At 57.6% G+C, this 137,599-nt stretch overlaps 4 protein-coding genes across 7 annotated transcripts; 3 read left to right on the top strand and 1 right to left on the bottom strand.

Annotated features, from left to right (window-relative positions):
- The first annotated feature begins 26,145 nt into the window (after positions 1-26,145).
- DAGLA (diacylglycerol lipase alpha) lies at positions 26,146-90,180 on the top strand. The gene is made up of 20 exons (XM_058526708.1): positions 26,146-26,197; positions 64,501-64,639; positions 64,829-65,040; positions 66,448-66,549; positions 66,920-67,058; positions 70,200-70,287; positions 72,355-72,489; positions 73,091-73,168; positions 74,955-75,079; positions 78,909-79,062; positions 79,590-79,673; positions 79,794-79,871; positions 80,322-80,402; positions 81,191-81,333; positions 81,613-81,681; positions 82,040-82,112; positions 83,381-83,577; positions 84,358-84,487; positions 85,058-85,248; positions 86,735-90,180. Exons 2-20 carry the CDS (start codon positions 64,545-64,547, stop codon positions 87,678-87,680), a joined length of 3,120 nt encoding a protein of 1,039 aa, XP_058382691.1. The 5' UTR covers positions 26,146-26,197; positions 64,501-64,544; the 3' UTR covers positions 87,681-90,180.
- A 4,588-nt stretch (positions 90,181-94,768) lies between these two features.
- On the top strand, positions 94,769-128,046 carry MYRF (myelin regulatory factor). 4 transcript variants are annotated; one of them, XM_058526705.1, is made up of 27 exons: positions 94,769-94,878; positions 106,903-106,990; positions 107,202-107,465; positions 109,769-109,830; positions 110,769-111,048; positions 112,020-112,270; positions 112,362-112,485; positions 114,195-114,390; positions 115,469-115,545; positions 115,733-115,843; positions 116,259-116,349; positions 116,738-116,938; positions 117,251-117,365; positions 117,924-118,033; positions 118,710-118,870; positions 118,944-119,016; positions 119,304-119,392; positions 119,673-119,741; positions 120,141-120,221; positions 120,388-120,473; positions 120,588-120,779; positions 121,031-121,282; positions 122,887-122,974; positions 123,208-123,282; positions 123,662-123,767; positions 125,261-125,335; positions 125,489-128,046. In XM_058526705.1, the coding sequence occupies exons 1-27, from the start codon at positions 94,833-94,835 to the stop codon at positions 125,567-125,569; spliced, it is 3,444 nt and encodes a 1,147-aa protein (XP_058382688.1). In that variant the 5' UTR covers positions 94,769-94,832; the 3' UTR covers positions 125,570-128,046. The 4 variants fall into 4 exon arrangements, with proteins under 4 accessions (XP_058382688.1, XP_058382689.1, XP_058382687.1 ...); XM_058526706.1 differs by lacking the exon at positions 120,141-120,221 and having other exon boundaries at positions 120,385-120,473; XM_058526704.1 differs by lacking the exons at positions 120,141-120,221; positions 125,489-128,046 and having other exon boundaries at positions 122,872-122,974; positions 123,662-125,297.
- Positions 128,047-128,868: 822 nt separating this feature from the next.
- Positions 128,869-131,964, bottom strand: TMEM258 (transmembrane protein 258). The gene is made up of 4 exons (XM_058526707.1): positions 131,856-131,964; positions 130,281-130,390; positions 129,581-129,717; positions 128,869-128,977 (listed from the first exon to the last, which is right to left on the bottom strand). The coding sequence occupies exons 1-3, from the start codon at positions 131,961-131,963 to the stop codon at positions 129,591-129,593; spliced, it is 345 nt and encodes a 114-aa protein (XP_058382690.1). The 5' UTR covers position 131,964; the 3' UTR covers positions 128,869-128,977; positions 129,581-129,590.
- A 267-nt stretch (positions 131,965-132,231) lies between these two features.
- Positions 132,232-137,299, top strand: FEN1 (flap structure-specific endonuclease 1). The gene is made up of 2 exons (XM_058526702.1): positions 132,232-132,338; positions 135,381-137,299. Exon 2 carries the CDS (start codon positions 135,402-135,404, stop codon positions 136,542-136,544), a length of 1,143 nt encoding a protein of 380 aa, XP_058382685.1. The 5' UTR covers positions 132,232-132,338; positions 135,381-135,401; the 3' UTR covers positions 136,545-137,299.
- The last annotated feature ends 300 nt before the right edge of the window (positions 137,300-137,599 follow it).

The raw sequence follows: 137,599 nt of genomic DNA, 5'->3' as shown, positions 1-137,599 counted from the left end.
CTCTTCTGCAAGTGCACTGGAAACTGCTAGAAATTTGCTTAAAACAAGTGCTCACAATGTGCCAGATACTGGGAGAAGCCCTTTGCATATGGTGTGTCGTCTGATCTCTGAGGAACAGATACTCCTAGCCCGTGGATGAGGAAGCTGGTGCACGGGGTCGTTTAGGTGAGTAGGTAAAGTCGAAATTTGAACCCAGGTCTGCCCAGCTCCAGAGCCCATGTTCTTGTGCACGAGGTAATATGTCTGCTTAGTGGGACAGCCCGCGACTTACATGCAAATTGACGCACCTCTCTGGGCCTCAGAGCCCTCCTTGGGCAGGCCAGATGTTTTGTTTGTTTTCTGTTGCTGTTTTTTAAGACCATGTGGGTGCTGTTCCCAGCCCTGGCTGCATATTGGGTTCACTAGATTTACTTGGTCTGGGTGCATCCTGGGCGCGGGGGTTTTTAAAGCTTCCCAGGTGATTCTAAGGGGCATGCAGGGTTGAGGAGGACCTTGCAGGCCACGGTACAGAGATTCAACTTTATTCTGCTGGGTAGTAAGCCTGTGGAGGCTCCCTCCCTCCCCCGGCGCTCCGGTCTTCTCAGTTGCTTTTTATTATTTAGTTTTTAAGTAAGATTCACTCCTTTAAAGTGTAAAGGGTTTTAGTATATTCACAAGTTTGTGCAACAATCACCTCTATCAGATTGTACAACATTTCCATCACCCCCAAAAGAAACCTTGCACCCATTAGCAGTCACTCCCCATTGCCCCTCCCTCTACCCCCCTGGCAATTCTAATCTACTTTCTCTCTCTATGGATTTGCCTGTTCTGGACATTTCGTGTAAATGGAATCATACAATACGTGGGCTTTTGTGTCTAGCTTCTTTCATTTACCAAAATATTTTCACAGTTCATCCATGTTGTAGCATGTACCAGTACTTCTTTCCTTCTTATGGCCAAGTAGTGTTCCATTGCATGGTGTACCACATTTTGAAAGATCCACTAATCAGTTGACAGATGGTTTTAAGGCTCTGACATTCTCTTGGCCAAGAGAGGTGACCTGACTTACCCAGGTGGTAGGGCCAAGAGAGTCACCAGGGAGCCTGGACACGGCCTGTTGAGCCTGCATGAGGGAAAACCTAGAGGAGAAGGGACGTGAAAATCACCCTGAAGAGCTCCAAGGGACACAGTGGGGGGCACCCTGAGCAGCAGTGAGACATAGGCCATGCCTGTCCTCCCACCTCCTTTAGTGAAGATAGCCAGGGACCTGGGCATAGCTGTATCTGTAAGCGAACTCAGTGGGTTCATCTCTTGGTGAGCGTGGAGCCGAAAAACAGAACCAAGGCAGAAGTAGGTGAAGAAAAGTTTTATTGCTTGCACAAGCAATGGAGAACACCGGGGATAGCTCCCAATGCACTGTCTCTCCGAGCTTAGGGTCAGTGGAGACTTTATGTACAAGAGAGCAGAGGGTAACAGGTTTATTTGTAACAACCGTGTAACAACTGTATTCACTCTGGGCACATGTGTAGCCGGTAAACATGCTACTATATACATTGCATGATCTGAAAATGGCGGCTTCAGCCCTCCCAGAGGAGGAGAATTTAAGATGCTAATAAGTTTAAGGTAGCTTTAGGACGCTTGGAGCCAGAACATTTTGCAGGGGTCTTGCTGCAAATGTGTAAGTTTCTCTGCAAGATAGCAACATCTGGAAAACAGGGACATCAATTTCGGCAGAACAAAACACACAGTTTCTTGCTGTCTGGAAAACATTTGACAAACCATGTTAGTTATTGATCAGATCCTCAGTAACGTTTTCTTTTTTTTTTCATAATTTATTTATTTATTTTTTCCCCCAAAGCCCCAGTAGATAGTTGTCTGTCATAGCTGCACATCCTTCTAGTTGCTGTATGTGGGACGTGGCCTCAGCATGGCCGGAGAAGCGGTGCATCGGTGCACTCCCAGGATCCGAACCCCGGGCCGCCAGCAGTGGAGCTCGCACACCTAACCGCTAAGCCATGGGGCCAGCCCCTCAGTAACCCTTTCTTTGCCTGGTTCCCTGGTTACATATGCACAAGGCCGTATCACTGTGGCATAGCTGAACAGTGAAAAGCAGGAAAAAACCTGAGTGTCCAACCATAAGGAATTTGTTCAATAAACTGCCACGTCCATCCAAGGAAATACCACGCAGTCAAAAAAGACGCAGTATCCGCTAACTTTTATTACACCTACAGTGCCAAGCCCTGTTTGTGCATTTTACGTGTGCTGACTCACTCAACAATCGCAGCAGCCCTTTGAGATAGGTGCTCTCATGATTCCTGTTTTAAATGAGGAGACAGAAGCAGGAAGCACTTAAGTAACTTGCCCAACGTCGCGCAGCTGGAAAGTGGTGGGGCTGAGATTTGAATCAGGATCCATTTGCTTAATCTCTCTCCTTTACCGCCTCTCCAAGGATAGATAAAATATTTACCAACATGAGAAACTGTTCACAAAATATTGGCTCAGTGAATAAATCAGGTTATGGAGCAGTATGCAGAGTATGAATCAAGACTTGAAGGAAATATGCCAGGCTGTGGATAGGGGAGATCTCTGCATGGTCAGATTAAGAGTCATTTTTACTTTCCGCCTTGCGATTATATTTTCCCAACTTTCTACAAGGAGCATGTTTTTGTTTTCAGGAAGAAAAGCATTTTATTTGGTTCTCTTAAAAGATAAACAACTTTCATCCATTGCTGCTGAGAATTCCATACCATGTGTCTCCTATAGAAGGCAATTTTGAAATATTTATCAAAGTTGCAAATACATTTGCCCTTTGACTCAGCACTCCTGAGTCTACCTTTTATCCTATAGGTACATTTTATCTTATGGATGTTGTGTGAGGTTCTTGCTGCAGCATTGCTGATTATAGAAAAAGATTGGAAAGAACTTAAGTCTGCATTTCATAGGGATTCCGTTAAATAGACTTTGGAAAGAATATTATACAGCGATAAAAGAGAACAAGGAAGCTTTCTCTACTGCAAGGAAAGAGCACTGGGGTATTTTTAATGAAAAGGGCAAGATTCAGAACAGTGTATTCATAATATTACTTCTGTGTGAGAAATAGGGAAGAGAGAAAATATATTTTGTGTCTGCTTGTACTTTATCATAATGATACTGGAAGGCAGAGTGATAATCAAAATATTTAACAGCCAGTACAGAACAGATGACAGCTGGCCCTGTAACCGTGCAGAAGAAACTACAGAAATGGCTGCCTGTAGAGATGGGAAAATGTTGAGAACAGGACAGGGGTGGAAAGAGACTTTGTGCCCTCTGCATTTTTTTGTTGTTGTTGTTGAGGAAGATTGCCCTGAGCTAACATCTGTTACCGATCTTCCTCTTTTTGCTGAGGAAGATTAGCCCTGAGCTAACATCTGTGCCCATCTTCCTCTATTTTGTATATGGGATGTCACCACAGCATGGCTTAATGAGCAGTGCGTAGGTCTGCGCCCGGGATCCGAACCTGCGAACCTGGGCCGCCAAAGCGAAGCATGTGAACTTAACCACTATGCCACTGGTCCAGCCCCTCCTCTGCCTTTTTATATTATTTTAATTTTTGAACCATAGGAGTGTATTGCCTGGACAAAAAATAATAATTTTCAAAAACATCACACACAAAATAGTAGCTTCCTATCCTGCTTCCCCCCCCCACAATCCGGGGTTTGCAGAAGGCTTGGAGAGGAGGGGGCTTGGCGGATTGCTGTGAGCTCTGGGTGTGGGGGCATCCCCTCGGGGTTGCACCTGTCTGTCTGTCTTTCTGTCCGGTGCTTCAGCTCAGGGGTGAAGCCTTGGACCATCTCTGGGGCGTTGACCCCCACTGTACTGGCCCCAGTATGTAGAAGATGACACGGGTAAGAGGTAGGGGTGTTCTTCCCCTCTTCAAAGACCCCTCAAGCTTTCTGTTGGGGGCAAAGACCCTGGGGCTTCCTTGGCTGCCTTGACTTGGCACAGTGCCCAACACGTAGTAGGCTCTTAGTAAGCATCTGTTTCAGTAATTGCTCCCCCGCTAGCCTGATTATTTCACCCTTGGGGTGGTAAGCCTCTTACCCACACGGATCTGCCCTGGTGGCTTAAGCTGTGCAGTTGCCGGTACTTGGGGCCACATTACTTTAATCAGATAATCAGATTACTCCCTTCCCTCGCATCTGGCAGGGACCAGGGGATTACGAAAAGGGAAATGAAAGCATGGAGCGTTCATCCCGTTGGGCAGACGTTTATCAAGCACCTGCCATGTAGGGGCCCCAGGCCCAGGCTCTGCAAGGCAGCATGCCCTCGGACTGCCTCTCCCAGAGCAGCCTGTTCCCTGTGCACCACTTCTGCAGGGGTGACTATTTGTAGCTAACGTTTATGGAGCGCTCATGCGTATCAGATGCTGAGCACCGCATGCAGCATCTCTCTTGGTCCTCCCAATAGCCCTGTCCGGGAAGGGATTTCATTATTTGATGCCTGCAGGTGTAAGTGACACAAACCAGACTCAAACTAGCTTAAGCAAGAAGAGATTTTATTGACTTGAACGACTGAAGGTTAGTAGGCTTCAGGTATGGTGAGATCAAGGCTCTGGCTGTTTCTCTGCCTTCCTCTGTATCCCCTTAGTTTTCAGGCTGGCTTCCCTCATGTCTGTGAGACGGCCACCAGTAGCAGCGGGGCAGTATGTTTCCTTGTTCGTGTGCAGCAGAAGAGAGACTGAGCTCTCCAGGGTTCTCTCTCAAGAATAAGAATGATTCTTTCCCCAAAGATTTGAGTAAGCCTAGCCTCACATCTCATTAGGACAAACTGGCTTAGACCTGCCCACGCCATAATCCAGTGATTCTCAATCCTGGGGCTGCACATCAGAATCACGCAGGGAGTTTTAAAAAAAATATCTGGTGCTCAGGCACTATCTTAGTCCTATTAAATCAGAAATTTTGTGGGTGGGGCCCAGGCATCAGCATTTTACAAAAGCTTCCCAGGTATTTCTAATGCACAAGGAGGGCCTCAAGGTTAGACGTGGGCATTATCTCCCAAGGAAGTCATCTGGCCAGTGACAGAGAGCCTAAACTGAATAAAGACATTTGTCAGGAAACTTCACATTTGCGGCCCATTGCTGGACCCCACTGCCCATAGTGTACCAGCAGTTAATACTTCCAATAAATCCTATAATTTTCTTGTGAATAGCATAATTATATTGCTTGGCAATTTGTGTGTGTGCTAAAAGCATTAATTTGTTAAATGTAAACATCTGAAATATGCCACAATTATTATAAGCTGTGTTAGCGTGTCTTGGTTTTTTAATAAGCCGGGAGCTTTCAAAACTGGAAGTGGCCCGGGACCAGCCCCGTGGCTTTGCGGTTGAGTGCGCGTGCTCCGCTACTGGCGGCCTGGGTTCGGATCCCGGGCGCGCACCGACGCACCGCTTGTCCGGCCATGCTGAGGCCGCGTCCCACATACAGCAACTAGAAGGATGTACAACTATGACACACAACTATCTACTGGGACTTTGGGAAAAAAAAAAGGAGGAGGATTGGCAATAGATGTTAGCTCAGAGCTGGTCTTCCTCAGCAAAAAGAGGAGGATTAGCAGGGATGTTAGCTCAGGGCTGATCTTCCTCACAAAAAAAAAAAAAAAAAACCTGGAAGTGGCCCAGGCCTCTCTCTCAGCTTCGGAGAGATTCTCAGCCTGATGTCTGACCACAGGCCAGGTCAGCCAGCCCTGGACCCTCCCATTCTGTGGAAGTTTCACTTTTTGATCCCAGTTCTTCATTGTCCTATGATGGCACTGTGCATTACCGCTTTATCGTGGACTCGTGGTGGCTGGGGTGCACTTCTTTCTTGACTTGGAGCTTGATCATGTGACTTGCTCTGATCAGTGGGCTCTGAGATGAACAGAGGCTTGAAATGTGCTTCTATGGCTGAGCTCACCCCTTTGTACTTCTGCCAATGGAAGAACACGTCCCAGATGGCTGTGGCTCCTGCAGTCTGGGCCCCAGGATGAGACACGCCTCTGAGCTGAGCTGGACCTGCTACCTGAAGCAGAGCCGCATAGCCGAGCCCAACCGTGCTGCAGCCCACAAGTGTGAGAATACATGAGTGTGGTTTTTAAAATTATTTTATTGAGGTCATATTGGTGTATAACATTGTGTAAATTTCAAGTGTATGTTATTATATTTCAGCTTCTGTATAGACTGCACTGTGTTCATCACCAATAGTCTAGTTTTTATCTGTCACCATACATATGTGCCCCTTTACCCCTTTCACCCTCCCCCCACCCCCTTTCCCTCTGGTAAGCACTAATCTGTTCTCCTTATTATGTGCTTGTTTGTTTATCTTCCACAAAACTACAGTGAGATATCACCTCACGCCCGTCAGAATGGTTATTATTAAAAAGACAATAAATGACAAGTGTTGGCGAGGATGTGGAGAGAAGGGAGCCCTCATACACTGCTGGTGGGAATGCAAACTGGTGCAGCCACTATGGAAAATAGCGTGGAGAGTCCTCAAAAAATTAAAAATAGAAATACCATATGATCCAGCTATTCTATTTCTGGGTATTTATCCAAAGAACATGAAATCACTAATTCAAAAAGATACATGCACCCCTCTGTTCATTGCAGCATTATTCACAATAGCCAAGATGTAGAAGCAACCCAAGTGCCCATCAACAGATGAATGGATAAAGAAGATGTGGTGTATATATATACAAGGAATGCTACTCATCCATAAAAAAGACAAAATCATGCCATTTGCAACAACATGGATAGACCTTGAGGGTATTATGCTAAGCGAACTAAGCCAGACAGAGAAAGACAAATACAGGAGTGTCGTTTTAAGCTACTGAGTTTTGGAGTGTTTTGTTACGTAGCATTATTGTAGCATTAACTGCCTAATACGCCGTCTCGGACTGTGCTGTGGATGGACACACCAGCCCCAAGCTCTTTTGGTCCCAGAGGACATTAGGGGCCAACCACAATGGCAGGGAGTGTCTGAGGAAGAGCATTTCCCTTTGGGGACCCAATGATAGCATCTAGTGGGTATAAGGGTTATGGCCAGGCCTTAGTCTAAGCATAGTGATTACAAGCATAGGTTATTTTGGAACTAGGTTTGCCTGCTAGGTTTGAAACCCAGCTCTACCCCTTATATGCTGTGTGACCTTGGGCGGGTCACTTTACATCTCTGGGCCTCAGGTACCTCATCTATAAGATGAGGATGATAATAATAGTACCTACCTCTGTCGCAGGGAATAAACAAATTAATTTGTATAACATGCCTACAGCGGTGCCAGGCACATAGTGAACATTATGTAAGCGTGAGCTCCCATGATTAAGTACTCTCCATGCCTTTAATTCTCTCCACAAAGCAACCAGAAACCTTATCACTCTTTTGAATAAGAGAACGAGGTTAAGAGAGGTGAGACAACTTGGCCAAGGTTATACAACATGTGAGTCGCCGAGCCAAGGTATGAAAACAATTCCATCTGATTCCCATCCATTTTTTATCTCTGTACCCCTCACATTTAGTTCAAGCTTGGTGCATATCAGGCAACAATGAATGTCAATGAATGAGTGAATGAACAGGCATGGCTAGGTGGAAAGCAGGCTGGGCTGTGACTGGAATTCCTTATCCAGTGCTCTCTTTCCTTCACCTAGCTTTTAATCAGGCTGGGGACTGGTTGGTGAGTGGAGACCTCCTTCAGGATGTTTTGGGGGGGTGCGGTGCGAAGGAAGCTGCCTGGCTTAGGAGGCAGGATCCTGCGTTGAAGTCCTGGCTCTGCCACGTTCAGCTGTGTGCCCCAGGGCCAGCTGCTTTCCAAACTTTATGAGACTCAGTTTACTCCCAAGTCAAAGCAGGATCCTGGGGGGAGGGCAAAAGGGGTAAAGGGGCACATGTGTATGGTGACAGATAAAAACCAGACTGTTGGTGGTGAACACGATGCAATTATACAGAAACCAAAATATAGTGATATACACCTGAAATTTACACAATATCGCAGGCCAGTATGACCTCAATAAAATAATGTTTTAAAAATTAAAAAAAAAAAAAAGCAGGATCCTGCAGGAAGGAGAGAGCCAGGGAGCAACAAGGCAGCCAAAGCCAGGGCCACCTTCGGAGCCCCAGAACCACTCTTCTGTCCTCTGCTGCCTGCAAAAAGGCTCCCTCCTTCCCAGAAGGAAACCTGAACCCTGCTGAGCTGGCACATTCTGGGGTCCAGACAGCTGTGTCCCTCTGCCCCCAGCCCAGAGTGAAGGTCTGTCCCTCTGAAAGGCAAGGACAGGTGCAGGGCCTCCTCAGGGCAGCAGTGTGTCCTACGCTTGACCCACAGGCTGGGCCCAGAGGGCTCCAGGGCCGGATATGGTGAGAGCTCTTCTGATGGAGAAAGGCAGGCCGAGCCCCGGGACCTGGCGGAGGGGAAAGAGAAAGGACATGGAGACAGAGACCAGCGGTCATGTCCCAGCTCTGGTCACTTAGCCATGCGGATCCTCAGTTTCCTTGAAATGGAAATCATAATTCCTGCATCTCGGGGCTGTGCAGAAGCTCCAAAGGGGGTCCCCGGAGGAAGAAGACCCTCTGTAAACTCCAAGGGCTTGTACTCCAGGAGGCTGCTCTCCGGACCTCAGTTTCCACGTCTAAAATGGGAGCAAGGAGCTCAAAGGGTCCTTCTAGGTGGGAAGACCCTTCGGCCCAGCCCTGTAAGAAATCATCACCAACTCAGCATCACTCATGAGACCAGACGTGGCTTCCGGCGTGATGCAACGTGAAGTCCCACCACCACCTGCGCTGTGTCCTCGCCCCAAATGCCTAATAACTTGAGTCCACCAATTTTACTGGAAATACAGGAGACAAAGGGATGAACTTAACAAGACAAGAGGGAAACAAAAAGACGAATCCTGAAGGTGGACCGTTTTGCAGGACAACCGGTCCAGTCTTCACAAGTCATTGTCATCAGAAAGGGACCTGCCAGACCAAAAGAGACCTAAGGGCATCCAATGAGAGGGTCCTAGCTGCACCCTAGTCTGCAAGGATCAGCAAGAAGGACATTTGGGGGAGAGGGAGGAATGTGACTACTGCTGTGTGCTAGATAAAATAAACATGTATTGACAGGGAGAGGTCGAGATGTGAACTGGAAAAAAAATGTGAATTGCAATGCAACAAGGACACTATGATCTTGTTTTGATAAAAACAAAAATATATGCATAAAGAGATCTGGGAGGACAGACAATGAGGTATTTACACTGATACTCCCCAGATGGTAGGAACGGAGTGGTTTTGTTTTATTTGTGTTTATCTATGTGCTCCAACTTTCTACGGTGTACATACACAGCTTTGGTGATAATCAAAGAGTATTTTAAATCCGAGAAGTTCTCTGCACAGTCCCTAACTCTGACAGTCTCCTCTGGCCTCACCCTCCTCTCCCAGCACCTGCTCCATCTGGGACCTGCCATTGGCACCAACAAGGGCACTGATGTCTCCAGCCCCAGCTTCCGTCTCTCCCTCCCTCCCATCACGTTTCCACGTGGAGGAGTGTCCACTGAATTACAGTAACACTCCCGCCTCTCTCTTGATATTCGCTCTCTCCTCCTCCCCTGCAGAGAAGTGATTTATCTGATGGCCAAGTTTGGGAGGAACTCTTGGGCACGTCCAGCCCAGCCCCGGCTCTTTTGGAAGCCTTGTGGTCAGGAGCCTCCCACATCCCTACTTGCACCAGGGGCTGGGTGATTTTGGTGGGTGAATGTCGAGTTCAAGTGTGCACAGTAGGAAATCCCCTTGGCCACAGACTGAAGTCACGGCCATCAAGAAATATTTTGATCTCTGTCTGGCTGGCTGTTTTATGTCTCGCTAGTTGGTTCCCAACTCAGATGGGGAAGAGGAGTGTGCGTTATTGGATCCTTTGAAACCCAGCATCTTGCTCTCTCCCCTCCAGTGGCCGCTGCTCCCCTGCTCAACTCCAGGCCCTGGTGGAAGCTGGTCTTCTAGAGGCATCTTCTAGAGGTGGAATTTCAGGACTGAATTTCTACTGAAGAGGAGGGGAACAGGAAGTCCCTGGGTACAGCCGGAAGTGGAGGTGAGGGTGGTGGTGGGGATTGGGATCCAGACGGAGGAGATGTTATCAAACCCCATGGAACGAGATGGGGTTCGGAATAGCAGAGCAGAAACATTATTCATTGATCAATAAATGGAGGAGGCAAAGCTCGTGCTCTGAAACGCCTTCTGCCTGCACATGTGCAGATCTTCCCTTCTTGCACACGGCACCTCTTGCACACGTTTCCTTTTGCGCAGGGCGCCCCATCGCCGTCTTGGACCTTTCCGGTTGGGACTGCTTCTGCCATTTGGTCACCTGGCATTGCTCTGTCTTGGTTCCTATATGCAAGCACAACTTAAAAATAAAGCATTAGACATGGAAAACGTTTTAGGGACTTCCCTGGTTGACAGAGACACATGGCCAAAGGCACAGGGGCTGGATGGCAAAATGAGAGGGAAGAGTGGGCCGAGATGAGGCTGTGCCTTGTGCACAGCTTGAGGGGGCCCTGAGGGCCAGGCTGTGGGACTCTGACTTGAACCGCAGGGGATGCGGGACCACAGAAGGGTTTTAAGTCGAGAGGAAAAAGAGCTATTTAAAAAATAAATGATGGCAGCAGCCTCCTATTCGAGCGAGTTGAGAACTTCATTTCAGAAACAAATCACTCCTGGTTGGCGAGAGCTCAGAAAGGGGTTTCTTAAATTATGCAAAGGTGGGCCCTTGAGCGGTGGCTGGCAACCCCGTCAGAGCCAAGCCCCCCGTGGATTTCAAATATTTTGTAACACCCCCTTCTCCAAGCCGAAATGAAATTTATAAATCATCACACATGTCCTCTCGCAAGCTTTTTTAAAAAATCAATGTAATCTCCTAACCATAATATGAAGGAGAAATAAAAGGAAAGCAATTTATAATAAAATAATTTCAGGATGAAAATGTGCAAGCTGACTCCAGGAGGAGACAGGATGACGTGGCTGACATTTGCTCCTAGAGGTGGGACCACCAGGAACACGACAGCCGAGGAGGCAGACAGACCCAGGTGGTTCTGATGGTGACTCAGACACCATGAGCGGTGTTGTTGCTGGTGACGTGAAAATGGGCAACAAATCCTGGCAAAATTCCGGACAAAAGACGATCTTTTCTTTCCGTGTACATAATAGCTGCATTCCTGGAAAATTCTGTGTGTATTAAAAGCATGCAAAAATTACTTTGTGTTTATACATAAACAGGTTACACACACACTCACACACACTCATTGACAAAGAAAAATGCCCTTACAAATTTCCCAGACTCCTCCTAAGGAGCTGTCTTGGCCTCATTGTCTTAGAGACTCTTCTATAATGACAGCTATGGAGACCAAAATGTAGATGCCCTGCAAAGTCAACTTTGCATCTTTTGCTGGTGGCTGAGAGGGGAGTGGGAGGCTGTGGAACTGGGGGGAGGGTCTGGAGAGGGGGACAGTGAGCAGGCCCCAAGAAATGGTATCAGGCCCCTGCCAGAGACAGTTGGCTGGTGAGATATTTCCTGTAATGAGGATGGATAAGGGATGCTGAATATGGTGAGGCCAGAGGTTCAGTTGTAAGTTGTTCTGATGCTGGACTGTATCCCCTTCCTCTGTCCGCAAACGTTCCGTAAAATCAGTTACACACAGTAGCACTTGGTGGGGGGATAAATAAAAATGATGGCTGGTGTCCCCTAACTGCCAGGCACCAAGTGCTTTACCCACATCGACTCATATGACCTTCAGCCAACCTGAAGAGGAGGGTCCATTCTAGCCTCCATTTTCTAATGAGAAAACCCAAGCCCGAGAGACAGAGTTCCTCGGTCAAGGTCAATCAGCTCATCCACGGCAGAGTCTGGCTCTATGGTCCTGCTTGTTCACCCCATCAGCAAGGGCCAGGCCTGTGCTTGGAGAGAAAGGTCGGTGGCAGGTGGGGAACTGGGGCAAGGCTGCAGGGATCTGGACTGAGAGGTAACATGAGATGGTCGTCAGCGTCCATCCAAGATTCTCGGAGACAGAGAAAGATGCTGGACTCGCCCAGTACAAAGAAGAGGCACTCAAGCCATTTCAACAGGATCTTTCAGGGAAGGGGAACTCCAGGGAAGTGGAAGACTTAAGCATTCTGTCCCTCCATTTCGGGACCCCCAAATGGCTATATTGGCTTACATCCAGGGCCCATCTGAACTCTTGTTTTCTGAACGCTTACATTTCCACGGTTCACCTATTCCTGCCCCATTTGTTAATAGCTGTATTTTGATGTATTCATTGGCCGAGGAAATATAACACAAAAGACTACTGTGAATTCAGAAAAGCTTTCAGTGAATTTGAATGTTATTAATCACAATGGCATCCACATACATTTCAAAAGCATTATATATGCAGAAGCCAAATGCTTTCCAGCTACAATGCTTGGGGGACCTACAGACAATGCTGGGCTAAGGGCACAGGTGGGAACCAGGAAAAGGCATAGAAGGGGCAGTTGATGCATCAGCCCCATTATGTCCCAGCCCCAGATCACCCCACTGGGGAGGCTCAGTGTCTCCACAATGGTCCTGATCCAGGGCACCTGCTCTCCGCTGGTGTATGTCCTGAAGAAAGGCTTTGACTGGGCGATCCTAATGCCACACTCTTTTGGGTTCCTGGACCCAATTCCAATGTGTGTGTATGTTTGTGTCTCAGGTGGTGTGGGGGAGGCGTCTTTCCCATGCCACCAAGCAATTCTTTTACACCAGCAGGGTATCTGAAAATTCAGCTCAATTCTGACGCTATCTACCCGGAGTTAGCATCAGATTCCACAGGTTAAGGGCTCAGTCCCACAAGACGGCCCTCCACTTCAGATGCCAACTGCAAGTCCAGGTTGTAACCTGTACTTCTGACAGACTGGCTATAAATCAGAGGTTCCCACGGTCCCCTCCTTGGGTTCGATTAATTTGCGAGAGCAGCTCACAGAACTCAGGAAGCCAGTTTGCTCACTAGATTACTGGTTTATTACAAAGGATATGAATCAACAGCCAGATGAAGAGGTACATAGGACAAGGTCTTGAACAAAGGAGCTTTTGTCCCTGGGGAGTTTGGGGCCCTGCACCGTGGCACAGGGAAGCCTTCTGGTTCACCAACCTGGAAGCTCTCTGAACCCCGTCCTTTTGAGTTTTATAGAGGCTTCTTTACATAGGCATGATCGATTAACAAATCAGCCATTGGTGATAGATTCCACCTCCAGCCCCTCTCCCCTCCCTGGAAGTCAGGAAGTGGGCTGAAAGTTACACCTTTCTATTTATGGTTGGTTCCCCTGGCACCCAGCCCCCATCCCTATGTGCTTTCCAAAAGTCACCACATAACATAAACCCAGCTGTGGTGGAAAGGGGCTTGTTATGAATAACAAGACGCCCATTGCAGCTTTGTAGCTCTGAAGCGATTTCAGGAACTGAGGACAAGAGACCAAATAGTATAACAGAGGATGTTCCCATTGCTCTCATCGCAAAGGAAATTCCAAGGGTTTTGGGAGCTGTGAGCCAGGAACCATGGAGGAAAACCAAATATATGAGAAATATATTTTGGTCATCCGAATGACCAAGTAAGTATTTCTTATGAATCACATCACACGCTCATTACTGAGTGGCTCCACGGGGTGGAGCTTAGCTTAGATCAGCCCCCACCAGGGGGTTAACTGACCTCCTGTCCGGCCAACCCAGAGGTGCCTTCAGACTGGGGGCCAGCCCGGGGCAATCAGCTCTGACCAATGGAGCCATTGCAGTGGATGGAGAAGGGAACAAGTTGGGGATACACGCCTCAAAAGGTGGCCGGAAAATGGACTAAAACTGCAAGGAGTGACTACGCCAAATGTTGGCAAGGATGTGGAGCTAGTGGATCTCTCATACACGGCTGATGGCGTGTAAGTTGGTAAAAACCACTTTGTAAAACTCAAAGAGTTGACCAAACCTAACGTACATATATCTTATGACCCAGCAAATCTATCCCCAGGAATATGCTCACCAAGACATATACACAGACGTTCATAGCACCAAATATCCATCAACTATAGAATAGATAAATATTAGGTTGAGCCTTATAAAGTGGCCTCTTTTTGTAGATAAAAAGGTTGAAGATTAGCAATTTCATATGATTAATCCTAATAAATGGTGGTATATTCACACAGTGGACTACTATACAGCAATGAAAAAGAATGAATGAGCTATTGCCACATGCAATGATACAGATGAATCTCATAGATATAACAATGAGTGAAAGAAACCAATTACAAAACTAAACATACTCTACGATTCCATTTATCTAATGTTCTAGAACAGGTAACATTACCCATGGTGATAGAAGTCAGAATGGTGGTTTCCTGCAGGGCGTACTGACTGAGAAGGGACATCGAGGACTCTTCTGGGATGCTGGAATGTTCTAAATTTTGATCTAGACGATGCTTACCCAGTTGATTAATAAGTTAATCAAGCTGTACACACTTAGGATTAGTATGTAACTTTTAAGTCAATAAAACAGAAGAAAAAGCCTACTTAAAAATGGTCAGTAAGCACAGGAAAAGATACTTAACATCACTAATCATCAGGGAAATGCAAATCAAAACCACAATGAGACTCCACTTCACACCCATTAGGATGGCTATTATAAAAAATAAACAAACAGGGGCCGGCCCTGTGGCATAGTGGTTAAGTTTGGTGTGCTCCGCTTTGGTGGCCCAGGTTTGCGGGTTCAGATCCCAGGCGTGAACCTACACCACTCGTCGGCCATGCTGCGGCAGCTACCCACGTACAAAATAGAGGAAGATTGGTGCAGATGTTAGCTCAGGGTGAATCTTCCTCAGCAATAAAAATATAAATAAATAAGTAAACAAACAAACAGAAAATAACAAGGGTTGGCATGGATGTGGAGAAATGGGAATCCTTGTGCATTACTGGTGGGAACGTAAAATATGCAGCCGCTATGGAAAACAGCATGGCAGTTCCTCTAAAAATTAAACATAAAATTACCATATGATCTGCAATTTCACTTTCAGGTGTTAAAAACAAGAAAACAGGCCCAAAATGGAGTTGCTTATGCTAAGCCCCATGTCACCAACTGAGACTTAACTTAATTACAGTTTCGGCTCTCCCAGCTGAATCTTACACCAGTCCATCAGGAGTCGCCTGATCGGCACTGGTGAGATCATCTGCCTGAGAGACCCCTGCGATCCCCTAAAGAAAAGTGACCTTGCAATAACCAAGCCGCTTTTTGTCTAGTGTAGCTCCTTGTTGCCGCTCCCTTCTGCCTATAGAAGTCTTTCCTTCTGTACAGCTCCTCGGAGCTCCTTTCTATCTGCTAGATGGGATGCTGCCTGATTTGAATCAATTTTTGCTTAAATAAACTCTTAAAATCTTTAATCTGCCTCAATTTATCTTTTAACATGGATATATACTTAAAAGAGTTGAAAGCAGGGACTTGACCGGATATTTGTTTACTCATGTTCATAGTATTATTATTATTGCCAAAAGGAACAACCCAAATGCCCATTGATGGATGAAATGTGGTCTATACATATAATGGAATATTACTCAACCTTAAAAAGGAAGGAGATTCTGACACATATTACAACATGTGTGAACCTCAAAGACATTCTGCTAGGTGAAATAAGCCCAACACAAAAGGACAAATATAGTACAATTCCACTTATATGAGGTCCCTAGAATGGTCAAATTCATAAAGACAGCAGAAAGGGGGAGGGGAAATGGGGAGCTGGGGGGGCTGGGGGGAGGGGGAATGAGGAGTTGTTTTTTTTCGCTTGAGGAATATTCGCCCTGAGCTAACATCTGTGCTGATCTTCCTCTATTTTGTATCTTGGGCGCAGCCACAGCATGGCTGCTAACGAGTGGTATAGGTCCACACCCAGAAACCGAACCTGGGCCGCCAAAGTGGAGTGTGCTGAACTTAACCACTAGGCCACCAGGCCAGCTCTGGGGAGTTGTTTTTCAAATGGGGACAGAGTTTCAGGATGGGATGATGAAAAAGTTCCGGAAATGGTTGCACAACAACATGAATGTACTTAATGCCACTGAATTGCACACTTAAAAGTAGTTAAAACGGTTAATTTTACGTTATATATATTTTACCGCCCCCCCCCAATTTTTTTTAAACTGCTAAGAGAAGGGAGTCTGAGAGCCAAGGCCAGCCTGCACTTTCCCGGATCCGCCCCGCCTGCTGCAGCCTGTCTGGTTCTATCCCCTCTGACAGCTGCCCCCGCCAGGGAGACCCTCGCAAACCTGCCTCCAGTGCCCTGCAGTGTGAGTGCTGGCTAGCCCTTCAAAAGGCAGCAAAGTCTCTGGAAGATGCTCGGTCCCTTTGGAGCCCATTGGGAAGCCATCGTCATTCGTGAATTTACCAAAAAGGCCACCTTCTGACTCACACCTCAGGAGGGGATGGATGACATTAGGTTTGTCTAATCTGGGGATCAGCCTTGCATTTCTATGCTCACGTTCAGAATGTCCCTGAAACCCCAGGGCAAGGGCTCAGGGAAAGCACCTTGCCTGAGCACCTTCTCTGTGCCAAGCTCCACGCCTGGACTCCTCACACAGCCTCACCAGGGCAATATTATTACACCCATTTTCCTGACCAGGAAACTGAGTCTCAAACAGGGTCTCACAGCCAGTAAAGGCGGGGTTTAGACTTTAGAGTGGGCTCTACTTGGCTCCAAATCCTGCTTGTGGACCTTCCAGCTTTGAGACTGGCCAGGAGAGAAGCAGGCTCTGGGAGCTCGAAGGCTGTACAGTCCTTTCTTGAAGATAAGACCTGGCTGGAGAGAGGGCAAAGTCCACTCTGAGAGGCCTATAAAAATAGAAGTCCTGGCTCCCTCCACGCCCTGCAGGGGTTCTTCACCCAGAAGTCTGTTTGGCAGAGGAGCCTTCTGGCTAGAGAGGTTTCCCCTGTCTCCCACAGAATACAGCTCTCCTCCCGCCTTTGCCTGTCTCCCTACCCACTGCCAGGGTCACCCTGACCCTTCCCAGCAAGGGAAGTCTTGGGAAGACAGAGATAGTGTATGTCTGTGCATGTGTGTAGGGGTGTGGGTGATCTTGAATGTGGGAGAAGCTGATGGCTCAGAACAGGGCTGAGAGTGGTGGGGTAGGAGTAGAGGTGGGGGCCCTCCTGGTGGTACTACAAGGGGAAAGAGCCTTGGAATGAGAATCAGAGCCTTCAGATATAGTCCTAACTCAACCTCCACCATGCTGTGCCACCTGGGGCAGGTCCCTTCCCCTCTCTGTGCTTCTGTTTCCTTATCTGTACAAGGGCAGGGTGGGAGTTCATGATTACTAAGGGTTCATCCACAAATATTAATTGAGCCCCTGCTCCAGCCACCAGCCAAGGTCTGGGTACACAGAAGATAGACCCGTCCCCTGCCCTCGTGAAGTTGAGTCTAGTGAGGAAGACAGACACTGATGATTAATCACAAGGACACGATGTGCTGTGGGGTTGAGGTATGGGTGGCTACAGAGACCCACAGCTGACAGATTCAACCCCGCCTTGAAGACTGGGCTCCCAGAACAAAGAATCAGTTTGAAGAACAACCTGCTCTCTGCCTGGCCTTTTCCTGGAACCCCAACTAGCTCCCCCAGTGCTCCAGGTCTCATCGCCTGTGGTCAGTACCTCGTGGGCACAGGGATCCCCGCAGAGGGACTCCCAGCCCGGCTTTCCTGAGGAGCCTGGGGACAGAGAGAAACTGTCCTTCTCTGAAGCCGAAGTTCCTCAGAATCAACCAGCAAGTGCCGAGAGGAGCCAAGGGCAGAAGGGCCTGCGGCAGATCGGTTTGCAAAAGGGGAGCAGCTGAGAGTGTGGAGGTTCCCGAGGCTCTTCCAGTGGGCGAGGGCAGAACTAATGCGACTCAGCAGCCAAGACATGGGTCCTGCTAGCTCAGTGGTTCCCAGCCTCTGCTGCATGCTGGAATGGCCTGGGGAGCTTTCAAAATGCCTGAGGCCTGAGTCTGAGGCCCAGAGATTGATTCTGCTGTAATTGGCCTGGGGTGCAGCCTGGACAGACGGTTCCAATGCACTAAGTTGAGAACCAGCGACCTGACGGAAGGCTGGGGTCTGCTTACAGGCCAAGGAGATCAGAGGGTGGCCAGCTCTGTCCAGGGGACAATCAGGCTGCGTTCTGGACAGCGTGGGGACTCAGGTCCCCAGAAAGGCCTGCTTGGTAGTGAAGCAGGAATTAATCCCCACTCCCCTCCTACAGCCCTACCCCAACCCCCCAACCCCCCACCTAGGATTGCCAGATAAAATACAGGATGCTCATGGGCCAGCCCTGGTGGCCTAGTGGTTAAGCTTGGTGCATTCCGCTTCAGTGGCCCCGGTTCGGTTCCCAGGCATGGACCCACATCTCTCATCTGTCAGCGGCCATGCTGTGGCAGCAGCTCACATGCAAAAAGAGGAAGACTGGCAGTGGATGTTAGCTCAGGGCAAATCTTCCTCAGCAAAAAAAAAAAAAAAAAATACAGGATGCTCAGTGAAATTTGAATTTCAGATGAACGATAATAATTCTTTAGTATAAATATGTTTCATGCAATATTTGGGAAATACTTATACTGAAAAATTATTTGTTGTTCCTCTGCAATTCAAATTTAATGCGTGTCCTCTTTTTTTTTTTGGGGGTTTTTTTTTTTGCTAAATCTGGCAACCCTACCCCACCCCACCACTGAGGTGGGAGTCAAGAGCCCCAGTTTCAGGTCGGATTTAACATGTCGGGGGGTCTTGGGCAACTCACTGCCCCTCTCTGCGTCTTGGTCACCTCAAGACTTATAAAACCCCTCTTGCCCCAGGGGCCAGGCTGACGGTTTCCAAGGCAGTAAGCATGAGTCATAGGTCCCTGGAAAGGCATCGAGCTGTCTGTAAAGGAATACAGGCCTTTCTCACTAAGAGAGCAGCATTTCCCTCCTGTGGGTTTGATCCACATGAACGGTTTTCAAGAGTCTTCTTTCCCTGGGGATGCTGGTGAAAAGAGACTGAAGCTGTGGGCAGAACCTGGGCCATGGAGATCTCAAGGGTGGAAGTTTCTCTCTCTCCAGTCTCTCCTCCTCTCTTTTTCCTTCCTTCTCCTCCCTCTTCTCCTCACTCTCTCCGACATCGTCACTGCCCCCAGACGACACTCCCACTCTCTATCAAACAGAAAGAGTTCATTCAACATTGAGCAGGCAGCTGCTGTGGGCCTACTATGTGCCAGGTACTGGGGCTAAGTGCTGAGGATATAGTGGTGACCCAGTCCCTGCAACGTGGAGCTTCTAGTCTGGGGCAAAGTCAACCACTTAAATGAATATGTCATGGCAAACTTTGACAAGCGCTCCAAAGGAAAGGAACGGCATGCTTAGACACTGCATGAGTACCAGGGAACCTGACCTTGAGGAAGCATCCTGGGAACTGATATCTAAAGAGTGGGGGAGGAGGAGGGCCATCCTGGCAGAGAGGAGCACATGCAAAAGAGGTCTTTGGGGGACAGCTTGGCTGGAGGGTACAGGGCAGGGCAGAGAGTGGCCTGAGATGGGGGTGGACACGTTGGCAGGGCCAGACATGCTAGGTGGTGGAGACCATGAGAAGAATTTGAGTCTTCGGCCCTTCCTATGACCCAGCAATTCCACTCCTAAGCATCCACCTGTATCAGTTTCCCATGGCTGCTGTAATAAATTGACATACACTTTGGTTCAAAAGAACACAAGTCTGTTACCTTATAGTTCTGAAGCTCAGAAGTCTAAAATGGCTCTCATCGGACTAAAACCAAGGTGTCGGCAGGGCTGTGTTCCTTCTGGAGACTCTAGGGGATGACCCGTTTTCTTGCCTTTTCAAGCTTCTTGAGGCTGCCTGCGTTCCTTGGCTCATCTTCAAAGCCAGCAATAGCTGGTTGAGTCCTTCTCACGCTGCCATCTCTCTGGTTCTCTCACTCAGCTTCCCTCTTTTACTTATAAGGACCCTTGTAACTGCACTGGGCTCACCCAGATAATCCAGGATAATCTCCCCATCTCAAGGTCAGTTGATTAGCAACATTAATTCCACCTGCAACCTTAATTCTCCTTAGCCATGTAATCTAACATATTCACAGGTTCTGGGGATTCGGATGTGGACATCATTGGGGTACCATCATTCTGCCTACCATACTAGCCAAGGGATAAAAATGCAATATCCACCAAAAGACTTGTACAAGAATGTTCCTAGCAGCCTTATTCATTAGAGACCCAAACTGGAAAAAGCCACCTATCCATCAACAGCAGAATAGACAAACAAATCATGGTATATTCATCTAACAAAATATTACATGGCAATAAAAAAGAATGAACTACTGATACACACAATAATGTAGATGAATCTCACATACATAATGTTGAGGAAAAGAAGCCAGACACAAAAGGATACATATTATATAATTCTATTAGTAGGTAGGAAAAAACTAACCTATGGCATAGAAATCAGAATAGTGGTTACTTTGCAGGGGGGCGGGTATTGACTGTAGAAGGGCACAGAGAGCCGGAAATGTTTTCTATCTTCATCTGGGTGTGGTTACAGGTATATACATATGTAGAAATTCATCAATACAATACTTTATTGTATATAAGTCAGATCTAAAAAAAATTGGAGTCTGTATTTTAAGAACAATGAGAAACCACAGCAGGGTTTTAAGCAGTGACGTGACATAATCTGATGTTTGTTTATAAAAGGTCACTCTATCTGTTGAGTGGAAACAGATGAGAAGTGAAAGCAGTTAGGAGCCTGTTGTAGTGCCTTGAAGAGAGACAAAGGTAACCCGGATTTGGGCGGTACTGGTAGAAACGGACAGAAGTGGATAGTTTCAAAGATATTTAGGCGGAAGACTCAACAGGACATGATTGAGGTGATAGATGGATAGATGGGTGGGTGGGTAGATGGATGTGTGGATGAGTGAATGGATGGATAGATGTGTAGATGGAGGGATGGATGTGGATGAGTGGGTAGATGGATGGATGTGTGGATGAGTGGATGGATAGATGGATGGATGGATGTATGGATGGATGAACAGATGTGGATGAGTGAGTGGAGGGATGGATGAGTGGATGGGTGGGTGGGTGGATAGAGGAGTGGGTGGATGGATGTGTGGGTAGGTGGGTGGATGGATGGATGTGTGGATGAGTGGCATGAAGGATGGATGTGTCGATGGATGGATGGATATGTGGATGAGTGGGTGGATGGATGGATGGATGCATGGGTGGATGTGTGGATGAGTGGATGAGTGGATGGGTGAGTGAGTGGATAGAGGAGTGGGTGGATTGATGAATGAGTAGATGGGTAGGTAGTTGGGTAATGGACAGACCGGGTGGAGGGATGGGTGAGTGGATGGACAGGTGGGTGAAGAGGCATGTGGGAGTATGATTGGATGTGTGAATGGGTGGATGGATGAACACCCTCAAGAGGACAGACTCTCTACTCTTGTTACTGGAGTCCAGAAAGTGCAGATGACTCACACTAGTCAGTAAGCACACAGGCTTTCCCCTGAGACATCTGTATTTACACTCCTGTAACTCCCCAGTGCCCCAAGGAGAAAAACTAGTTACTACAATGCCCATCAGGGAGCAGACACTTACAAATAGGGCTGGTTTAATAAGATGCAAGGATCCCCCAATCCTCTGGGCATTACAGCGAAAATGTTGGTGATACCCAAGTGAATGGAGGATGACGCAGGCATGGAAAAACCTCCTAGAACCTCCCCTTGGAAGCCATCAGTCATTTTTCTCCTCTCTATCATCACCACCACCCAAATCATCATTGCTGTCACCTCCTCCAGCATCTTCACAATGACCACCCCCCATCACCACATAAATTTGTTGAGACCCTGACTGCAAACTGTGCTTCCTCAGGTAAAAGGTATGGGGTTGTAGGCTCCCCCCTTGTGGGAGGGAACAACTTACCTCTTACACAGCACATCCCAGTGGTGGCTGATCTTTTAATCTCTGGGTGGTCCAGCTCCCACTTCCAGGCTATTTGCCCTGTGACCCATTCCTGTATCTCACAGCAGGAGGAAAAAGAGGGCAGGGAGAGTAGCAATTTTCAGAGGGAAGAAGTGCTGAAATCCTACTAGGAGATGCCCTGAATGATCCAGAGCTGACTCCAGGTGCCCCAAATCCCAATTCGCCTGCATTTCCTAGACTTCCAACTGGCTAATTTCTCTCCCTGTGGAAGTCCGACAGCTCAGCCTCCAGAGCTTTTTTCTCGCCTCACCAGGCGGGCTGAGTTTGTGCTATTTGGGTAAGCAACATTCCCCTTGGTTGTCAGATGCAGACTTATTTACCTGGTGGTGGGACTGCGCAATTCCTTCCCACCCACCCCATCACGGGTACCAGGACTCAGGGTGGGAGCCAGCACCTGAAAACACTCAGGAATAGGGGACCCAGCATCTGGGGGTGGGCAATGATCTCACCCCAGCCACTAGGAAAGTCACATTCACTATTCCACTCAAGGGCCTCTGGACTTTTGCATCTTGGAAGAAGCTCAGAAAGTCACCATGCCCCAGAGCTATGATTTCATTTGTCATCCTATACCCTGCATCCAAGCTAAAATATAGTCATTAGATCTCCCGCGGCCAAGAGTAGATACTTTATACTTTAAAACTTGCATGCTTTGAATTCCCCCAACCTTAAGCCAGTGCCCCATGTTGGCCCTCCCTCCCTTGGGCTGCAAGGAAAGCCAGTCACTCAATCCCTGGGACCACGTGGCAATGCAGTCAGGGGGTTGGTGCCCAGCTCAGGAATTCTGCAGTTGTCTTTCTGCAAGCAGCTCTACTCTGAAGCAATCACTGGCCAAGCCATCCCGTTCTGCAGCTGCTGGGAGCTGCGAGTCTGGGGCAGGGCACAGCTGTGCCAGCTGTCGGAGACAGATTACGCTATGAAGCTCGGCCGTGACTCACATTCCAGTACCGGGGAAATGCGCAAAAGTTATACACTGTCTTTGGGGTGCCAAAAATCATCTTGGTTTTGTCTTGCAAGATGTTCTGCTTGCAGAGCATGGGGCAGACGGAGAAAGAGGGTGGGGAGGAGGCGAGGGGAGCAGATCTGTCTCCAATCGACTCTGCCTGTCACACACCCTCCATCGCTCTAATAACAACACTCAGCATTTAATCAGCCCCTTTGTGGAAGCAGACAATGTCACACTCATTAATTAGTTAATCCACACAGCCCCCCTGGGAGGAGAAGCTATGTTATTATCCCCACTGGGACCCAGAGGGAAACTGAGGCCAGAGCGGGAATTTGGCACTGGGCTGAGGGAACACAGCCAGGCAGCTGGACCAGGACCAGGCTATGGCTTGTCACTCATTCTGGTGCCCTCACTCCCATCCTCCTTCCCAGCTCCAATCTGCTCACAACGCTGGTGCCTGTCTCCAAAGACACCTGGCCAAACTCTGTCAGAACTGGGCCTGAAGGCACTCAGAGGGAAGGGCCAGCATAGCGTTGGAGTGGAGAGGGTACAGCCTGGTATCTGGGCCAGGTCAGGCCCCCAGGGAACATGTGTCCTGAACCAGACACCTGTTATGGTATGTTTCTTCCAAAGGGTCTCGTAACTAGGGGTGGAGGTGACGATGGTGACTCTCACCACCATCAAAATGTCTGCTGTCTGCTTTCTGTTCAGGCAACTCTGAGTTTTGATTGTCTGGTGGTTTTAGAACTGAAAGGAGGGACATTTCCATCAGGAGGCACAATAATGGTTCCACTGAGTTGGAAACCAAAACTGCTACCTGGCCATTTGGGGATCTTCATCACACACACACACACACAGGAGAGGTATGCGTGGAACTCAGGGTCCCCATGGAGTACCTCCTACATCATCATGCCCAGTGGTAAATATAGATGGAAGCCTGCCACAATGCTTTACAGCCAGGATCACCAACGGCTCAGGCTCGATAATAAAGACTAGGTCAGTCCACCAGGCAAAGAATCCTGACCAAATGAGACGCAGGCAGGAGGCAGGTGGAACATGGAGTAAGGAGTCAGAGATAGGAAATCATAAACACCTTTTAGGAGTTTGCACGCAGTTGCAAAAAGAAAGACTGCAGCCTCTACCTGTGTTTCCTTGCTGGTTACTAGAGTTGCTGAAGCTGAAATAATTAACCCCTCCCTCTTTTCTTTTTAAATAGGAATGATCACAATTAGAAAACATTTTTCATATCTTTCCTCTTCCTTGTCCCCCAATATTTATAATAGAAGTGCTTCTCAATCTTTAATGTGCATACAACTCTCCCGGGGATCTTGCTAACCTGTGGAGATTCTGGGGTCTGGGATTCTGCATTTCTAACAAGCTCCCAGATGGGGCCAATGTCGCACTTTGAGTAGCAAAAGTACAAAGGACATGCTGTTGGTGGTTAAACGCCCCTTTAATTCAGTTGTTAAATGCCCAGATGCCATCACCATAGAACTTGAGGAGAACTGGACATCACCTTGAAGATGCTGGACTTGGATCTTGATCATGACATTAGATCTGGAGGTGGCTGACCATGGAATACTGGAATTGTCTGATGAGGACAACTTTGGATGAATGGAAGGAGGATGTGTGTGTGTGTGTGTGGACACGTTTGAATTTGTGTGCACAAGGCAGGTAAGGGGTGTCCTTATGTAGCTACTATGATTGATCATGGCCCAAGCTGGACCAATAAGATTCTTTCTTCTGGGAATCTAGAACTTTGAACCAAGAGACATTAAATTTAGAAGTTTTGATTCTGCTTAATTGCAAGGATCTAGAAAGAAGGTCCCTAAACTGCTACTGCTACAGTCATTGCTTACAGCCTCCCTGATCCCTGCCCTTCTGGAGGCTGGGAGGGCTCAGCTCCTCCTTGAATCCTCTGAGGTATCCCAGCCACTATTGGTCCCCCCTCTATTTTCTTTTTTTACCTAAGCTGGAGTTTGCCTTCAAAATAACCACAAGTCATCCAGGACTCCTTCCAGAAGTAGCTACCACCCGCTTCCACAGAGGGGAAGCCTGCTCTGGAGTCAGAGTTTCACTTGAAACCCAAATGTCCAGGTAATTTTCAAGCCAAGACTCTACTTCACCCCCCTCACACACAGCTCCTTAAGCTCCACAGTGGCTCCCATTTGTACCAAGCTGCTGCCAACCACCCCATTGTCTTGGGATGACCACAGGGCCCAGGAACCATTTTAGAGGCACTCCCCCCCCCCCCCGCCCCCAAAACACATTACACATGCCACTTTTTGCCTCTGACCTTTGAGACCCAATGGGTCATCCAGTCCTGCAGACCCAACACCCTCTCCCAGGGCTGGCTTAAGTGCGCCTTCTGAGAGCGCTCTGTGTCCTCTCTGCTGAGCTCCTACCGCACAAGCACCCTGCATGGTGATGGTCTAGTTCCTGTAGACTGAGCTCCTTGAGGGCAGGGTCTGGCTTCCTCTTCTCTTTCTGCCCACCCACCTCCCCAGCTTAGCGCAATGCAAGGCAGTGGTGCTCCCTGCTCAAGAGCAGCTCTCAGAGAAGGTGTGTTAAATGATTTACAGCTTGAATGAATGGGCGTGTGTGAAGCGGCATAGGAAGGGCGATTTTATTCATTTCCCAGAAATTCAAAATGGACCAAGTGCCCCTTTGGATGCCAGGCACGATGCTGGGCACTGTGGGCGTGGAGGATGGAGGGAGGACACAGATGATGAAGAAAGCACTCCGATCCCTCAAGGCGCGCCCAGTCACCCCGAGGAGGTGGAACCCATCCCTCTCCTTCCTCCCCCCAAAGGAACCAGTTCTCCAGTGATCCTCCTTGCTTTTTTGCCTCTCCCACGCTAAACCCGGTCACGAGGGGCCTGAAGGAGGGGGACCCAGGCGCTTCCTTCCCCACACGCAGAGCGGCGGGTCCTACCCCTCCCGGCCGCCCACGGAGCCCCTGCCCGGGTCAGAGCTCGGCGCTCAACGCCCCCACGCGGGGCCCGCGCCCGCGGGAGGCTCCGCTTGCTCCGGCCTCGGCGTCGCTCCCCTCCCTGGCACCAGGGGGCGCTGCCGCCCCACGGCCGTCGCCATGGTCACCGCTGGCGGCGGTGTGGGGTTTACGTAAAGGACGCAGCGTCCCCCGGGGGGCGGAGGCGGCCTTCGCGCCGGCGCCGGCGCCCTGCGGAAGCGGCGTTAGTGAATCGGGGCCTTGGGGAGCCCAGGATGGAGGTGGCGGTCGCGGCGGCGGCGGCGGGCCGAGCCCTGCGGCGGGCGGGAGGTAAGGGGGGCCGCGGGCGCGGCGGGCTGGGCTCCGGGCGCGGGCGCGGGGCGGGCGGCGCGGCGGGCTGGGCAGTGTCCAGGGCGCGCGGTGGCCGGCCCGACGGGTCCGCGCGCGGAGGTGCGGCTGCCATGCGCGCCCGTGGCAGGTGTGAGACCCATGGAGCCCCAGGCACCGGTGTGGGGATGGTGACACCCGTGGCACGGACGTGGGCAGCGTGGGTCTGGCACAGGCAACGTGGTTCTTCTGGCACGGGTGGCAGAAGACTCACCCCCACCTTGGCCCGGTGGTGGCCACCCAGGTGTGAGGCGAGTGCAGCCCTCTGTGCAGGTAGGTGATGGGCGCAGCACTCGGACTGCTTCCGGGGTGGCAGTGGCCAGCTTGTGGGCGCATGGTGGTGCCCCTGGCATGGGTGTGAGGAAGTGCTGCCATTGCTGGGGTGTTGGAGGGTTCTGGCCTGGACATGGTCTGGAGTGATGGCGCTTGGGGCTTGAAGAATTGGTGTCCTCAGCATGGCAGGAGTTCCTAGGCGTGACTGTGAGAAATGGCCTTGGCACAGCATGGTGCCAGGGGTTGTCTTGCCCTATGAGGGGAGAATCCGTGGCTTTCAGACTCTGGTGGATAGGAAGAGTAAATCCCCATCCTTCCATTTCTGGTGACCATGAGGGGCGTTGCCTCTGTCATGGAGCGTACCTTTAATGCCTGTTGGGTACACTGGACTGAGGAGAGCAGAAGGCTGGGAGAAGATTGGCGTTCTTCGTAATGGATGTGAAAAAGGAGATGCCAGGAGTTGCCTCTACCATGAGGACCCTGATGGTCACCCAGACAGAGATCTGTCCAGGTACCAGCATTGTCCTGGGCTTATAAATTCAACCAGCTTTGGGGAAGGAGGGAGGGACGGATGGTTCTCAGGGATGATCACCATCCCTGGACATGTGTCATGAGAATGTGCAGGGCTGAGAGTGACCCGTGTCAGCAGGCCAGGAGTGGTGTGGTGCACCATCTATGTGTAGTCGTCGGGCCCTGCCTTCTCCTTGGGTTGATGGTTCCCTCCGGGGTATCTGGGAGTTGCCTCTCTTCTTTGATGCTTAGGAGCCTTTGGGTCCAGAGGACCATTTGGGGAATACTTGAAAGATGAGTCTGCAGTCATGGGGAGTGCGCTAGGATTGCGTCTGCGCCCGCCAGTCCTTTGGGAAGCTTTGGGTGAGGGTCTCACTCAGCGTCACCTCGTGTTCTACTTTGCAGAGGGGCAACTTACAGACCCCCAGAGGAGTCTTAGGTTGTGGGGGAAATCTGTAGGTCTTTGTGGATCTTTTGGGTAAGTGGATTCAAGGGTAGAAGAATAAATGGGGTGAACTTGGGCTGGGTCTAGAAAGGCCTCTAGGAGTCCGGAAAGATGATGTTGAGGGTGTGGGAGACCAGAGTGGCGGGTGGCAGCTCCTTTGCCAAGGTGGGTGCTTAGAGATGCTGCTGTGGTTCCTTAAAGCTGGAGTGTCGCCTGGTGCATTTGGAGCCAGGAAACTTGAATTCCAGTCTTGGCTGTGTGACCTTGAGCAGGTGACTTTACCTCTAAGAAGGCCACGTCACCAGGTGGTCGTAGAGGATGGAAGGAGATGACGCACGCGGAAACCCTTTGTAACCCATGAAAGGCTGTGCAAAGGTCAGGGATTCTCGGCAGGTGAAGAGACCAGAGAGGGAAGCGATAGGAGATGGAGGCATGGAATGTGACTGGGGAGGAAGGCAGCCGGGAGGTCGAGGGCCTGTCACAGGGAATTAGAGGCTCCGAGCGTCAAGGCTCCTGGTGGGGGAAAAGTGGGATCTGTTGACACTGTGAGTCAGCTCTGAGCTGGAACCAGGCCTCAGGTCTCCCGAGGACGGTCCCCAGCATGGCCGCAGCGACTGTGGAGTCCTGCAGGAGTGGCCCGAGCAAGAGGGAGCCCTTTGCTGGGGCTGCGGACGTGCTCGGTGGTCCTTCCGGGTCTGGGAGGTGTCTGTAGCTGACAGATCTGGGGTACCTGTGTGGGAGGGAGACTTGGAAGTGTGTATTTTCTCTTGAGAATTTCCTTTGGCTCCGGGTTCTGAGGATGGGGGCGGGGAACTGCCGCATCAGCGTTCTTGAGGCTGTGCCCTGAGGACAGTGAAGTGGGTCAGGGCCCCCAGAGTGGACGTGGGGCTGGGTGGTCCTGCGAGGGAGGTTGAAGCTGGATGCCAGGAGGCTGGGGGCAGTGGGGGATGCCCTCAGACATATGGGGCAAGGAGAAGGGGCGATGGGCACCGTCAGACATGTCCTCCCAGCACAGATAGGTGTGGCACGAATTCCCCAGGACATCTCTCCCCACATGTGTCCACTTCCATCTGAAGGGCCTTCCCAGATGAGGAAGAGGAGGGTAGCTGCAAATTGCTTTCCTTTCTGCCACCAGGGACCTAGTTCCTGACCATGGGCTGCAGAGTCTGAATTATAGACCCCTGTGGCTAGGAGGCTTCACACTGGAAGGCCTGTTTCTGTCAAACCCAGGCCTGTTTCTCGAGCATTCCATGTGAATGTCTGCTTTAGCCGGCAACCCATTTCACAAGCTTGCTCACCAAGGCAGAAAGTTTTTGCCTCTGTCCGAGCTGCAGTGTCCAGCCACGTGGGTAGAAAGAGGACCCAGCCCTGCCAGGCCCAGGGTGGCGAGCCAACTTTTCTGTGCTGAGGGACTCACCCTGCCCAGTGGCTGTCGTCTGGACACTGCCTGGCATTGCAAGTGCTTCCTTGGCCACCGGTTCCCCAGTCGTCCAAGGGACGCCAGAGGCCTGTCCCGCATGCTCCCTGCAGCGCCTGTCTCTGCCTCTCTAGGAGTTGCCAGCACTTCAGATCCTGCTTGGAAACCTCTGCTAAGTGCAAGTCCATTAAGAGGAAGCCTCAGGCCTCCCCGTTGTGAATATTCAGCATTCACATCCCCTCAGCTCACCCTGCACACCTCCGCCTGTTTGTTCTGATTTGACGCTCAGCCTTATGGTTTTGGGTTCCAGGAGCCCTTTGCAGCCACCCCTTGCCATCTGCTTGGGCGGCTGGGATTCTGCACAGCAGAGCTGGGTGGCAGGTGGGGCAGATCGGACACGCCGAGAGGAGGAGTTGGCCTCTGTTCCCCAAAAGCAGAGCTGAACTTTTTTCCCGGTCCTCAGGGTTTGGGAGGCCAGCCAGATCACCTCCCCTCATCGTTGTGCGCAGATGCTGATTTTGAGCAGATTCCAGCATGGGGCCAGGGGAGTGTCATAGGAGCGGGCATCAAGGGCAAGCGGCTCCCTGGAGTTGAGATGTTTTCAACGCTGCTCCTCAGTCCTCTTCCCATTTGTTGGTCCCTGTTTCTCCGAAAGTTGCTTAAGTCAGCACCTGGCACCCTTTCCTCTCTCAGCTGCCTCATCAATCATGGTGCCTGGCTGCTCTGCTTCAGGGGTGCCAGGGAGTCGAGCATCTCTGGACCGGGGATTCTGGACCAGAGCTGAGAGCACTAGGCCAACCGGCCACGGTTGAAGGCACAGCCTGTCAGTGGAAGCCACTCCTCCCCCAGCCCCTCTCCCCGGGACCAGAGGGGACCTCAGGGTTTAATCACCTGTTGGCCCAGCGCTCCACCTGCGTTCAGTCTCTCACTGGAATAGTCTCACATCACGCTCTAGTGGACCGGGTAAGTAGCGCTGGGGGAAGTATCAATGAGCGTGTGGTCGGAGGAAGATAAATCTCTTAGAATTGCAGAGCCCGGGACATCGCAGGATGTGGTTGCCTTGCCAGCAGGCAGGCCTGAAAACTGTTTATCTCCATCGTTTTTCCTTTCTGATCCCGACTGTGGCTGGGCCAGATTTCTCTGGGCTGGACACGAGAATGTGTGTGTGTAGGCGAGGAAAACCCAGGAACCTTACCATGGGGACCTCTTGGCCACCGAGGAAGAAGTCTGGGGAGGTGATGTGCAGGGGAGCGGTGTGGCCATGGGTAAGGGTGTTAGGCAGGAATGCCCAGGTCCTTCCCGAGCTCCCAGTTGGGACACACAGGGGTGGGGCTGTTACCGCCGCAGGGCTGCCCGGGGACGGCACGTGTGTGAAGCCGCGTGTGCCTATATCATTTCTGTGGGAAGTGAGGGCTGAGGGGGTGAGGAGCGCCTGGCGGTGTGGGAACTTGTGGGCTTCTGTGTCTGGCTGGCCTGGTGTCAGTGGGTGTGTGGAGCGGGGCGTTGCTGGGCTCCTCGAAGCAGGAGAGAACAGCGGGAGCGGGGGGAAGGCGGCCTTCCAGCCCTGGGAGGGTGGGAGCGGGGGTTTCACATCTGCTGCTGTGGTTCTTACGAGAGGAGCCTCTGTGCTTTCTCAGTATTCCTTAGAAGGAAGCCCGGGCTGGAGGTGTGCCTCTCGAGCGCCCATATGTGCTCACACACGCCTGCTTCCACGCTCCTCCTCAAGCCCACCTGGGAGTCAGCTGGGGACACTCCCCCTGGGTGACAGAAGATAATGTTATAGCCCATATATGGGCCTTACAACTGTGGAGTCAGCCAGACCCAGATTTGAATCCTGGTACCTTTCCATACCTCAGTTTCCTCATCCGTAAGATGGGGACAGTGAGACCTCCCACCAGGGTGTCTCTAAGAATTCCACGACCTAATGCTGCCTCGCACGTGGAGAGATCATGATGAGAGCAGGCACACTCAGGGAATGTTTGTACTCTGGCAGTCAAAACCTTTTCCACAGAAAAGCGGTTACATCATGATCTGCATACATTAGCACCAGGGAAGATGTCATAGGTCCTGTCCCCTTTCTTTCTTTCTTTTTTTTTGTTTTGTGAGGAAGATCAGCCCTGAGCTAACCTCCACTGCCAATCCTCCTCTTTTTGCTGAGGAAGACTGGCCCTGAGCTAACATCTGTGCCCATCTTCCTCTATTTTATATGTGGGACACCTGCCACAGCATGGCTTGATGAGCGGTGAATAGGTCCACACCCGGGTTCCGAACCCACAGACCCTGGGCCGCTAAAGCGGAGCACGTGAACTTAACTGCTACACCGCTGGGCCACCCCGCCCCCCCCCCCCCCCCCCCCCGTCCCCTTTCTTGACAAGAAGTTAGCTCCACCCTCCCCTTGGCATGGATGGAATCTTTGCCTATCTGTCAACAGAATCATACACAAGATAACGTCTTGGCCCCTGGGGAATATTTCCACGCAGATTCAGTGGATAGTTATTTCTTGCACACCTACTGAGGGGTGGGGTTCGTGAGGCCATGAAGGTGAAGTGGACATACCAGAGCCTACACGGTGTAGATTTTGCCCTGGAGGTGTTCCAAGTCTGTTGAGAAGCTAGGATTTGGACGTGCAGGTCTATGCTGCAGTTTCAGGAGGGAATGCCACCAGAGTCAAAGGAGGGGGTGACTCGAACCAGGGAGATCACGGGAGACCTGGGCCACCCAGCTGATTGTGGAGGCAGCAACGGGGGGATGTTCTGGGGAAGTGAGGCGCTGACCATTTGTGGTCTGGCTTGAGTGTAGGGGGCAGAGTAACGAAAATGAGGTTGAGAAAGTGAGTTGGAGCTGGGTCCCGGAGAGCCATGACTGCAGGGCTAGAGGTTTGGTCTGTGGGAAACAGGGCAGTCGCTGAAGCATTCTGAGCGAGAGTGTGGGGGCTGGACCCCAGGAAGAGGCGTCTGGCAGCAGGGGCCAGGGAGTTCTGGGGGACAGGAGTGGGGAGGCCAGCTGGCGGCTAGGGCAGTAGCCAGGTGCAGAGGGCTTGAGCCGGGGCGGTGGCTGCCCTGGGGAGTGGACGGGGAGACCAACCTGAATGATTATGGAGGGGAGGCGGAAGCCCTGAGATCTGTCAGTTTAGTGAGTAAGAGGCGGGCATGGGGAAGGGCCTAGAGGAGGGGCCTCCAAGTCCTGGCCTGGGATGCGTTTCCCACATTCGGCTTTCACCTGCTTTGACTCTGGCGGGTTCCAGGCCAGCAGTGGGAGTGGGAGGCTTTCCGGGCTCCCCACGAGGCTGTTCTCATCCGTGAGGACCCACCGAAGGGGGTCCAGTGTTCCTAGCACCTATTTCCAAGCGTTTGATCGTTTTCTCACCAAATTACCCCTTGAAATTTCGCCTGCCTGAGTTCAGCCCGGGAGGTTACTATTCTGGGAAGTTTCATCAAAACCCTTTCGGCGTGTGCGAGTTCTCGGAGCAGGGGGGTGGGAGGGAGGAACAGGGCCTGTCTTCACCTGGGTTTGAGCGCTGCTCCTGAGAACCAGTTCCTACACCTGGAGGTGCTCCTGGCTGCAGAGCCTGCAGCCCAGGCTGGGGGAGGGTGGGCGCGGCTGTGTAAGGTGAGGCAGGATGTGCTTCTAATTCATCCCGAAGAGGCCCCTTGTCGTCGCTCTCCTGGAGCCATTTAATTAATTTATGATTGATGTTCCTGGGCTTACTTGAGGTTAATTTATTATTGATGTCCCGTCATTATGCACAATCCACCCTGCACCTCCCGGCACGTGGCTGCTCCTGCTGGGCAGCCTGCACCCAGGCGGGGGTGGGGGGGGGGTGGGGGGGTGTTGCACCTCTGGCCCCTCAACCTCCACTCCCGAGAACAGAGGCCTGCACTTGGCTTTTGTCAAACCCTTCCAGGTTTGGGGGTCGGGGAAGGCGCCAGGGTGTCTGTCTCCAGGAGCCTTTGCTCAGCCACAAAATAACAGTAGTAAAAACAATTGTTTCCATTTTGTGAATGCTGAGTAACAAAACCTGGCATGGTATACAGTAGTCCCCACTTATATGCGGTTTTGCTTTCCCTGATTTCAGTTGCTCGCAGTCAACTGCAGTCCAAATATATTAAATGGAAAGTTCCAGAAATAAACAATTCATAAGTTTTAAATTGCGCGCCGTTCCGAGTAGCGTGATGAAATATCTTGCCGGCCAGCGTCTTCCTGCCCGGGATGTGAATCATCTCTTTGTCCAGCGCATCCACCCTGTATGCAAGTGAGTGTAAGTCACTTAGTAGCCATTGTGGTTATCAGATCGGCTGTTGCGGTATCACAGTGCTTGTGTTCAAGTCACCCTTATTTTATTTCGTGATGGCCCCGAAGCGTTAAGAGCAGTGATGCTGGCAGTTCGGATATGCCGAGAAGTTGTTGTTGATCTCTTACCAGGCCTAGTTTATAAATTAGACTTTATCATAGGTATGTGTGTATAGGAAAAAACATAGTGTGTATAGGATTTGATACTATCCTCAGTTTCAGGCATCCACTGGGGGTCTTGGAACGTATCCCCCTTGGTTAACGGGGGACTACTGTGTAGAGGATCCCATTACTCCTTGCAAGAGGTACTGCCTCCACTCCCGTATCCGTCCAACCCTGTCTTACAGGAGGCTTAGAGAGGTTGAGTTACCTGCCCAAGGACACACAGCAAATAGCTGAGAGCCAGGGTTTGAACCCAGGACCCTTCCCTCTCTGAGCCCTCCTTCTCCTTCAGGCCCTGCACAGCCCATCTCTCCCATGACGCCTTTCTTCCTCTCCACTGATCTCCAGGACTGTCCTATCTAACATGAGGGGGCATAGCATTGGTGCCCCCTGAGAGTGTGTGTGTTCTTAAATGCTTGTGGCTTGTGCCTTCGCTAATCCGTATCCTCATTGAAGACTAATAATAATGGCAAAATAGCACTTACTGAGCACAGATGCCAGGTGCCACGTGGAGCACTTTTCATATGTTAGCTCATTTAATCCTTATAACCATGCGGAGAGGCAGGAGGTATTAACCCATTTTATAGATGAGGTTTAGTAGCGTGCTCTGTGCACTCAGGTAATAGATGTCAGGGCCAGGATCTGGCCCCCAGCGGCCTTGAGATACAGGGTCCTTGTCTGATTCTCCCTGTTACTCCTGTCTCTCCAGCGCCTCGGGCCTCTATGTGTGTCAGATATCTGTATATTTATCCAACAGCCTCATCTCCTTTCACTCGTCTGGCCTGAGTGTTGACGTGTGTCGGCCCCCTCCTTTGCCATGGGGACCAGGAGCAGCCACTCACACGGGGTAGGTGATTTTAGGGAGGCAGCGAGGCATGTGGAGGGTGCTGGGCCTGGATTCTGCCCCTGGCTCTGCTGGGCAACTTCAGATGAGTCACTCAGCCTTTCTGAGCCTCAGTTGCCCCATTTGTGTAATAGCAGCAATGATATTTATTCTCTCTCCTTCCCTGGCTCTCTCCATGCTCAAAGGCGATGCTGGATGGCAAAGATGCTGTGCTAATCAAGGGTTAGACTTGCTTGTGTGTGAGATTCAAGAGCCAGCATGCACACCAGGAATGCTTGAGGCTGGGCACATAAACCCAGGCCAAGGCATCTGCACCCACCCTCTGAGCTGCCTGAGCGGGCTAGTGAATTCCGTGGCTTGCCAGCTGGCAAAGACTTGCTGGAGGACCCTGTTCAGCCAAGAGTTGGCCAAGAGGTCCCTAGAGTGGGTGCCAGGGCCCAGTCTGGTGTCCTGGTTGGCTGACCAGTGCCTGGGTCCTTGGAGGCAGTCTGTCCTGCTCCAGGGTCGTGGGTTGTGTGGAAGTGCCAGGGTCCCACCTGGGGTTCTGGGCCCACCACCCCTTTCATCTCTCACACTCCTGGGCAGCCTAACTAGGTCGATTCAGGCTGGGTTTGGTGAGGAAGGAGGATGGCTCGCCAGGCAGCCGCTGGGACCTCCCCTCACCCCTCAAAATATGCGGAAAGCCTGGTGAAGAGGTGAACTCTGTGTCTGTTCCGGAAAGCGGTGAGACTGTCGGCCTCTCCATGGCAGGGTTCCCAGGGCGTTGGCTAGGAATCCTCTGCTTTCTCATCAGCTCTACTCCGAGCACGTTTCACCGCCGGGCTGGGCCTGGGGAACTCGACGCGTGCTGCCAGGGCTCCCCCCCCCCGGGCCCTGAAGAAGAGGGCAGAGGCCTCGGGCTGTGGGTAGGGGTGAAGCATGCCTGGCATTGCTGTTGGGAGGCTGTGGCCGGCTGCTGTTAGGTGACGTTTTGTTTCACTTCCAAGGTTTCTGCCTTCTGCGGCCGGGGATTACGTCAGGCTCCGGGGGCCCGCCCTTGAGCCAACTGCCCCTTCATCCAGGCTCCCGCACTGCCCTGGGATGGCTGCCCTGCAGTGGTATCGGGCAGCCTGCAGAATCTCCGGGCAGCCCTAGGGCGGCAGCTGAGGGGACTGTCCTGGCCTTTTCAGTCTCAGCCATGGGGGCCGTCATCCCTAGTGCATTCTCTCCAGTGACTGCCTGCCCACCTCCCCCACTCAGGACTGCCTGGTGTCCAGGACCCTGCCTCCTTTCCTCCCCACCCCCGTAGTTCCTTTGATTACTCTCTTCTGATTCATTCTGTCTCCTACTTGGGCAAGTCACTTAACCTCTGAGCCTCAGTTTCCGCATCTCTAAGATGGGGATCTAATGGAATATGGCTCACTGGGCTGCTGTTGGGATCAAATGAGACACCACCTCGGAATTTCCGGGCGCCAAGAGCATCGGAGGTTCTCAATAAATGTCGCCTACCATTATTAGTTATCAGGATTTCTCTAGACTCCTCTTTGTCAGCCCAGGCGGGTGCTAAACTGAGAGGACCCTCCATTTCCTGAGGCTGTGGCTGCTCTGCAGCCAGGCAACCCTGACGCCACTCCTGTGACCCTTGGGCTTCCTTCACTCCCCTCCGGCTTTCGGACGGCTCCTCAGAGCTGGCAGCGTCCCGTTGTCCCTCTGGCATCTTACCCTGTTCCCGCCCCACCCTCTGCGAAGCTGGCCCCCAGCCCCCCGCTCCTTTGGTTGCTCTGCTGTGTTGCTTTCCTTCCCTTTGGCGCCTCTTCCATCCGGCTGCCGTTTTTTTTTTTTGGTCCACCTTTTCCTCCCCTGCGGCCTTTGGGGGAAGCCAGTGTCCTTCCTTAGAGACCGTCTGACCCTCCTGTGCCAAGCAGCGGCTCCTTGGCCCCTCCAGCTCCCCTCGGCTGTGGGAAGGCGGCCTGTGAGTCAGACTGTGCATCCTGAGAGTGGGGGTCACAACTTGGCCTCACAGCCAAGAACACTGGCAACCTTGACAATCCAGAGCCCTGTTGTATCCTCTCCTGCCCAGGGAGCCTGTCCGTCAGGGCAGCCTCTCCGGCGACTGGAGAAGGAGGGCAGCGCTTCCAACGGGAGCCGGGTTGGCAGCCATGGTGAACCCAGCCTGGGGGGCCCCAAAGCCTCAGCTGAGGTTTGAGGTTCCAGTCACAGCAAACCCTCCTCGGTTCCAAGGACATGCAGACGAGGAGGGCCAGAGTCAACCCCAGCGTCCCAAAGCCAGAAAACCTGCCACATCGGGAGACTCTTTCCTCCTGGGAAGTCAAGGAATTTTTCTTAAGAGGCTGTTTGAGTTTCATACCGTGGAAAAGAACTTGGTCTTCCTCGGACACCTTCCCTGGGGCGGGGCCCGACCGTGGAGCAGAGAATAGCTTTGCCACTTGTAACCTCCCGTCCGCCCGTTCATTCAGGGACATTTATCAAGTACCTACTACAGCTGAGCTTTGTGCCTGGAGCTGGAATCAGAGAAGAGTTACCACTTGGTGCTCAGGGAGCTCCCGAGTTAGAGACTGACACACAACAGACGTTACAGATGTAACAACAGCAAACACTTCCTGGGCGTCCTCTCTGCTGGCCCGCTCTAATGCTTTATGCGTAGTAATCCATCCAAGAATAGTGACAGTGCTCCTTCAGTGGGCACTCGCCCAGCTCTGTGCTCAGGGTGGTGCCCACCCACCCTTAGGAGGGAGGCACATGTATTTTATAGCAGAGACACAGGTCAAAGACCTCAGCTTCCTTGGAGAATTGAAAGAACCTGCTAGAGGCCATATATTTACAGCTGGCAGACTGGGACTCAGACCTCCATCTGGCCCCTGCTCTTGGGGTGTTCCTTCTTGCCCCCCTCCTTGCACTGGGTTTGGGGACCCTGTGAGCCACAGGAGGAACAGGTTCCTACAAAGGAAGGCCCCCTTCTGCCACCCTGTTGCTGAGAGGACCAGCCTCCCCCGTTCTCAGGAAGCCCTCGCCATTCCCCATGTGGAGGCCATCTGTGGCTGACGGCCACCTCCTCAGACCCCGCACCTCGGCCGCCTTGGCAGGCGGCTTCCAGGCGCATGCAGGATTGTTCCTCTCACCCCACGTGCCCCCTGCCAGTAATGTTGAACACTTGGGGATTGTTCTCCTTGCTGCCTGCCTGCTCTGCCATACAGTTTAATAAACAGGCTAATGGAGGGCCCCTGTTCTCCAGAGCCGCCCTCTCCATTTCTTGGTCCCTTTAGAGAGCCTGACCCCCTCCCTTCCCCAGGTGGACCCCTTTCAGCAAGCTTCCGGCACGGGTAACTAAGCCGGGCGCCCAGCCTACCACCTGCTCAGTACTTTATAAAAAGTTTAACCTTAATGTTGTAATGAACTCCCACCATAAAGCCGCTGGAGCAGTGCAGCCTGGGATGTATAAATTATAGGAGCCCTCTGAAGTTGTAATTGGAAATGGCAGCAACTGGAAGGTTGAAAGAGGCCGGCCTTGTTGGGCTGAGCACAGCTATTCTCTACTTCCTTTCAAAAGGCACGCAGATCTGAGTCTGGCTGCGAAAAGAAGAATGTCCTCAGACCAAACCGAGCTCCTGGTTCCTCCGCCCCACTTCCCACTTCCTGCCCCCGACCGTGTCTGCAGAGCCTGCTGGCTTTGGAGGCAGGACGCCCCCCACCCCGCCCCCTCCGCCCCAGGCCCTGTGCTCTGGCTCTGTGCCGCAGATGGAGTGGGCCAGGAGGGAATGGGCACAGGCGTGGACACAGCAGACGGGGTAGGCTCCAGGTCTGCCATTTCCCAGCGAGAGCGTCAGAGCAGTTGGCCTGATGTCCCCTAGTCTCTGAGGTCGCATCCATAAAGTGCAGGGTTCGAGCCCACCTGGCAGAGTGGTTGTGGGGATTGAACAGGAAGCTGCAGGGGGCGTTGGGCTGCGGGGTTAGGCGTTCAGGCTCTGGAGCTGGATCAGCTGGCTCCCTGTCGCAGCTCCTGCTGGTGGCACTTGTGAGGCCTCAGCCAAGTCATTTAGCCTCTCAGCTGCAGTTTCCACCTGTAAAATCAGGGGCCTCATTGACCTGCCTCTGAGGAGTATTAGGAGGATGATGTGGGGTGATGCTCGTCAGGACTCAGTATAGTGTTTCTGTAATGGGCATGCAGATCCCTGGGGAGCTTGCCAGTGCAGATTCCCATTGAGGCTGGAAGGGGCCCCAGATCTGCTCCTAATGAGGTGGTTCACGGACCACACCTTGGGTGGCCAGGGCACAGTGTCTGACCCATGGGAAGTGCGATTATCCAGGCAAAGTGCCTGTCGCCTGCACCGAGGGCCCACATGGGTTTAGCTCAGTGCTCCTGAGTGTGGCTCACAAGCCAGAGCAGCATCACCTGGGAACAGGTTAGAAATGCAGAATCTCAGTGCCCCGCCCCCCCATCAGAATCTCTGGGAGTAAAGCCCAGGAATCTGTAGTTCACTCAGCTCTGAGTGCTTTTGCTCCGTCTAGTAGAAGCCATGGTGCGGCGTGTCCTCTAGAGCAGGGCTTCTCTGAGTGTAAGGGTGAGTAACCCTAGCCTCGGAGTCTTCTGGGGTTGGCTATGGTGGGGCTTGCTCAAATATAGGATCCTGGGCCCTACCTCGGACCACCCGATTCAGAACTTTTAGTGGGGCCTGTGAATCTGCGTTTATCCATCTCCTCACTGACCATTCCAGTTTGAGAGTCACTGGGAATCACTCACTGCCTGACAGCTGTGGAGAAGGGCAGGACCCCCACTCCCTACCCCCTCCCCACCTTGTGCACAAGGCTTTGCCTCTGCTGGGGGAGAAAGAGCACTAGACAGGGTGGGGTAGGGGGGAGTGGTGGAAGTCAGGAGCCCCAGGCTCCAGTGTGGTCCCACCTGGTGTCCAGAAGCTGCTCTGCCTTGGCCCCAGCCTCAGGGATTTTCTCACAGTGAGAAGAGGGAAAGAGCCTAATGGCCTCCAATAGGGAATTGGTTGAATAAACTCACATACACTGTGTACATGGACTTCTCTACAATAATGAGGGTGGATTGGGAAAAATGTTTAATGAAGAGAAAGGTTCACCTTCTCTAGCTCAGTGAAAAAAAGCGATAGGTACAGAATGATCTCATATTTGGACAGAGGAAAAAGAAAGACTAGACAGATGTTAATAGTTAATAATTTTCCTAGTGGGATCATGGGCGATTTCTATTTTCTTTCTTTTTTCTCCCTCCCTTTTTTTGTTTCTATTTTTTATAGAGAACATGTATTTTGCGATAAGAAGAAACAAGTAGGCATCGATAAGCGTGCCTAGTCCAGAAGCCTGAGGCCAAAGATGCCAGTGGCAGGCCCAGACTCCCAGGACAGTCCTCCTCCTGCTCAACCTACCCACTGGGTGACCTTCCCCATAGTCCCCTTCCCCTCTGGGCTACACCTGGTGTTCCCCAGTCCTGTGCACTGTTTCTCCCACTTTTTTTTTTTTTTTTTTGGTGAGGAAGATTAGCCCTGAGCTACCTGTGCCCATCTTCCTCTACTTTATATGTGGGACACTGCCACAGTATGGCTTGATAAGCGGTGCGTAGGTCCACGCCTGGGATCCGAAGTGCGAACCCCGGAGCGGAGTGTACGAACTTAACGACTACGCCACTGGGCCGGCCCCTTCCCACTTTTTTACTTCCTCTCTGCTTTGAGTCTTCCCTGACGACGGCAAGGGCGCCTCCTCCATTTTACACGAAAGGAAGGAGCGGAGAGGGGAGAGCCAAGGGGTGAGAAACCCCCCAACTTTCGAGCCTCTGGGACAGAGCTCAGTTTTCATCAGGGTGTCACCTAAGTGCCTAAATCTGAGTTCAGAATCTAGGCACATGGGATGTGCTCGGAAGTAACGGTTGAATGAGTGAGGCTTGGAATACAGCCAAAGACAGCGAGGACCATGGCTGTGGGACCTGGGGCATGTCAGCTTACCTCTCTGGGCGTAGGGTCTTTATCTCTAAGATTCGGGGATTTGGGGAGGCTTGAACTTTGACTCCCCTGGGCCCTTCCAGCTCTAATCTCTGGAGAGTCACATACCTTCCCACTCCTGCCCCCTTGCCTGGTTTCTAAGCAATTTGTGCAGTCCAAGAAGACCCCACCTGTCTCTTCCAGCTGCCCAGTGAGTGTGCGCAGAAGCGGCTGCTCAGGGCAGGGCCCTCCAGGCAGGGGATGAGAGAGGAGCTGGAGGAAGGGAGACCTGTGGTGCGGAAATGAGAGTAAGCCATCAATAGCAGAGGGCGTGCGGGCACCTGCACATTCCTGGATCTGACGTTGGCCTCCCGAGAATCCTTTGTAGCCTTCGCTCTGCCTGTGGTCAGGTGTCTGCTTTTGATCTTCTCCTGGCCAGAGCTGCCTTTATCCTAGTGCCCCCTGCCCGGCTTTGCAGCCGAGACCCCATTTCCATCAGGCCGCCACAGGCCTGAGACTCCTGCCCTTGGAGCGGCTCCTTTCCGTTGAGTGGCTCAGTTGGGGAGGGAAAGGGGGAGAAATCCATTCAAGCCATTTGTTTTAAAGACATGTAAGTAAACCCATGGGGTTTGTGTGGTCACATCTTTTCAGTCTTCTTTCAAAGCAATGGATAGGTTTCTGGGTCTCTCTCACCACCAGCTTCCCTGCCTGGGATGTGCAAGAAGCCTGGTCTTCAGGAAGAAGCATGGAGAGGGGAAGATCAAAGCAGGGGTCTGTGCCAACCTGAACTTGAGCTTCCATCTCCCTCGCCTGTGGAGGGGCTCTGGATACCTGCTCAGGTACACCTAGTGTGTGTCTGCCAGGAGAGCAGCCCTACGGGGCCTCTGTGCACTCACGAGCATGTTTTTTTCTGGCCCAGGGATCCTGCAGAAACCAGCTTTGCCAGCAACCAGAGGCAGGAGTTGGGAGGTAATGGTGCTCAGCTCAGAGCCGTATGAGGGCACAGGCAAGAGAGGCGGGCCTCTGTGCTGTCGGGGATCCGGCCTGTGCGCAAGGTGCATCCTTCTGGATTCTGGGGGCTTTTGTGCACGGGGCAAGAGGAGGGGAGAGAGAAGAACAAGGAAGCCTTGCTTTCCCCTTCTTTCTGCCTAGTGGTGAACTCCTGCTCAGCTGTCGGTGCCCTCCAGGAAGCCTTTTCTGTCTGCCTTGGGCTGAGCAGCTGTCCCTTCTGTGGGGTCCCCGGCATCGTAGCTCCATACTTGCTGGCCTGCATGTGGGTTTCCTTGTCGTTCTGCACTGTGAGCTCCTTGAGGGTGGGGCTTGTCATCTTCATGTTCGTATCTCCAGAAGCTCCTCCTTACGGTACCCTTTAGTGCATCTGAGGCCTCGGCTGGAACTCCCAGGTCCTGAGTCTGCTCTGCCCTGCCCTGGTCTTGGATCCCAGCCAAGGCAGTGGGTGAGGTGTGCTTAGAACATCACCTTCGGGCCGGCCCCGTGGCTTAGCGGTTAAGTGTGCACGCTCCGCTACTGGCGGCCCGGGTTCGGATCCCGGGCGCGCACCGACGCATCGTTTCTCCGGCCATGCTGAGGCCGCATCCCACATACAGCAGCTAGAAGGATGTGCAGCTATGACATACAACTATCTACTGGGGCTTTGGGGAGAAACGGGGAAAAAAAAAGGAGGAGGATTGGCAATAGATGTTAGCTCAGGACCGGTCTTCCTCAGCAAATAAAAAGAGGAGGATTGGCATGGATGTTAGCTCAGGGCTGATCTTCCTCACAAAAAAAAAAAAAAAAACAAGATCACCCTTTCCTCACCTACACCTAGAAGGTGGCCCTCCCTGGGCAGGTGTCAGGCTGGAAGAGAATGGAGTAATGGGGTGGGTGGCATTCGACAGTGAGGCACTTGCCAGAATGTGCCAGGAGACGGACCCGGCTGGCAGCTGCCACAGGCAGGATCTCACAGGCCTTCCCCCCTGCATCCTCAGGCAGCTGGCAGCAGTGAAGTGGCCGCTAACACCAACCGGTCTGGCGGGTTTGTGGGGATCTGGCCTGGTTTCTTGAGGGATGGGAGGTCCTGCTGGATCAGGCTTTGTGTCTGTCCTTTCTGTTCTTCCCATTTCAGGCCGTCCTCACCTGGCCTTGCCCCTCCTCTCTCCTCTCAGGGAGGGCCTTGACCTGCCCTTCTTGGGGTCCAGGGCAGGAGACAGAGGTCAGGGCCCCACAGGAACGAGGTGGGGTGTCCACGACCCCCGCCCTGTGAGACCCTGGGGGTGCTGAGGCCCTGGGAAGCAGGATACTGAGTGTCTGGGGTGACAGGCACCGGGCAGGGGCTGGCAGGGCCCATGGGGACCATTCTCTCACCTCCTCCCTCACTGACGTGCCCAGGATAAGGTACAGGAGGCCCGAAGAGGCCACAGAGCAAAGCCCAGGACCTGAGCCCTCTGGTAGGGCTCCTCCCTGCCCCCACTGCTGGGCTCCCTTCTCAGGGAGCAGGAAATGGGGGTGGGAGAGCCCGGGTGTTCCTCTCACCCTCTGCCGGGAGGGGCTGGGCGCCCCACTCCGTAGGTGTCAGCGGAACTGTCACCCAGTGGTGGGCGCCGGGCTGGGATTTCCTTGGCTGACTCACCCGGCCTGGCTGTGCCTCAGCCTAGGCAGGAATCGTCTGGGAAGGTGTCTGGGTAGCGACAGCGACTTATAGGGAGGGAGTCCCAGGAACAGGGAGCGGGGGCCGAGGGGCCCTCTAGCCGGCTGTAGAGAGCTCAGGCCCCCGGCTGCCTACCCCCCATGGCTGGGAGACCCCGCAGCCCACTTTCCATCCAGCACAGGGCCCCTACTTCCCAACCCAGGAGGAGCAGTGAGGCAGCGAGGGTCCTGATCACAGCAGGGCTGCTCCCTGCCTCCCTATAAGATTCCCCCCAAGGGCGAAATGCCCTCCCTTCCTGTCCCCTGCCAGAAGAGGCAGAGAATAGAGGAGCCATTGATTCCCTTGATCCCCAGGCACTTCACAGACAGGGTGCCCCGGTGGTGGACTGTGAGAGGCAGGAAGTGGGGCCAGCACAGAGACCCGGCCAGGGGCCGAGGACCCTTGCAGAAAGGGAGAAAACTACAGCTCGCCCCCTAGAAGAGTTCACACAAGTCTGTTAGCCATTTCCCAGCCCCTGGCTGCCCTGGAGCACATCTTTGGGCCCTCCCGGCCCCCGGCTGCCTGTGCCGCCTCGGCTGAGAGCAGGCAGCGGATGGAGGTGTCGCAATTAACGGCGTGTGGGGGGTTGGGGGAGGACCGAGCAGACAGAAATGTGGAGTGCGCGGCTTGCTAGCAGGCCTGTGGGGGCGGTGGCAGCAGAGCCGCGTGGAGTGAGCTGGCTTGGGGGTGGGATGGGATGTACAGTTCTGGGTGATTGCCCCCGAGTCCCTGCCTTCCTGTTGCCCATGGGAGGGAGAGTTGCCCCCTGACCTCTCCAGGCTGGAATGGCAGGGGCCAGGCTGCCAGGGCTGAGGTTCCCAGGGTGACATGTGGGACCCTGGCACAGCTTGGTCTTCGCAGACAGACATCTCAGCCTCCTATCCCCCACCTGGTGAGAAATGCAGCGGTTTCTGTTGGGTGGGAGCCATGGGCACCTCCAGCATCCCTGATGAGCAGGCCGCCTCAGTCCCCACAAGCACGTCCAGCCCCCTTAGCCACGCTAATCCCTCTGTGAGCAGGCTCAGGGCAGAGAGGCTGGGGAAGGAATGTGGCCCGTGGGCCCAGCCTCCTGAGGGACAGGGCTAGGGGCACAGCCAAGAGGGCAGGGCTCTCCCTGCCCGGCCCTCAGCTCGGCCCACTGCTGCAGTCAGGAGCATCGAGGCTGACTGGCTGCGGCCTGAGTGGGCAGCATGGACAGGTGGAGCACGAGGGAGGCCTGGCCTGAACTGGGGTGGGCCCTCAGGCACACCTCAGCCCTCCAAGGGCAGCTCTCTGTAGAGGACAGAGGACAGCCCTGCACAGGAGCCTGCTGAGGCCCTGGAGCTGGGCTTCGGGCCAGGGTTCCAGGCTCTGCTGCCTGGGCCATGTCTCTGCATCCTTGCACTTCACCTTCCTTCCTAAAATGAGCATGTGTAACTCAGTGGTCCAGAAGGTGCCTTCCCGCCCAGATGTTCTGTTGTTTATTAAGCCCCTGGCTTTCGAGAACAAGGCAGGGCCCCAGGACCTTCTCCTGGTGGGCCTCAGTGGCCAGGTGCCTCTGCAGTGAGGCTTGGGGCAGGGATCCCCTCTTGGACTCTCCATTTCCTCCCCCCTCCTCCCCGGGTGATGGGTGAAATGAGATAATGAAGACATTCTCAGTACAGTGCCTTCTGGCAGGTTGTTGGGCTCTCCTTAAACAATAGCTTGTATTGTTGCCCTTATTATCATTACATTTGAGTTATTATCATCATTACTCTGGGGCTGGCTCCTCAGAGCCTGCGGGGGGCTCCCTGGAAGTTGCGGTGCGGCTTGTGTCCTGGGCTGGCATCCTTGCCTCCCCTCCCCACCCTCTTCTGCTTGAGAATCGGGTCAGATGGGGGCAGCGGAGGGTCTGGGCGGGCCGGTGGGGGCCTGCACCTCTCGGCTTGGCTGAGCCGTGGCTCCCATCTGCAGAGGGGCGGCCCACCCTCTACAAGTTGGCTGGGAGACCTCGGAGCCGGGGAGTGCGTGTTCTCCAAACATCTTGTTCACAGCAGATGGCAGCCACAACGCCCTTTTCCCCGTGGTCCCGGTTGCACTTCCCTTTGCTCAGCCCTCCTGTTAACTCAGGTTTCTGCTTTTGGAGATGAGGAGGCAGCTGACAAGCCCCCAGGGCCGCCCCTGACTGTGCTGAGGCTTGGTTCTCAGAGCATGGACAGTTTCCAAAGGAGAGACCTCCAGCCCCTGCCAGCTTCGTCAGGGAAGCTCAGTCCTGCCCTGCTTCCCGCACGCTGCCTGAGTCTCTTTGGCCAAACGAGCTGGCAGCGTGATTGCAGAGGAACACGGGAGCTGGGCCCAGGGCCTGGTTTCTTGAGCAGCTGCTAGGCTCCAGGCGCTGTGCTGGGTGCCAAGGACGCAGGCCGCCCCAGAGCTCCCAGCCTGGTGGGGATCCGGGTTCCTGGGGCAGGAATGGAGGGGCCCTGATCAGGTCTGCCTCAGGGTTGACAGGCTTCTGGGGGCTTCACTGAGGAGGTGGTGTTTAAGCTAAGCCCTGGAAGGCTGAGGTGGTCCCAGGAGAGCAAGATTGGGAAAGGCATTCTGTGCAGGGAGCAGCCTGTGAAAAGGCGTGGAGGCATGGAGACCTCTGACCCTGCAGGGCGCCCGACTGTGGCGAGGAGTGGAGTGGATAAAGGCCAGGCTGCCTCATCAGCGTGTGCGGTTCAAGCCCAAGGTGGGGTCGTCCAGGAGGAGACAGTGCTGCTCTGACTGCCTGTGGGGTGAGGTCAGCCTGAAGCAGAAGCCCCGTGCGGGGGCCCGTGGTGGTACAGCCTTTCTCAGCTGGAGGGAGTTCTGGGACCTGGCTCGTGGCTACCCTGAGTGGGGGGCCCGCAGGAGCAGCCCCTGCTGGTGGAGCAGCCCTTGCTAGTGCAGCCACAGGTCAGAAGGCCTGGGGCCAGAGGCCAGGGGGTCATGGAGCAGCTGAGGGAGCATGCCCCCGGAGGGTGTGGTGCCATGGTGCCCAGACTTCCACAGTGCTGCCCCTCATTCTGTGACCTGCCCTCCACCCCACGTCCGTGTGACACTAGGCAGAGCATCCACGTATCGAGACGCTCTTCTGTGCCACATTCTGCGCTACGGGTTCCCACACGGGCCTCGTCCCATTTAACCTTCACAGAGCCGCGCACGTGGGCGTCACTGGCCCCAAGGTCCCGAGACTTGTTCAGAGTCACCCAGCCAGCAGGTGGCCAAGCAGAGGCTCCAGGCCCAGGTCAGCCTGACCCTCCCCAGCGTGCCTTCTGCTGGGTTACGTACCCTGTGCCCTAGGGAAGGCTCAGTATGCGTTGGGGGGTGGGGGGGTGACACCGAAGCATCAGAGGCCCATTCTCCTCTGTTGCTGCCTTCCCCTCACCTCACACTCAGGCTTTTCTGGGGTGAGGGGAGGGGAAAGCCAGGTCATTCACCCCGGGGGCCCCAGCGGCAGCTGCAGGCAAGGCCGCTCCGAACAGCCGAGTCGAGTGCCGTCCTCTTGGGCAGCGGGCCCAGCAGAGAGGTGCCCACGGTGTTTGCTTTTCCCAGACCTGCGTTTGCTGTGCCACTCACACCTGGCTGACTATTTGCCCAAGGATTTGCCCTCCAGGTAGATGGGAGGGGCTGGGCGAGGGTGGCAGGCAGGTAGTCTGCTGCTTCTGGGCTTCCAGCTTTTCTGCATAACCCAGGAGGGCTGCAGTGCCCGTGAGCGCCATGACTTAGAGTCCTGGGTGCTGCCCCAGCGGGGCCTGGCTGCGCCCGCGCACAGCATGTGACTTGGTAGTGCTGAGCCTGACATGCCTGACGTGCCTGGGTGGCAGTAGCAGGAGCAGCTGGACAGTCGGCAAGGAGCAGGAGAGGTCCCCAGAGCCCTTGTGTTGGGCCCTGGCCCCGGGGCACGGGGGCGAAGGGCGGCATCAATGGGATTTTTGTGTGGCCAGGGGCAGAGGAGCACATGGCCCAAGCCAGGAGTGTCCCAGACAGGCGCATCCGCCCCTTTCTTTCCTGGAGCTGCCTTGTCTGTCCGCAGCCCCCACCCTTCCTCCCAGCAAGGAGAGCCTGCCTTGTTTCAGCCAATCCCTGCCCTGCCCTGCCCTTCACCCCCTTTCAGATGAATCAGCCCCAGAATCTTGAGGATTTCTTCCCTGGCCCAGGCCCGCCCCTCTGTCTGCCCTCCTGAGAGTGGCCTTCCAGCATCCTCTCCCTGGTCTGCCTGAGCGTGCCCCTGCGTGGGCAGTCACTGACCAGGGAATGTGCTGGTGGCTGCTGGAGGCCATGAGTCTGGTCCTCGGGACTGAGGGGAACAGATTAGGTAAACAGAGGCCAGGTGGACCTGGCGTCCCAGGGAAGAGGGAGCGCTTCCTCTCCCCACACTGGGAGCCCAGGGAGAAGCCTGTGTTAGCTGGGCAGGTCGCTGGGGCCTCTCTCTCTACAGTCCTGCCTGTGGCCAGCTGCACGGAGTGGCTTCAGTCGTGTGAGGATGAGGAATCCCGCACTGCCATAGGGTGTCCACCCTGCTTTCACTGTGGCCCTTAGCAAACCCATTGCTCTGGCCCGTGGTCTTTCCACCACTCGGTACCTGTCAGACAAGCTGTGAGGATGAGCAGGCTGTCACCAGGAAGCTGTGCTGCTCCCTCCATGGGCCAAGGGCTCTGTAAACAGAGGGCAGCTGGGAGTGTCATCGCTCGGGCTTGGGCACAGCCTTTACAGGTGGGCACAGCTGTCGGAGGTTGCCTGGTTACTCCCACGCCGGCCATGTGCTGGGGCTGGGGCGGCAGCCTGGCCTGGTGAGGGTAGCCTCTGGCTCCTGGCTGTGGTGACCCCAGGTCCTTCCACCACCTCCTCTTAGCTGAGGAGCGGACTGACAAGGAAGAAGGCGGGTGCTAGTCTCCTGAGGTTTTTTTTTTTTTTTAATAATTTTATTTATCTATTTATTTTTCCCCCCAAAGCCCCGGTAGATAGTTGTATGTCATAGCTGCACATCTTTCTAGTTGCTGTATGTGGGATGCAGCCTCAGCATGGCCGGAGAAGCGGTGCGTCGGTGCGCGCCCAGGACCCAATCCCGGGCCGCCAGCAGCGGAGCGCGCGCACCCAACCGCTAAGCCACGGGGCCGGCCCTCCTGAGGTTTGTAACTCGTTTAAGTCACTGTGGCTGCCGGGCCCTGCACAGCCCTCTCTCCTGCTGCTGGTTAGGGCTGGGTGCTGGCCTAGGGGTGGACGCAGAGTCTCCAGGCCTGAGCAGCATTGCAGTAGCCCCATCGTCAGGCCTTTGGTCCCACAACTCTCTACTCCCCAGCAGCACTGAGGGTCCGTAACGTGCACGGTGCTCACGCAGCCCCTTCCAAGCACTCAGCGTCACTCCTCACAGTAACGCTGTGACGCTGGTACCCTCGCCATCCCCATTGCAGGTATGGAAACTCCTGCTTGTGTCACACTTTAACCAGCGTCACTCAGATGTCATTTATCTCCCTTCTACAGGAAGCGGGGCTCCAAGAGGATGTGACTTGCCCACACCTATTAGTGGCTGAGCCCAATGCCAAGCCTGGATTCTCTGACCCCAAGCCCCACGCGTTTCCCACTCAACAGCAAACTGAAGTACTAATAAATGAGCACATTGACACCTAATTCATCCCATCCTGGATCTCGCTGGCCTTTTCTCTGGGGAGCTCATAGCATGTCCCAGACGTGATCTCACGCATCCTCCCAAGGCCCCGAAGAGCTGGGAGGAGACCCTGTGCTGAGGGTGGAGGAGGGGCTGCACGGAGCAGGCCCAGGGTCTAGCAACAAGCCACCCTCCGGGCAGCCCCTGCCACACACCTCAGCCCTCTGCCTCTTTAGGGAAGATGCTGGGGCAGCGGTGTGCCTCCTGGTGCTGCCAGCTCTCTTGCTCTGCTCTCCTCGAGATGGCGCAGGTGTGGGCCAGGAGAAGGTGGGAAGCTGGGAGAATCCGGATGAGGCCCCGGGGGGCCAGGATGTGGAAGCCCAGAGCTCTGTCTTAAAGGGAAGTAATCATATTGCTGGGGCTTTTTATAGTGCTTTCCTCCTAAGAAGCCTCCGCTGTATCTTGTTGGTTCTCACAATCCTAGGAAGTTGGCAGAGAGCAGATCAGGGTCATGGGGAGGAAGACAGAATGAGGATCTGGAGGACAGGCCCTTTACCACGTCACCTCTGCCCCCCAGCAGCTTAGGAGGCAGCGAGCGTTCGTGTCTCGGTGTCTGGAGAGACCAAGGCTTGGAGACGCCCCAAGGTCATGGGCAAGTTGGTGACGGGTTAGGTTTTGAACTTAGTCCTCACTGGCTTCACAAGTTGGTGCCCTTAAAACTCTGGGCTGCAGTTTGGTAATTGCAGGCCCATCTCCCTGCCGGGGTGGCCGTGAGGTGGTGTCAGTATTTCTGAGTCTTCTGTGGGATTGTATTCCTTCAGCAGAGGCTGGGGACCATTGGAGCTTTCGGGGGAAATAAAAAAGCGAATTTGAGAGAAGTCATTTCCTAGGTCCTCCCTTTTTTTTTCTGCTGACAATGGGCCTGGGGTTCTTGCTGAGCCCCCCTGGCAGCCCTGGGCTGCAGGCCGGCCAGGCAGTCCCACAGGGAGCCTGGTACTGGGAGGGGGCAGAAGAGCCCAGCTACGTCCCGAGAGCACGGCCCTTGGTGCTCTCCCTGGGGAGAGGCTCCCTCCCTTCGGTGGACACCACCAGTCACCCTCCCACAGAGGGGCAGGAGGCCAGGGCAGGGATGGGAGGCGAGGGGAGCAGGCTTGTTGTGCTGTGGAGTGCCTGGGGCAGCAGGACCTCCCTGGATAACTGGTCACGGTCCTGGCTTTGCTGCTCACTGTGTCACCTCAGGCAAATCACCTGACACCCTCTTCCCACCACAGGTTCTGCATCAGCGAAACGAAGACACTGCATTTCTTCCTGGCCTCGCCCACAGCGTGGACCTCAGGCCCAGGGAAGCCCTGTGTGTAGTTGTTGCTGTGGGAGGGCAGTTCAGGACTGAGCCTGGACCCCGGTCACGGGGCCACGGAGGGTGTGGAAAGAGCCCGGGGCCGGGAGTCAGGAGCCCTGGGTTCTGGGCTCAGCTCTGCACTGGCTACGCCGGGCCGTGTTCAGACATGGCTCTTCCTCGGGCAGCAGGGACTTGGATGGGCTCCTGCCACCTGCCAGACCCTTTGCTGGGTGCTGGGGACACAGTAGAGAAGAAGACAGGAGGGGCTTCTGCCCCTGGGAGCCACACCTGGGGGGGGAGGGCCAGACAGTAAACACATTAACAAATGAATGAACTAGAGAGTGTTAGATGGTGGAAAGTGCTGAGGAACATAAAACAGTGATGGGATGGAGAAGGCCTGGGGGCACCTGAGATTGGGCAGGAAGGTTGGGGGAGGGACATTTGAGCTTGGAAGTGAATGACGAGGGAGCCAGCCACCCAGAGGTGTGGGGGCGTGCGAGGGCTTGGGCCTTGAGACAGGACACGCTCGGCTGTTTGGGGGACAGAGAGGAGGGCCATGGGCAGGGCAGCGTGGGAGGGGAGGAGGACTGGCAGATCAAGGGAAGAAGGGGCAGGTTTTCTAAGTGTGCTGAGCTCTGTGCAGTGACTGGAAGTGGTAGGTGGGACAGAAGCATCCTCTCTGCCAGCCTCCATTTCCCCTCCTGTGTGGGGTTTGCGTCAGCTCTGAGCTTTCCGCCTGGGTTAAGGCCCCCCCTCAACGTGGCCGTATTCGTGGGCAGAGCCAGGTGGCAGGAAAAGGGAGTTAAATCTTCAGGAGGAAATGCCTCCAACCTCCAGCTGGTTGTGGGGACCCTCAGGTGTGGGAGCAGAGCCCAGTGACCACCCCTGAGCGGGTGCCTGCCAGACCGAGGCCCAGGCCTGCTGCACATCTGGGGGAGTAGTCACTGTTGGGGTGGGGCAGGCTGCCCCAGGCCTCTGTTCTCCTAGCTTCCTCCAGGATTGGGCAACCAGGGCGCCGTCCATCCTTCCCCGCCTGCAGGAAGAGACTGAGCAGGAAGTGCTCCAGGGTGCCGAGGGCCCTCCTGCCTGTCCAGTTGCACGGGCCATTAGGCGGGGGCGTCCTTGACAGCGCCCTCTCCCTTACTGGCCTGTCCTCCTGTCACCATCGTCCACTGCATCTCAGTCTGGGCCCCATTTCTCTCCACGCTCTTGCCTGCCTTGGCCCGTAGTTTCCCGTTGCTCTCGGGATAAAGCTCAGAGTCCAGGCCTGGTTCACGAGGCCCCGCCAGCCTTTCCACCTCGGCCCTCCTCTCTGCTCCTGTCCTGCTGGTCTGGTCTTTGCTCCGTCCTCCATGGTCCTCACACACAGGCCCTCCTGCCAAGGGGCGTCCTCCATGCTGCTCCCTGCTCTCCTCTCCTGTGCCCTCTTTCCTCCGGCTCGTCCTTCAGATATCAGCTCCGTCTGGCTCCCAGTTCTGAGGGCAGCTGCCCTCACCTCCCTACTCAGGCTCTGATGGAACCCCTCTTCCGAGCACGCGTCATAGAGTGTTTCATTGTTGTATGTGAAGATTAGCTTGAAGTCTCTCTTTCCTTCCTTCCTGTTGGCTCCGTGAGAGCTGGCCCCATATCGGCTTTTATTTATTGCCGTGGCCCCTGATGCGTAGTTGGCGCTCTGATTATTTGTGAGATGGATGGAGAAGGGCTGCTCGCATGAATTTAATTTTAACTAGATTTCACCTGTGTTCACACTGCCCAGGACCCACCCCTGGAGCTGTTTCCAGACTTTTCTCCCCCTCAAATCCTGGCCCTGCCCTCAGCCAGGGGGTCTGGATCAAACCCTGGCCACATGTGAGGGCTGGTGTCCTCACAACAGCCGGGCCCGGGGTCACCTCCTGTCCTGTGCTCCTGGGTCAGCCAAGCCTGGGGTTTGGGGCCTGGGCCTGTCTGCGGTCTCTGGAGGAGGGAAGGGCTTGTTCAGAAGCTTGCTACCCACTGGAAGAATGCACAACAGCCAGATGCCCTGTCAGAGTAGAGTATGCCCCAGGAGGCTTCCGGGATGATGACGAGTGTGGAAACCAGGTTGGATTGTGGAGGAACCATGGGACTGAGAAGTTGGGGAGAGGGCCTGGGACCAGATGACTCTGGAGCCTTTGCTTGAGCTAGAGCTTGAGGCTGGCGCTGCAATGGGGTGGTCTCGAGTTGAGCTGGCAGCCTTGGGTGCTGCGTCTCCCCTGCAGGCCGCCAGGCCTTTGCTCCCCGGGGGCCCGGTGTCCTCTGCGCTTGCCATGAAGGTGGTAGAAATGCTGGTCGTAGGAGACTTGGGTTTGGGATCTGCAGCTGTCTCCTTCTGTGTCGGGGTTTGCCCGTTCCTGGCAGGGCCCTGCGCACTGTGGGGGTGGGCTCCCAGGCTGCGAGGATGCTCTGGCCAGGCAGGCTCCGTCTGATGCTGGCAGGGAGGGTGTACCCAGGAGGCCCCGGAGCCCAGAATTCTAGGTCACCTCCTGCAACATCCAGAGACAGGAGAGGTATTTATAGCAGCCACTGGCCACTGAGGGAGGGGAAGTCAGCAGGAGCTATGACGCAGGCCGCCACCCCCAGGTCCCCTAGCTCTCGCTGACTCCCTCATTGCCACCCCCAACTCCAGAGCTCGTCCCAGGAAGGGCTAGGCCTGCTCAGGGAACAGGCCTTGTCACACTGCCTCCCTAAGCCCTGGAGGAGGCGAGGTGCCACTTTCTGCCTGGCAGGAGCCTCGGCCTCATCTTTTCTGGCCAGGACCTTGTCTGCCTCCTCAGCCCCGGGTGGGCATCCCATTAGCACTCAGCGCCCGGCCCTGCTGCTGTCTCTTGATGGCACTGTCAGCTCTTGTTGAAAGGTTCATCCCCCAGAGTCACAGGCAGCTTCGCCCACCTCCCTGGGGCTGGCAGGGGTCAGCCAGAGGCCTGCCTCATCCCACTAGTAGCAGGCAATTAATGGGGTTGTGGGCCCCTGCCCCAGGTTGACTGGGAGGAGGCCCTGCCAAATGCCCGTTACCTCCCTGCTGTGACCTTGTTAAGTGGTAATGGAGTGCCACTCGGGGCTGGAAGGGCAGCAGTCCCAGCCTGTGGTCACCAGCGCTGTGCCAGGCATGCGGCCCCAGCTGCACCTTTTGCCGCACTCAGGGAGCAGGCTGGGAAGCAGAGGCCGCACAAGGGACAGTGTGACGAGGCTGATGCCCCAGGCGCTAAGAGTGAATCCTCTGGGAGGGAGAGTGATGCCAAACTCTGGAGTCTGAGGTTGGGCTGGCTGCGGCCTGCTCTCTCCGAGCCTTTGTCTACCCAGACAGAAAGCGGGTCCTTCTGTCCTACCCAGGTATGAGCGAGCAGAAGGCTGATGTTTATCAGGTGCCTGATGGGGTTGCCCCCATTGCAGGGGCCAGTGCTCACCTCCTGGGCTCCCCGCCTAGTTCCAGTCTCTGGTTGCCCAGAGCCTACGGGCCCATCCCCGACTTGGGGAGGCCGAGGTGAGGCAGGGGCACCAGGACCCTGCAGGAAAGTGAGTCCTGACTTCACTGATCCTTCGTGGGCTGATCAACCAGGGCCGAGGCCTAAGGCCAAGTGGGGACGGCCCCAAGCTTTCCCAGGAGGAGCCCCAGAAGTGGGTGGGCCATCTGGAGAGCAGGGGCTCGCTCTGTTGATGAGCAGGCGGGAGACGAAGATGGGAGCAGGAAATGGGCTTGCCCGCTGGCAGGGATGGAGGGGGCCCCTGGTTGGTGGAGAGCTTTATAGCTAATGGTTGGGAGATTTAATCTTATTTAAAGGGCATTTCAGAGCCATAACCTGCTTTTGAGGAGGGGATTGATGTAATTAAATTGTAAACTTTGTGTGCGTGTTGAGAACGCTCTCAGCACTTTACAACTCTGAACTCACTTTGTCCTCACAGCAGCCCCATGAGGGAGGCACTGTCATCACCGTCTCCCTTTTATGGATGACGACACGGTGGTGACTCGTCCTGGGAAGAGGTTCCTGCACTGTACTCTGAAGGTCGAGGCTCAGTGACGTCTGTGTGCACAGAGGCTCTAGGATAAGAGCCTGGTCTAGCTGTGTCCTCCACCCAGTGGCAGAGGGCCTTCCGAGTCCCCACCCCTTCTGGGACACCTGTGGTCACTTATGCTTGGGTCCAGCTTTGTCATGCCCGGGGAGGTGGGAGGAAATGAAGGGGTCTGAAGGACAGAAGAGTCAGCCACAGTCCCCGTCTCCAAGCTCCTGAGTCAGGGTTTTCTGTGACCCCTTTTGCCCTCGTGACTCAGGCCAGGGCAGGAGACACTAGTGATGGTCGAACTAGCTTGGGCTCCTGCCTGGAGGCCCCTGGCTCTCCCCTCGGCCGTCCTGCACCAAAATAGCAAGTGGAACTCTGACAGTCAAGGCCAGAGTGGACCCAAGAGGTCATCCTGTCCAGTGCCTCTCGAACATTTTTAAGCATTGAGACTGTTGAGTTCAACGCAATATTACAAGGAACCTCAATATGTACAACAGCTAAAAGCTGCTCTTACTGACAGCCCGTAGGCCCCCGCCTGCTGTGACTGCCTCCTGTCACCTGGGGCTCCTGAGGGTTTCCAGAAACCCGCTTTGAAGAGCACTGACACCCCTCATTGGGCATGGGAGAGGAGTGCCTCGAGGGGCAGGGCCTGGGCTGGGGCCATGTGCCGTTGGAAGCAGCATGTGCCACCTCCTTCTGTGCTCCATGGGGCCAGGGGAAGGTGGCCCTTCCTGTCACCCATGGGAACTCTGCAGACCTGCTCCCCTGGGAAAGAGCTTGTGTTACGCCGCCACTCGATCCCTGCCTGCTTCTGCGATGCCCAGGGAATGGTCGAAGTGAAACCCAATAGCCTGAGCAGCGGTCCTGTGCCCTACATGGCCATGCTGCCCAGGGAGGTGGCCCCTCCTTGGATCCATGGCCCATGCGGCCTCCTGGAGTCTGGGAAGCATTTCCCCCAATGCAGGCCAGACCCCGAGGTCCAGCCCACAGCCTGAGGTGGTGCACAGGACGGCGGTGGCACAGGGTATGCTGGGTGTGCGGGTGGGGCTTCCCAGACAGAGGTGTCAGGCTAGGTGTGCCCACTTAGCATCCTCATTAATGGCTTCTCATTAAGTGGAAGGTGCTAATTCCTCTCAGAGGTGTTGCCAGCACCTGGCACAGGGAGTCTCCTCTCGGGGAAGCTCTGAGAAGCCAGGCCTGAGCATTGCAGACACACTGCCTGGTGGGGGCGTCACAGGAGAGCAGAGGCCCTGGGGGAGCCGGTAGGATGCTGGACTGGGCAGTGGGCATGAGCGGTGGGCCTCTGCTCCTCGGGGTGTCCAGAGTTTGAGCTGGGAAGGGGCTTGCCATGGGACGCCCTGAAAACTCAGAACAGACAGACGTGGTGCATTCTGGCAGGAGCAAGGCGTGGCCCTGGGCTGGAGCTCCATGGTCCGAGCTGACCCCTGGGATGGTGATTCCATCTCCCTAGCTCGTTGTGGATGAAGGAGGCAGGGCCAGCCAAGCCTCAGCCTGGGCGGGTGGGGCTCCTAGGAGCTGCTGCCACCCCTGCCCGAGAAGGTAGGTCGGGGCGTTACATAGGTTGGCAAGGGTGAGGGCAGGCGTGGGTCAGCCTGGACACCAGTGATAGAGAACAGGGCCTTTCTCTTTGGAGGGTGACTTAGATGGCAGAGAGATTAGCACTCCTGCTACACCTCGGGGGCAGGGTCTTGGAGCAGGGAGGAAAAGGTCTGAGCACTCTCAGGAGAGGTGATTAATAATAATGAAGCCACTGATGCTTTCTTTGAGCTGAGTGTTCAATATGCATTGTTTTATTTACTCCTCACGACTCTCTATGCAGCGGTACCCTCATCATCCCATTTTGCAGATGAGAAAACGGAGGCTCAGAGAAGTGATGATCACAGACCACGAGTAGTGGTGGATCTAAGATTCAACCCCAGGGCTGCCCACTCCAGGGCTGGGGGGACGGCAGCAGTGGGCTCATTGGATGGCCACCACCCTCCAGGTGCTCGCCTCTGAAAGAGGAGGGGGTCCTGGGGGAGTGAGGTGAGATGTGTTCGAGTGTTAGGGTGTGAGAAGACTGCAGGGTGGTGTAGGAAGGACTCCGCCTGAACAGAAGCAGCCCTGGGATGGGTGCCTGCCCGCCTGTGTCCTCCCACAGACAGGCAGGAGGAAGTGGCCTGGGACTCGGAGACCCAGGCTGCCGGGCAGTGCTCATCACGAGGCCGGATCCCGCAGCTCTGGGCACTGGAATGAGTGTGGGACGAGGGCCCATTCCTAGTTTCAGGAAAATAAACGGTCTCCAAGGGAGATTTAGAAACAAAACCTGGCCTGGCCAGAACCTGGGGAACCTCTTCCACTGTTGGAAACAGATCCATTCCGGCCCAGGACTGAGTGAGCCCTGGGGGCCGGGGCGGGGGCAGCCTGGCTGCCACGGAAGATTCTGCTGCCCTCCCGGCCCTCCCTCCTTGTTCCCCTTCCCCGGCAGCCAGCCGGCCTCCCAGAACAACTAGCAGGCAACGAATGGCCCCAATTGATTCCCAGGGAGTTAGCTGGTGTCAGTGTCAGGGCCAGTGGCAGATGGCAAATTCTGCTTGTTGTAGATGAGTGGAAGATAATTAGCGTGAGAATGAGAAGCTGGAGCCCCTGTGATAAATGGAGCCCTGCGGAGGGCTCCTCCAGAGGGACTGGGAGCAGACTCCAGAGCCTCGCGGCCTGGCTCTGCCGCTTACTAGCTGAGTGACCTCAGGTAATTTACTTAACTTCTCTGGGCCTCTGTTTCCTCATCCATAAAATGGGGCTAAGAATAGCACTTACCTCATAGCGTTGTTAAAAGGATTAAATTAAAGGAGGTAATGTCTGTGAACTGCTTGCTACGGTACCTGATGTGGGGTAAATGCTATCTAAGAGTTTTAAAATATTAACAGGTGGTAGAATAATTGTTGGAGCTGTTTCTGGGTGCAGCCCAGGGTGGCCATAGGCACGGCCCCCAGGAGTTGGAGCTGCTCCTTTTTGTGCTCTTCCCTGAACTCTCTGCCTGGCCCCAGATCTGCAGGGAGGGGCTCTGACCGACAAGCACACTGATGCGGAGAGAACATAGCAGACAGATCTGGCTTCCAAGCCTCACTTGGCGCCTCACTCACTAGGTTATTTAACCTCTCAGAGCCTCAGTTTCCCCATCTGTGACATGGGAACAGCCATACACACCCACAGGGTGTAGGAGGCGCCTCCCCTGGTCCTTCGAGGCCATCCTGGCAGGGAGGGTGGGGAAGGTGCTTGTAAGTCTAAGACCCTAGGGGGCGATGGGGACGAAGTGGCAGTGGCGTCCCCCTCCTGCCCTCGGCTGCGCCAAGCACACTGTTTCAGTCCCACATGCCCAGGGCCTGGGCATGTGAGGCCCCATCTCGTGCTGAAATCCAGCCCCAGCCCTGGGCAGGCTCAGCTCTGCCTTCTGCTCCTGTACAGCTGACGTGTGAAAAGCGACAGCTTTCGGGCCCCTAACTTGGGTTGCGCACACCCGGGCACAGGCTGGTGGCGCACGTGGCCCCCAGCCCACGCGTGCTTTCTCTGTGTCACCTCCCCCGCCGCCTTCCCCATTCTAGTGCCTTCCAGAGCCCAGCCTCTGTGTGGGGCCGCGGACCTGGGAAGGAGAAGGGGCATCTGGGGTGGAAGGAACGTGTGGGTCTCGGTGTCTGTGTGCGTGGGAATAAGGAGTCGGACTGATGGCCAGACAGATTTTTTCCTTTCAAGTAATTTAAAGAGGCTCTTGAAATCCCAGCTCTGCCTCGTCCTTGTCGTAGGATCTTTGAGCAAGCCATCGTGCCTCTCTGAGCCTCAGTTTCTTCATCTGTGCCTCCCTCATAGAGTCATCATGAGGATTAAGGAGTTATGTTTGTAACAGGCTTAGATGAGGCCCAAGACATGGTGGGCAACCGACAAATGCCAGAGGAAGCGAACGACGGGCCCCCAACTTACAGGTGGGCTGAGATCTCCCCGCCATCACGCAGAACTGCTCTGCAGTATGGTGAGCGGTTCCGGGGCTGTGTGTCAAGCCATACTCTGCAGGTGCTCTCCTGTGAGCCACACAAGTGAGCAGAGAGCTTCGCCAGCCTAACTAGCCCTGCGGCTGAGTGGAGGAGCTGGGATTTGACTACCACGGCTCAAGAGCAGGAGCCGCCTGCCAGCTCAGTCAGGCAAGAGGGTGGCCCGCTGGTGAGCCCACCCCAGCTAGGATGGAGCCTCTAGGGGCCACCACTCGCCCTGCAGGCTGCCCGGTGCCCAGCCTCACTGCGGTCAGTCTCCTAAGTGACATGCCCCCACAAGACTAGACAAGCCCCAGTGCCCAACACAGAAACACTGGGAATCAGAGAGACCAGGGGCCAGCAGGTACCTGTCCCTATTACCTCTTTTAGAGCACCTTCCACTTTCAAAGCCTTTTCACACGAGGAATCCCACTCATCATGGGAATGGGAGTCCTGGGCTCTCCCCTCAGGGCACCTGATTCAAAACACCCTAAAAGAGCCCTTACAGACTCCTCAGGTTCCCTTTTTACTTTGGCTGCCAGGAAGTTCGGTCCAATGATAGTTTTCCATATCGCTCCCATGTGGGTCTTTGTGTCTTGCATGTGTGCAATGGATTCCCCAACGTTCTATTTTAATTGACTGAGCTTTTGCTCTGAAGTTTGTTTTTAAATATGTACTCTACTTTTCCATTGGTTCTGGTTCCGATAAGGCGCATGCAGCCCTTGGTTGTGGACACAAAACTAGCAAATACAAAAGTGCGAGCCTCGCGTCGGTCCAGGCTCCTCCTTCTTCAGAAGAGGAAACAGAGGCCTGGAGGGGAGGTGGCTTTCTGGCTTGGGGACGCTCCTCTTGGTCCAGGACTGGCTGCTTTGGGGTGTGGCTGTAGCTGGCCCAGTCACCAGCCTCAGCAGGCAGGGGTGAACTGGGGGTCAGGGAAGTTGGGCTTGGGTCCGGGGATCCCCTCTCCCTCGCCAGCCGAGCTGCAGAGCAATGGGGACCCTGCCCCCCGGGAGGTGGAGACCAGCCATAGATGACTGTTTGAAGCTGTACACGCGGTTGATGCGGTCTGATCTCCAGGGGGGAGCTCACGTGGGTTTTGGCGGCTTCCGAGAGAGGGTGATGCATCTGGAAGAGCGTGAAGGAGAGGATCTCACCCAGGCTCCCTGGGGCGACACTCTGTTCACTGCAGTGTCTCTCGGGGGTTGGAGGGGAGTGTGCCGCGAGGAAGGAGAAGGCAGCGGGCCGGCTTGGGGACTCCAGGCTGTATGTCCAGCACGTGGCGGTGACATCGCAGGCATGGACATTACAGGAAAGCCGGGGCCTCTGGGGCCATTCTGAACCTCAGTTTCCTCACCCAGAAAAGGGGACAGTGGACTGTTTCTGAGGCCCCTTCTAGCTCTGACGTTCCTGCATGAGGTGGGGGCCTTGGATGGCAGCAGGAAGGACCTGGGCCTCCTGCCTGCTCAGCCTCCTGCCCCTCGGAAGGGGTCAAAGTCCCTGAGCCTCAACCTCCTCGTTCTTCCATAGTAATAACGATGGAAGGGCACACACTATGTGACGGGTGCTGTCTTAGGTATGTGACATTGGACCCTCATGACAGTTCTGAAGCAGGTACTGTTCTTAGCCCCATTTTAGAAATGAGGAACTGAGGCACAGAGAGGTTAAGTAACTCGTCCAAGGTCACACAGCCAGTAAGTGCAGAGCCAGGACTCAGACACAGCCCATTTTTAGAGCATGTGAAGTGAGAGTGACGCTGTTACACTGTGTCACTGCTGTGAGGGTGAAGGTGATTAGTCTAGGACTTGGGACACAAGAGGTGCTCAGCTGATGTCAGATGTGTCCCTGTGGCCTGGACCTGGCTGTTATCCCTTTCTTCAGGCTCAATCTCCAGCCCATGCCTGGGCCTGGATGACCGAGGCCACCTCCGTCAGGTGAGAAATCTCATGGGCTGACCTAGAGGCTGGAGGTGGCAGTGGATGGGACTCTCACAGCACATCATCCTGTCCACTGTGGGCACTGGGGCAGCCTGACTCCTGTGACCTGGCCCCACTGCAGGCAAGCAAGGTGACCTCCCATTTCCCACCAGCCCCAGGCTGGAACTCGCTGTGCTGGGCCATCTGGAAGCGGCTGCAGCAGCCCATGCCCTCCCCATCCCCTGGGGGCCCTTGGCATCCTGCTGGCTGGGCCCCACTGCCGAGGGGCTCTTCTCCCCAAAACCTGCTCCCAGGGCCGAGCCTAAGGGAACCTTAGTATCAGGGGATAAGCCCCAGCCTGGCCCCCTAGCAGCCCCCCAAGGCCAATGGCAGGCGTGGGTTACCCACTCAGGGCTATGTCTGCTCAGTCTGGTCCTTTCCGATCAGCTGGAGTCAGTCATGGGCATCAAGCACCTGCCCAGACCCTGGCACCCAGTCACAGATCACCCTGCCAAGCAGTCCCCAAGAAGACCCTCAGGAGCTCTGTGACTATGACAGCCACCACGAATGGAGCCCTGGGGTCTGCCAGGACCTGTGCAAACCCTCAGTGACGTCATCTTAGCCAGTTCTCCATACAGCCTGAGGGGATGGTGCAGTCCCCGTTTTGCAGACAGAAGAAACTGAAGCCCTAGAACAGTTAAGATAGCCTGAGGAGGGGAAGGTGGTTCTCCCTGAGCCATCAGGGGAGGCCCTGGGGTGGGGCATTTCCAGAAGGGAAAAGGATGTGAGCTGAGAGGGCCCTTGTGACAGGGAGGGGAGCTGTTGTCCAACCTGCTGGTGTAGCTGCTTCAGGGGCACGAAGTAGAGGTTTGGGGCAGGGCTGGGCTGCTCCGAGGAGAAGGGCTGCATTTGAGGTTGGTTGGGTCACACTCCAGGGGCCAGAGCGGGAGTGTGGAGATGGGCAGTGCTGTGGGAACCCGGCCTTCTGGAACTCTCAGTTGAGCTGGGGCAGGGGTAGACAGCTAGGAGTCAGCAGGTTTCCTGTAAGAAAGTGTGCCCAGGGCCTCAATGGGATGCGGGGTCTGGGGGCCCCGTAAGGGAGTAGCCTATTCCACCTGAGAAGGGTGGGGTGGGTGGGGCTGTCAGGAAGGGTTTCAGAGAGGAGGTGACTTCTGCCTGGCCTAGAAAAATGAGTGGGATTTTGCCTGGCAGAGGAACTGGGGCAAGCAAAGCATGGAATCTTCCAGTGAGATGTTTTTAGGGAGTAGCAAGTTTGGGGGGGTTGGGAAAGGAGGATAGGGCAGTGTGAGGAGGGACTAGAGCACCTCCCCAGCCAGAAGGAACCACCGGCTAGGGGCGCGATCTCTGCTGGAGTCTGTCCCCATGCGTTGGGGAATATCTTCCTGCTCCAGGACTCAAAGAGGGTAAGGCACCTGCCCCAGGTTGCACAGCCTGCCTGCTGGTGACTGAGGCCCTGAGCCACTGCCTGAGGGACATAGACTTCATCCTGCAGGCCAGGGGGAGCCACGGATGGTTTTTAAAGTAGGGGACAGCGTGTGCATTTTTAAAAAGAGTTCTCTGTTTTTAGAAAGAGGAACTCCCAGAATGGTTACTGCTTAACCCAAGGGGTCTGAATCACCAGCAGGAAAATTGGGCTTTGTAGGTGGGGGAAGAGAGGGGCCCCAGGGCTGATCAAGTCATTCCTTCCGTGTGATGGGGGTCCCGGCACCCCATTCACACCTGCTGCGGCTAGGGGGCCCCCAGCAGAGCCCCTGTTCTCCCCTGCTGAAGGGGGCGCCACGCCTGCCCTGGACGTGCCCTGTCTGGGGTAAGGAGAGGGAGGGTGTGTGCCCCCTACCGTGGTCGTTGGAGGGCACCAACCCTGTGCCCAGGGGGAAGAGGGCCAGGGGAGGTGTTCTGTGGCAGCCCCAGACCAGGAAGTAGCCTGGTCCGGAGACATTTCCTCCAGATGAAATCACATCCCAGCAGGGGAACAGGGCCCAATTGTGAAGGGCTGGGGTCTTAGAGAAAGGGTGCCTTTCAGGCCCTTAAAAATAGCAGCCCTGAGATTTATGAATCCACATGGAGTAGAGCTGTCTCATCCTCCCCCAGCAGCAGCACAGGCCCTGTCACCCCCACCCCAGCCCGTGACCTGCTGGTGACCAGCTGGAGGAGCCGCTAGCCCAGCGGGGGTGGGGCGGCTGGTCCTCGACGGTGGTGGTGAGGGCTCAGGCCTCTTCCTCTGCCTCACCCGCCCCCGCTGAGACGGCGCTGTCATTACACAGCAGGGCCAGGGCCTCTGCAGAGGTTCCCTCACGTGGTCCTCACCAGAACACTAGCAGTTGGGGATAACCAACATTTTTACAGCTATGGAAACTGAGGCACGACTAGTAAGTCACAGTTAGCGGGTGGTGGAGCCCAGGTTTGAAACCAAGCAGCCTGGACTCCCAGCGCTGTTGCCTCAGATTCTGCGGTGGTGGGCTGGCTCTGGGCGCAGGCCGGAGGGAGCAGGCTGTGGCCCCCAGACTTGTAATGGGGCCCCCAGTAGGGTCAGCCTGCAGGAGCCCTGCCATGTGATCTAGGTGGGCACTGGCCCTGATCATGGCTGGGGCAGAGGCTGCCATGGCCGTGTCACTCCAGTGTCTTGGTGGATCTGTGCCCGCCTCTGCAGGGCCCAGGGCCAGGCTCACCCCATTTCTCCCGCCTGAGAGCGGGGAGGGCGGGGCCGTGTGCACGTGTGGGGCTGCGTGTGAGTTTCAGGGTGTTGCATGAATGGTACGTGTGAATTGAAGGAGTGTTAGCCGCTCTAGACTCCAAGAGGTAAAGGGTGGGGATGAGAGGTGTGTGCCCCTCAGAACGCTTGGGAGGGCCCTCCGAGGGGCATACCTGAGGCTGCTGGCAGGGGCAGGACCCCGGCCTGCCCGCCAGCCCCTCTGGGGTGGCACTCCCCTTCCTCCACCCAGGCCTGGCCTGATTAGAGGGGATGCAGAGCTGCAGCACCTGCTGGGATCATGCTGGCCCCAGACCTCTCAGTCATTCCATTCGTGTGAGGGGGGCTCCCTGAGCCCCCCTACTGCATTCCACCTTACCCTCTGAGAGCCACCTGGAGACGGGAGGGGCTGTAGAGAACTGGTGGCTGAAACACCAGCTGTTGGCAGTGTTGTCTTGCCCCAGCCCTGCTGCCACCCACGGTGAGCCAGCCCCTCCCATCCCGTCGTTTTGAAAAGAAGCTGGTGTTGTCAGCTGCTTGTCACAGACACACCGTTGGAGCCCCAGCCCCGTGCAGTCCCAGACCCCCCCCACAACCCCAGACACCCCACCATGTGACTCCCACGCTCTCCATCCTTCTCCTTTCTTCCCAGAATCCATGCTCTGACTCCTCCTGGGAGAGAGTGGGATGATGTCACTTCCTGAGGGTGGGGGGAGGAGTAGGCACGACCCCAGCAGGCTAGCCCGCCCGCCAGGCCGCCAGCTCCCCGGGAGCAGCCTGGCAGCGCAGCGGCTGGATGAAGTGGCTGCACCCGGGAGAGGGAAAGGGAGATGGAGACGAGTCGGGCTGGGCATGGCGGCCCATCACCGGGCCCCACGTCCCCTCGCCCACCCTGAGGGCCTTGCCCATCGGCGGGGGAGACTTGTCCACTTCTTTCCCGAGTGATGCTGGTTTCTGCGGACACTCATTTTCCCTGGACTTACTGCCCGCCCCTGGACCAGGTGCCATGTAAGCCCCTGCCGGCCTGGGGGCGCCTGCCCACCCGCGGGGCACCCAGCCCCCCGCAGCAGGGGTTCCTCTGCACAGTTCAGCACAGGAGCCCCTCCCTGGGATCTCCTGACCAGCCCCCTGTGGGGAGCCCCCTGGCCCACACCACTACCCTTGTTCCTGGGGCTCTAGGGAGTGGGGCCCCAGATTCTGGGCACTGCTCCCTGAGCTTGCCTGTGGCTGATTTGAATTCAGTGACTTCAGAGTGTTGGGAAGTGGGCAGTAAAGGCTGCCTGGCTCAGGGTGGTGTGGGAGGTGTGGGTGCCGAGAGGGTGGGTTACCCTGCGGGGCTCGCCCGCTGCCCTTCCAGCAGCGGGGCTGGGTGCCCCAGCCATCCTCCTGACCCCGTATCTCGCCTGTGTCTGTCCCTGCCAAGAGACGTAGCTGTGGTTGGGACTTCTGTCTGATGGGTGCAAAACCAAGTCATAGAGCATGCTCCCAGGGTTCCTGCAGAGCAAGACAGCGAAGACCTCATTCGGCAAATATTTACTGAGCACCCACTGTGTGCTCAGCCCTCCCACCCTCCACGCTTGCAGCCCTATGCGTGCCCTCACCCCCGCCTTCCCCATAGCCTTCAGCCTTCCACCTGCCCTGCTTGGCTCACGCTTGGTCTGAGAAACCCCCCACCCTACCCCCAGGACTGTGCACACTGGGCCAGGTCTCCTTGAGGAAAGGCAGTAGGGGGCCTGGGGGTCCCCTGATCCATGTACGGGAGGCAGAGGGTGAGCCCAGGTCTTGAATGGAGCCGAGCAGTTACTGTTGGGGTAACCCCAGGCAGATCCCAAAGGGCTAGTGCCAGTCTTGGGTGCAGGAGAGACCTCAGGCCAAAGCCAGTGTCTGGCTGCTGAGGTCCTTCACGTTGGCTCTGGTGGGTGGAGAGGGCAGGAGACAGGTCCTGCCTGGGGATGGGTCAGCATTTCCAGTGGCCTGGAAGCCCCTGGGCCATGGGGCCTAGGAGAGATGCCTGTGCTGCTGGACACACCTGGCCAGGAGTGCTATGCCCTGGTGCCACAGTGGCCCGGGCAGCCATAGGTCCCCTGCTCTCTTTCAGGAGGTGAGCGTCAGGCCCGCTGAGCCTCCGCAGAACAGCCAGCCATGCCCGGGATCGTGGTGTTCCGGCGGCGCTGGTCTGTGGGCAGCGATGACCTCGTCCTGCCAGCCATCTTCCTCTTCCTCCTGCACACCACCTGGTGAGTCTCGGGGCCACGCCTAGGCCTGGAAGGAGGCTCTCTGGCCATCTCTCCTGTCCCTGTCATGCTCCCAGGAGGAGGTATCTGCAACACCCACTCCCTTGGGGTGCTACCCACGTGGGCAGGGCCTGCCTGCAGGGGCCACGGAGGTGTGCAGGCTGCCTGGCCCTAACGCAAGTGTCTCCCCAGGTTTGTGATCCTGTCTGTGGTGCTCTTCGGTCTGGTCTACAACCCACACGAGGCCTGCTCCCTGAACCTGGTGGACCACGGCCGCGGCTACCTGGGCATCCTGCTGAGCTGCATGATCGCCGAGATGGCCATCATCTGGCTGAGCATGCGCGGGGGCATCCTCTACACGGAGCCCCGCGAATCCATGCAGTACGTGCTCTACGTGCGCCTGGGTAAGGGCCACCCGCCTCGGGTGGGGGCTGCTCCGGACCACCCCCACCTCCTCCCTCCTGTGCTCCATCGTTCATTCAGCCTGCAGGTGATGGGCACATGCAGTGGGCCAGGCCCTGTGTCAGCACCGGGTACAGCAGCGAACCAACAGACTTACTGGGCTTACATCCTAGACAGGAGCGGGCAGACCACAGCCTGAGGCCAAATCCGGCCTGCTGTCTGTTTTTGTAAATAAAGTTTTATTGGAACCCAGCCCCACTCATTCATTTATGTACTTGCGGTCTCTGGCTGCTTTCTCATGACAACACCAGAGCTGAGTAGTTGTGACAGAGAGTAGGACCTGCAAAGTCTAAAATATTTTCTCTCTGGCCCTTTACAGAAAAAGTTTGCCAGCCTCTGTTATAGGTCGTGCGCATCTCTTCAGCTGCTTTGTGATCCTTCCCCAGACAGTCCCCCCTCCGGGGAAGCCCTCAGGTGCCTGAACCAGCGGCCTGGAGGGCCAGCCTTTGTCCTCTCCTGGGCTTCTCCTGGTCATTCCTAGTGAACATGTCTCCTGCGCTCCTATGCACTGTGCTAAGCCCTTTCCCCCCTGTTAACTCAGGGAAGAGCTGTTATAGGTCTTGTTTTACAAATGAAAAGTCTGGGGCCCAGGGAGGTTCATGGGCTCCCTCAAGGTCACACAGCTAGTAAGGGTGTGAGTGTCAGAGCTGAGGTTTGAACCAGGTTGTCTGGCCCCACAGCCTGGGCTCTTAGCTCCTGCACGGTCCTGCCTGTGGAACTGGGGCTTCCAACCCTGCCCCTTGCAGGGCTGCCAAATCCCCCTCCCCGACTCCATCGCATCCCTGGGCTCAGTGCTCTGGCCTGAGCAGGCTTCTCCCTCCCTCCCTTCTCTTGCCTTAAGTGTGGAGACTTCTTCCTGGGAAACGGCAGTTTCTGTGAAATGAGCCCTCTCATCTAATTCACACACAGTCCTGTAATGTAGACGTTGTCACCCCATTTTACAGGCGAGGAAAGGGAGGCTCAGAGAAATTAGGTAATTTGTCTAAGATACGTCTGATTCTGGAGTTCTGGGATGTAATTCTAAAATCCTGAAAGAGCAGGGAAATGCCTCGTCATCACCTGGTCAGCTTCTCGGGGGCGTCGGGGGCCTTAGGGCACGTAAGCTAGAACATGAGGCGGGCACCTCCCAGCAGGACAGAACAGTGGCGGGACAGCCACTCCCTGGGCCCTCTCCCCGCGAGGCCTGTGCGGCAGGGGGACCGGATGGACAGGGGTCTGATGCCCCTGCTGCCCAGCTGGCTGGAGGCCCTGTGCTAGGAGGGGCCGGGCCAAGGTTTCAGGGCCCTTCCTCGGTGGGTGGACGGATGGACCGTGGCTGTCCTCCAGCCAGGGCCCTGCTTTCCCTGCAGCCATCCTGGTGATTGAGTTCATCTACGCCATCGTGGGCATCGTCTGGCTCACCCAGTACTACACCTCTTGCGACGACCTCACTGCCAAGAACGTCACCCTCGGTATGTCAGCCACCTGGGGCGGAGGTGACAGGGTCAGGCACGGCCAGGGGGAACAGCTTCTGTGAGGACGCCTGGCAGCTTGGCTGGGCGGGCTGTGGCCTTCATCTTTGTGGTCTGCCGTCCACCTTCAGGTGCCCCTGGTCTGGGGGTGCACAGGAGGCACAGCCGTCTGCTCTGTGCCAGGGGTGCGCCTTGGGGTCATGGCTCAGCAAGGGGCAGCCACGTGGCCAGAGGCTGGGGCCAGGGGCTCTTGGGCCCCAGAAGCACTTGGGGGGCGGGAGGCTACAGCACCCTTTCCTTCAGAGCTGGTGCGCCAGGGAGCTGTCCCCAGCACCTCCACCTCCTGTTTCCCACTGCTGCCCCCCCCCAGGGATGGTCGTCTGCAACTGGGTGGTCATCCTCAGCGTCTGCATCACTGTCCTTTGCGTCTTCGACCCCACGGGCCGCACCTTCGTCAAGCTGAGAGCCACCAAGAGGAGGCAGCGCAACTTGCGGACCTACAATCTGCGGTCAGTGGGCGGGGCGGTGGGCAGTCCCCTCGGGGCTTTGCGGACAGGTGGGCAGAGGCTGGACCTGCGCCTCTTGAACTGCGTCTCAGCTCATGTGAACCAGGGTATCAGTCAAAGGCTCGGCCTCTCCCGGCCTCAGTTTCCTGGTCTATAAAGTGGGAATAATGACGGTTCCTGCTTCATGCTGCTGTCCTGAGATTTATATGAAATAATATGAGCACAGTGGTTACCCCAGTGCTCACGTTTGGTACCCCCTCAGTGAACGGTAGCCATTGTTAGCGTTGTCATCATCTTCAGTGCTAATAACAACCGACCAAGCATTGCATATATTAACTTACAATAGCTCTATGAGGTAGCTGTTATCATCATCTTCGTAATACAGATGAAGAAACTGGGGCACAGGGAGGTTATGTGACTTGCCTGAGGTGACACAACCTGTAAATGATGGGGCCTGGATCAAGGCCAGGCAGTCTGGCTGGAGAGCCTTTGCGCTTAACCACTAGGCAAGGCTGCCTCTAGCATTAAGGAGGCTGGAGGAGGTTAATCAAGGAAGGCTTCCTGGAAGGGGTAAATTATGCATGGTGTTTTGAAAAGGGGGAAAGCTGTGCCATGGCAGAGAAAATGAGGGAGGGCGTTCAGGCAGGGTCACAGTAGTTCCTGTTTACTGAAAGAAAAAGAGAGGAGGGCTTCCAGGGGGGGTCACGGTAACTCCCAATAATCGAGCTTCTGCCGTTGAGTTAGGCCCCCGCCCTGAGCCACTTCCACGAGCAGTCCGCTTCTTCCTCTGGCCAGCCCCAGTGCTATTGTGAGACCCATTCTACCGATGAGGAGTCCAAATCCCAGAGAGGGCAGGTCACATTTCCCAAGGTCACGATGGGGGCGCTCCATCCCCAGCCTCCAGCATCCGGTCAGGAGCCCTCAGCCAGGGGAGCGGGTTGCCCAGCAGGAATTCCCCCTACCCCACCCTCCAGGCCTCTTCCTTTGGCTCCCCCAGGCCCTCCACGTCAGCTCAGCGCTGTGGCCAGAGCCACACCCACGCCTGGCCTGGCCACCACCCAGCCCGAAATGCCAGGTCTCAGAGCCAAGGCCCCGGAGCCCGTTTTCCCTGCCGCACAGCTGGCCGCCACCCGTCCCACTTTGCTCACTCTGAGCACACGCCCCCACCTGACCTTGTTTCTGGGCTCCTGGGGCCCTGGAAAAAAATCTCCCCTCCCTGACTCTGGGTAATTGCCTTTGGGGCCTGGGGCAGCCGACGCCTTTGCGGTGGGGGTTGGCGGTGGCTGTCATTTTTATTAGAAAGTTTTCCTGCAGTCTCTGGGCCCGACCTGTGGCGTTTTCGCCAGCTCTTGGGCGGGGCTCGGGAGGGCAGCCCAGGCCGCGGCTTGGTTAATGTGACCACCTCTCAGGCTGCTCTCCAGTTGCCCTCCCTCTGCTCTGAAACCGACAGTGTTTCTAACCAGGATGTTTCAAGCCCGCCGACCCCTCATCCACTTCCAGGTTTGGGCTCACACACAGCCCTGCTGCGCCTCACCAACAGGTTATTTTAGTTTCTGGAAGTCTGAAAGCTGTTTAACTCCTTGGCCATTTCTCCTTCCAGTGAAATATGGTGGGGGTTGGGAGATGGGTTATTCTGAGCACTACTCCCTGGGAGCCTTAACCTTGGATCTTTGCAGAAGGAGTGTCTGCTCTCCCTTCACGTTACTGAGACACCAGACAGAGGGGTGCCGGGTCCGTGAACTTTATGTCCAGATTTAGTATGTCTTTCCCTGACTGGGTCTCCGTAGCCTAACTGATGCGGTAGGCCAAACCTGTCACCGTCTCCGCCTGCCCCCTGGTGGGCATAAACGGTACTTCAGTAAAGTGTACAGTCGGTGCTTCCCTCAGCCGGAGACCAGCAGAACTTCTCTGTGAACATTTGAAGCCCCGTTAGGTTAGAAAGGGTTTAAGAATGTGATGCTCTGGGAGCCCAGCTTGGCCAGAATGCTTTCCCTTCATTAAGCCCCTAGCAGGTGGGACGTTTGTTTAGGATGTAAGGCTGCCCAGGTCCCTCAGGGCTGGCAGGTCCCTGAAACAGCAATTCCTTTGCACCCTTTCCTACCCGCCTCCTGTAGCCGTGGAAGGCCCCGTGGCTCTCCCTGTCCTTGCCTCTCGCTGTCTTGTGTAACCAGGGTTGGGAGCAGGAGGCGGCCTTTTGCCGCAGAGAGGAGGCGAGAAGGTCGGGAAGGAGGGCCCGGCCGTCACTCCTGATGGATGCTAAGTGCCTTGCACGCATTCGGGGTCACCCATGCCTTTCCTTCCTGACCCCCAGCATCAGGCTCTGCAGGGGCCGGCAGAAGGGCACATGTCACAAAAGCAAGTCAGCCCCTTCTTGCTCAGTCTGGAAATGTACATTTTTAATGTTGGATTTGTTATCTTTATGCTCAAAACACACTGGCTTCTGGCACCCGGCATTCGAAGGGCCTCCGTGGGTAACTGGCCAATCGCCCTGCCTCGGGGTGCAGACTCCTGGATACCCCGACTCCCCATCCAAGCAGCCAGACTCACTGGGGCTGGGGGTGGGGGATGGGAATGGACAGGGCCAGCCATGCAGTGAAGGGTGGAGGTCCTGTCCCTCTAATGGAACAGATCCAAGGAGTTGGGAAATGCAGAGCCTCCTTCAGTCCCTTAATCTTCCCCCAAGTGCCGAGAAGGTAAGAATCTGAAATCCTTTCTGAGGGAAGCAGGTCTGCTCCAGGCCTTGGAACGAGTCAGCAGAGAGGCCCTGTGCCCTGTTGCCATCTCCCAGGGCTCCTGGTTTGAGCCCTTGGACACCTGGGCCGCAGAGCAGCCCTCACCTTGGGTTCCCAGCTCTGAAGCCTCAGGGCATGCTGGTGTTCAGTCTGCTAAAAGCTGGGAGCATGGGTCCAGGCCTTGGCCAATGGCACAACATCTTAGGCCAGCAGGAGTGCTCTGCTGGCCGACAGCCAGCTCACTGGCCACCCAGTTTGGCCAGGCCTGGGCCCTGTTCTCCCCCACACCCTCTGCCAGGGAGCCCTTTGGTGGGGTCCTGGGAACAGGCCGCCCTGTTTCTGTAACGTCCGGGCCCCGGCTTGTCTGATCTAGCCCTCTGACCTCACACATAGCAACTCTCCCCCTTTGCAGGCACCGCTTAGAGGAGGGTCAGGCCACCAGCTGGTCACGCCGGCTCAAAGTGTTCCTCTGCTGCACTCGGACGAAGGACTCCCAGTCAGTAAGTACCGACGTTGCTTTCCTTGGGTCACAGCCTGCTGTTGGTGACTCAGGAGCCTAGCTCCTCGCAGAGCCAGGTGGGCAGGGCTGGTAGAAGGGATCTGGGCTGTGAGCAGTAGTAGGTGACAGCCTGCCCCCACGAGGACCTGTATTCACTGACCGACTCCCTCCAGCACGTGAAACAGCCACCGCTTGCTTTGTCAAGGGAACAGAAAGGTTCGAAGACCTTTCACTGACCCCTTGGAACTCAGAGTCTAGTTTAGGAGAAGAGAGCCTCAAAAATCAGGACGACCCGGAGACAAAGAAGCAGCGTATCACCAGCTGCAGATTTCTCTGGAAGATCCGTTGCGGTTGTGAAGCACTCACTGTGGTCCTTGACGTGCAGTCAGCCTTCCGCACCTGGGCGCTCTGAGGAGTAACCAGAGGGGCCAGGAGGTCTCAGTGCCAGGGTGCCACGGGAGGAAGGCAGAGTGGCTGGGGCGGCCCCGGGGGGAGGGAAAGAGCAGGGCCCTCAGGCCATCGAGGCAGAACTGCCAACGCTGGCAGTGCCCTTAGAGACCAGCTAGCCACCCCTCGTTTTGCAGATCAGGCAGCTGAGGCCCAGAGACGTGGAGTGACTTGCTCAGCGTCCCACAGCTAGTTAGTGGCAGAGCCAGTGAGGGCAGGAGACCACTCCTCTCTGAGCCAGACAGCAAAGTGCTCTCCGAGGAAGCCACTGGAAGCCTTGAGTGGCTCCTTCCCACCAGCAGCCCCTGGTGAGCTGTAGAGTGAGTAATCAAGTGTGAAAAAGCCCCCTGAGATTCCCTGGTGGGCAGGGAGCACCCCCATGGGCATTTCTGGGGGGCCTGAGGGGTCACAGCCTAGGGCCTGGGCCACAGGCAGACCAGGTAGAGGGCACGGAGTAGCCACCTGGCCCCTGCCAGGGCCTGTGGGGACACGCCCACCCCTCCTGGCACAGGAGTCTGGTGCTGGAGCCTGGTGAAAAGGCAGCATGTCCCTGGGGTCCCAGAGCCTGGGTCCCATCAAACACTGACGGCCCAGGGGCTAGGTCCGGTCCCACAGCGCGTTTCATCAGCCCGTGCTATGTTGCTTAAACGTTTGAACTGGATGCCAACGTTTAAAAATCAGCGGCGTTTGTGTAAACTTCCGTATTCCTGGATCTGGCAACGCAAGCTTCTCACAGGGCCAGTAGGCTGGAGCTGAGCAGTAGCTGCTTTTCTCTGGCCCCATTAGGCGTTTGAGTTTGCAACCCTGGGTTTTTCTTCTCTTACAAGAGCCAGACACTCAAGGGAGAAACCCAGCGGGAGAGAACCGGGTGCCATGAGTCTGTTCCCACCGCAGCCTCTCCAGCAGGTTAGGGGAGAGGTTCCAGCCTCCAGCTTGGTGTGAGGCAGGGAAGGCTCAGAGCACGGCCAGCAGGGCTGCCTCTGTCTGCCTCGCCTCCTAGGCAGGGCTGGCTGAGGACAGGGCTGCGGGGAAGTCAGAGGGGCCACTGGCCCAGCCTCACACCCTTCTCCAGGCACACGTGGGGGTCCGTGAGCCTGCAGCCGTGGGAGGGGCCATGAGAGCCAGGAGGCTCCACAGAGCCCTTGGGGGTCCTTTCAAGGTCACAGCTGGCGGGAGGTGGGGGAGGACACAGCCAGGAGCTTAGTGTTGGCTTCTCTGTTAGAGAGAAAGGCCGGAGGAGAAACAAGCCGGCTGGGCAGGCCTTGATTCCTAGTGTCTGGGGAAAGAACAGGAAATGGCTCATGGTGGCACCTGTGCGTGGTAGACGGTGAGTGCCGTAGGAGCTCGAGGACAGAAGAGGGCTGGGAGGTGGAGGACGGAGAAGGGTCAGTGGTCATCCCAGACAGCCACTGCCAGGTCCTCGGGGGCCCAGAGCCCAGGACAGGGCCCTCAGGGTCAGGGCCGCAGAGGGCCGCACGGGGTCGGGCCCAGCTGGTGCCGAGGAGGTTGCCGGGGTGAACCTGGGCAGGGGGCCCAGAGCAGACACCCAGCCCTGGGGGTTCACACCTGGTCTCCCGTCCTCTCTCCTGCTCCTCTGCCACTGCCTCCCTGGACCTCACAGGATGCCTACTCGGAAATCGCCTACCTCTTTGCCGAGTTTTTCCGAGACCTCGACATTGTGCCATCCGACATCATTGCCGGCCTGGTGCTGCTCCGGCAGCGGCAGCGGGCGAAGCGCAACGCCGTGCTGGATGAGGTGAGCGCCCGGCCCTTCTCCAGGCTGCCTCCTGCACCAGCCGCCTCCTAGGCCCCCTCACTGCTGCCCCCTGCTCCCCAGGTTCCATGCACCCTCTTGGGCCCTGGAGGTCACCTGTGAATGCTCGCTCCCCTCCCTTCCCCAGCTCATCCCTCCAGCCAGTCACTCATGGCTCTGCTTGACTGACTTCCCTCTGCTGGGCCGTGTGTGGCTGCTGCCCTTGCCGCCACAAGGGACTTCCAACCATAGGGGCCTAATGAATGACGTTGCTGCGTGCTCGGCTTTCTGCACTTGCCTCTCCATCCCCTCCGCTGCCAACACACCAATCCTAGTTAGAGTCTCCCAGCATCTCATGCAAAATGCATTTCCCCTGACCTGGGCTGGGAACATCCCTGGGGATTTGATGCTCTGGGGGGCAGGGGAGAAATATGGGGAGACCTCCGATTTTGGGAAACTGGCTGGAAGAGCGAGAAACCGCACGCTCCTTTGGGCTCCTCAGGCCCTTGGGAAGCAGGCAGAGCGTAGAGCCCGGGGCCTGGACCCCGCTGTCTCAGCCGTGTAGCTGGACCTGGGCAGCCACCTTCACACGCCTGTCTTACAGGCCAACAATGACATCTTGGCCTTCCTGTCTGGAATGCCAGTGACCAGAAACACCAAGTACCTCGACCTCAAGAACTCGGTGAGTCAGAATCCCGCCACCAACCCCCCCATCTGGATCCCTCTTCCTCTGCCAAATGACCTAAGCGTCACGGCATCGGCCCCACGTGCTCTGTCACGAGTCCCCCCTCAGCTCTCCAGACAGCCTCTCTCCTCAGTTCACGCCCCCTTCCTCCCGAGAACCCCCCATCATGCTGGTTCTATAAGTGAACCCCCGAATCAGCCTAACCGTGCTCAGAATATCTGGTCCTGGCCTCTCGAGGTGACAAAGTGCTTCATGAGGGTGAGCTATTATTACTGCTGTGGTGGTGATTGTTAGAAAGGCAGCCAGACGTAGCACTTTGGTTTCCAAGCCTTTTTGGGGAGCAGAACCTCTTTCCAGGCACCTTTAGTAGAAATCCAGCCTGTGCGTCACAGGTAGAGGTGGGCCGGCCCCGTGGGGGAGGGCCGGCCCTGCCTCTGGAGCAGACGGATTTGGGTGTGCAGCAGCCTCACGCCGTGCCCTTGAGCAAGTCCCTGATGCCCTCTGAGCCAGTTCCCGCAGATGTAAGGTGGCGCTGGGCATACCGCCCACCCAGAGCCCCGGTGGGGAGGAAACGGACCATCCTGAGTCCAGTTCCCAGCCCGGTGCCGGTAAACGATGCTGCTAGAAAGGATCCCCCCCTTGCACCTAAATCCCCTGGGAAAGCCCCAGTTCTCCGTCTGCCCCCACCCCCTCAAGCAGGCGTTTGTGTCCCCCTTGGAAACAGCCCATCCCAGCTGGCCGAGGCTGCCCGGCTCACTCTCACCACCGCTCCCTCTGCCCCTGACCCGTGGGGGAGGCAGGGACCGGAGCCCGAGCCTCGAGCCTCGAGGGGCTGGGGTCCCGGCAGCCACCTGGCAGACGCCGCCCGCGCCCCGCCCTGTTGAGCCGCAGGAGGATAGTTACCTTCTCCAGCTCGTTCCTGAAGAGCAGCAGAGCCGGCCCAGGGACGGTTCCACCCCTCTGGGCCCTGATTAACACTACCTGTTTCACTTCACAAGATGACTAATGGCCCTCTTGAACTTTTACAAGGTGACTAATTCCTCTTAAGTGCAGGAGTCCTCCAGTGCCTGGGGCACCGGGTTGCTGGCAGCCGCTTTGCTTGGGCACCTGTGCCTCCTGCCTCCCTCCAGCCCCTCAGACTGATAACAGCAGCCACCCGCCACAGACACTGGGTTTCCAACTGGCGCCTGTCTCCGGGGAGATCCCTATCTGCCCCAGACGCCCCTTGGGAGCCCGTGACTCTATGAGACAAGCCGGAGTCTCCCTATATTTGCGGACAGAGGACCTGAGGGCCGAGAGGGTTGGCGACGTGTCTGGTCGCCCAGCATGTCAGTGTGTCCAGTGTCTGCTCAGGGCCTGGACACCCCCAGCTGGAGGGCCCAGGGCTCTCAGGGTTAAATTTCCCTTCACGGGGCCTGATGGCTGAGTTAGGGTGATTGCCACTCGTGCCTCCCCTTCTCTTCCCTTCTCAAGAAAATGGGCAAGAAAATCGATCCAGTGCTCTGAGTATTTTTCTGTTCCCAAATCATTAATTCTGCGATTGGAGCAACAGGCCAGGTCTCGGGCTGGTCTGTGCCCTGGTTGCACGGAGATAATTAGGGAAATGCAATTATCGTCTGGAGGCTCGGTTCCTCCTCTAAGGCTGGGCGGGGTGGGGGGGTGGTCTGCAGCCCGTGGGGAGCCTCGGGGGGCAGCTCCCTCCCCCATCGAGGGGAGCCCGTGCGCCCTGAGGCTGCAGGCAGGAAGGGCAAGAGGTGACCGCCCTCTGCTTCCTCTCTTCCAGCAAGAGATGCTCCGCTATAAAGAGGTGTGCTACTACATGCTTTTTGCCCTGGCTGCCTACGGGTGGCCCATGTACCTGATGCGGAAGCCCGCCTGCGGCCTTTGCCAGCTAGCGCGGTCCTGCTCGTGAGTACCCATCCTGTCCTCCCGGCCGGCCAGCGTGTGTGGACAGGCTGAGGTCATGAAGCTGGGCTTGCCCGTGGGAGGCTCTCCCTAAACGGCCTGTGCCTGCTGCCTGCCCCCAGCTCCCCTGCGGCCTGCGGTGCTTCTCTTCCACCCCATCTCTGGGCCTCCACCTTTCTAGTCCTGCATTATCCCTGGGCAGGGAAGAGCGTGGGCTTCAGAATCACAGAGTTCCAGCTTTGAGTCCAGACTCTGTCGCCTGCAGTCTTGGGCAGGTCGGTCTACCTCTGTAAGCCTCAGTCTCTTTATCTGTAAAATGGGGATGGTGAGACATACCTGTTGGAGTGGTTTTGAAAGGATTCGATGAGATGCCGCCCAGTGTCTGGCACTGCTGGTTCCCCTCCTGCCCCTCTCAACCCCTCCCCTCTGCCCACAGCTCCCTCCTCCTGGCTCCCCTCCTGTGCTCTGCCTTTCTGAAAGAAAGGCCTTTCCTGGTAGAGGCCCAATCCATAGAGGCCTCTGGAAGGGCCTCGAGAAGGCCCTTTGTGAAAGGCTCTGATCCTCTTCACTGGGAGTTGGCAGAGCCTCAGCCCTGGACCTGCCTGTGGCTGGGCACCGCCCTCAGCCAAGCGCCTGGGCCTGGGTGGCCTCTGCTTTCCTAAGTGGGCCAGAGGAGGGCACAGCTCCAGGAGGGCCCCTCTCCCCGTCCTTGGTGTCTTGGCCCTTTCCCGGGCTAGGCAGAAGGAGGACAGCTCCCTGGGCTCCCTGTTCCGGAAAGGCTGGCATGCTGAGCAGGCAGCTTCTGTCCACGACACCCCTGCCCTTGGGGCCCATGGCAGCCACCCGCCTCCCGCAGGGCCCTACCTTTCCGCAGAAAGTGGGTGGCTCTTGGACTTTGTTCTCACCATCCCCCAGCAACTGACAGAGCGGACCAGGGCACCCCATACCCCCTCCCCATCTTTGCCAGCCCCCACACAGCTGGCATTCCTCCCAGTGTCTTTGGGAGTCCCTGCTGTGGCTGAGAAGCTTCTCAAAATGAGCACTGGACCAGGAGTCCTGAGACCTGGGCTCCGACAGTCCCTGCTCCGTTACTCACTGGCAGAGTGGGGACATCATTGTACAGGCAGTGTCTGTCCTGCCTGCCCGTAGGATATTTCAGAAGCCGGGAGCCACTGGCAGGCTGGGCCCTTGAAGTGCCTGCAGACAAGAGGAACGTTGGTCTTTTGTATCAGCTTCTCACTGCTGCAGGGAGAGGGGGCAGACAGTCCTCGGACCCTGTGAGGGCCCAGCCAGGTGCCTGGGGAACAGAGGAGGCCGGCCTGAAATCCTGCCTACAGCCAAGGGTGTCGGGATGGAGGCCAGGGGGCTGGGCCCCCTTCTCCGAGTCCCAGCCTGTCCACAGTGGCCCAGGGTGCCAGCACTGGCGGGAGAAAGGAGGGCTGCCCACCCGCCTCAGGCCTATGCCCTTCACCTGGCAGTGGTTCTCCCGTCCCAAGCAGAGCATGCAAGCCAGGCCTGCCTATGACCCTGCCACCATTGGGAGACCCCACTCGGCTCCAGCCCTGCCCCAGGCGTGTGCTCAGTCTCCTGTGGGTGGGGGAGGCCCCGCCATAGACCAGGTGTGTTCTCAGTCTCCCGTGGGCGGGAGAGGCCCCGCCGTAGCCCAGGCGGGTGCTCAGGCTCCTGTGGCCTCCTCTCTGTAGGAGTGCTGTCCTGGGAGATGCCGCAGGCCCCTCCCATCCAGACGGCTGGCCCTGCTGCTCTCATCGGCTCCCCTGGCCTCAGACCACTGACTCAGGAGCAGCGCTCTCGCTGGAGAGAGGGGGAGCCGCCGTTTATGGAGTGCGTGTGGTACGCTAGGCTCTTTCTGCATCTTGGGCCTTTGGTCTCACACCAGCCTTGTGAAGTAGCTGTCAGCAGCTGCTCTTACAGAGGAAGAAACTGAGGCTTCGGACAGCTTAGTGCCCCCCAGGCCTTTGCAGTCAGGAAGGGTCACATCAGAGCAAGGATTCAAGCCCGGGTCTCTGTCTCCAAAGGCCACACTGTGGCGGCCACATGCTCAGTGCCAGAGGACAGGGCTGAGGTTACGAAGAGGAGACAGCTGCCTGAGAACAGGAGCCCAGCCCCCAGCCCCAGGCGCGCCCCCACTTGGCCAGGCAGTGTTGGGGGAGCCCTCCTAGCGTGCATTGAGGTGGTTGCCCACCCCAGGCCCCGTGGCTTCCCAGACTTACCCTGACCCTGGGTTTTCTCATCAACGCCTCTCCCTGTTGGAAAGTATGTAACAGTCCCTCAGGTGCCACTCAAGTGAAGATGGACCTTTCGTTGAAATTCGCGGTTCTTGATAAAAATCTCAGTTGTCATCTCAAGACTGCTGGCAGACGTGGGTCACGTGTTTTCGGCGCTGCAGGGCCCCATCTGTTGGGTGCTTGCTCCCTCTGGTGGCTGGAGGAGCAGCTGCACTCCTATCTGGGTGCCCGCTCAGACGCTCATCCATTCATTTGGGAGAGCCGATTGTGTACCTGGTACTGTTTTGGTGCTGAGGACAGAGCTGTGAACCAACCAGAGCAAACCCTGTCCTGTGGATCACACTGCCCAGTGGGGAGACAGACCAGGGAACATGGCCCGTCAGCGCAGAGGGTGCTTCGGAGAAAAATAAAGCCGGGTGCATCGTTGGGCCGGGGAACGCTGTGCGGGGGGGCTGGCTCTGTTAGATGAGGTGGCCAGGGTGGCCCTCACCATAACATAACATCTGAGCAGAGGCCTGAAGGAAGCGAGGAGTCCAGCCGTGCAGTGTCTGAGAGAAGAGCATTTTGGGCAGAGGGAACCGTGTGTGCAAAGACGCCAAGGCAGGAATATGGCCGATGCATCTGAGGGAAGGAAAGACGGCCAGTGTGGCCAGAGAGGGGTTGGAGGCAGCCAGCCAGAGAAGCAGGGCCGGATGAGGCAGGGCCCTCAGGCCCTGTGAGGACTCCGGCTTTTACACTGGGCAGGAGGGCAGCGTTGTAGGGTTTTGAGTGAAGTGGCGTGGCTTGATTTACATCCTAAAGGCTCACCCTGACTGCCAGCTTGAGAGTGTAGGAGGCAGGTAGACGAGGGAGATCATCAGGAGGCCACTGCGACAATGCAAGGCGGAGATGATGGCGGCTGGGAGCCGGGTGGGGGGGTGGAGGCGAGGGAAGCAGTTGGAGTCAGGTTCTGAATTTGAAGGCAGAACGAGTGGATGTGCTGATCGACTGGACGTGGGATGTGAGGTGGGACAAGGACCTGCAGATGGCTCCCAGTGTGGGGCTGAGCAATGAGCCAGGGTGTGGAGGACTGAGGGGAGCATGAGGGGCGGGCCATCGGGGACTGGGACCTGGAGAGGTTGCGATCCTGTGGGACGTCTGAGAGGAGACAAGGGGCTGGTTGGGTGGAAGCATCTGGAGGCCAGTAGCAGGTCTGGGAGGGCTCATCAGCACACGGGTGGTATTTAAAGCCTGAGCCTGGGTGAGGCCCCGCAGGAGGGAGTGTAGCTGGAGGGAAGAGGAGGTCCAGGGCTGCCCTCTGGGCCCTCCCCAGTGAGGGAGGAGCCACCCAGGAGAGAGTTGCCTCCCGAGAGTGGGGATAGCGTTCTAAGGGGCAGGGAGAGGCCCACCGGGTCACATGCTGCCAAGAGGTCAAGTCAGGAGAGGGCTGAGAACTAGCCGGTGGAACTTCACGAGGGAGGTTTGGAGATGGGGGCGGGGGTGGGGGGGGTGGGGTAGTGCTGCAAGAGCAGGTTCCAGAGCGGATTCGAGGCGGATGTTGCCCTCTGAGGGGTCCCTGGCCCTGAGCCCTCTGCTCCCCACCCCAGGTGTTGCCTGTGCCCTGCGCGGCCCCGGTTTGCCCCCGGAGTGACCATCGAGGAGGACAACTGCTGTGGCTGCAACGCCATCGCCATCCGGCGCCACTTCCTGGATGAGAACATGACCGCGGTGGACATCGTCTACACCTCCTGCCACGATGCGGTGAGGGGCCGGGCGGGCCTTTGTTCTCTGTGGGCTGCGAGGGCAGGCGGGGCTGGGGGCCGGGGTCAGGAGCAGGCAGCTGAGGGCTGGGGTGCAGCTTGCAGGCTTCCTCAAGCTGGGCAGACAGTGGGGGCGGCCCTCCTTCTCCCCACACCCTGGGCTGTATCCCCTCTGGGGCAAAAATCGGACCCCAGCCCTGCACCCGGTGTTGGAGCTTCCCAGCCCCAGCCTTTTGGGGGAAGGAAATGGGAAGAAGCAGTGAAGCATGGGGGAGGGGGCAGGCACTCTGGACTCGGCAGGTGGGACGGCAGACCCAGGGCTGCCCGAGTCAGCGGTGCCGGGAGGGCCGGGTAGGCTGCATGGTGGTCAGAGGGATCTACCGTGACCGCTGGGAGCCCCGCAGCCTTGCAGGGGCCCAGTGGCCCATGGAGTCAGATCTCCTGGCCAGGACAGAGCCCTGCTTAGGTCACTTCCCCGAGTCTGGCCCCTCCCAGGGTCGCTCAGTCTCACGAGCCGCCTCCTCCTAGGTCTACGAAACCCCTTTCTACGTGGCAGTGGACCATGACAAGAAGAAGGTGGTGATCAGCATCCGGGGAACTCTGTCCCCCAAGGTACCCTGCCCCTGGCTCCCAGCCCACCCCGTGGACCCCCTCACAGCCCCCGAGGGGTGCCCCCCTTCCTCCTTCTGTCCTTCTCAGCCTTGCCCCTCCCCTGTCCTCTCTCCCCACAAGGACGCCCTGACAGACCTGACCGGTGACGCTGAGCGTCTCCCCGTGGAGGGACACCATGGCACCTGGCTGGGACACAAGGTACGCCTCCTCGTGGGCCCCCAACGCCCCTGCCTTCTCTCCTCCCTGCCGGCACATAGACCTGTCCTGTGGTTGGGGTGGGGGCTCTTCCCTGCTCACTGGGCTCACCGGGAGAGATTGGTCAGAGAGGTGTGGATTCTTCTGGAAGGTCCACTGCGGCCCACTCTCTGGGGCCCCCACAGCTCTGCTGGGCCTGGATCCTGTCCCAGAAGAGCCTGAGGAGGCAGCTGGGGGGAAGTCACACTGGTTAGTTAGACACACAACCCTCTGAGCCTCAGTTTCCTCATCTGTGAAATGGAAACGATGTGATAAAACGTCACCAGCCCCACAGTCAGGTGGTTAGGCAGACCAGAGGGAGAAATAGTCAGTGAGCTGCTGGTCACTGTGGTTTTGCTGGTCCCTGAGAGGCCTCCCTTCCTCAGACACCCACCTCTGTTCCTTCTTACCCAGGGCATGGTCCTGTCGGCTGAGTACATCAAGAAGAAGCTGGAGCAGGAGATGGTTCTGTCCCAGGCCTTCGGGCGAGACCTGGTGAGGAGTTTTCTGTGCCACTGAGCCCTCCCCATGCCCCCGGCTCTCCCTCCCCCAGGGCAGCAGGTTGGGGACAGGATGGGAGAACGATGGAGCCTCCCCGCAGGCCAGGCTCCTACACTCCTTTGATCCCTGGCTCCCAGCCCCCTGCTCGGTCCCTCCCACCTCCTCTGACCCCTTCCTTTTTTCTATCAGTTTCTCCTCGGCCCCCCTGCTGGGCCCCACCCATTTATGCGCACCTGCTCCATGCCAGGCACCAGAGACACAAAGATGGTTCTGGATGGGGGCTTCCAGAATATAGAGCAGAATAAAAAATAATTACAGAGCAGATAGAAGGGGTGCTGCTCTGGTTGAGGTGCTGCCAACTGCCCTTCCCAAAGCCAAGTAGTCCCTGGCCTCAGGGGACCCCACTCTAGTTGTCAGAGCACAGGGATGGGGGCAGGAGACCAAATGATTATCACAGAGTGTGATCATTGTATATCAAGATCCATCCCAGGTACAGATGCAGTGTTGAGAGAGAGAGCCTCTCCTGGAAAACCAGGGAGGGCTTCTGCAAGGAGGTAACCTCTGAGCAAGGTTTTGAAGGATAAGTAGGAGTTTGTTAGAATAGTCTCCCCAAGAAGTTGCTCTGTGGGGGCCTAGCTTGGCTTTTCCTCTGCCCCAGCAACTGCACAGCATAGACATGATCCCAGGACTCCGGGAAGACCCCTCTGGCCCCCTGGTGTCAGCTAAGACAGTCAGTTTGGCAGGCAGCGGGGCAGGGCGCTCAGGCTTGTCTTTGTCCCCAGGGCCGCGGAACCAAACACTACGGCCTGATTGTGGTGGGCCACTCCCTGGGGGCAGGCACCGCTGCCATCCTCTCCTTTCTCCTGCGCCCCCAGTACCCGACCCTCAAGTGCTTCGCCTACTCCCCACCAGGGGGCCTGCTGAGGTGAGCTGCCCGGGGCCTCAGAGTTGGCTGGGGCTGGGGGCTGGACAGGGCTGGGGCTGGCGGGGGCTGGACTGCGGTCACCTGGAGTCCTGGGAATGGCCTGGTAAGTGGAGGGGGGTGCTCTGTCACATGCCAGGTGGACCCCACCGTCTACCCCCGGCAAAGCCCTACCAGCAGGGATTGTGGGGACGGGAGCAGGCAGCCCACCCGGAAACTAACCCCAGGAGTGCTGGGGCAGGGCCCCTTCCGGCCTCAGTGTCCCCTTGGCTTCCTTTGCAGTGAGGATGCCATGGAATACTCCAAGGAATTTGTGACCGCCGTGGTTCTGGGCAAAGACCTCGTCCCCAGGCGAGTGGCTCCCTCCCTCCACTGTCCTGGCCTGGGCTGTTCCTCCCTCCTCAGGGCCTCACCCGAGCACCACGTCTCTCTCATTCAGTCACCCATCTCCTCGAGGGACCCCAGAGGCCCCTCCCAGTCCTCAGGTGCTCAGGGTGAGAGGACAAAGGGGACCTGGCCTGCCTGGCGTTCCTGTCCCTGGCTGGGCCCTGCTGGGCTGCAGGCTCCCCTCTGCCCACCCTGTGACTCTGCCGGCCTGGTCTTCTTGTTCCTGGGGGCCGGGCATGGGCCTGCCCAGCTGCCCCCCAGCCCGCACCTCTCCGGGTCCCCGGCCAGCCCGGCTGATGCCCTGTCTTGCTCCCTCCCCCAGGATCGGCCTCTCCCAGCTGGAAGGCTTCCGCAGACAGCTCCTGGATGTCCTGCAGCGGAGCACCAAGCCCAAAGTGAGCCCTGCCCCGCCCTCCGGCCTGGGCACCTGTCCCTCTCGTGCCCTGTCTGTCCCTGGGCGCAAAGCACAAGAGGCCCCCGCCGCGCAAGGCCAGGCTGGGGTGTGGTTGTTGTCGTGGGAACCTCAGGCCGTCAGACCCTCAGCATCTCTGAGCTTACCCCGTCTACCCCTGCCTGTCCTTGTACAGACGGGGAAACCGAGGCCCAGAGTGGGCAAGGATTTGCTTTTGCTCAAACAGCAAGTTGTAACTGAGTCAGGACTGGTCCTGAGGGCTCCTGAGTCCTGGCTCCTGTCACACAGCTGCCTAAAGTCGGGACAAAGCTGTCCCCAAGGCTCAGCGCTTCCAGTGTGTGGTGGGAAGGCCTCTTGCAAAGGCTGCTGCGATTCCCCAGCTCAAGGAGGCTAGAATCACCTGTGGAGTGGATCTGGGTGCAGCTGGTTGGATTTACCCTGTGGCCAAGAGGAGAGGATCGGCCCTTCCTCATCCCTTGTCGGGTCTTCCCAGGACACTGCGTGGCTCTTCCTGTGGCAAGCTGGCCTTCAGCATGCCGGGCCGGGGGGTGGGGATGCTGTGGCCAGGCGCCCTGAGGCAGGCAGGAGGGCCTGACCTGGACCAGCGGGTGCTCTGTGCCCTGCCGGGCTGGCCCTCACCCTGTTCACCATCTCGGCCCGGTTTGGACTATTCTCAGCCTTGGTGCCCGTGACCCTCTGGCAAGCAGGGCCCTTGACCAGGTGCCAGGGGCGGACAGGGCGGCGAAGCCTTAGTGGGGGGACCATATCTGTCGGGAAGAGCCTGGTTCCAGGATGTAGAACTGCTCCCATCAGACCCGTCCTGGGTACTTGTCAGGCCCAGGAGGCAGGTGGCTGGGGATCAACCCAGACGCACCAGGCCTGGCGGGTGCAGCTGGACTGAACTTCGGGGCCTTTTCTGCCTCTGACTTGTGAAATGACCTAGAGCAAGTGCCTTCCCCTACTGGGCCTGTTTCCCAATCCTCTGGATAAGGGGTTGGCTGGTCTGCCAGCCCCTTTCCAGCTCTGGAATTCAACGATCCCATGGCATCTGTACTTGGCGTCTTTTTGGCCATCCTGGCTCCCATTCATCTCAGCCACTGCCCCTTCAGGTGGGCACTGCCCTCCCCTCTGCTCCATGGCCATCCCAGCTCCCACCACTCACCTGTGAGCCCTCCTTCTGAGCACCCTTCAGCCCCTGCCCACCCTGCCAGCACTGCTCAGCTCCGTCCCCATCTCCCCCTGCCCGCACAGTGGCGAATCATCGTGGGGGCCACCAAATGCATCCCCAAGTCGGAGCTGCCCGAGGAGGTGGAGGTGACCACCTTGGCGAGCACGCGGCTCTGGACGCACCCCAGCGACCTGACCATCGCCCTGTCGGCCAGCACGCCGCTCTACCCGCCCGGCCGCATCATCCACGTGGTGCACAACCACCCCGCGGAGCAGTGCTGGTGGGTGCAGCTGCGGGGGCGGCAGTGGCCAGGGCAGGGGCTGCGTCCTCCAGGGGAGTGGGGCGGGGGCCGGCCTTCGCTCAGTCACCCCTCGGGGCTGGGGGCAGAGGCCAGGAAACCATGGCCCAGGGCCCCCACAGAGGGATTGCCCCAACCCTGGAACAAAAGGCCAGTCCACAGCGAGACCCCAGGCTCCTTGCTTCACAGTCCAAGCCCTTGTCCCCAGTGTCAGCCCTTCCCTGTGTCCCCCCCAGGGCACCTCTCCCCGCTTTTGGATGCCCCCGAGGGGTCACCCTCAGGCCCCGCCAGCTCGCACCCTGGTTGTCACTTGGCATCACTGTGGGGATTAGATGGCAGACAGCTGGGAGCGAGGATGGGGGCGGGACAGGAGGGAGAGAGAAGGAGCGGGCGAGCACACAGACTTCCCCTACTTCCCGCTCCTGCAGAGGGTCGGGCCCTGGACCCTCCCGTGCATGTGGGCTGCCTGCCCCGACAAAAGGGCCTGCCCGGGGCAGAGCAAGTGGAAGGCTATGTGGGGACCGTGGCTGAGGCTCAGGGTCAGCCTTTCCCGGCCTCTGTTTGGCATGAACGTTCTGGCTGGGCGGAGGGCGAGGCAGGAACAAGGAGCCCAGGGCCATAGCCCTGCTGGCCAGACGGGGCCGGGGGCTCCACGTCTACCCCACCCCTGCTAAGCAAGGACAAAGAGCAGAGCCAGGGGCCAGGGGGCGGGGCCGGGTTGCCCCCCGCCCTCAGTATCCATCTGGCACCTGTGCCCCTCAGCTGCTGTGAGCAGGAGGAGCCCACCTACTTTGCCATCTGGGGCGACAACAAGGCCTTCAACGAGGTGATCATCTCGCCGGCCATGCTGCACGAGCACCTCCCCTACGTGGTCATGGAGGGGCTCAACAAGGTGAGCCCCTGGCAGCCTGGGCGGGGACACTGCCTCCGAGCCCTGTGGTGCCTTGCGTGCCGAATCTCCATCCCCATGTTACAGCTGAGGACGTGGACGCTCAGAGAGGTCAGCCAGAGGCCCCAGCTGGGCTGCGGTGGGGCTGGAAAGCCCACTCATGTCGTGGCCTCCTCACCCCTGCTCTGTCCACATTGCCATGTGGCCTCGTGGTGGGGAGGAGTTCTGGAGACTCCCAGGGACCTGTCCCCGAGGCAGGCTGAGTTCAGAGGCCCTGAAGGCCACCTAGCACTTGACAGATGCGCAAGCAAGGGCATCCTTGGCCATCGCCTGGCCACAGAAAGGCTGACCACAGGCAAGGAAAACTCCAACACTGCCCCCCTGTGGGGCGAGGCACAATTGCAGGGCCAGCCTCAGGCCTCCCTGGAGGAGCAGGGACCCAAGGAAAGAGGAGAGTGGGGCCCGGCTGACCCCAGGAGGCTCTGTTTGGCCTGAGAGGCCTGGTCTGCCGCCCTGCCCCCACACATGATTGTCACCCCTCCACCATCACCAGCTTCCCCGTCCTGTCCCCAGGTGCTGGAGAACTACAACAAGGGGAAGACGGCCCTGCTCTCTGCTGCCAAGGTCATGGTGAGCCCCACCGAGGTGGACCTGACGCCCGAGCTCATCTTCCAGCAGCAGCCGCTGCCCACGGGGCCCCCCGTGCCTGCTGGCCTTGCCGTGGAGCTGCCCGCCGCCGCAGACCACCGAAACAGCAGTGTCAGGTGAGTCCCGCCCACCCCGGCCCCGGCCCAGACAGTGCATGCCGGGGCCACGAGGGTGGTTTCAGAGCACATCTGCTTGTGCACATATGTGTTCCAGGCGTGTACTGGGCCTGTGTATGTTCACGCAGCTCTGCACACGTGCATGGGAGGAGTCGAACTTGCTTCCTTTGCTCGCGCTCTCTCTCTGCTTCCGTGGCTCCCAGCCTGCCGTCACTGAAGCCCACATGGGTAGCGGGCATCTAGGGACACACGGCCCCCTGGCCACAAACACACAGATTCACTCATACCCATGTGCATCCACACAGATGAACTTAGGTACCTGTGCACTCACACACACACACGCATGTATTTGTATTGGCGCTCACATTTGCATATACATACGCTCACAAGTAGTAGCTCTAAGTGCACAGGTAGTCCCATACAGACATCCACATGTACAGGACACACGCCAAGACAGAGACCGAGACACATGTACACAAGGACATGCATGGATGGGCAGCCATGTGTGTAAATGCACGAATGTACCTGTGTCAGCCCCAGCCACACGAACACGGGAGCCACTGTAGACACATAGTACGCACACTGTGCACACACATGGAGATGTGGACACAGGCTCCCAGACCCCCCCCCCCACATTCACACACGCTCTTTGGGGGATCAGGCTCTGGAGGGGTGGCTCCTCTGCCTTGATGGTGGGATCCTCCTGCCTTTCTGGGACCCTTCCCGCCTAGGTCCTGAGCCAGGTCACAGATCTGGCCAGGAGGCTGCTGAGAAGGGTGGTCGCTGCCTCCCGGCCCTTAGTGGGGGCACCTGGACATCTCTCCCTCCGTTTATGCATTTTTTCTGGCAGCTGGGTGACCAGAAGAGGGCGCAAGAGTCCCTTCACTGCCGCAGTAACAGCTGTGTCCCCCATGCCCTGCAGGCTCTCCAGTGCTCCCTGTTCAGCAGAGGGCTCCAACCAACGGGAGAGGCGGGAGGGCCCCCAGTGTGAGGGAGGGAGATGGGAGCTCTGGGAGGGGCACAGAGGGGTGCTGGCCCTGAGGGTGGGAGTAGAACCAGTGGGGGGCCGCTCTGGACAGTCTTCCACCCCCTTCCCTCCCGCTCCCCTCTTTTCCTCCGTCTCCCCGCCTCCCTCCCATTCCACATTGCCTCATGAGTGACCTGGGTGGCCAGTCTCTCTGGGCCTCAGTCCCCCGTCAGTACAGTGACAGGGCGCCTGTGCAGGGTCCCCCAGCAGCGCTCCCGGAGCCCTGATGTTGTAGACCCTCAGGGCCCCCACCCTGGCTCAACTCAGCCTCAACCCTTTTATCTTCTGTCTTGGGTTGTTGTGAGTTGTTTTTTAGAAATCAGAGTTCCATGTCCCAAACCACTGAACAACCGCCAACTTCACTCCCCCTGTCCCTGTCCCCAAGTTCCCTCCAGCCAGGGAGCGAGGTCGGTCTCCGCCCCTCCCGGGTCTCACACCCTCCCTGCCCTGCCTCTGCAGGAGCAAGTCCCAGTCTGAGATGAGCCTGGAGGGCTTCTCGGAGGGGCGGCTGCTGTCCCCAGTGGCCTCGGCAGCCCGCCAGGACCCCGTGGAGCTGCTGCTGCTGTCCACCCAGGAGCGGCTGGCGGCGGAGCTGCAGGCCCGGCGGGCGCCGCTGGCCACCATGGAGAGCCTCTCGGACACTGAGTCGCTGTACAGCTTTGACTCGCGCCGCTCCTCTGGCTTCCGGAGCATCCGGGGCTCGCCCAGCCTGCACGCCGTGCTGGAGCGCGACGAGGGCCACCTCTTCTACATCGACCCCGCCATCCCCGAGGAGAACCCCTCCCTGAGCTCGCGTACTGAGCTGCTGGCGGCCGACAGCCTGTCCAAGCACTCGCAGGACACCCAGCCCCTGGAGGCGGCCCCGGGCAGCGGGGGTGCCACCCCCGAGCGGCCCCCCAGCGCTGCCGCCAATGAGGAGGAGGAAGAGGCGGGTGGGGGGGCGGCCCCCCGCGGAGAACTGGCGCTGCACAACGGGCGCCTGGGGGACTCGCCCAGCCCGCAGGTGCTGGAGTTCGCCGAGTTCATCGACAGCCTCTTCAACCTGGACAGCAAGAGCAGCTCCTTCCAGGATCTCTACTGCATGGTGGTGCCCGAGAGCCCCACCAGCGACTACGCCGAGGGCCCCAAGTCCCCCAGCCAACAGGAGATCCTGCTCCGCGCCCAGTTCGAGCCCAACCTGGTGCCCAAGCCCCCGAGGCTCTTTGCCGGCTCAGCCGACCCCTCCTCGGGCATTTCCCTCTCGCCCTCCTTCCCGCTCAGCTCCTCGGGCGAGCTCATGGACCTGACGCCCACGGGCCTCAGCAGCCAGGAGTGCCTGGCCGTGGACAAGATCCGGACTTCTACCCCCACCGGCCGGGGGGCCAGCCCCGCCAAGCAGGATGACATGATCATCTCGGCTCGCTAGCACCCCAGGAGCAGCTGTCGCCTGAGGCCCGGGGCAGAGCAGGTAGCCCCTCGGGCTCCTGGTGGCTGCCCCCAGCGCCGGGCAGCTTTGAGGAGAGGCCCCCAGGGGCCAGTTTAGCCTCATGCATGGGGCTGCTGCTGAGCTGGGGGTCCGCATCCCTACCTCAGCTCAGGACCCCCAGAGCCAAGGCGGCTGGGATCTGGGCCCTCCAGATAGAGGAGGGGTGTGGAGCAGGGAGGAGCCTGGGGTGGCCTGCCAGGTGGGCAGGGCAACACTCACCCTCTCAGCCTGACTGCCCCCCACAGGGGCATCCTGGCACCCCCTATTCCAGGATGGGCAATGGGTGTGCTGACTCCCCATCACTGCTCTCTGGCTCTCTCCCAGGGCCGAGGTGGAGAGCAGTGCCCTCCCCAAATATTCTCATCTGTGGTCAGGCTGGCATCTGCCCTGGCCACCCCTAGATCTGGTGCCTGCTGGCCAGCCCCCTGGGGATGACCCCCAACGAAGGTGGCCCGCAGTGCTGTGTATGTTTACAGAAGCTGCTGGGCTGGGCTCAGGGTGTTTCCTGGGCTTGCAAGCCCCCCAATCATGTGTTCAGTAGCCCCTCTCTGAGCAGGGCAGGGGACAGCCTCCACAAGGCCCAAGGCTGCTGAGGGGCCTCCAGGGCCTTCTCTGCTCGGTGCCCCTCATGCTGGTCCCTCTGTCACGGGGTCCTGGGCACCCAGGCCTGCCCCCACTGCCCCTGGCTTGCCTTCTACCCCCAGGGATCCTGACCACTCAAAGGGTGGAGGGCACAAGTGTGACCACCCTTGGCTGCAGAGTCAGGGCCCTGGGAGGAAGGAGGGCACCAAAATCCCCCTTCCCTTGAGGGCCCCGGGTAACCACTTTATATCACCTACCCCCCATGCCCAGGCAGCCCAGGCCCTGGGATCTGAAACCAACCCCCCCCCACTTCCCTCAGCTCCCCCTCCTCGCTGGCTCTCTCCTGGGAGCAGGGCTTTCTCCCTCCCACCCCCAATGTCCTTTTGGCAGGAAGTAGGGCTAAGAGTGGAGTATTGTGGGACCTGGCTAAAGACCCTCTGCCCACTGTCCCCGGGAGGGGGTGCTGGAGGCGGCAGGAGGGCCACGGGCTCTGGGGCTGTCCTGGTTTAGCCTGAAGCCTCCACAGCCACCATGTGAGGGGTCCCTTCCCTGTGGGGTTGGGGAAGCAGTGGGGAGGGGGCGACATGGCCTTCCCCAGAGGCCAAGTGGGGAAGGTGTGCATGCTCGCGTGGGGCGTGTGTGTGCATGTGCATGAGCGTGCGCCCTTCCTGAGGAGTGGCTACTGGGGCGCCCGCCCGACCCTGCCCGTTCTGCCTGCCTGCCGCCCCTCTCAGCCTGCCAAGGAAACACGATGGGGGCCTGCGCAGGGACACGGACGAGCTCAGTGTCGGACATCGCCCGTTCCCCTTATCTTGCCTGCTGCTCTGACCCCCGGTTTGGAAAACTGGAATGTGCTGAGGCGTAGACCACCCGCTTGTGCCTTCGTCCCCTCGGAGGCATGCTCCCCCCACTCTGGCCCCACCCATCGCCTCCCCGGGTCGGCCAGGCTCCCCTGACCAAGACCCCCCTGTCTCATGACCACTGGGATCTGGGGCCTGTGTCCTGACCCCCCCACACACACAGCTGGGACTGGCCTGGATCCTGCCCTGGGACCCCTTCGCTCCCTGACAGGTGGGGACAGAGAGCTGGGAGCTGGGCCTCCCTCACTCTGTCTGACTCTCACCCTCCCCAGGCTTCAGGACCCTGCCCCTGCTGAGAGCCCTGCTGCTGGCCTAGCCAGGGCCCAGCATAGAGGCAAGACACAATCAGTGGCTCTTAGAGTTAAAAAAAAAAAGGCAAATCATAAATCAGAGTCGAGTTCAAAGACGCACCTTTTAATTCCTCTTCTGCCATGGTGGGCCCTGGGACCTCTAAGAGGGCACGGTGCCCACCCCTGCCCAGGACTGAGCCATCAGGGACAGACTCCCCACCCCCAAGGCTGCAGCCATACCGGGTTACAGGCTTGGGGCTGGGGCAGGCTCGGACTCAGCCCTGGATGCCCCTGGGGCAGCCCCGCTACCTGCTCCCTCCCCACCTCGCCCCTGAAGGGTAGGCCTGCTCTGGATCTCTTCCCTCCTCCCCACACCACACTTGGGGGGTCTGAGCCACCCCCCTCAGCCCAGCTCGGCTCAGACCGACCTCCACTCTGTCCCCTAGACCCGCAGCACAAGCTCTCCCAGCCGTGAGCTGGCCCCTCCTCCCAGGGGACCTCCATATGCAATCGGCGACCCCACAGACACTCGTGCACTCGACGTGCTGGTCTCCCATGACTTTTTTTGTACTTAATGTATGAAAGATCCAAACTAATATTGCTGTAAAAAGGAGAGACAAATTAATATAGCTTATTCTATAAATATATCTGTATATAAAGGTTTCTGTATATTGTATAGACCTGTGTATAAACTGGATGTAGAAGCATGCTGGCTGTCCTGAGTGACCTCTCTTCCAGCAGGTGGCGGCGGGGGCATAGGAGGGGCTTGCTGCTGAGGTCAGTGGCAGAGTGGCCGGAGGGGACCTCTGAGACTGGCTCTCGCTGCTGTTGATGCCCTGGTCCAGGGCCACACTATGAGTCTCAGTGAGGGACTGGAAGACCCTCAAAGCCCCATTTGAATGGGGCCAGGCCCCTGTTGAGCCCTGCCTGTGTGGGTTGTGCCAGGCATCCGTGTTTGTGACCTCATTAGGGCCCTGAAAGATGGGGCTTGTTACTCCTTTCTCTTCCCTGAGAGGTCTGGGGCTCAGAGAGGGTGAGTAAGCTGCCCAAGACTGCAGAGCCAGCAATGGGGTACCAGGCTGGTTTGACAGTGCCCGTCCCTCCCCCCAGTGCTGCGAGCTGGGGGGAAGGTGGGGGAAGGACTCTGGTAAACCCTGTGTGGGGAGCACTGAAATCAGGGGCCACTGGAAGTCTTTGCTGAGGGCTTCCCGAGGAGGGTGCAGAATACCTGGCCAGACCCAGGGCACCCCGAGGACCCAGCCCAGCATGGCTCCAGGACAGTGAGGCCTGGGGAGCAGCTGTGGGGCTGCGGTGGGCAGGCAGCTGGGCCTCCTGCCAGCCGCATGCGCGGGCATGCCCCCACCACACAGCAGGTGGCGCTGTTCCTCCAGCCAGTCCCGTCGTGACTGAAGAGTCTGGCCCAGGCACTGACCCAGCCAAGCTTTGGCCTGACCTTGATCTTCCGCTTCCCCGTGCTTCCCACCCTCCCACCCCCGCTCCAGAGGGATCCTACCTGGTGAGGGGTCGGGGAGGGTGATAGAATAGCACCTGTCTTCACCCACAGCCTCTTTGAACAGAAGAGGAAACTGAGGCTGGATAGGGGCGAAGACCCACTCAAGGTCACTCCGGCAGAGGGGACCAGATCTAGGACTCTGGCTTCCACTCTCACCTAATGGTTTTCAGAAGTTCTTCCCACCCTATAGTCTCATTTAGTTTGCAAATTATCCTACTCAATTAGTGGAGCAGAAGCAGAAGAAACTGAGGGCCAGAGAGGTTCTGTGACTTGCCCAAGGTCACACAGCTGGAGAGTGGAATGGGGGGGGCTCTCACGAGGGGCAATTCTGGGAAGGGCTGGAGAGGGAGGTGGGAAAGAGGTTACCCTGCAGGCCCCAGACCAGGGGTGTGCTCTCTCACCCCAGTCCAGGGAAGCTGTGTCCCCGCCTCACTGACTCGCTGGGTTTACCCTCACCACCCCTTGGGCCGCCTTCTCTTCCTCCACAAAATGGGCCAATGCCAGGGCCGTGTGGGCCCCTGGGAGGCCAGGAGTCCTGCGGTAGGGAGGCCTGGCAGCCCGGCTGGTAAACTGAGCCACACCCTCTCCTGGGCTGGCCTCCAGCCCGTTACTCATTAACCCTCCGGTCCCTGCCTCCCTTTCCCCAGTGCTGCCTCCAGGCACTTTCCCCACACAGTGAGGCAGGAATAACGGGCTGATTTACAGACGAGGCCTCCAAGGACCAGAGGGCAGGCCTTGGAGAATGGCTTAGCCGGCCACAGGGCACAGCCACATCTGCTGGGCCAGGGCTGAAGTCTCGGTCCCTCACTCCTTGTGGCTTGGCTGGGGAGAGGGTGCAGTTGGTGACTCCTCTCCATGGATGGGGCCCTCAAGGTCCTGGTTATGGGGACCACCAGCCCCAGCCACCACCCAGGCCCAGCCTCTGCCCCAGCCAGGCTCGGGCCCCAGTTTCCTGATAGAGTTGGAAGGTGGCAGCCTCAACTCTGGGCTAAGCCCTGGAGTGTGGGACATTTCAGCCACCCCTCTCCCCCAGCCAAGAGATGAAAACCCCCAGGGACGGTTGCTCCTTTGCTCCGTGGCCTAGTGGAGTTGGGGGAGATGGCAGGCCCAGAACCCCCTTAGCTGGGTCAGCTCCCATGGGATTAACAGGAGCCTCCGTCCCACCACGTCCAACTTCAAGGCCTCCCCAGAGACTTCATCCAGCCTGAGGAGTTGGGGTGTTGGGGACAAGATACACATATCTGCCCACCAGGACAGCCTTCAGGAGGTGGACATTTGGGCACCACGTGGGATATGATGGAAAGACCTGTGGGTGAGGGAGGGTTATAAAGAAGCTGGCTTTCCAGCCAGTCCCTGACAACTCCTAAAACAAATTTATTTTTAAAAATCACACGGCGTAAGCCGGTGTCTGCTTTGTCCTCGGGCAGGCCTGACCCGGTGGGGGAGGGGGCAGAGCAGAGAATAACAATTGTCTTAAGGGAGGCTGCGGAGGGAGAAAAACCTCTGGGGTGTATCAGCTGGAAAAGAATGGGCGTCTCAGTGTGGCCCTCTGCCTCCCGTCAGCCCGGCCCCTGCGGGGGGGCGCCAGTCAGCACACACAGCTGGGGCCTCCAGTAAAATCCCATCTATATATCTAAGAGCAACAACTCGGACAGCGGCCCCCGGAGGGACAAAACCTCATTGTGAGGCGCCCGCCGGCCCGGGCGCCCCCTCCCCCAGCCCCAGAACTGTTGTGGCATTGACCCTCCTCAGCGGGCCACCACCGGCCTGCTGACTGGGCCACATCTGGGCTCAGGCACCGGCCTCCCCTCCCCCATGGCTGGCTGCTGAGGAGGGGGAGGGTGGCCCACCCGGGGGGGGGGGTGCAGCTTTGCAGGCGTTTACCCCGATCCCTCTGGGCAGCCCAGCTCGGCCCCTACTCTCCTCTGGGGGGCCACTGGCAGGCAGAGCTGAGAGCTCTGGGCTGGCTAGGCTGACATCTCCATTTGCCAGCAAGTCCTATCACCCCGCTGGGCCTCAGTTTCCTCATGTGTCAAACAGTGGGGGGTAGAGTAGGGTTTCCAACTCTGACTTGCTGTATCTGAGGATCCTGGGAGGCTGCGAGTTGAGCCACTCTGTTGTGAGATGATTCGCTGGGTCTGGGATTCCAGAACTCTCTGCTTCCAAGGTTGCATGATCTAGGTTTCAGCAGTTTGAAGATGCCACCGTCCATTCATTCAACACAGATTTATTGAGCACCTACTGTGTGCTAGGCAGTGTTCTTGGTGTTGAAGCTACAGAAATGACCAAGCCAGAAGAATCTCTTACCTTCATAGGGCTTCCATTCTAGAGCGAGGAGAAGGATAACAGCAAAAACAAAATAAAACTCTTTTACATGGTGAGAAAGAAAGGCCTAGGGAGGGGGAACTGCTTTGGATAGGGTGGTCAGAGAGGTGTTGAGTGAGCTGAGACCTGACTACTGAGAAAGAACCAGCCATGTGGGGACAAGCATTGTAGACAGATGGAACAGCATGTGCCAAGGCCCTGCAGCAGATGTGGGCCTGGCATGTTTTGAATGATGGCAAGAAGGCCTTAGTGGCTGTGACTTAGTGAGCAAGGGAGAGAAAAGTAGGAGCTGAGATCAGTGGTACAGGCAGAGGCAGATCATTCAAGGCCTCAGAAACCCCAGGTAAGAGGTTTAGATACTGAGTGCAAAGGGAAACCACCGGTTTTAGCAAAGGAATAAGATGATCTGATTTACGTTTTAAAAAGAGTGATTTGGGAGGATTGTGGAGGAGATCAATGAGAAGAGAGGCTTTGCAATTGGGCAGAACAGAGATGAAGAGGCACTCACAAGGGTGCAAGCAGAGGGACGAGGGTGGCCAGTTTAACCCGGACACACTTGGCAGCAGAACCTTCAAGTCTGGTGCTCCCGCAGCAGGAAGCAGTGGCTAAAAGGGCGCTTTCGCAGGTCCGCCAGGATCTGGCTCTGAACGCTGGCTTCGACCCTAAGTACCTTGAAACCCTGAGACCCGAGCCGTCCAATATCGTAGCCACACAGGGTTATTTAAATGTGAACTAATTAAAATGAAATAAAATTGAAAAGTCAGTTCCTCTGTCACACTAGCCACCTTTCAAGTGCTCCATAGCCACATGGGGCTAGTGGCTCCCACATTGGACAACACAGAAAACCTTTCCATCCTCATGGAAAGTTACACAGGACAGCACTTCCTCAAACAGTACTGAGCGTCACCAAGCCTCAGTTTCCTCATCTGTAAAATGCACATAATAGTATCTCCTGGGTAGGGTACCTGAGGGGACTCAACGAGACAACCCCTGCCAAGGGCTCGGGGCGGGCCTGGCCCTTAACGAATGTTCAGGAAATGCAGGTTATTCGTATCATCGCTGAGATGGAAGGTGGGGAAGGGGAGGAAATAGGGGATGTCTTTGAGGTTTGCCTCTGAAAATCTAAGATTCAGAATCTTCCTCTGTCCAAGGTGAGGCTGAGGATTGCGGGGGCACGGAGTGGCCGCTGACCCCAGCCCCAGCCCGCACGCCCTTCCCTCACCGCGCCCCCCACCCCGGGCGGGACCCTCGCCCAGCGCCGCCTGGAGGAGCCACGCGCGCCTGCCCGTCGCGGGGCTGCAGCACGGGGTTGGCCGGCAGGGGGCGCTGTGCCGGCGGGCGGGGCGCTGGGGGCGGGCAGGGGCCGGGCCAGGGCCGCGCGGGGGGCGAGCGCGGCGGCGGGCCGGGCGGGACCGCAGCCGGAGCCGAGCCGGGACTGTCGCGCGGGCCGCGCCGGCGATGCCGCGCCCCCGCGCCGGGCTGTAGCGGGGCCGGGGCGGAGTGCGCGCCGGGCGGGCCGGACATGGAGGTGGTGGACGAGACGGAGGCGCTGCAGCGCTTCTTCGAAGGTGAGGACTGCGGGCCGGCGGGGCGATACCTCTCGCGCTGGGAACCCCAGCCGATCCCCCCGGGGACTGGGACCCCGACTGTGCTTTCGCCACGCTGGGACCCCCAGAAGGCTTCCTCTGGGCTGGGGCCCTCCTCCAGGCTGGCACCAGCCTGCTAGGCTGGGAGTCTCCTGGAGGTTACTACCCGCCTCCGCTGAAGTTGGGCTCCCTCTCTCTGTCCCCCAACACGCAACTTCCTTGGAGCTCTGCCCTCTTCCATGCTCAGCCCTCCTTCGTGCCTTCCAGAACTGCGGTTCCCCCTGAATTCTGACACCTCCCACCTCCAGCGCACTTCCTGAGTGTGGGGACCCTCTACTGTGTTTCCCTGGAACCCCATCCAGGCCCAGACCCCCTTTGAGGCTCGGACCCCCAGCACGCCTTCTAGGATCTTCCATGCCTCTTAGACTGGCACCCCAGCCCCCAGCATGCCTCCCAGAGGCTGGGACCCAGTGTACAGACTCAGCCCCCTGTGCGCCTTTCAGGTTGGCACCTTCGCCCCAGCCTGACCCCTAGGAGCTGGGACCTCCCCACTGTCCTTCCCTGAGACTAGGACCCCCTTTGAGACTGGGACACCCTTCAAGACTGTCACCCACCTTCCACAAGGCTGCTCCCTCTCCCAAGGCTGAAATTCCCCTTGAAGCAGCTCCCCCTCCCCTACCTGGGGCTGGGAACCTCTCCTCAGCAGCATTCCTCTCTGGGCTGAGTGGGCTGGATTCCCCTACTCCCTCACCCTGACTGGACTGCTCTCCTTGGTCTGGAACCTTCTTGAAGTTGGCATCCCTGTGGCCAGCCACCTCTGCACTCCGGGACCCTCCCAGAGCTGTGAACTGCATCCCTCTAGCCCTCTGAGGCTCCTCAGGCTATGTCACCGCCCACACCTGTCCCTGGGGCTATGCCTCTCTGGCTGTGCCCCCCACCCCTCACCTTGACCCTGAGGGGACCCTCCCAGGGCTGGGATCTACACATACCCTACAATATTTTCTTCTGCCCACTTCCCTGCCCCCACAGTGGTTTTGGAGGTCTGCTCTAACATGTAAGCAACTTCCCTCCCCTTTTCCTGAGTAGCATCCGCCCTTCCAGGGCCATCCGTACCACCACCCCCCCGCCCCCCACCGCCGGCCCTGGATTTGATGCTGGATTTGGGAGAGATGAGACCGAGTGTGGGAGGGGGAGGCAGAGGTGCAGGCTGACATCTCCCAGCCCACTCCGCTGCTTCTCAGACCCTCTGGCCCCTTTTGTGCCCCTTTCTACCAACTTGGGGAGCCCAGCCTCTGCTCCTAACGTCTCCCCAGTCCCTAAGCCCACCTCCTGCTCCTCAGTGCATTCAGAACCTAGAACTCAGGAACTCAGAACCTTTCGTTAGTGCGAAGCTGCCCCTGGGGGCTGGGGGTGGCCCGTGGGGCACGCTGTGCTGGGACTTGGGAGATCGGGCCTCAAGTTTCAAGCCCAGATCCCTTAGAGTCCCGTGAGGGAGAGAAGGCCTTTGTTTGCCTCAGTTTCTCCCTCTCTGTGACTTGGGAGGCAGGAGCCTTTGGCCCCTCCTGCTCACTGAGCAGCCCAGGTAAGGGCATCCACAAGCTTCAGCCCTCACCCCTCCAGGATTCTGGACACCCCAGCAGACCCAGATCCCAAGAAATCAACTTTGGACTAGATTAAATAGTTGATCCTGAGGTCATCGGGCCATTTGAGGGTCCCAGGCAGCCCCCCATCAGTCCCGGGGACTCTTGTTCTCCCCAGACACTGTTCATCCTTTAGGAGCCCACGAAGGGTCTTATGGGGACTGGAGGCCCCTGGGGAGGAAGGAAGGGGACATTAGTCCTTGCTCGGGGGATACTGTTTTGGGGGTGCCCTGAGCTTGCTAGGTACCCTGGATTGACCCACGGGCCTGGCCCTACGTCTGCAGATGTCACCACGTCTCCTCCCTCAGGGCCCTGAGCTCCGGGCAGAGGGGTGGGCCCGCTGGCCCGGGCTCCCTGTCTCCTGAGCCAAACTTTCCCTCCTGGCCGTGGGTGGGGGGTGGGGGCTGACGCCACGGCTCAGCCATGCGGCCGGCCTGGCGGGGAGGCTGCCCTGCTCCCTCCAGAGAGATAAGAGGAGACTCAAGAATGTCTGTGGGGAGCAGGGGCGGGTGTGGGGCTGCCCGCGAGGAGGGCGAAGGGGAGCCAGGGGCTGGAGACGTGTTCCCAGAGCCTGTGATGGGGGAAGATGGGGAGGGCGCTGAGGGTCCGAGTCTCCGGGGCCGCTTGGGAGGGGAAGGCCTAGCAGGGCATCAGGTGGGCAGTGGTGTGGGGGGACCCAGCGTGGGTGTAAGGGCGCGCCTGGGAGCGGCAGGGCTGCGTGTGCTCATGGATGTGTGAAAGTGCCAAGAGACAGGAAGCCGTGCTTTTGTGCGTGTGGTTTTGTTGTTCCTGAGCATGTGGGAGCAATGTGTGCTCTCATACTCGAGGCTGGGGACACGAATTCTCATCCTGGGCCCCGCTTGGCCTCAGTCACTCCCTCTGGACAGTGGGTCCAGGAAGCAGGTCTATGCTTTCAGCTCCGGGCTTGGAGACGGGAAAGGGCTTTGCTGAAAGGGCAGGGGCGCACAAGGCCCCTCGTCTGACGTGGCCCGCACCAGGCATTGTCCTGGGTCCTGCCCTGTGCGAGTGGGCCAGGCTGTGCCCCGCTCCAGGGTGGTGGGCTGGGGGCTAAGGCGCTTTGGGCCTCAGGTGGGAGGCTGGGACAGGGCGGCCCCCTCGAGGCTGGTACAGCCGGGCCCCCGTGACCGCCCTGCTAATCCCCTGGAGGGAGGCTTCAGCCGCCCAGCTCGGCGGGCACAGGGCCTGCAGAGAGGGGACCCTCCGGGCAGGATGCACTGGCTCCCAGCAGGTAACTGGGTGGCGGTGGCAGGAGTACTCCTTGTCACCTTGACCGGCTGGGGCTTTAGACTCCCAGAGTCAGGTCAGGGACAGGGGCAAGGCAGCATCGGAGGACCCCGATGGGACCTCGGAGGTTCCGGTGCCGGCTTGGCCTCTGAGAGCTCTGTGACCCTGTGTAGAGCTCTCACACTCTCTGGGCCCCTTCTCCTCAGCTGCAAGACAGGAGGCGGTGGCAGAGAAGGTCTTGATGCCTTCAGCTCTGAGGAGCCTTGTCTTTCAGCCCCGGGAAGGAGGGACCTTTTAGAGTGTGGAAGGGGGAGGGTGCTGGGCCCTGGCTCCAGGGACATGTGGGGCTTGAGTCAGCAGCCAGTGCCCCCCAGAAAGCAGGTGGGTGTAGAGGAAGCCTTAGAGACTGAGGGGAACTGGGCTTCTAGCAGGTGCTGGAAAGGCCACTGGGAGGTTGGGGACCTCCACTGGGACTCTAGGCCCCACCAGGGCTGGAGGTAGGAGGCCGGGTTTTCACCACCACTGGAGCTGGTGACTTCCCTTCTCCTCCCTCATGTCCCCTCCTGGGGTTGGCAGGGGCGTTGGACCACTGCAGGGGCTTCCAGTGTGACTCTTTTTAGCCACCAAACCAAGACAAACTCATGACCTCCCAATAGCACGTATCCACTGGACACAGGGGCCCCCAGAGCACCAGGATCTTGGTTTAAAAGCCACCTTCCCCTAGCTCTGTATGGGATAGGGGAGGGGGTGACATTGGCCCCCTTTCCCAGCGGCTCTGAGAGAAGGGAGTTAGCCAGAGTGGACACCCAGCCCCCAGCTCTCTCCTCTGCCACCAGGGCCTTGGGAGGGAGGGCGGCCTTCCTACAGGGACCAGAAGCTCTGCCTCCAGAGGGCAGGAGGAGGCCCCAGGGGGAGACTGCCTGATGACTTGTGGGAGAGGATGCCCGCCCTGGATGGGAGTCTGGGGCTAAGCTGGGGTGTATGATGGGGCGGCACTGGGCCCCGTGTCAGCCTGTCTGTCTGTCTGTCTATAGTGCATCCAGGGATAGGTGGATGGAGGATGCAGCCAGAGCCCTAACTCGCAAGGATATGAGATGGGGTACCTCTTGGGTCCACCCAGAGCCCCTTGGAGGACTCCCATCCCAGCCCCACCTCCCCAGTTCCTGAGTCCAGCTGGAGGGGAAGTGTAGTGGGGGGTCTGACTCATCCCCATGTCCCCAACACCCAGCGCAGGGCCACACGGGGGGTGGGGCGGGCAGGAAATGTTCTCAGGGTCAATGGAGGCAACAATGGCTATGGGAACAGAGGCAAAGTGGGGGGGTGCATCCCAGGAAGCTGATTCAGGGTGTTTGGGGGAAAGACAGGCCCCTCTGGGCCGATTGGCCTCCTCCTGAGGACCTGGCCCCCACTCCCTGACTCCCAAGGGCTTATAGGTCTGGGGGGCCCTGGCAGCAGAGGCCACTAGGTAACAGCCCAGCGGGGCTGCTGATTGGCTGCTGCACTTGGACTTTGCCCTCCTGATAAGGACGGGGAGCAGAAATCATTAACCGAATCATTAACTGGGGGTGGCCCCGCCCCACCCAGGCCGCCTGCCCTTCCTTTCCACCTTCTTCCTCCTCACAGCCCCTCCTCAGTTTCCCTCACAGCCTGGGTGCGTGTATGGGGGGCCTCGTCTCACATCCTGAAGTCTCCAGCCCCTGCTGCCATGGGCGCGGGCAGCTCCTTGGCTGGGGGCAGGGGTCGGATGATGTCATGGTCTTCTGCACTCACGGGGGTGGGCTGGTGGCCGGGTCTGTTCCCAGTTCTGCCGCTTCCCTGCGTCCCTTCTCCCGGGTGTATCGCCCTGCCTCCACTTTCTCATCTGTAAAATGGGAATACAGCTGTAGTCATAGTGCCTGCCTCTGGGGGATCCTGTGGGGATTAGGTAAAGGGGGCCTGAGGGGGCCCAGTACAGGGCCTGGTGCAGAAACGCTCCATAAATGTCCACTGGGTTGCGATTATTATCCCACGGGGCTGGCACAGCCCAGGTGGGCAGGCTCACGGCCGGTATGATGCTCCCCACTTTGAGGGGTTATTGGTCTACAGGGTAGGTGGGTCGGTGCCCCCAAGCTTGGGCTGGGGCCTGGGTGCTGTGTGTCTTGGGAAAGCCCCTCAACCTGGGCTACTTATTCCGAGGTTGAGGGGAAACCATCAGCTTTGTTGAGCACGCTCTGTATGCAGGGACCCACTCTGTGGCAGGTCTGGCCCTGCTTGGTCCTGATGCCCGCTCCTGGTTCCGGGCGCCTCCAGCTGGGCCTGCCCCACCTCCCTCTTCAGAGAGACGGGCAAGGGGGAAGGGGCTTGACCATCGTCCATTGTCTCTGCCTGCCACACCCAGGCCAGAGGATTTTGCATATGTCATCTCCCTGGAGTCCTGGAGTTCCGTGGAAGTGTGGGTGGTGTCCCCTCTTTTCCAAGAGGCAGGTGCTGAGGCTGGAGAGGAAGGGGACGCGTCAGGCCCACTCAGGGCAGCCACAGCAGAGCCGGGATGGGATCGTGGGTCTCCTGACCTGCAGCCAGTCACAGTGGGTACCAGCCTGAAGTGGGGCCGGGAGGAGGCCTCGCCTCCTCCTTGGGTGCTGAGGGTCCCCATCCACCACTGATGGCTGTGCTGGGTGACTTCCGTCCAGCCCCTTGACCTGCCTGGGCCTCGGAGCCCTCACTCAGAGGGTCAGGGTTGTGTTGTAAGCAGGGAGACCCCAAGAGTGCCAAGGCCTGGAGTGGGAGGGGAAGGAAGGGTGGGGAAGGAAGGGCGAAACGCTGGGTCGGGGGGCAGCTGGGTCCAGAGCCCCCACTGACCTGGACTGTGGACAAAGGGCACCAGGGTGTCCTGTCCTCCCGCTGCCTCTAGGCCCCATCAGTGGAAAGTTCTCCCTCCATCTGACCTGCATCCCTCCAGCCGCCGTAATGTGCAACCACAACCTCTATCTCTCTGTGGAGTTTGGGGACCCTCCCTCCCTCAGGGTGTTCCCTCACTGCCTTCTTCATCATCGCAGTCCCCTGTGCTCTCTCCTCCCTCCATGTTCCTCCCTCTGGGGTCTGTGGCCCGGAGGTGGGGGAAGAGAATCCCCACCCCCTGCCCTCCTAGCTTGGAGGGGCTACCTTTAGCGGGGTGGTTGGGGGTCTGCGACACCGAGTTCACTTAGTTTGATCTGGCTCCATCTAGAGCTGATGGGGAGGTGTGTCGGGCTGAGCCTGCCATTGGGAGCATTTGTGTGCACGCATGTACAAGTCTGGGAGGTGTGTGGAGATGTGAACATGCACAAGGATGCTCATGCCTCAAGGCCTTTGCATGGGCTCCCCACTGCCTGGAATGCTCTTCTCAGATACCCATGTGGCTCGCCTCCTTCCTCTCTTTGCTCAGTGAGGCCCTCCCTGACTATCCTATTTAAAATTGCAACTCAGCCCCGCTCTCCTGGCACCCCAGCCCCTCTCTCTGCTTTATTTTCTCCATAGCATCTGTCACCTTTTAAAATGCTGTGGATTTTACCGATCCATCTTGTCATCTGACTCTGCCTCCAGGATGTCCCCTCCACGTGGGCAGGAGGTTTGTCTGTGTTGTCTACTGCTGTATCTCCAGAGCCCAGCCTGGTGCCTGACACAGAGTAGATGCTCAGTAGATAACTGTTTGAATGAATGAATGAAGGGAGGCAGGCAGGAGCGCACGTGGAGCATGCTGGTGTGTGCACATGTGTGTGTTGGTGTGGGAGGGGGTGCCACTGCGTATATATGTGTTCGTATGGACACGATCACCTGTGTGGCGGTGGATACGTATTTGGGGGTGTGCCCTTGTGTACGCACATTTGTGTGGGACATGCTGGTGTGTGAACGCAGGTGGGCATGGGTGACCCTAATAGAGACCTGCCCCCACCCCAGGCTGCAGGGTCTCTACTCTGTCTGTGTGGGGAGGGCTCTTCCCCAGCCTGCCTGCCTGGTCCCTGTGGGAAAGGACTGGGGGCATCAGGTGGGAGCCAATTCGGCCCTGTGAGTCAGGGCTGGGGCCCCCAGAGCAAAGCAGAGATCCCTGGGGACCAGTGTGGGCTCCCTAAGAACAGACTGCAGCCGCCGGGCTCAGTCCTGTTGGACCCGGCTTGGGAGCATCTTGGGGCTGTAAGTTCAGCCTTGTGTCGACCTGAGGACAGGGTGGCAGCATGTGGGGACTAGAGGAGTACACAGCCATAGCCCAGGAGTGGCTAAAGATTCCAGGTCCCCTGGAGGAGACAGGTCTCTGTTGGCAGGATGAGGGGCTCTTCTGCATTTTTGGCAAGAAGTTGAGAGGGAACAAAGACGGTGGCTCAGATTTAAGGACCTGATGGCCATGACTCAAGAGCCACATCCTTGTCATTCAGCCCCAAGCTAACTGGGGATTTGATGCAGAGAGGCAAAGGGTAGCGTGCAAAATCAAGCATCTGACCTGAAGGCATTTTGAGTGAGAAGACTCTGGTTGCAAGTTGAGGCCTGAAGCAGGGACAGCTGGCAGTTATCATATTAATCATAGGTCATATTCATAAAGATAGAAAGTCCAGACCAAAGGAGGTGAGAGCCCACTGTGCCCTGTCTCAGTGTGAACTAGTTTGGAGCATGTCGATTAGCTCAGTCGATATTGGGAGACGAGCCACAGTGCTGGGGGCCCTCTGTGACTGGGGTGATTGAGGAGGGGCTGCCTGGGCAGGGAGGGAGATGGAGTCCCTGAGAGAGCTGGAGATAGAGCAATTAACGTTGACTGAGGAATCATCTCTGGGTGGATGAGGAGCTTCCCCACCGTCTCACTGAAGGCTCACGACCACCTCTCAATGCAGGGATCCCTGCTCCGCTTGATAAAGAAGGGGAAGCCAAGGCCCAGGGAGGTCAGCTCACTTGCCGAGGGTCACACAGCCATGACGGGGGACCCACATTAGTAGCCAGGCCCCTTTGACCCCTCGGATTCAGATACCTGGGGTGGACACTCAGGGCAGCGGGGGGACAGGCTTGGGCCCTGTGCCCCGTCGGCCCCAGGTTCAGACCAGCTAGGCCTGGCCAGCATCCTTAGGCCTGGCCTGCCCTGCCCAAGACACGTGGCTGACGGGATTTCCGCCATGTTTGGGGCATGAATTGACAAGTGCCCCATTGACGGGTAGGGGGGAGGGTGTGGGCAGGGCACAAGCCTCCCACTGTGCTGGGTCCCCACCCTCCCCCGTTCCTCAGGACAATGGCCGAGACTCAGCCAGTGGCCACAGCTGGTGGGGGGGGGCATGAGCACGAGGCTGGAGGGGGGGCGTCCAGGGTGGAGGACCACCTGGGCCCCCCACCCTCATCCTGCACCTGGCTTATGTCCCCTCTTTCTCTTCTGCCCAGCCAGGGGGCCTTAAAGGGAGGAGGAGAGAGGAGGGGAGGGGGCTTCCTTCCCACAGCCCCGATCCCAGCCGGGATGGGAAGGGGCAGTGTCTGGCTCCTGTTAGAAGCAGGTAATAAAGGGCCTAATTAATGAGGAGCAGCCGGGGCGCATAGCTCAGCAGGGCAGGGGCGGTGCCTGGGGGGCCCTGTCTAGCCTGGACCCTGACCCACAGCTCGGCCGGGCGGAGGTCCCCAGACCCCAGCAGGCCTGGCTCCACTGCCCCGCTTCCCACTCTGCTCATTCATTCCATGGACATTTATGGCAAGCCTACTGTATGCTTAGATGCTTATCTCCCAGGGAGGCAGAACAGGGCGGTGCTCTTAGCCCGGCTCTCACACCTGTAAGCAATGGGCAAGGCAGTTATCCTTTCTGAGCCTCAATTTCCTCTTCTGTAAAATAGAGACCCTACCCCATCGGGTTGTTATGAGAATTAAATATGAGCCATACGAGGTGTGTGGCATGGGGCTGGGGACAGAGTGACCACTTGATGCATGTGAGCTATGGGCATTGGGCGGGCAGTGGACAGACCCTCCACCCGCCTGTGAAGTCTGTGCTAGGCAGGAGAGTAAAGAGCCTGATGAGAAAGTAGAAAGGAGGCTGCCACTCAGGAGAAGGGAGAGTCAGAGATGGCCTCTGGGAGGAACTTACATTTAAGCTGAAACCTGAAGAGTGAGTAGGAATGGGCTTTCTCTGGCAGAGAGAATGGCATATGCAAAGGCCCTGAGGTGCGAGAGGGATATTTGTCCCAGGATGGAATGAGGCAGAGGTTGGACCATGGAGAGTTCCTGGGAGGGAAACTGGGGCAGGCTGTGGGGCAGGCAGTGGGCTGCTGCCCATGCCAGGCCTTGGACTGCAGAGGGCTCTGGTTATCTGGAGCAGTGGGAAGGGGTTGAAGGGTTTGAGGAGAGGGAGGTCAGGGATGCTGGTGTGTGAGCTGGTGGTGCCACTTTCTGGTCCCCCAAGAATGTGCCTAGGGGGCCCTGCCTTCCTCCTGGCTTCACGGGGGCTCTGCCCCCAGCTTCAGGAATCCCCAGGCTCTGGCAGGCCCCCACCCCCACCGCCACCCCATCCTCCCGGAACGTTTGGTTAGAAATGTCCAGTGTGGTTCGTGGGGCAGGCTGGGGGCATCTGCCTAGTGGCTGGACCCTCTGGGCGGGGCGGTGTGGGGAGAAGACCAGGCAGGCCTCGAGGGCTCCCAGAGAAGGAGAAGAGGTGGGGTCAGTGTTCTCAGGAGGCCCACCAACCCCGCAAACCTCCTTTTCCCCCACCCATCGGCCCACCCCCATCCTGCCCCAGTGGCTGCCTCCTCCCTCCTCTGGTCCGCCCGGCCCCTGGCACGGGAGGGTCTCTCCTCCCCCAACCACATCTGGTTCTCGTTAGGGTCTCCCAGGATGCCTCTGCCTGAGGCCCCCCTATCCCGGGGGAGGTGGGCAGGAGGATTAGGGGTGATTAGGAGCGCTCCTGGCTGGGGGGGTAGGGCGGAGGGGGCCTGGCCTGTTATAAATAGCAACACCGTGACCCCATCACCCCATCATTCACTGTGGATTCCAAGTTCACTCTCAAAAACCTGCAGCTTCAGCGGCCGGGTGGGGGGTGGGTGACGCTCCAGTTTGCCCTCCCTCCCCATCCCCTGTGCTTGATCCTCCCTTGAGAACCCCCCAGCCCGTCAGGTGGGGCAGCCCAGGATGGCCGGGAAGACTCAGTGACCGACCACCAACCACACCTTCCCTCTTGGAGTCAGGCCTCTGTGCCTGGGTTTGAATCCTCCTTGCTGTGTTGCCTTGGGCAAGAGACTTGACCTCTCTGAACAAAGGGGCTGATGCTAATAACACCAAGTCTGCAGGGGTGATTGGGAGGTAAACCTGTAGGCACTCGGTGGCCATGAGCCGCTGTCACCATCATCATCATGGCATCATAGTCACTGTTACAGGTTGGGAGGTTTAAGTGTCACACTGCACTTGCAGAGCCTGCAAGATGCCTTGCAGATAAACTCCTATGATTATCAATGTACTGGGCTCCAGAGTCCCTGGCACACAGTAGGCGCTCAATAAATGGGATCTGTGGTTAACAGGGAAGGATGGGGTGGGGTCAGAGTGTAGACAGGAGCCCCAGCACCCCGGCATGCAGGCTGGTCATTCCTGGCTCGAGAAGCTCCTCTTGTGCTGGCCACACAGGTCCCTGGATGGCCATCGGCAGTGCTTGGTGGGTGTCCCTTGTTCCCGGCTGGGTGAGCTGGGGGTGGGGGCCAGCAGGAGGGCCTGTCCCAGGCAGCGCGTGACTCCTAGGAGGGCTTAGCCACTCATTAATCACCTAAGCGGGGCTCAGCATTCTTGAAATGCCGGCGGGAGCCAGGGAGGGGCCTGGGCTGGGGGCTCCTGGGGACCCCAGGGCTCTGGGGACTGGGAGGTGAGGACAGCCACTCCATTTGCTGAACACCCGCTCAGTGCTGGGCACCTCACCTATCTTAATTTGTTTCATACTCAAAGCAATCCTGTAAAGTGTTAGCTGTTCATGTCCCCATTTTACTAATGAGGAGACTGAGGCTCAGAGAGGGTATGTGACCTGCCCAAGGTCACACAGCGAGGAGAAGGTGAGCCAGGATTTGTTCCTGGACCTGTCTGAGCTCTGTTCCCAGGGATCACCAGGGGAGGGGGCATGAGGTGCAGACCCCAGAGTTGAGGCTCCAGGGGCCTGTGGGAGGGGTACCTCCTGCCTCAGTGGGGCCGGCCAGCCCAGGTCAGCAGCGTGGGTGGGGCCATCCTCCATTATCAGGGTTGACGCATCTCCCACGTCAGCCCCCTTATCACCCCGCCCTCCGCCTCCCCCCGCAAGGTGACCCCGGGAGGGGAAAGGCCAGCGCCTCCCCCTCTCCTCCCCTGCTGATGCCCCAGAGCGCTGGGCCGCCTTTTCTGCGAGTCCCTCCCCTTCGTGGGGCCGTGGCCAGCAGGGAGGCCCCAGGAGAGGGCGGGCAGAGGAGCGGAGCTCAGGCCACCATCATTCCCGTCATGAGGCCAGGGCAAGCCCTCACCTCTCTGGGCTTCTCTTTCCTCCTCTGGAAAACCCAGGCTAAGCGCCCCAGCCCCCATTACAGGGGTGCTGGGCATATGCAGTTATGGAGGGCTGGGCTGGGCACGCCTGGTTCTGATGCTCACCCCTTTCCATCTGCAGCAGGGACCTGGGGTGCAGGAGGGCCCCCCAGCTGGGCCATCTGGAAGTGACTATTGGAGGACAGGGCAGGACAGAGTCATCGAGTCTGGTTCTGTGTCCTCGAGGGTGGCAGGCATCCCCTGGGCACTTGACTCAATAAAGCACCTCATTTGCTCCTCCCAGCACCCCATAAGACAGGGGGACGATTATCCCATTTAACAGACGAGAGGAAGGGACTTGCTCATGTCACGAAGCTTGAAAGGGGCACGGAGGGGCAGGAAGCAGCTTGCCTGTCCCAGATCTGCGCTCTGGGCCCCTCCCCTCCTTGGAGACTCCAGGTGACCTTGTGGGCTGGGGGAGGTGTCATCGGTGCCTCCTGGAGGGGTGTCGGGGTGGACGAGGAGGGCCTCCCCCTGCACATGGATGCACAGATGGGGAGGAGCCTAGGGGCATAGGGTTTGGAGGGCCCAGCCTGGGAGAGATGGAGGGCTGGGCCCAGAGGCCTAGGAGTCTTGGGGAGCTGGACCCTGCCCCTAGCTCACCTCTGCGCCTCCCCTGCAGGCCACGACATCAACGGCGCCCTGGAACCCTCCAACATCGACACCAGCATCCTGGAGGAGTACATCAGCAAGGAGGATGCCTCCGACCTGTGAGTGGCCCTGCCACAGCCTCGGCCCCACCCCCAGCCCCTCTGGCCTCCACCGGTCACCTGGGAGGCGTGACATGGCGCCCCCTCTGAAAGCTGCTTCTCATCCCTTCCCAGTGCTGAGCCCTCTGTCGTCTCTGCACTGCCCTGCGGGTGGGGGCCTGGGGAGGGGCTGGGGGCCCGGCTGGCGCTGAGCTTCCTCCCTTCTCTGCAGCTGCTTCCCTGACATCTCTGCTCCAGCCGGTGCGGCCTCCTACCCCCACGGGCAGCCAGCGATCCCTGGTTCCAGCGGGGTCCACCACCTGAGCCCCTCTGGGGGTGGACCCTCCCCGGGGCGCCATGGCCCCCTCCCACCCCCGAGCTACAGTGCCCCCCTCAACTGCAACAACAACAACGGCATGGGTGCCGGTCCCAAGCCCTTCCTGGGGGGCTCTGGGCCCCCCATCAAGGCAGAGCCCAAGGCTCCTTATGCCCCAGGGTGAGTGAGGGCAGGGAGTGGGGGGTAAGGATGCTGAGGCCTGAGGGGCCAGTGCGGGGCCAGTGACCGAGGGCCTGGCAGTGGTGATTGGGCTGCCCTGTGGGTCGCTAAGAGGTGGGGCAGGACGAGGGCCAGGCTGAGGAGGGACTCGTGGCTTTGTTCTGAGGCAGGGGGCAGCCACGGAGAGTTCTGAGCAGGGATGTGATGAGGGCTGACGTAAGTGCTAGAAAAATCTCTGAGAGCCGCGTGGAGAGTGGATGGGTGGGGGTGAGGCTGGAGGCACGACTGTTTACACTCACGGGAACACCTACACACACGTGCACACACTCAGGGCACACAGACCCCCCTCGCCACCCCCGCCCATCCAGCCGCTCTGTACCGTGGCCACAGGGAGTCAGCCGATGGTGCAGATGTGGTCCCTGAAGTTCCCCCTCCCCCAGCCAGCCTCCCAGGTCCTTCCATCTCTCTCTGAGGGGTCCACAGCAGCGGCCTGCCCATGAACACATGCTCGTGGGGAGAGGCAGGGAACATGGGTCTGCTGGGCTCTGCACAGGGGCTTGGAGAAAGTTCTGGGTTTCCCAGCCTGGGGCAGGGGGCAGGGGACCCTGTCTCTGGGCGGAAGACTAATGAGCGCTGGGAGCACTACACTGTCCAGGCGGCCTGGCTACCTCTGCGGCCCCACCGTTTCCCAGCCTTCTGGCTGGGTGACCCAAAGCCTCAGTCAAGGCCTCCGCCCCAAAGGCTTCCGCCTCCAGGTGATGGTGGAAATAGGGAAGAAGTGCAGAGGAAGTGCCAGGGGGACAGTAGCTGTTTCCTGGCTTACAGGGGGTGGGCGGGGGAGGCGAGCTGGGGTGCCAGGGGGGAGCCTTTGCTGCAGAGGCGGATGTCCGCTGGAGGCTGAGAGGCTGTCCCTAAGCCACAGACCCTGAAGGGCAGGGACAGAGGGGCGAGAATGAGCATGTAATAAGCGCCTGCTGGGTGCCCACTGCTGACCGCGTACCTCTGCGTGTGCAAGCTCACCCAACCGCCACGGTAACCAGCTCCTGGGGGACCCCAAAACCAGCCTGCCTGCGAGGAAAGCTCGGCCACCCCTCACAGTAGGATTTAGAGAGACAGGGCCTGATCAGAGCCACATGGAGATGCTGTGGCTGGGGCTGCTCCAGGGAGGGACCTGCAGCCTCTCACTGCCTGTGCCCCTGCCAGGCCGTGCTCTGGATGGTAAACGAGATGTGCCCACCCCCCTGCAGTGGATCCTGTGGTCTAGTCGGGGAGGGAGGTATTAATCAATAGATCACCAAATTGAGGACTGATGAGCACCGTGAGGAGTTATGAGGAAAGACCCCAGGGTCCTATGGATTCTGGGGCATTTGATAGCAGGGACTGGAGGGTGTGGAAGACCTTGACACACTTGAGAAAGCCAAGGCCACTGTGAGGGAAGTGCAGGGAGCAGGTGGTGGACGCCGAGCTGGGGACATGCGGTCAGCCCGCCAGGCCTTGAGGGCTGCGGCGAGGATTGAGGCCCCAGCACTTTCTTCTGTCATCCTCACACGGCCTGCGGGGTTGGGTGGGTGGCTTGTCCCACTGGGACTCTGGAGTCAGCCCAGAGCCATGTCCATGACGGCTTGGCTGCCTCGGGCAGCTGCCTGGGCACCGTGGTGGGCAGTCTCTCCAGATGCGGGGACCAGGATGGCCAAAGAGCTGGACCCCGGCATGGCTGCAGCCTCCCCCTCACTGGGCGAACGCAGGGTTCACTCAGGACGTGATGACCTCTCAGAGTTGAGTTTGTTTTTTTGCCCGAACCACTGATAAAACAAAACCCAGAAAAAAATAAACCCAGGCCCGGCGGAGCTGGCTCCTTGCCCAGCCCACACCTGCCCGTGGTAGGGCAGCCCCCCAGCGCCCCGCTAAAGCTCCCCAGGTCCAGCCCCTAGGGCCCTGCGATTCCAGGAAGTGGAGCTTCAGTGGGTGCAGGAAGGGAGGAGCCGACCTGGCCCCTAGGTCCAGGGAGGGTGTGCTTGAATCTGCCATTCTCAGGGACACTGGTTACTGGCCCCCAAGGGCCCAGTAGGTCTGAGGGGATGCTGGGCAGGAGCCCACGGACTCCCACCCACAACTCAGCCTCGTGCCCTGCCAGGCCCCCCACGGCGGCTCGTACAGAGAACTGCCCCTAAGGGTAGGTGTGAGGAGACCGTGATGCCTCTGGCCTCTGGGGTCTCTGGGACCCTGCCCCGCAGAGGAGCTGTCTGGCTTGAAGGCAGGGGCTGAGCTGCCCGTCCAGCAGTCCCTTCCTCTCACTCCCGCAGCACGCTGCCGGACTCCCCCCCAGACTCGGGCTCTGAGGCCTACTCCCCCCAGCAGGTGAATGGTGAGTCCAGCGGGCACCGCCCTCCCCCTCTGGGGTTTGGGCAAGTGGTTGGGGCGGCCTTATCGGGAAGGGAGGGAGTGAGGGAGGGAGGGGGCCAGCGGCCGCCCAACAGGCCCAGATTATCGCTGGTCAAATACTCCCGGGCGCTGGCTATTGTTTCCCCACGGGTGGGTGGGGAGCCCAGGCCTGCCTCTGAGCAAGTGTCCCTGCCGGTGATGCCACCCGCTTGCCCGCCTGCGCCATCATGGACGCGCCCTTCGGCGGTAAGTGGACGGCTAGGGAAGGCCGGGGGTGCAGCCTGAGCATAGGCCTCGCGGCGGCCGTGCCCACCTCACCTTGGGGGGTGCTCAGGGGTGCAGCGGCCCCCAGGTGGCCAGGAGTAGAAGGCTTGCAGGCAGCTGTCTCCCCACAGCACAGAGAGGGGTCAAGAGTTCTGTTTATCTTACCAAAAACATCTCTGGAATGCCTCCTGGGCAACAAAGGGAGCGGGGCCTCCCCCCTCAGGCTGGGGGGCTGGCCCCTGGGAGCCTGGTAGAGGGGCTGCCAGAGGGAGGAGGGCCCCCGCAGGACTGTACTGGGGGTCTCAGGAGACTCCTTCCTGAGGCCCAGAGGAGGATCTCCTCCAGCTCCTCTGGAGGAGAACTTTGGGATGTGGGACCCCCTCTAGGGAGCTGGGCCAGGCCTGGAAGGAAGGAACTGGCTAGGATGGGGCAAAAGGCTGCCCATCCCCTGGACAGGGTCTTGCCTCCCTGCCCAGGCCTCTAGTGGCCGGCCTCTGGGCTGCCCAAGCCTCCTCCCACGTGAGGTCGGTGGGAGGGCAGCCCCCAGGCTCGGCCCAGGACGGGGTGGGAACCAGGAGGCTCTGTCCTGGGGAGAGCTGGTGCCTCTGGGCCCGGAGTGAGGTAGGTCTCTGACGCCCACTCCCGTCTCTCCCGCAGACCCCCATCTCCTGCGCACCATAACCCCTGAGACCCTATGCCACGTGGGAGTGCCCTCCCGCCTGGAGCACCCGCCCCCACCTCCAGCCCACCTGCCAGGCCCCCCGCCGCCCCCGCCGCCCCCACCTCACTACCCCATCCTGCAGCGGGACCTGTACATGAAGGCCGAGCCCCCGATGCCCCCCTACGCTGCCATGGGGCAGGGGCTGGTGCCCGCCGATCTCCACCACACCCAGCAGTCCCAGATGCTACACCAGCTGCTCCAGCAACATGGAGCTGAGTAAGACGTGGGCAGCCACCCCTGAGGGTGGGAAGATGGGGCAGGAGGCGGGGTCAGGGCAGCAGCAAGCAGGGCAGAGATGGAGGTAGGGACAGGGATGAATCCAGGAAGGACAGAAGGCCCTGACCCCCGGAGATGGGGGTCGGCATATGTATCTGTGCCCAGCAACGTGTCGGGGACTTACAGCCATGGCTAAGTGCTCATGACTGCCTTATTTGGTGGGCACGGCCACCCCATTGCCCAGATAGGTAAACTGAGGCTCCGAGAGGGGGAAACGCTGGCCCAGGTCGTGGAACCAGGAAGAGGCACAGCCAGGACTTGAACCCAGGGCTGTCTGCTTACTCAGACCCCGGCGACTCCAGCCATCTCGTGGAGTCCTCGGGTTCCTGAGGGGGTTCTATGTGTAGACCCAAGCTCCCGGCTCTGACACCAATCTGCGGAATTGTCTTTTTATCTGTTTTACACATTGAGAGTTCATGAAAGATTGAGTTCCAGGAAAGATTCCACTGCCAAAACTTTTTGTAAACCTGAAGGGGAAGGGGTGCTGTGCAGCCCCCCAAATATTCAGCCCCCTCCCCAAAACTCTCCTTCTCAGCATATAAAGGGTGACACTGAGAGTGACACCACAGGGAAGGGACCGACTCTTTCATTCCACCAACGATTCTGAGCACTCTGTGCACCAGGCCCATTGCTGGGCGTGATGGGGACACAGACAAGTCAGGTGTGGCTCCTGCCCTCCTGGGGATTTCACAGTCAGGGGGTTAGGGCGGGGTGACAAAAACAGAGAATGACAACCAGAGTGATTGATGGGGGAGCCCTGAGGAGGCAAAGCCCGCAGGCTTCCCGCAGAAGGTGTCCGCTGGCTGGGCATATCCTGCCATAACAGGGGGGAGAGGGGAGGGTGGTTACTGCCCAGTGTGGAGTGCTCAGGGAGAGCCAGCCCCCCATGGCTCACACCTCTGTCCCCCCAGGCTCCCCACACATCCCTCCAAGAAGAGGAAGCACTCCGAATCACCCCCTAACACCCTCAATGCCCAGATGCTGAATGGAATGATCAAACAGGAGCCCGGGACCGTGACGGCCCTGCCCCCACACCCTGCTCGAGCCCCATCCCCACCCTGGCCTTCCCAGGGCCCCCTCTCACCCGGCCCCGGCTCCTTGCCTCTCAGCATTGCCCGGGTCCAGACGCCGCCTTGGCACCCACCAGGTGCCCCCTCACCAGGTACATGGCTGGCCTGCTCGACCCTGCTGGGGGCCCACTCTTCAAGGTGGGGAGTGGGGCCTGGGCCCACATGGGCGTTCCCTCCCTCCAGGTCTCCTGCAGGACAATGACAGTCTCAGTGGCTCCTACCTGGACCCCAACTACCAGTCCATCAAGTGGCAACCGCATCAGCAGAACAAGTGGGCCACACTATATGACGCGAACTACAAGGAGCTGTGAGTGGCCTGCCACTCCCCACCTCTCCTGGCCACCCCACCTGGCGCCCCCGAGCCCTGGCGTCACGGACCTAGAGCAGGGCCTGGGAGCACACTGGGTACAAGATGGTCCCGTTGTACAGAAGAGCAGACAAGCTCAGGGCAGAGCCAGGCTTGGCTCTCAGGGTTCCTGAGTCCCGGGCCAGCCCGAGGCCTCCTTAAGAAGGTAGTGTCGGCCAAGGAGGGGCTGGTGGGGGCCGAGTCAGAGAGAAGTGGGTGGATGGGTGTTTTCTGGCTCCTCCTTCCCCTCCACCTCCTCCACTTCTCCTTCGGCATTCCAGGAAGGTAGCAGGAAGCTGAGTGTCCGCAGGGCCCTTCCAGCCCCCTCCCTGTGGAGGAGGGGCGAGGGGGTGGGGGAGGACTGGGTCAGAGGCTGCCCAGGCATTCCTAGCTCTCCCTCAGCACCCACATGGGTTTAGCTTCCCCGCTCTGGCCAGGAGCACTCTGGGACCACTCCCCCACTCCCGCAGAAGGCCAGTGCCGGGTGAGAGTGTGGCTCCCCTCAACTCACCTTGGACATTGCCAGGCCTGGGCAGGGTGGCTGGGCTGGGGCCCTCTCATGGCTGAGACCAGCCTCCCGGAGTTGGGCACCCCAGGCTCTGTGGGATTCTTAGCCAGAAGCCCTCAGGGCTGGGGGGTCTAGCTGCTGTGGTAGCTGAAGGGTCCCTTGAGGCCCTGCCAGGGCTTGGGGGGAGGTCTTTGGGGATCCAGCCCCTATGGCCTGGTGAGAACCCCCACTCTTACTCCTACACTTCTTGGGCCAGCCCTGCCACCCCAGGCCCCAAGGCCAGGAAGCTGGCAGCTGAGGCCCCCAGTGTGGCCCAGGTTCTTCCTGGGTGTTCCCCTGGGGCAGGCAGGTGGGTGGAACCCCGAGAGCGAGAAGTGGTGAGCCCCAGGCCTTCCTGGAGACAATAGCCAGGCCGAAAAGCCTCTCCTCACAAGTTTGGAAACATTGTCCCTGCCCAGCGGAGACACTCCTCGTGCCTGGAGACCTGGGTGAGGGCGGGCCAACAGTTGCCCCCTTTCCTGCCACCTGGAGGTCCCCCAAAGGGTCCAGACTTGGAACACTTTCCCAGCAACAGATGGGTAAACTGAGGCCGAGTCCAGGCTGCCTAGAGTGCCCCTCTCCCAACCCGGGCAGACGGAGGAGTCAGAATGAAGACGTCTAGGGGCTTGAGCAAGCTGGTGGGCAGGGGCTGGGCCAGTGCAGAGCCGGCGCCTGGTTCCACCGTTTCCATAGCAACCAGCTGTCAGGCGCAGTGAGGCTCCGCAGACGCATCCCCTCTCACCCCATCTCCCGTGAGGGAGGGGGCTTCAGGCTGTGTTCTGGGATGGAGTCAAGTGTGGTGAGGGGCCATCAAGCCTTCCCCTCAGGAGTTCCCTCCCATCTGGTGGGCCTCAAGGGTTCTGCTCTGCCTCCCCCATCACCAGGGCGGGGTGGTCTCAGGCATGTAGAGGAAAGAATATTGACTGAGGAGTTGGCCACCCTGAGCTCAAATCCTTCTGGGGACTCAGTTTCCATTTCTGAGAAGTGGAGGCAGCCCCATGAGTGGTTTGAGGATCTGGGGGTCCTGGATAGGAAATTGCTTTGGAATGCGGGCATAAAGGAGGGACCGACATTCCGGGCCCCGCTTGGGGGGCTTCGAGTGAACGCCCTCCCCTGCCCCCAGGCCCATGCTCACCTACCGCGTGGACGCCGACAAGGGCTTCAACTTTTCGGTGGGCGATGACGCCTTCGTGTGCCAGAAGAAGAACCACTTCCAGGTGACCGTGTACATTGGCATGCTGGGCGAGCCCAAGTACGTCAAGACCCCCGAAGGCCTCAAGCCCCTTGACTGCTTCTACCTGAAGCTGCACGGAGTGAAGGCAGGTTTGGGGGCTCGGCAGGGAGGGCTGGGCAGGAGGGCCAGGAAGGCTTGGGGGAGCTCCACATCCCAGAATGAACTCCCTGTGAGCTTGCCCCCGCTCTGGGCTCCCCTCTCAGGGAATGGGGCTCCAGGGCCCTGGTTACCCAAGCCATAAATCCAGGGGCCTGCTTGCCCTCACCTCATCGTGCACCGGGCCCTGCTATTCCCCGCGGAACATCCCTCCACCTGGTCTACCCCTCTCCTCCCCTCTGCCTCTGACTGGACCAGGCCAACCCCCCTCCTCGTCTGAATGCCTACAGCAGCTTCCACTCGAGCTCCCGACTCATGCTCCACCTGAGACACGGTGGGCACAACACTCGCCATTCTTCCAAGGCCCCCGGTGCCCTCCTGGCAAAGCCCCCAAAGGCCTTCGGGATCCAGCCCTTGACACCAGCCCTGCCATTTGCTAGGCCCCAGATACAGCCCCTGCCTTCCCTCTGGCGGCTCCCTTTCTCCGGGATGTCCTCTGAACACCCATGCCCTCCCTCCTCTCCTGGCTGACTGCTCCTTAACCTTCACTCCCCTGTGGCCCCCCCCCCCAGCACAACCACAGTGGCCGTTGATTTTGAGACCATGAGCTCCCCTGGGGGCATGGCCGGATGTGTCTTCTTAATTGTGTGAGGGTCCTGGCGCCTCGGCATGGCGGCTCAGCCAGTGCTGGTGGAGGGGTTGAGGGGGTGTGGGTGTTGGAGAAGGTCTGGGGAGTGAGTGGGTTTGGGTGTGAGGGAGTGTTTATGGAGGCCGGTTTGGGGTGTGTGCTTGGAGTTGGGGGAGTGTGGGTGTGGATGTGGGGGCTGTGAGGGTGACTGTGGAGTGTGTGTATGTGTGTGTGGGTGCACGCGGCGGGGGGGCGATGTGGGTGTGCAGCTACATATGAGAAGGCACCTGAGTTTGTGAGCAAAGAGGCTGAGGGGAGGGTGGTGCCCCCCTTTCCTCATGAGCTCCAGCTGGGCCAGGCCTGGGCTGAGGCTGAAGGGGGGCAGGACCAGGTGGGGAGCTGGGGTCCTGAGGTGCCACTGGGCTCTGCTGCTCCCCAGCTGGAGGCCCTGAACCAGTCCATCAACATCGAGCAGTCTCAGTCAGACCGGAGCAAGCGCCCCTTCAACCCGGTCACGTGAGTGTCTGACCCCATCGCTAGTGGTTGAGAGGGCTGACCCTGGAGCTGGCTTGGGAGCTGAGGGGGGCCACGCAGATACCCACAGTGCTTACCTGCCACACACTCCTAACCTGGTGCCCCCCTGTGGCCTGGCTCTCCGAAGCCCCCCTCCCTGCCCCCTGAGTACCCTGCCCCTCCTCTGCAGGGTCAATCTGCCCCCCGAGCAGGTCACGAAGGTGACTGTGGGGCGGTTGCACTTCAGCGAGACCACTGCCAACAACATGCGCAAGAAGGGCAAGCCCAACCCTGACCAGAGGTGAGCAGGCTGGACCCTGCCCCTAGGCCCTGCATTTCTGAGGAGGAGGAGCAGGAAGACACCACCCTGTGTAGCACAGAGTCCCGTGGACTGACCCATTTTGCAGATGAGGGACCTGAGACTCAGAGCCCTTAATTGACTTGAGGATGGGAGAGCAGAAGCCTGGCTACTGGATTAAGGACCAGCTCTGTGGCTTCCTAGCTGTGGGCCCTGGGGAATTTCTGCCCCCTAGTGGAGACTCAGGTTCCTCCTCTATAGGATGAGCTGTTAATGCCCATTTCCTGGGGGTGCTGGGAGCCTGGGAGAGATGACTGAGTGGGCCGTTTCGTGCAGTGTCCATCCGGTAAGGGTGGCCGGGGGGCAGGGGCAGGTGGTGCAGGACCCTGGGTGCCTCTAAGACCCCCGTGTGCCCCAGGTACTTCATGCTGGTGGTGGCCCTCCAGGCGCATGCGCAGAACCAGAACTACACGCTGGCCGCCCAGATCTCGGAGCGCATCATCGTGCGGGTGAGGGCCACCTCCTCCCGGGGGGTTGAGAGGCCTCCCCAGAGTTAGGAGGAACAGCACCCACGAGAAATACTGGGGTACTGGGGAGTCAGGAGCTGGAGTGCTGATCCTGCTAGGCGCTGGCTGTGTGGCCTTGGGCAAGACTCCCACCCTTCCTGGGCTGCAGTGTTTCCGTCACAGAAAAGCATGGAGGTGGACAAGACCTGGTAGCCTTCTGAGATCCCACAAGTGACTGACAGTTGCCACAATGGGAGGGACAGTTTAAGTTGGGCATGTTGGGGTGAGGATCCCTGGCTGGAGCTGGAGGGGTAGCTGCGGGGTTTCCCCCTTTCCCAGGGCGCCGCAGGCCCCCATCCCTCAGGACTGATCCAAGCCCAACTCGCGCTAGGCATCCAACCCGGGCCAGTTTGAGAGTGACAGCGACGTGCTGTGGCAGCGGGCGCAAGTGCCCGACACCGTCTTCCACCATGGCCGTGTGGGCATCAACACGGACCGGCCCGACGAGGCGCTGGTCGTGCACGGCAACGTCAAGGTCATGGGCTCGCTCATGCACCCCTCAGACCTGCGAGCCAAGGAGCACGTGCAGGAGGTGGGGGCGGGGCTGTGGGCGAGGGGCGGGGCTGTGGGCGGGGCGAGCCACGGTACAAGCGGGAGGGGCTGGGGTCAGGGTTCGGCTGCGAGGGGCGGGGTTGCTTGCGTGGGCGGGGCTCGTGGATGGGGCGGGGCTGCAGGGGAAGGAGGAGGGGAAGGCAGGCCCTGGATCTCTGCATCACGAGACCCAGGTCGCAGGGTCTCCCCTCCACACTACAGCCTCGGGGCTGCCGCCCTCCAGGGCTCCGGGGCCCGCTCTGGACGGGCCCAGGAGGGGAGGGATTCAGTCTCGGCCTTGGCTCCCGCGCAGGTGGACACCACCGAGCAGCTGAAGAGGATCTCGCGCATGCGACTGGTGCACTACAGATACAAGCCGGAGTTTGCCGCCAGCGCCGGCATCGAGGCGACCGCGGCGCCAGAGACGGGTAGGGACCGGCCTGCGCAGATGGCGCTGGGGTCCAGGAACCCGGTAACCTCGGCCCTCAGGAACCCCGCCCCTGTCCTCTGGCAGTTCTGTCTCCCTGTCCTCTGGAAACCCTACTCCCAGGAGACCCTCCCCTTGACTCCTGGAACTGCGTCCCCGGGAATCCCGCCCTCTAGAAGTCCCGCCCCTCAGCCCCTGGGAAATCGCGCCTTCCCAGGTCCCGGGCACCTTGCCCCTTGACGCTGGAAGTCCGGGAATCGTGGTCCTGGCATCCTCACCCTTTGGCGCCCTAGATGAATCCTGCCTTCGTTCTCCTGGATCCCTTACGCCGAGGAATCCACCTCTCCCCTCAGCCCGGGGAACCCGTACCTTGACCCCTGGAACCGCGACCCTGTGAACACTTCCATGGGACATGGAAGCCCCCTGCTTCAAGGCTCCTTGGAACCCAAATCTCTAGCCCCCAGAACTGCGACCTCTCCAATCCCTGCTCCCTCCTTACATTAGGGTGTTGTGGGTGGTCACCCCCCCCCACACACACACTTGGCTTGTCCTTCCCCAGGTGTCATTGCCCAGGAGGTGAAGGAGATCCTGCCTGAGGCTGTGAAGGACACTGGAGACGTGGTCTTTGCCAATGGGAAAACCATAGAGAACTTCCTGGTGGTGAACAAGGTCTGCAGGGTGGAGGAACTGGAAGGGGCCCAAGGGGCAGGGGGTGCCAGCTAGAGGGCATTCACCTCCTCCATAGAGACCGTGGGGGTGGGGCACTGAAGTGCAGAAGCAGGAGCAGCCCAGTCCTCTCTCATGCTGCCTCCCTAGGGAAGGGGGAGAGCATTCAGGGGCGAGCTGGGCACTGAAACTCTATGGCTGTGTGATCAAGGGCAACAGCAGCCTCGCTGAGGGTCATTTTCCTTCTCTGCAAAGGGAGGGGAATAACAGTAACCACCAAGACCTTTTCATGTGGTTACTGCACAGCTTACATGTGTGGTTTATTGTGAGGATGATGTTTGTAACTTACCTGGCAGGAGGCTGGGCACCAAGGAGCATCTAGTATGTTTTGGCCTCTGCTGAAGAGTAAAGTGCTGAAGTCTGAGACTCCATGTTCATCAGAGGGGGGAGATGGGGGGCGCTGTTCAGGCAGGCCGGATGGCCCGAGCAAAGGTGCAGAGGTGGGGATGCCGTTTGGAGGCAGGCACAGGGAGCCGTGGTAGCTGAGGCTGGACTGCAGGAAAGGCTGGCCTGAGTAGGGAAGCTTCGAGGGGCTCCTCTCCTGCTCCCCCACGGGCCTGTAGCCTGGGGCTCCCAGAGGCTGACTGTGCCCTCGACACTGGCCCATGGGCCGCGGCAGGAGCGCATCTTCATGGAGAACGTGGGTGCTGTGAAGGAGCTGTGCAAGCTGACCGACAACCTGGAGACGCGCATTGACGAGCTGGAGCGCTGGAGCCACAAGCTAGCCAAACTGCGGCGACTCGACAGCCTCAAGTCCACTGGCAGCTCGGGCGCCTTCAGGTGGGGGCGCGGGGCTGGGGAGGGCAAGACCCCCTTCCCAGAGGCACCTCTGACCCTGGCTCTCTTGCTGTAGCCATGCAGGGAGCCAGTTCAGCCGAGCAGGCAGCGTCCCTCACAAGAAGAGGCCCCCCAAGGTGGCCAGCAAGGTGAGGGTGGGCAGGGATGGAGGGCAGGTAGACCAGGGGCTCCCTCATCCCCCATAGTCTTCCCTTCCAGCTTGCATCTCTCCAGGCTCACTGACTCCAAGCGCTTCCCCTCCCCTCATGACCCTTTGGCCCTGCCAGCCCCCAGTTTCTCCTTCTCGCCCTCTGCCCCACCAAGGGAGTGAGTAGACCTTGGCGTCCCCAATCCAGCAGAGCCCGCAGTGGATAGACCATGGGCTCCCTAAGTCTGGACTTTTTCTGCTTCTTCCCCTTTTCCTCTTGGTCCTCAGTCATCGTCTGTGGTCCCAGACCAAGCCTGCATCAGCCAGCGCTTCCTGCAGGGAACCATCATTGCCCTGGTGGTGGTCATGGCCTTCAGGTGACTTGTCCCCCAGGCTCTGGGGGTGGCTGGCTGGGGGAGTCGAGCTGCCACAGGCCCAGGCCTGGGGGAGAGGAAGATGTGACCTGGGAGACCAAGTGGCTGAGGTCTTGGGGAAGGAGTGGGCTGTCTCGTTCTGTCTTGTCCCTCTGGGGCTGGGGAGACCGGTTTACACCTGGGAGCCCAGCCCCTGGGGCCAAGGACCACAGGCCCTGCCCTAGAGAATGGGCGCTGGACGGTGGCTCCAGCTCTAACCGTGGCCCTTTGCTGTGGCTCCCAGCGTGGTGTCCATGTCTACACTGTACGTGCTGAGCCTGCGCACCGAGGAGGACCTGGTGGAAACTGATGGGTACGTCTGGGCCAGGCGGGGCTTCGGTGGGCCGCCCAGGGCCAGAGGAGCCAAGGAGGCCGTGTCCTCTAAAGGGGTTCCACCTCAGGGTCTCAGCCTGCTGGAGGCTTGCAGGGGTAGGTGGGAGGGCCTCCCTAGAGGGGGCAGCTGTTTCCCAGTCCCTGCTGAAGCCGATGTTGCTCTGTGGCCTACTCAGTGCTCCTCCAGGTAGCTGGGCCTCTGAGAGTCAGGGGGCATCTGAGCGGCCCAGGTTGGAATGGGGTGGGGGGAAGGAGGGCCAGGGTGGGGCCTTGGGCTCTGCCCACTGTCACCCTCAGCTCCTGGGCCATCTCTGACTGTGTCTTCTCTTTCTCTCCTCCCCTGCGCCTTTCTCCCCCTTTCCTCTCTGCTGCCCCTTAGCTCTTTTGCCGTGTCCACTTCCTGTCTTCTGGCCCTGCTCCGGCCCCAGCACCCTGGGGGGAGTGAGGCCATGTGCCCATGGTACGTGTCTGGACCAAGCCCCGTCCTCTGGCCTCTGGCTCCTGCGGCCCTTCTTCCTGCCTGCCCTGTTCACTTCCTCCTGCCCTGCCTGCTTCTCCGGAACTCCCAGGCCTCCCCGCTCAGGCTCTCCCAGCCCCTCTGAGCTCAGCCCACCCTTCCCCAGCAGGTCCAGCCAGAGCTTTGGGACCACTCAGCTCCGACAGTCCCCTGTGACCACCGGGCTGCCAGGCACCCAGCCCTCTTTGCTGCTGGGTGCGTACGTGGGGTGGGTCTGGAGATAAGGGATGGGGGAGAGGTGGCTGTGTTCTGGGTGGGGGTCTCTGCCGCTCCCCTCCGGCTCATACAGCCGCTGGCTTCCTTCCTCAGTTACCACCGGCCTGACCAGCTCGGCCCCAGGTCCAGCCATCCGCACCTTGGACCTGTGCTCCAGCCACCCCTGCCCAGTCATCTGCTGCTCTGCACCCACCTCCAGCCCTACCAGTGACCCTAGTCTTGGCCCCAGCTTTAAACCCGGCCATGGTCTCAGCCCCAGTCCCAGCCCCTCCACCAACCGCTCAGGTATGGCTATCTCAGGGCCATGCTTGGGTTGGGGGCGTTTTGCATGAGTCCAGAGAAAGGCCCCCAAAACTCACTGGTGGGAGGGTCTCCTGGAGCCTAGAATGAGAATCTGGGGAAAGACTGGGGGGGGTTCCCCCTGAGGGGACCAGGAGACAGATGGGGGTCACCCAGAGTCCAGTGAGGCCCTAGAGACAGCCGGGCAGGAGGCAGCCAGTTCCCTCTTCTCAACCTGTCCCTGGTTCTATCCACAGGCCCCAGTCAGATGGCCCTGCTGCCAGTCACCAACATCAGAGCCAAGTCCTGGGGCCTGTCAGCCAATGGCATTGGCCACTTCAAGCATCCAAAGAGCTCGGAGCCTGTGGCCAGCCCTGCAGTCCCTTTCCCTGGGGGGCAGGGTAAAGCCAAGAATGGCCCCAGCCTCGGTCTCCATGGCCGGGCCCGCCGAGGAGCCCCCCAGCCTGGCCTGAGCCCTGCTCAGCCCACTCAGGCCCGGGGCCAGTCAGGTACATGCTCTGCCCCCACCCCTCTCAGCCCAGCCCAGCAAGGCTCACTGGCCAGGGCCCATTTCAGCCCAGTCGTGTGAAGGCCTGGGTGCAGAATCGTGAGTCAACAGACGTTTGCTGAATGTTACTAAGTACCAGGAATCAGGCCAGGAGCCTCATTTCATCCTCACAACACTCCTGCAAGACAGGAGTTGTCCCTATTGTTCAGACGAGGAGACGGAGCCTCAGGTGCAGTGACTTGCCCTGGGTTGTACAACTTGTGAGCAGCAGAGCTGGGATTTGACCCCAAGTCGGCCTGACTCCAGGGCCTGGCTCCTTCTATGTCACCATGCCAGGGCAAGGAGGGTGCTGTACAGGGTCCCCCCCGATTTTTCCAAACCTCAAACCTTTGGTTTTAACAAAGCTAGAGAACGCTTTATTGCAGAGGTTTTCAAACTGGGTTCCTCCGAGGTGCCCCAGGGGCTGCCTTCAACCTGGCAGTTCTGCTCTGGGCATTGGGCCTCCTCGTCAACTTTCATTTGATGGGTTTTGTGGCTTAAAAAAAAAAAAAGCTTTGGAATTGTGGCTTGCTGAGACTGAAGTTCAAAGTGATGGGGGAACCGCACAAGGTGGATGCTCACCAGACAGCTGTTTCCTGGGCCTCTGTTCCATGGCTGGCTCTGTATCGGGCACTGGGGGTGATGAAGACACACATGCGCTGTCCCCAGAGAGCTCACAGACATGAAAACACAGCAGTATGTGAGGCTCCAAGGGGACGCAGGGGTAGGTTGGCACCTGGGGGGGGCACTCAGTCGAAGCTGGGGTGGGGAGGTGATCAAGGAAGGATTAGGAAAGTGACACTGGAGTTGAGTCTCTGAAGGACAACGGGAGTTTGCCCATAAGTGCGAAGGGCACTTTCCATCTTGTCTGTATCTGATGCCTGTCCATGGCCCCGTGGGGCACTGTGGGTCCTGCTGGGGTCCTTGGGTGCCTCACAGAGCTGAAGGGGTACCAGGTCCAGCAGGTGTTCAGTGGCTAGTGACCCCAGCTTCCCCTTCCTGGGTGGGATGGTCAGGCAGCGGCAAGCCTGTAGGTGAACTGAGATGAACAAGAAAGCCTTGTTTCCCCCACCCTGTGTCCCACCCAGCCAGCCAGTCTGTGGTGGGTGGGTTCAGACAAGGCCACAAGCAGTGGTGTGTTGGCTTTCGAGGGGAGGAGCCCTGATTTGAGTGTGTGAATACTCCCACCATGGCTGATTTCAAGCTACCAAGTTGACATCACTGAGCCCAAAGCTGGGAAGAGATGTGTGCGATCAGGAACGGGCCTGAAGAGCGGGCTCCTCTACAGCCCTGGCGAGGGATATGGAAGACCCATCCCTGCTCCTGGGTGTTCTGGTTCGGTCAAGGAGGCAGCCCTCAGGCGCATGGGAACTGGCTAGTCCTAGGGCTGCTGGGGAAGAGGGTGGTGTGACCCCAGCCATTATGGGGGTCTGAAAAGAATAACCTGAAACTTCTTCATACTAAGGTGTGAGTGATCCGAGTCTGCCAAGGAAAGGCTTGGCTGCTTCTCATTTGTGTCCTGCCTTGTTACCCTCCTCCCTGCCCCAACAGCCTCTCTCCTTGCAGACCAAGTGCCCTCGCTGACCTCCATCCAGGTGCTGGAGAATTCGATGCCCATCACCTCCCAGTACTGTGCTCCAGGGGACTCCTGCAGGTGGGCTTGGCTCCCTCCCTTCACCCCGACGACAGGTTCCCTTAGGTGACATGAGCTCAGGCAGTACAGGTGTCCAGATCTTGTCCTCCTCAGGGAGGAGCTTCCTCCCACCAGGTGGGGCAGCCCCTTTCTAGGTCCTTGAAGGGCTCCAGTATAGACTGGGGCCTGAGGAGTCGATGTGGGGGGCTTCAGCAGGGTGGCCTTGGGCTAAGGAGCCCGCATTGCCCTTTCAGGCCTGGGAACTTCACCTACCACATCCCCGTCAGCAGCAGCACCCCGCTGCACCTCAGCCTGACCCTGCAGATGAAGTGAGTGCTGCCCCGGTGTGCAGGAGTGGAGGGATGCAGTGGTCCCAGGCAACTTGGGGACGGGGGCTGAGGAGGGATGCTAACTTTATCGCCCGCTCCGTGCTTCACTGGCTGTGTGACCCTGGCAGTCTCTGGGCTTCAGCTCCTCCTGTGACATGGGCTGTAGCCTCCCAGGGGTGTGAAGACTGTGTGGGATGGTAGATGGGGAAGGGCTGGTAGCCATCTGGGACCCTGACTCTTTCGCATCATTTTCAGGCTGTGTGGGGAGTCGGTGGCTTGTTTCAGCGGGGCAGGGGAGGTGGAGTGGAGGGCTGGCTGGGAGGGGGCTGGTGCTGAGGACCTCGGAACCCCACCTCCCTGCTGACTGGCCTTCCCCCAGCTCCTCGTCTCCCGTGTCCGTGGTGCTGTGCCGCCTCATGTCAGAGGAGGAGCCATGTGAGGAGGGAGGCTCTCCGCAGAGCCTCCATACCCACCAGGACACCCAGGTAGGGGGCAACTGGGAAGCTGTGGGCCAGCCAGGCCCCAGAGCTTCCTCTCCCCTGGCACAGCTGGGCCCCCAAATGGGTGAGGAGAGGGAGCCCAGAGTCAGAGTGAAGGCACCTCCACAAGGGACACTTCAGGGCCTGGGCCTCTGCGCCCCGGGGAGGGAGGCATGCGTGTACCTCACTGCTGAGGATCTCTGGTCCTGTCCCTGCTCTGTCCTGTCCCCGGCACTGCCTTGACAGAGCCCCAGGGAAGAAAGCAGCTCCATGAGGACTAACCTGGCATGACTGCAGTGGTGGGGACAGGGAGGGTGTCTCTGGTGTCCATGGCAGGGACAGCTAACCTGGTCTGGTCTCAGGGTCAGGACAGCCACCCAAAAAAGCCATGTTTAGTTAACATGAGACTTCAAGGATGATTTGGGGTCAGCTGGGGAGAGAAAAGAAGACACTGCCCCAGAATAGCACGTGCAGAGATCTGGAGGCCAGGGAGAGCGTGGCCTGCTGGCAGGGCTGAGTCAGGGGAGACAGGAAAGACCCCCGGACCTCAGGCTCCGGCTGGGGAAGCAGCATGGTTCGAGCTGCGATTTTGGAAGATTCCTTGGCCTACATGTAGAGGGCTACCTCCTGCTCTGGGACCCAAACGGCTGGGTCCCTGTTACTGTCCAGCTCCTCACTGGCCATGCGACCCAAAGGTGGGACTCTCAGCACAAGTTAAGGGAATTTCTTCTCATCCATTCATGTGTTTATTCAACAAATATCTATTGGGGCCCCTCTGTCCCGGGCCCACTGCTGGGACCAGCTGTGGGGAGACAGAGGTGGGGTACACACAGGCCTTGCCTTCCCCTTCTAAGAAAACACTCTCTAGCTGGGGAGAAAAGATGTGCAGAGAGTAACCTGAGTAGAGGATGGAGTGAGTGACTCCTCAAAAGGGGCAGGCCCCACAGCCCCTCAGAGGAGAGGGCACCCGAGTGGAGGGAGAGCCTGGCCGGATGCTCCGTAGACAGGGAGCTGAGGCCTGAACCACACAGTACGGAGGTGAAGACAAAGCCTCAGGTAGGAGATGGGCCAGCCGCCACACTACCCTGCAAGGGCGAGAGCCTGACAGACCTGAGTGTGAATCCAGCTCTGTCGCACGCCCACCATGTGATGTTAGGCAAGTAACTCAGTTCCCTCATCTAGAAGCAGCATCGCCTTATTGGGCTGTGGTGAGGATGGGGTTAATGAAATACTTGGATGTGCCTGGAGTATAATGGGTACAAGGGAAGGGAGGCAGGAGCCAGGGGACATGGCTGTGGACTTGTAGGTACCTGGCACAGAGTCTGCCTAGAGGGTGGCTGCCATTGCTCCCCAAAGCAGAACGTGCTCCCTCTGACCTCTCTGCTTTTACCTTCATAAAACTTGCCACAGAGCCCAGGGCTGCAAGGCCATGGCGAGAGGGATGCTGGTTGGGACGGTGGTAGGGGCTGTCCTGACCCCTCTCTCCCTTCTCTCTCCAGGGCACTTCCCACCAGTGGCCAGTAACCATCCTGTCCTTCCGTGAATTCACCTACCACTTCCGGGTGGCACTGCCGGTGAGCTCGGACACCCCACCTGTCCCTAGAGGTCCAGGCACCTGTATCTCAGGGTGGGGCTTGGGGGAGGGATGGGAGGGTTTGCAGAGCACATGGCAGGACTTGGGGCACCCCCAGAGCTGCCTCACCCCTTCCCACTGCCCTTGCACCCAGGGTCAGGCCAACTGCAGCGCGGAGGCCCTGGTCCAGCCGGCCACAGACTACTACTTCCACTTCTACCGCCTGTGTGACTGAGCTGCCTTCCTCAAGGCAGCGCCACACCAGGGCCCGGGCGTCCCCGCGCGCCCCTTCCACACTGGATGCAATGGCGTTACACTGGAGCCTGCCTCCTGCCAGCTCTCTGCCGCTCACTGGCACTCCCTCGGAGAGACTGAGCCGGGCTTGGCCCTCCCCGAGACTGGTGACACTGGAAGTCCTCACACTGGAGTTGCTGTTCCTGCTGGTCACTCCTCACACACCACGGAGGGAGCCAGAGAGAGACCTCCTGGGGTCAGGACAGGACCAGTTCTCATCTGGGCAAATAGGGTGGGTGGAGGGCTGGCTTCAGGTGCCCTGGAGGCAAGGGGAAGCCTGTGACTGTCCAGAGCCCACCCTCCCTGCCACCCCTGTTTGAGAGAGGACCTGCCCACCTTTGAGATCAGCTGAGACATGGATCAAGCCCTAAGAGACTTGGCTGGACCCATGGGTTGGTGGAGGGCAGGTAGCCCTTACCCTCGAAGCTGCTCCCTGGGGGGTAGCTAGGTGGTGGACGTTTTGGGGTTTGACTGTTACGCTGGACTTGGACTTCTATGCTTTAAGTGTGGCCCAGGAGTTCTCTTCTCCCTGGGAGAACTTGCCTTCCAGGAGCTCCCAGAACAGCTGAAGCCAGCCCTGGATGGGTTGGAGACTGACATGTGCCTTATGTACACTTAGTGCCTGGCTGAATCAGTGAGGCCCAGCAGGCCAGGTAAGCCTTGGACTCATTAACCTGGACTATCTGGGAAGTTCCCTGTGAGCCCCCGGATGGTGTTGTGGCCCCATGGCCTGGACCCCTGGGAGCTTCTAGAGCTCACAGTAGTGTCAGTGACCCATCATTCTCTGAGCAGAGGAGCAGGAATCCCTGCAAGGCAGCAGGCTGGTCTTGGCTGGTGGGTGGATACGAATAGCTTTTGCTGTTATTAATGAAGTAATTACTAAAATGCACTTAAACCAAGGGCAGGAGTGGAAGGATGGAGATGGAGACCCCAGAGTGGGCCAGAGCCCTGGGGGATGCTTGCCAAGACAGGGCCCTGGCTCTGATCCGTCCCAGGGAGCCTCGAGACACCCATCCCACTCCTGACCACCAAGACTGGCCTCTCCCTCCACTCTTGTCTGCTGGTGGCCTTGTCTCCCCAAATCAAGGGCTCCTGTGCTGGGCTCGGACAGCTAAGCTGGAGGGACTCATGCTTGGCAGTAGGCATCATCTCTGCCCACTCCTCCCAGGAGCAGAGCAGTGGGCTTGGGTTATGAAAGAAGTCTTATCTCAGGTGCCAACGTTAACCTTTCTTAGTGGGTGCCTGGAGCATTCTGAGGCCACATCCAGGCTCGTGGAAGGAGTGGAAATCCTTTAGCCATGTCTGCCATGGGTTCAGAAATGGGGATGGGAATTGCCGTCCTTGCCGTCATGTTCTGCCACCTCTTTGGGAACCAGGCCTCTCCTACTTCTCATTCTCTACTTTGAGTGGGAGGCCTTTCTGTGAGGGAGCTGAATCTTGAAGAAGCCTATGAACTGTGGGCCCCCTCTGCCATAGATCTCAAAGCACTTATCCTCAGGATAGGGAGACACCAGGGGAACTTGGGGATAGCAGGGGTACCTTACCTCCCAGCCCCCTCCCCACATGGCCCCACTCCCTCATTCTGACATAGGAATTACATGGCTCTGCACACCTTGCAGGGGCTGAGCCTACTTAGGACTCCTCCGTTGTCCCTCCTCCCTCTGGAGGAACCCTCCCTATAATGCCTTAAAACTGCCGAGCCCCGCCCCTTGTAACAGGATTCTCGGGCTTCCTCAGTTGGGGTGCATGTTCTTGGATGCGGCCCCTCAGTCTTTAACTGGAAAGTGACCCTCTACTGCCCCCTGGAGCCCATCTGGACACAGTATAGCCCCAATCTGGTTAGCAGCTGGCTGTTTCCATGCCTGCGGAGGGGGGTCCTCAGTGCAAGGATTGGGGCCAAGCTGGGGCTTCAAGCTGCTTGAGGGGGGTAAACCTTGGACCAAAGTTGCCTTAAGCCCAGTGAGGTAAAAGGGCTTCAGGGAAGGAGCGGGCCACCTGCTGGAGGCTGCCAGCTGCCTAGCTGGCCCTAGTGAGCAGGTGTTATGGCTCCATCCCCTACCCAGGGCCCCGCAGCCATCCCTCCCTTCCTCTCTCCCATTTGGCATTTATTCCCGTAGCAACTGGGCTAATTCCCTCCCAAGCTTCAAGCTGTACATAGGGCCTCTCAATGCAGTCCCCCGCCCACATTATCTCCCCAGCAAAAGCCTGCGTGTGCATAGAGCGCCCCCTCCCTGCCAGTTAACTCCCAGTCCCTGTCCCTGAGCTTCGTGTCGTATTTATCTTGTACCAACTCAGACCCTGGAGGGGGCAGAGGGAAGCAGCCCAGGGCCTGCTTGCTTCCTGTCCCCTGACCTCTCCTTTTCTTCTGAAGTAAATATACGTATATAAATAAATGTATAAATACTGCTTTGTATCTGAGCTTGCCTCCCTGTCTCTTCTTAAGATTGTTCTGGTGGGAGATGGAGTCACCTGTGCGGCTAGGACCAAGTGGAATCTGGGGCCCCTGAGCCAGATGGATGCTTTGTCCTCCATTATCCTTCTTAGCTTCGTGCTAGGCTTGAACGGGACTCAGCAGCCCCCTCCCCTAACCACAGCCCATGGACCTACTGCTGTCCAACCTGGGTTCAAAGCAGCCACCTTAGGGAAAAGCCTTCTTAGGGGACAAGCTGAGCCTCTCGAGGGTCCCCAGCCCAGAGAAGGGTGGCTACATTTAGGGGAGGGGACTGGCCCAGGGCAGACTTGATGAATGTGGATTCCTAGAGAAGTTTGCTCTAGAAACAAAAGGGTAGGGCCAGCCTGGTGGCATCGTGGTTAAGTTCGCGGGCTCTGCTTCAGCAGCCCAGGGTTCGTGGGTGCAGATCCCAGGCACGGACCGACGCACCACTCATCAAGCCATGCTGTGGCGGCATCCCCCATACAAAATAGAGGAAGACAGGCACAGATGTTAGCTCAGAGCTAATCTTCCTCAGCAAAAAGAGGAGGATTGGCAATGGATGTTAGCTCAGAGCCAGTCTTCCTCACCAAAAACAAAAACGGGTAGTAGGCCTGGCCGCTTCCTAGTCACAAGATTTTCAGTTCCAAGGGCAGGACACCCCTCCCACTGCCCCCTCGCCCCTCACAGGTAGAGAGCAGGGCTTCCCAGCAGCAGGAGCCATCTGAAAGGCAGAAGAGAAACGGGAAGGGGTGGGACTGGCACCCAGCACCAGCACCACCCCAGCCTTCAGAATGGGCACCAGACAGGACTGTCACACATCTGCCTTTATTGTGAGCAGCAGGTGGGACACTTCCAGCAATAGTAAAAAAATTAATTTACAAAAGCAGGGATTCAGCGAAGCCGCCTGGTTGGAACCTGAAAGAGGAGAGGGGTATCAAAATGAGACCAGCGACCCTTGTTTGCCTCAACTTTTCTCACCGAACCCCTGTGCTCCTGGGGCAAGGGCTGATAGGCACACTCCTTTGAAGCTGGGCCACCAGAGCCAATTCTAAGTGACCAGTTTGGTGGATTACCTGCAGCAAGGTTTTTTGTTTTTTTTAAAATCACTTAGTCAAGATTTACTTCAATGACTGCAAATATTGAGACTAGCCAAAATCGTATTCCTTGCTGCAAGTTGTTAAGTCCCAGATCCTGACCCCCTTCTAGCCCACTCCCCAACAGTCTCTTTAAGACATTGGTGTGACTCGTAAGAATGCAATTGTGTAACCACAGGAAGCCTGTGCCCACAGCCGTATGTAGAACACCCAAAAGCCAGATCGAGGCCTTGGGCAGTGTGGAGAACACCGAATTGACAAGGCAGGTCACGCCTGGCTCAAATCCCCACTAAGGACAGGGAAAGTGTCCCCATCCATTCTGCTGAGTCTGTCTCCATTGACCAAAGGGTCATACAGGCCTGAGGACCCCACTGATGTGGGTGTGGGGAGGCTTCCCAGTGTCCCACCCCGTCACAGCTCTTACCCTTGGGAGCTCATACGTAGATGCCGACCCAGAGCAGCAAGAAGAGCACTCCAAAGCCCATGAAGAGCGAGGCCACCAGAGAGATGAGGAGCTCTTTGTAGATATCCCGAGTGTACTTGGTGGAGGTGACCTCATAACTGGCAGGGTGATTAAGGAGAAGCAAAGGGATGGACTGCGCAGGGCAGGGAACCTGGCCAGTGCATCTCTGGGAGAAAGGTATGGGCTAAGGGCTTTCTGGGAGGCTTGTCTGGCTCGATGCAGCCAGGCAGAGGGGCACAAGAGATGACCTGGACTCTGGTGCTCTGTACCACCCCTCCACCATCCATGAAGAAAATGAGGCCCAGAGGGGTTAGGTCACTTGCCCCAGGTCACACAGCTAATGAGTGCACAGCTGGGACTAGCCTCAGATCTGATACTGGAGTGCACTCCTCCTTACACCACTTTTCCAACTTCAGGTCCCCTATCCCCAACCTCCAGTGCAGCCAGGACCTCTGCTTACTGGCCTGGAAATCTGAAGAGCAAAGTGAGCTCACCCAAGCTTGGAAAATATGGCCACAACCTGACCTTGGACATCAACAGTCTTCCCTTGACCTCCCCAGGCCAAAACAAAACTTGACAGGGTGCATGTACCCTGCATGGTTTCTCCCTCGGTTTCCCACATCACTAATTCTGGCCCACTGGCTGCTCAGTGCAAGGATACACGAAGAACCAGGCGGTGAAGAACATGCCAATAGCCAACAGCACCACGGTCAGATGGGGGAAGACAGCCGGGTTCACTGGGCTGGTGTATCTGCTCATGGCCTCGAGCTCCTGGGGGAGGACAGGAGATCAGAGCCATCAGAGAATCCTGTGACTTCAACCTGGGGGTTATCAAGGAGCCTCGTGCTGCTGTGGCTGCAAAAGGCCTGTTTCAGCCTGGGAAATAGGGAAATCCTTCAGAACCAACATCAGGTGATTCAGTTTGGGAAGCACAATTACATCTTCAACTCTGTCTTTTGATAAGCAGGGCAGCTGCGAATCAGAGGCTAAAACACAGAAGGTGACCAATGGTCCTTAACATTATCTGAGGCCACCCACCACTAGGAAAAAAATGTGATGAAAAGTATGAACTCTCAGCCGGGGAAAAACTACGTATAAAAAAGTATGCCTATAATTTTAGGAGTTTTAGGACCCGTATCTGTAGACACCAAGCTAAAAATCCCTGCTGTAATTCACAGAGCCTGGACTGGTACCCGGATCTCAACTTCTAATTCTATATTCTTCCCACAACAGTATTATGGTATCTCAGGATCTACAGGCAAAAGACATCAGTTAAAATTCTGGGCTCTACCGAATAACACGAGTCTCAGTAAAGTAGTTATAATAATATCTATCTCACAGGGTGGATGTATGATTTAAGAAAGATGACCAACGTCAAAGGATCCAGCTCCCTGCCTGACATAGAGTAGTTAATCAATAGGTGTTTGTTTCCTTCCCAAGGTTATTGGGAGGATTATGAGATAATGCCTGTGAAAGAGGGCTGTAAACGTAAACTTCTGTGCAAATGTTAACTTCCATTGTCCACCCACCAGCCAACGCTTCTAAAATCCAGAACATAACAACTCTGGAGAAGTAAATTGACCCTATTGTTCTAAGACACTGGAATTCAGTTCAGTACACATTTATGCTCCCCCCCGCCCCCCAAAATGATAAAGACAATCGCTGCCATTTATTGAGCCTCCCATCGCAGGCCCTGTGTTTGGCACTGGGAATACAAAGATCAATAGACATCATCCCAGAGCTAGCTGCACGTCAGACGGTGGTCACTAGGAGGCGTGGCCGATAACAAAGAGTCCATGACACGTGCCGAGAGGTCTGTACAGAGGTTGTGGGAGCTCCCAGGAGGGAGCGGCCAAGTGCCTGAGAGAGTTGGAAGTGCTTCACCAACAAGGTGACATTTGCCCAGGGCCTTGTAGGATGAATACGAGTTCGGCAAGGGGAAGAACTTTCCAGATAGAGATAGCTTGAGCACAGGTAACAGAGATAAAAGTCTGAAAATATTAAAAGTGCACACCTCACGCCCCTCACCCTTAAAAATCGGGAGATCAAAACCTCAGCCTAAAAAGTCCACGGCAAGAGGCTACCCTTCCCCGCCCCTCAGCCCAAGCCGGAGGATACAGGAGCCTCCCGTTCTCTGGTTCTCGGGCGTCTGAGGTCTCTGCGAGAGAAAAGGGGTGTGGGACGGGCCCCAACGGGTCCTCACAGCGCTGTAAGGAACTCCCCTCAACCCTCTCACCATTTTGCCGGGCTCAGGGTCTCCGCCGCTCCGCCACCGGAAAAACACGTCAGCGGGAGTAGCCACCGTGTTCGGCCGGAAGAGGAAGTGCACCTGAGCCAGTGGCATTGTGGGACTTGTAGTCCTGTGTTTTTTTTTGTTTTTTTTTTTTTTTTTGGGTCTAGCTGCAGCTGGGGCTAGCGGGGGCCTGGTGTGGAGTAGGGGCAAGTAATGGAGTAGGGGTAGAGCAGGGTCGCTGAGAGAGTCCGTTCACCCTGGCAGGACTGTCGGCCGTGAGAGAAGCTGGCCGAGGGGCCGGGGCCTGCACTACACTTCCCAGGAGGCTGTGCGCAGCGGCGGGTCACGTGACGGGAGCGCGGGCTTTGGAAGGCAGCAGAGCGAGAGGAGACCCGCAGCCGCGCTGAGGCGGGAGCTGGCTGAGGCCTGTCTTGGGTGACACCGGACCAACCGCTCGCTGCCGAGGCCTCGCGCTCCAGAGGCCAGGTGAGACCCCACGGGAAGCCCCTCCGAGGGCGGCGGGGTCGGCTCTGCCTGGGGCCCGTGGAGGGCCGTCTGCCGCGCGCGGGGGCCGAGGCCAGAGGGCCGTCCCGCCACTTTCCCGCCATGGGACTCGGGCCGGTCGCGTAACCTCGAGCCTCTTTCTTCGTGTGTGGAAAGAGGATAATAGCTTCCACTTTATGGCGTCGTGGTGTATTTTGACTCAGATCCTGGATGAGAAACACTTTTTAAACTTGACCCCTTTGCTTCGTATCCCTGTGGGATGCTGCGGGAGGATAACGGGCTAACAAGGCATTGTCCTCTCGGGACACTTTCTAGCAAAGCAGCCGGCTTGAGGCATGAAACAAAGGATTGAATGGGTTCATCAGGGGGGAACGTTTACAGAGCACCTAGCTTATGTCCGGAGTTTCTCGTCTCTTTTCTCGGTTAACCCTGCAGTAATTCTGCAAGACAGGCGTGGTTATCATCCTGTTTCCTATATGAGAAAACCAAACTTCACTGCCTTAGTCATGTTCCACACTAAATGCCGTAGTGATGTTACACAGTGATGATGGGGAATGGTGGCGCCTAGATTCAGGGCCCCTGCCATTCACAGGGGAACTAAAATGACCATGAAGGGGGTGCAAGATGGCGGGAGGAGGGCACAGCTGAGCAAAAGGGAGAAAGGGCAGGCCTTATCCCGCCCTTTCTCTTGGGTTCCGGGACCATAAAAGTAGGTTGGGAACCAGAGTCTGGACAATCTTGATGCCATGCTGTTGTTTGGACTTAATTAGAAGGAGGAATGTATCAGGGTCACTTATACTTGAGAAAGAACCCTGTGAAGGAAGAGTGGGAACCATCAGAAGGCCTAGTATAATAAGTTGGATGCATGACTTTAAGTGGCATCTCAGAAAATCCTTTTTTTTTTTTTCCTTTGGTGAGGAAGATTGGCCCTGAGCTAACATCCATGCCAGTTTTCCTCTATTTTGTATGTGGGTCGACGCTACAGCATGGCTTGATGAGCAGTGTAGGTCCGTGCCTGGGATCTGAACCCGCAAACCCAGGCTGCTGAAGCAGAGTGCGCTGAACTTAACCGCTAGGCCACTGGGCCACCCCCCAAAATCCTTTTTAATAGTTATGTATTTAAAACGTTAAAATATACCTGGTATAACACAGATATGATTGCTTAAGATGAATTTTCTTTTCGAACTTCTTTTAGTTTTTAAAAAATGGTGTCCATTTAAAGAAAATACTAAGTGAATGAAAGTACAGATTTTAGTTGGAAGTGGCAAAAATTATGAGGGTGATTTGGGCCTGCCTGAAGTTTGGGAAGCACTGCCCTAGGAAATATTTGTTTTTTGTTTTTTTTTTTTAATTTTTAAAAAATTTTTATTATTATTTTTTTCTTTTTTAATTTTTTTTGTGAGGAAGATCAGCCCTGAGCTAACATCCATGCTAATCCTCCTCTTTTTGCTGAGGGAGACCAGCTCTGAGCTAACATCTGTTGCCAATCCTCCTCCTTTTTTTCCCCAAAGCCCCAGTAGATAGTTGTATGTCACAGTTGCACATCCTTCTAGTTGCTGTATGTGGGACGCGGCCTCAGCATGGCAGGAGAAGCGGTGCGTCGGTGCACCGGGATCCGAACCCGGGCCGCCAGTAGCGGAGCGCGCACACTTAACCGCTAAGCCACGGGGCCGGCCCCTAGGAAATATTTGTTAAGGGGCCTGAGCCACAGGAGGGCAATCCTGGGCTGAGTGACTACAGCATGCCTAGATCAGGGCTGGGGTAGAGGAGGAGCCAGAGAGTTCACAGTTCAGACTTAGTGGTAGAGAGAAAATACAAAAGGCAAGTCTTAAAACTCCTAGCAACATCCTAGAAGAAGTGGAAACTCTTAAGTGCTGAGGGGATTCTGAAGGGAGATTAGAGCAGTGCATGAGAAAGCCACATTACTCCTATGCAGATATGTTATTTTTGCCAGTCCTTCTTCAAGGCTGCTCTATCAGTCAGGGTTCTCCAGAGAAACAGAACAAATAGGAAATAGGTTATGGATATATATAGAGAGATTTATCTTAGGGCGTTGGCTCAGGTGATTGTAGGGGTTGGCAAGTTTGAAAATTGAAGGGCAGTCCCGCATGCTGGAAACTCGGACAGGAATTGATGCTGTAGTCTGGAGGCAGAATTTCTTCAGGAAACCACAGTTTTTGTTCTCAAGGCCTTTCAACTGATTGGGTTAGGCCCACCCACATTATGGAGGGTAATCTCTTTTACATAAAGTCAGCTGATTGTAAATATTAACCACGTCTACAAAATACCTTCACAGCAACACCTGGCTTAGTGTTTGATAAAATAACTGGGTACTATAGCCTAGCCAAGTTGACACACTAACCATCACAGCTGCTAATAGGAGGTGAGCAGGAGGAGTGAGTTGGCGATGTTCAATGACTAGTATAAAGGTACAAAGGAGGAAAGAGTGTGTTGCTCATGAATTGGCAGGAAGATAGATACTCATATGTTTATTTGACCACTTTACACATTCAGCCGTGTATTATGGTTGCTTTTGTATCTATCTCATCTCACCTTTGTCTCACGAGTATTTGCCTGTCCTTCAAGGCTCAGTTCTGCCGTTATGATCCCTGGACTCCTTAAGCTGGGCCAGGCACTCTCCTCTGGGCTTGTCTGGTCCTTGATGCAGATGTCTGTTGTGGCTCTCATTGCACACTAGCCTTGTTGCTGCCTTATCCACAAAACTTGAAACCCCTCAAGGACATCAACAGTGTCTTAGTCCTCTTAGCACCCAGTTCAGTTCCTGATACTCAGGAAGCCTTAGTTAGTATTGAGTGGACTCCCTTGCTAACTGTCAGTTTCTTGATAATGGGAACCTTGTCTTGTTCATCTTTTCATCTTCTGCAGTGCTGACGTTGTGTTCTTTTTGTTGTCCTCAATTTGTTTAGCTGAAGGAATGAAGTTGGTGAGACAGCACCAGTTATAACCCTTGCTCCTTTTGCATCCTTGAAGTTCCTCCTTGTCTTACTGGCCTTTCTTTTTTAGCTGTCCCTCCTCTGTATTGCTATGGGAATTCAAGGCCTGGCCAAACTGATTGCTGATGTGGCCCCTGGTGCCATCCGGGAGAATGACATCAAGAGCTACTTTGGCCGCAAGGTGGCCATCGATGCCTCCATGAGCATTTATCAGTTCCTGATTGCTGTTCGCCAGGGTGGGGATGTGCTGCAGAACGAGGAGGGTGAGACCACCAGCCACCTGATGGGCATGTTCTACCGCACCATCCGCATGATGGAGAACGGCATCAAGCCCGTGTACGTCTTTGATGGCAAGCCCCCACAGCTCAAGTCAGGTGAGCTGGCCAAACGCAGTGAGCGGCGGGCTGAGGCAGAGAAGCAGTTGCAACAGGCTCAGTCTGCTGGGGCCGAGGAGGAGGTGGAAAAGTTTACCAAGCGGCTGGTGAAGGTCACCAAGCAACACAACGATGAGTGCAAGCATCTACTGAGCCTCATGGGCATCCCCTACCTCGATGCGCCCAGTGAGGCCGAGGCCAGCTGTGCTGCCTTGGTGAAGGCTGGCAAAGTCTACGCTGCAGCCACCGAGGACATGGATTGCCTGACCTTTGGCAGCCCTGTGCTAATGCGGCACCTGACTGCCAGTGAGGCCAAGAAGCTGCCCATCCAGGAATTCCACCTGAGCCGGATTCTGCAGGAGCTGGGCCTGAACCAGGAGCAGTTTGTGGATCTGTGCATCCTGCTGGGCAGTGACTACTGTGAGAGCATTCGGGGCATTGGGCCCAAGCGGGCTGTGGACCTCATCCAGAAGCACAAGAGCATCGAGGAGATTGTGCGTCGGCTCGACCCCAACAAGTACCCCGTGCCAGAAAATTGGCTCCACAAGGAGGCCCAGCAGCTCTTCCTGGAGCCTGAGGTGCTGGACCCAGAGTCTGTGGAGCTGAAGTGGAGCGAGCCAAATGAAGAAGAGCTTGTCAAGTTCATGTGTGGTGAAAAGCAGTTCTCTGAGGAGCGAATTCGCAGTGGGGTCAAGCGGCTGAGCAAGAGTCGCCAGGGCAGCACTCAGGGCCGCCTGGATGATTTCTTCAAGGTGACCGGCTCTCTCTCTTCAGCTAAGCGCAAGGAGCCAGAACCCAAGGGATCTGCTAAGAAGAAGGCAAAGACTGGGGCAGCAGGGAAGTTCAAAAAGGGAAAATAAATGAGTTTCCCCTCCTTATCCCTCCTTGACCCCAGAATATTTGCCTTGCTGTACCCCCAAGAGCTAGCGCTAAAGAAACTTCCATGGGGGTGGGGAGGGGGTTGCATCGCTTCTCTAGTACTACCCTCCTCAGTAGTGCTTTTCCCTTTTTTACTTGATCTTATGGCTGGAAAGCCACAGAGGTACTTTGTTTTTCTTTTTTTTTTTGCTCAGGAAAGTATGTCAGGCTCAAACCACCTCTCAGGCAATTTAATGGACACTGAATCCATTGTTACAAGAAAGTGATAGCAACAAGTTTTGAAGAAGGGAGGCAGAGAGAAATGGTAGAGACAAAAGACTGTACAGAATGATTCCTGGCTGGCCAGCTGGTGGCTGGTGGGAGGTGATGGTGGAACCAGACTGCTTCTCTCTGGTTCGGCTTTGGCTCACCTTGAAGGATAGCCATCAGGAAGACTCAGTCTTACCAGATAGGAAGAGCCACTGAGAAATAAGACAGGCAGAGAGCTGGAGTCCCTGGAGTTGGCAACAAGGGTTTGATTACTGGGTATGTGTCCTGGGGTGGGCAGAAACTTGAACTTGCTGTGTAACTTGAGTCTTTACAGTGGTTATTCAGAGGCGTAAGGTGGCCAGGTTCTTCTCATGGCCTCTCTGAGGCAATCAACTGACTTGAGACTTTGGTATAAGATGCTGTTTTCATGTTCTGTTTTTGTTTTAAAGGTGTGAAGAGAAAAGAGTCAATAAAATTATAAAAGTAACCAGATGTCATGTTCTTTGAGAACATTTAGAAACATCCTGAGTGCCCTAGGCTTCAGGCAGAGTATGATAATGTGCTGGAGTTGTACTTTATTAACAGCTGGTTTGAAAGTGGCCACAAGATGGCGCCATGCCCTATAGAATGGCTAAGTAGCTTTGGTGGTACTTCAGTCATTTGGAGGAGGGTGCCTAGTTTATGTTGCTGGTAAAGGAGTTTTAATAAATTGAGTGGATTTCTAGTTTTACACCTACTGTGTGAGATAAAGGAACTTCTTTGAGACAGCCTTACAATTTAGATCACC

The sequence above is a fragment of the Diceros bicornis genome, chromosome 31 (assembly GCF_020826845.1).
Source record: "Diceros bicornis minor isolate mBicDic1 chromosome 31, mDicBic1.mat.cur, whole genome shotgun sequence".
Classification (NCBI taxonomy): domain Eukaryota; kingdom Metazoa; phylum Chordata; class Mammalia; order Perissodactyla; family Rhinocerotidae; genus Diceros; species Diceros bicornis.
This window is presented reverse-complemented; position numbering and strand designations above follow the sequence as displayed.

What these genes read in the sequence shown, in the direction of transcription:
- DAGLA (XM_058526708.1), top strand. Translation starts at nt 64,545, where the DNA reads ATGCCCGGGATCGTGGTGTTCCGGCGGCGCTGGTCTGTGGGCAGCGAT. An exon ending in GGCAAAGACCTCGTCCCCAG is followed by an intron (nt 81,682 to 82,039) that starts GCGAGTGGCTCC and finishes TCCCTCCCCCAG; the next exon opens with GATCGGCCTCTCCCAGCTGG. An exon ending in TCATGGAGGGGCTCAACAAG is followed by an intron (nt 84,488 to 85,057) that starts GTGAGCCCCTGG and finishes TCCTGTCCCCAG; the next exon opens with GTGCTGGAGAACTACAACAA.
- MYRF (XM_058526703.1), top strand. Translation starts at nt 94,833, where the DNA reads ATGGAGGTGGTGGACGAGACGGAGGCGCTGCAGCGCTTCTTCGAAG. An exon ending in AAGGAGGATGCCTCCGACCT is followed by an intron (nt 106,991 to 107,201) that starts GTGAGTGGCCCT and finishes CCTTCTCTGCAG; the next exon opens with CTGCTTCCCTGACATCTCTG. An exon ending in CCAGCCCTCTTTGCTGCTGG is followed by an intron (nt 120,474 to 120,587) that starts GTGCGTACGTGG and finishes TTCCTTCCTCAG; the next exon opens with TTACCACCGGCCTGACCAGC.
- TMEM258 (XM_058526707.1), bottom strand. Translation starts at nt 131,963, where the DNA reads ATGCCACTGGCTCAGGTGCACTTCCTCTTCCGGCCGAACACGGTGGCT. An exon ending in ACCCTGAGCCCGGCAAAATG is followed by an intron (nt 130,391 to 131,855) that starts GTGAGAGGGTTG and finishes GTCCTCCCCCAG; the next exon opens with GAGCTCGAGGCCATGAGCAG. An exon ending in TTCACCGCCTGGTTCTTCGT is followed by an intron (nt 129,718 to 130,280) that starts GTATCCTTGCAC and finishes TCACCCTGCCAG; the next exon opens with TTATGAGGTCACCTCCACCA.
- FEN1 (XM_058526702.1), top strand. Translation starts at nt 135,402, where the DNA reads ATGGGAATTCAAGGCCTGGCCAAACTGATTGCTGATGTGGCCCCTGGT.